Source organism: Erpetoichthys calabaricus, chromosome 16 (assembly GCF_900747795.2).
Source record: "Erpetoichthys calabaricus chromosome 16, fErpCal1.3, whole genome shotgun sequence".
Classification (NCBI taxonomy): domain Eukaryota; kingdom Metazoa; phylum Chordata; class Cladistia; order Polypteriformes; family Polypteridae; genus Erpetoichthys; species Erpetoichthys calabaricus.
In genome coordinates this window covers 92,135,797-92,279,975 of record NC_041409.2, presented here as the reverse complement: position 1 = coordinate 92,279,975, position 144,179 = coordinate 92,135,797, and the positions used below count along the sequence as shown (strand labels likewise).

General features: G+C 44.2%; 1 protein-coding gene across 1 annotated transcript; it reads left to right on the top strand.

The window, feature by feature from the left end:
* The first annotated feature begins 64,803 nt into the window (after positions 1-64,803).
* LOC114666627 (protein shisa-7) lies at positions 64,804-113,326 on the top strand. Its single transcript, XM_028821554.2, has 6 exons — positions 64,804-65,001; positions 85,497-88,075; positions 103,478-103,632; positions 106,187-106,252; positions 112,092-112,286; positions 112,452-113,326. Exons 2-6 carry the CDS (start codon positions 87,420-87,422, stop codon positions 113,279-113,281), a joined length of 1,902 nt encoding a protein of 633 aa, XP_028677387.1. The 5' UTR covers positions 64,804-65,001; positions 85,497-87,419; the 3' UTR covers positions 113,282-113,326.
* The last annotated feature ends 30,853 nt before the right edge of the window (positions 113,327-144,179 follow it).

Genomic DNA, 144,179 nt, shown 5'->3' with positions numbered 1-144,179 from the left:
AAAAACAAATTAAACAGGTCACCATTTCAGTATCCAGTTCTCATCAATTACATTTTCAAACCGCCTATAGGTCGATGCTTGTCTGTTAAGGCTAACAGTTGGGTTGATCTTGTCAGGAGGCACACAATCCTGTCTGATAATACAGGAGTAGAACCTTCAAGAGGAAGTGGTTCCAGTTTTTACCAGGAGAATATTAAAGTTGTGTGGAATGTCCTAAAAGTTTAGCGGCATGACCTGTCACCATTCCTCCAATCTGACACCTTGCAAGCCCAAGTAGATCGATACAAAATCATGCAGCGACCTATTATTTCGGTCTTCTGATATAATCCAATGTCAGAGCAAGGAATTTAGCAAATAGGGAGGACCCTGAGATTAGCTGAGTTTGGATAATCTGGGTATGCGTTGAGAATGTCCTTTGAATTCCTTTCTTAGTAAATGACCAGATCTTGACCTGTCTTCATACGCTTAATCTGACACTTCGGAAATGTAAGCAGCACAACAGTAGCGATGGTGCAGCAACAATTCCTTTCATACTTACTTCAGTACCTATAAAAAAGTATCCACCTCTCTGGACTTTTCATGTTTTATTGTTTTACCAGTAACGGAGCACTGCACGACACTTGACGTGACCATTCCTAGTTCTCATCCTCTTTCTCTGTACATTTATCATTCGTTTGCTCAGAGGTTGATGCACTTGCTGTTTCCTGAGCAGCTCTTCTTCTCTCCACCCTAGCGACCTGCTTCTTCTCTTCTTTCGTCGGTATCTTTTCACGTTAAAACTGATTAAGTCAGTGTTTGTGGTGCAATTACTTAGTACGTTTTCTTAAATTTCTCATTTAAGCTGACACTTAAGTCTTCAATCTGCCTTAAGAATGATTTAAGATATGAAGAGGTAGGGGAAGTGACAGCAAAGGTGGTAGGGATGAGAACGGCGCCCGTACACATGCACCGCACGGCCGCCATGCTGCGCACTGCCGAGAGTTGATTCTACAATAAAATAAAATAAAAAGAGGAATAACCTTGGAGGTCAATCATCACCCCCAAAGCGGAGAGTAGACGTCACGTAGTATATGTGTACCAAATTTCAGGTCAATCGGTCAAACGTTTTGCGAGCGACAGGTGATTTAAAATCCTGGACATTTGTTTTATATGCAGTGGGCTGGCGCCCTGCCCGGGGTTTGCTTCCTGCCTTGCGCCCTGTGTTGGCTGGTATCCTTTATGTGCTTTTACCTGGTGTCCTGGACATTTGTCTATCGGGTTTGAGGAGTGGCAGCGCCCTGTAGTGCCACTCCAGTTGAAATCACATGCAATGTAACTCGTTTTATGGAGTTTTCTGCTGTGGTACAAATGTAAAAATAGTAAAGTATCTTTTGTTATAGAAGTAGTACATTCATTAATTTATTCGATTAGACTTTACTAGCAAATATCAGCTACACTTGTTTATGTATGCTCAGAATCCATATCTGCCCTTTAAATGCACAAATACAGAATGTTTACCCACTAAATCAATGTTTTACTCTGGTGGACCAACTGAACATGTCATTTTCAAGAATGCCCCTCTGTCAAGACTCCAGCAACAGGCCCCTTGGTTCAGTGGGTCACATGCCTTAAAAACAGATATAAGACTCAGAGGGTGATATTATTCTTTGGTGGGCTGGCACCCTGCCCGGGGTTTGCTTCCTGCCTTGCGCCCTGTGTTAGCTGGGATTGGCTCCAGCAGGCCCCCGTGACCCTGTAGTTGGGATATAGTGGGTTGGATAATAGATGGATGGATGGATTTGTTTTATATGGCAATGCACATAAACATTTAGAGACATTTCGGAATGAATTGCAGATATCTTAAAATGCAGTTCAACTTTTAGGATATCTGAAACCTGTTCCCAAATATCTCTAAATATGCTTCTTTACATTATACGATCCCTACAATACATTCTACAACATCTCAAATACATTTTCAGATTTTCTCGAAAAATAATTGCCAGTCCATTTCAAGATATCCCATAAATACATTTCGAGAGATCTCAGAATCACTGCCTGCAAAGTTTCCTCTTGTACCAATGGGACTTTCTATCAGTTTTCAAATGTGTTTAAATGAGCAGAAAGTTATTTACCTATATATACCTTGAAATACAGTATTTTTTAAAAACTATTATTATTTAAAAATATTATATTTATATTATTTAAAAATATCTCTCTATTATAAAAAAAAATCTTGGGAGGGAGACTAGGGAGACGAGACGTGATCTTCTCGGAATATAATTTGACGTCCCGTGAGACAAGGCAGTGAGACAACATTTAAATCAAGTTCACGGACATCTAACCTAGCAGTTGTTGGAATGCTTTGGCAGAAACACTTCATGTGCTCCCAGCTCTTAAAACAACGACAAGCAGAACACGCAGCTCTCCAGCAGCAGCAAACCAGCAGATGATCTGACCGCATCTCCTTAGCGTGCATTCAGCCGTCCCCCCTTCGCAATGTGAGCAGCGTTATACGTCCTGCGAGAAAGACATGTAACCACGCCCGGGGCAGGAATAAAGGACAAGTATTGTTTTTTACAAAAGTTTTAAAGTAAAAGTGAAAAATAATGCATATGTAGCAATTCCCTTGAAAGTAACAATCTCTTTAAATTGTATATCCGGTAAACCAAACCTGGGGGTAGGCGAGCAAAGCGAGCAGGGGATGGAGCCCCTAGTTATTATTATTTATATACCTTGAAATACACTTCAGATGGATGAACTGGGCGGCATGGTGGCGCAGTGGTAGCGCTGCTGCCTCGCAGTTAGGAGACCTGGGTTCGCTTCCCGGGTCCTCCCTGCGTGGAGTTTGCATGTTCTCCCTGTGTCTGCGTCGGTTTCCTCCCACAGTCCAAAGACATGCAGGTTAGGTGGATTGGCGATTCTAAATTGGCACTAGTGTGTGCTTGGTGTTGGGTGTGTTTGTGTGTGTCCTGCGGTGGGTTGGCACCCTGCCCAGGATTGGTTCCTGCTTTGTGCCCTGTGTTGGCTGGGATTGGCTCCAGCAGACCCCCGTGACCCTGTGTTGGGATTCAGCAGGTTGGAAAATGGATGGCTGGATGGATGAACTGATGAATGTGCTTGTTACAAAAGATGTGTGACAAATGGTGGACGATTTTAACTGGAGTGATGAACCATAATGCAGCCTTAACATTTAAGCACTTCTAAAGAGTTGTCACGTTTAACGAAACCTCAGTTACTGAAGTGCCGTGTTTTATTGACTTTCATTTTTTCATTGATTTTCTAACTCCCTTATGCTGGTCTTTGTTACAAAGGTGGCTTGTGCCTATTCCAGCAGCACTGGGTACAAGGTGGGAACCATGCCTGGATGTGGAGGCAGTCCCTTACAGTACACACACACAAGCTTGTTTTCTTATACAAGGCAAATTTAGTTTTGCCAATTAACCAAATTTTATTTTTCATAAAGCATTTTTTGGAAAACGTTTGTTAAAAAAGTGGATAGTTAGACAGATGAATGAACAAATAAAGGGTGACGCACGAAAAACCGAACCGTCTCTGACCAGCTGGCTCGAACTATTATACAGGCGGGTGCCGTCGCAACATGTCACACTTCCTCAAATTCACAACATCTTCACAGAGGAGCAACCTGTCAGCAAAGGTTTGTGGCCACCAAGATCACCACTTGTGACTTTTACCTGTGGGGCAATCTGAAGGGAAACGTGTATGTCAATAATCCAAAGACATTAGAGGAACTGAAGGGCAATTCGGAGTGAAACTGGAAAAATTGAAGCGGCTGAGCTGCGTCGCATCTATGATGATATGGTGTGGAAATTAGAAATGATCATAGTATTAATTAACTAGGTATTCCCCGTGGCTCCCTCCACGTAGCAGTGAAACAGGACAGATTTTAAAAACCAATAAACTAACAGGTATCACTAGCTAAGCGGACGCAAGGTCTGAGGCTGGCACAAGAGTGAGGAGAGCTTTGCCCGGCTCCCCACTCCTGACGTCACACTTCTCCCTCCCCTCAGCCCGCAGCCTCTGTCTCAGATTAGCGTGAGTATACTGTATCCCTCCTGCAAGCGAAGTATGAATTCTTAGTACAATAAGAGAAGTTGCAAAATCAACTGGAATGTTCAAGCAAATTCTAGAAAAAAGCCCGATCTAAATCCGTTAAGTAGTTCTCTCGCTCGCTAGCTAAGCGGTAGTAAGATATGCCCAGAGGCTGGCGCGTGAGCAAGGATGGTAATGCCCCCCTCCCCTCGGCCCGCTGCATGTTGCAGTAAAATTGGAAAAATCTGTGACAATATGGTGCAGCGTACAGAAAAGTGCATTGACGCACAAGGAAATCATTTCCAGCACCTCCTCTAACCAGTAAATACAGATTTTTGTATTGCACATCTTTCATTTCGTGTACGGGCTTAGAAACGTACGTCGACGTTGGAGTGGGAGATGGTTCATTTTTTTTTGTGCACCACCCTGGATATCTGAAAATTTGGAAAGCTGTTCATTTTCTGATTTTATTAATTGTGAAGCCTTTTAGGGAAATAAAATGGCATAGTGGTTATTACTGCTGCCTCGTGGATCCTGTTTACTGGGCTTGAATCAGTGTGATGTGGAGGTTGCATGTTCCCCCTATGTTTGTGTGGACTTTTGTCTGCTGTAGTGTGCGGCCGGGGGACGCCTCCACGCTGGGAGGACTGGGGGAGCAAGCGTGGCCAGAGTGTTACCTCCCCCGGGACGCTAAATGGCAACCCCCCTGGGTTGCAGTGGTACCTCAGACTCCCGCAGGGCTTCATGGGAGTTGGAGTGTGGTGCCCTGTTGGGATCCGCAGACGCCGCCAGGGGGTGCTTCAGCAGGATCTGCTGAGCCCTTTTGGGCAGTTCTTCCTCCACACCTGGAAGTGCTGCCGGAAACAAGTAATCAAGCATCTGGAGCACTTCCGGAGCCAGCAGCCACTACTCAGGGAGCCAGAGTCTGGAGGAGGAAGACGAAGCTTGACCTGAGGAGTGAAGGAGGAGAAGGAAAGAGTGAAGAAAGAGACTTGTGGTATTGTGCTGCGCTTGTGCTTGGACTGTGTCATACTTGTGGGGAACGGGGAAGGAGTTTCCCACAAGGGAAAAAGAAAATAAAATGAAGAGTGTGCATTGAACTTGTGTCCCACGTGTGTCTGTGTTGGGTTCAGCTGGCGGTGAGGGGGGCCTGGGGCTCTCATTAGGGTAGAAGGAAAAATGGATGGGGCAAAATACTTGAGGAGAACCTGCTACCCTCTGCCAGAAAGCTGAAGATGGGCAGAATGTCCACCTTTCAACATGACATTGAAACAAAGCACACAGCAAAATTGAGTGGCTGAAGGAGAAAAAAGTGAATGTCCTGGTGTGGCCAGTCAGAGCCCAGACCTAAATCACACTGAAAATCTGTGGAAAGATCTGAAGATAGCAGACCACCAACGCTCAACATCCAATGTGAGTGAACTTGAACAGTTCTGTACAGAAGAGCAGGGGGCAAATATTGAGTGGGCTCAATCTAGATGTGCAAAGCTGATAGAGAAGAATCCCAACAGACTCAAGGCTGTCATTAAAGCAACAAAATGACATTGACATATGGGGGGGGGGGGGGGGGGGGAGGGTGATCCTTTATTAATCTCAGTAGGTCTTGTTTTTCATTTTTTATAATTCTTCTGAAGTGTACAGCTGTGATATCTTTCGCTTGGATGTTAGTGGTTACATTGAGAAAGTAAAGCTGGGAAGAAACATTGGTTTGTGTGTTTTCATTCAAGGCTGTAGGGAGGGTCCTAGTGGTACCAAACACTGTCCACTTCTTTATGATGGACTTTACTGTGCTCCTTGGCAGGCCCGGTCTTAGGTATTATGGGGCCCTAGGCGAAAGGGGGCTCCAGGGGCCCCCTGGGGGGGCAGAGCCCCCCTGGAAGCTCTGTGAAATGCGTGAAAATTAGACCAAGGAGTCGATCCGGGCTCCCCCGGACGCCGGGGCCCTAGGCGGTCGCCTACTTCGCCTATGCCTAAGGCCGGGCCTGATTGGGACAAATAATGCTGTAGTATATTTAAGTATATATGACAATTGCTCACACGGACAATTTGTTTTGGGGGCCCCCAAGAAGGCGGGGACCCTAAGCTATAGCTTGTGTAGCTTATACGTAAATCCTGCACTGCTCCTTGGGATTGATAAAGCCTTTGAGATGTTTTTGTCTCCATCTCCTGCCTTATGTCTGTCCACAACTCTGTCCCTGAGATCTTTTGAATGTGGCTTGCCACCCATAATCGGTTGTTTGCTGTCAGCTGCACTACCAAGCAAGGGGGTGAATGCTCCAGGAACAGCTTCACTAATCACACGGATTACAACTGATCACAGCCAGTAACCAGGGTCTGAAATGGAAATGGGGATCACTTACACCTGATTAAGTTATTGGGAATCCTTTATTCATCTCAGGATTTCTTGTTTTTGATTTTTTCTAATTTTTCTGAACTGTAGCTGTGATATCTTTCACTTGGATGTTAGAGATTGCACTGAGTAAATAAAGCTGGGAAAAAATATTGGGTTGTGTGTTTACATTTAAGGCTGTAAAGCAAAAAAAAAAAGGAATATTTCGAAGGTGGGGGATTCTTTTCTATACCCACTGTATTACATTTTACAAACGTAAAATGAAGAAACCCCGTGTTTTCATGGACAGGTTTACACTTTCCGTTACTTAAGCATATTTAAAGTGGATCGTCCATGATGGGCCATTACTGATACATTTGCACCGTGGAAAAAAAAAAACCGGAATACTAAATTGTAAAAGCTGAATTTTGGACTACTTGTGATAGTTTGATGGTATCAATCTACGTAAGACATCGCCTTACTGTCATTGTTATATAAAGAAATGCCTCGATGCCGCCCAAGTAATCCGAATCCAACAGAGAGAAGTTTCAAGCTGTTCGCTTTGGGCTGCGGCACACATTTGCGCGCGCCGCTTCCTTTTCATCTCGTTACAATTCCGACAGAGAAATCCACTTAGCGAGAAGGCTGAAGACAGTTTAATGAATGCCTGCTGAGTGCCTCGATTTTCCATCTCTCTCTCTCTCTCTCTCTTCTTTCTCTCAGCATCGTTGTAAATGGCCGCCTTTGAGGTACTCGCACTTCGGCGAACCTGGCAAGCTGCCACTTGTAACGCGCCCGTGCGCGCGGCCGGCTGAGGCAGGGACGTCGCCATGGCAACGCCAAGCACGGAGACGACCGAGGGAGATGCGACCGTAAAGGTTCGGCGCTGTCTGTGCGAGCTGCGACCGAAGGAAACCAACTAAGACTAAGGTAGGAACTACGCGCAGACCCTGAAGCTTCACTCCTCCCCCCCCCCAAAAAAAAGAGTATTGCAAAAAAATAATTCCGATTTCGAACGTGAAGTGACTCCGTCGCCCCGTAGATGACACTCGTGCTAGCCTTTCACTCAGCCGGGGAGGTCGCACGTCCATCCGGTGTGCTGCAGTAATGTGAGAGCGAGGGCCAAGATTCGTTCGGTCGATATGCAGTGAACCCCTACATTAGTAACGACATTACAAATTAAGATGTGAACATGCATCGGGGACGGAATGCGGGTGGAGCGGTTTGGTCTTCCATTTCCTTCCTTCGTCTTTACGCCACGCCACGTTTTACCGATTAAGTCCACACGCCACAGGTGTACGTGACAGGCAGAAATTCCCGGTATTCGCTATTCTGCCATTCTATACTGTTCTCGGTTTTGTAAGTGCAGGAATGCGAAAGTTTATGTGTCGTTAAAACGCCAGATGTCACTGTTCACAAAAAGAATAACGGCAAAACGATGCAATGCTGAGCGAAAGCGTATCACCGTGAAGTGCGTTTAAAAAAGTACCAAGTATAAACGTTTAACTCCACATTGGCGATAGATGCGGTGTTTGAATGTGTCGTTGTTATAGCTTTTGGAGGCCGGGGTTTGCTTAAAAGCTGTTGGGCGGCAGGATGTGAACTCTTAAATCTGTCAACTGGGATTACCAAGTGGGTTGCACGAGGGGTTAGACTGGCTGGTTCAGTAGTTCTCTAAGTTAGTCCTGGGGAACCCAAGTTTTTGTTTTTTGAGTCACTTCCTCACTAATCCATATCATTTAATTAATTAATCTTTTCCTTCTTTTACTTGTTCTGCATTACAAAAAAAAACCGATTTTTACATTCCTATGACATTTAGAAATGCTTGCATTTTGTGCAGGGGCGGCACGGTGGCGCAGTGGTAGCACTGCTGCCTTGCAGTTGGGAGACCTGGGGACCTGGGTTCGCTTTCCGGGTCCTCCCTGCGTGGAGTTTGCATGTTCTCCCCGTGTCTGCGTGGGTTTCCTCCGGGTGCTCCGGTTTCCTCCCAAAGACATGCAGGTTAGGTGGATTGGCGATTCTAAAAATTGGCCCTAGTGTGTGCTTGGATGGGCGGCATGGTGGCGCAGTGGGTAGCGCTTCTGCCTCGCAGTTGGGAGACCTGGGGACCTGGGTTCGCTTCCTGGGTCCTCCCTGCGTGGAGTTTGCATGTTCTCCCCATGTCTGCGTGGGTTTCCTCCGGGCGCTCCGGTTTCCTCCCACAGTCCAAAGACATGCAGGTTAGGTGGATTGGCGATTCTAAATTGGCCCTAGTGTGTGCTTGGTGTGTGGGTGTGTTTGTGTGTGTCCTGTGGTGGGTTGGCACCCTGCCCAGGATTGGTTCCCTGCCTTGTGCCCTGTGTTGGCAGGGATTGGCTCCAGCAGACCCCCGTGACCCTGTGTTCAGATTCAGCAGGTTGGAAAATGGATGGATGGATAGTGTGTGCTTGGTGTGTTTGTGTGTGTCCTGCGGTGGGTTGGCACCCTGCCCAGGATTGGTTCCTGCCCTATGTTGGCTGGGATTAGCTCCAGCAGACCCCTGTGTTCGGATTCAGCGGGTTGGAAAATGGACGGATGTATTTTGTGCATGCTTTCAATGGTCAGCTGTCTTTTGTTGTTTTCCTTCTAGTAATAATAATAATAATTCTTTACATTTATATAGTGCTTTTTTGCTTATTTGCATTGGTGATGGACAGGTTGACAGATGAGATCAGACAGGAGTACCCGTGGACTGTGATGTTTGCTGATGACATTGTGATCTGTAGTGAGAGTAGGGAGCAGGTTGAGGAGACCCTGGAGAGGTGGAGATATGAGAGAAGAGGAATGAAGGTCAGTAGGACCACCAAGACAGAATACATGTGTGTGAATGAGAGGAAGGTCAGTGGAATGGTGAGGATGCAAGGAGTAGAGTTGGCGAAGGTGGATGAGTTTAAATACTTGGGATCAACAGTACAGAGTAATGGGGACTGTGGAAGAGAGGTGAAGAAGAGAGTGCAGGCAGGATGGAATGGGTGGAGAAGAGTGTCAGGAGTGATTTGTGACAGACGGGTATCAGCAAGAGTGAAAGGGAAGGTCTACAGGATGGTAGTGAGACCACTAATATTATTATTATTATATAATAATAATAATAATCCATCCATTTTCCAACCCGCTGAATCCGAACACAGGGTCACGGGGGTCTGCTGGAGCCAATGCCAGCTAACACAGGGCACAAGGCAGGAACCAATCCTGGGCAGGGTGCCAACCCACCGCAGAACACACACACACACACACACACACGCACACCAAGCACACACTAGGGCCAATTTAGAATCACCAATCCACCTAACCTGCATGTCTTTGGACTGTGGGAGGAAACCGGAGCACCCGGAGGAAACCCATGCAGACACGGGGTAATAATAATAATAATAATAATAATAATAATAATAATGCATTTTATTTATAGGGGCACTTTACATCAGCAGTAAATCTCAAAGTGCAACATAAAAAGTTTAAACAAAGGCAAAGCAAGATAAAAACAGAGATAAAAAACAATAATTATAGCATTCTTGTTAATAAGCTTTCCTAAACAGAAAAGTCTTTATCTGTTTTTTAAAACAGCCCACAGTCTGCTGTGTTCTCAGGTTCTCTGGTAGAACATTCCAGAGCCGTGGAGCAGCGACTGTAAAGGCTCGGTCTCCCATTGTATGAAGTTTGGTCACAGGGGGGCGAAGGCGGTGGGTGTTAGTAAAACGGAGGTTTCTCGTAGTGGATTTTAGTATAAGGAGTTCTTTAAGATATTGTGGAGCATTTCCATGGATGCACTGGTGAGTGAGCAGACAGAGTTTGTATTCGATACGGAGATGGATAGGGAGCCAATGAAGTGATCGAAGGATTGGTGAGAGATGTTCATATTTCCGCACCCTCATCAGGATCCTTGCAGCACTATTTTGAATTTGTTGGAGCTTTTGAAGGCTCTTGTTGGGTATCCCAATGAGGAGTGCATTACAATAGTCCAGTCTGGATGAGACAAAGGCATGAACCAGCTTTTCAGCATCACAGAGGGAGAGGTAGGGACGGAGTTTGGCTATGTTTCGGAGATGAAGGAATGCAATTTTACAGAGGTGATGGACATGCGTCTCAAATGACAGATGGGAGTCTAACTTGACACCCAGATTTGTAACAGAAGGGGAGAGGGTAATGGTGCGGTCAGAAAAGGAAATACAATTTACAGAGTAACGAAGTTAATGGGGGGTTGCCAATTAAAAGAGCTTCAGTTTTGGTGCTGTTCAGCTTGAGGAAGTTCTTGGACATCCAGGCCACAATCTCATCCAAGGAAGAGGAAAGAGTTGATGGAGGTGTAAGAGAAGTCGGATCCAGTCTCACATAGAGCTGCATATCATCGGCATAGCAATGGAATGAAACTCCATGCCTGCCGATGATGTGACCCAGGAGTAGTATATAGATATTAAAGAGGGTCGGCCCAAGGACTGATCCTTGTGGGACCCCACAGGCGACAGTGTGGGTACGAGATTTAGCATCCCCCAAGGCCACATACTCAGCCCTCTCTGTAAGATAGGACTCGAACCACTCCAAAGCAATGCCAGAAAGTCCAATTGTATAGTGAAGATGATGAAGGAGAATATTATGATCTACCGTATCAAATGCAGCTGTAAGGTCCAGGAGGATGAGGAGTGATGGAGAGCCCTGGTCAGCAGCCATCAGGAGGTCATTGGTGACTCTGACCAAGGCTGTCTCTGTACTGTGAGAAGTTCAGAAACCAGATTGAATTTTTTGAGGAATCCTGAAGCTGAACCAAAACAACCTTTTCCAAAACCTTAGACAAAAACAGAAGGTTGGAGATTGGACGATAGCTTGCCATCACTTCAGGAACCAAAGAGGATTTTTAAAAATGAGGTCTAATTTTTCCGGTTTTCAAGGCCAGTGGGACTGAGCCGCTCTGGAGAGAGTGATTAATGATATCAGCAATAAAAAGGCTTATATTTGATACATTAGCTTTTACAGAGGAGTAGGAAAAGGGTCCAATGAACACGTTGAAGGTCTCATCCTCTGTATGATGCCCTCAACTTCTTTAACTGTGGTACAGAGGAACTGGGAGAGGCAGCCCATTGGCTTTGATTTAGAAACATCCAGCGATGTAGGGCTGGAGGCAGACAATGAGGAGCGGATGATGTCCACCTTAGAGGTGAAATATTCAATAAAATTATTGCACTGCTCCTCTGTGAAATTATTACAGGCGTAGGTGTGAGGATTGAGTAAATGATTTGTCACGGAAAAAAGTTGTTTGGAATTTCCAGGACTGTTGTTGATTAAATTTGAATAGAATTGAGATCTGGCAGTGGCCAGTGCCCTGGAGTAGTTTGTTTGGTGTTCCCGATAAGCTAATTTGTGGACCATTGAACTGGTTGCAACAAAACGCCACTTGAGGGCTCACCCAGCTGTTTTCATCTGTTGAAGCTCACTGGTGAACCGCGGGGCAGATTTTACAAAAATGGGTTGGAGACGGTGGCACTGACCAGAAAGCAGGAGACAGAGCTGGAGGTGGCAGAGTTAAAGATGCTAAGATTTGCACTGGGGGTGATGAGGATGGACAGGATTAGAAATGAGGACATTAGAGGGTCAGATCAAGTTCGTATTGCAGCCCCCAGTAAGCAGACAATGGGCGGTGTCGGCTTTGGAAAACCCAATTAAATACCACACCGCCCTAATGTGGAGCTGCACGGCTTAACGAGCCTCTGTGGGCTGGAAGGCATCCACACCCGGAAGTGCAGCCTAATTAGGCCAATTACCACCTGGAGCACTTCCGGGAGGGCTACAAAAGGAGCCTGCAGCCACTACTCAAGGGCCAGAGTCAGGAGGTGGAGGACGAAGTTACATGGGAGTCGAAGTCGAAGTAATTCATTACATTTATATAACGCTTTTCTCAGTACTCAAAGCGCTATCCACACAGGGAGGAACCAGGAAGTGAACCCACAATCTTCCAGTCTCCTTACTGCAAAGCAGCAGCACTACCACTGCTCGAGGAGGAGGAGGAGGAGGAGGATGATGATGATGTGGATGTTTTGTGTTGCCTTAAAGTGCTTTTAGGACTATTGCCTGTTGGGTTCACGGGGAAGACGTGCCCCACAGGTGAAGAAAAATAAAAGTTCATAGTGTTTTACACGTGCCTCAGTATGAGTCTGTGTCGGGTCAGGCGCTATATAGCATCCATATCACAGAGTGTAGAACGGATTTTTGAAGACACGTTGCATCCAAGTGTTAGTGGGAAGGGAGAAGCCCCTTAACTAGTTCCTCGTAGTTTTCTGCTTTTGTTTTCCCTGGAAAATTGTAGCACACTTTTTTTTTTCCTTGCCAATAAAGGAAAGGTGTGTGTGTGTTTGGAATAAAACCATGTTTTGTGGACAATAAAAAGTCATCCTTCTAACCTTCTAAATATCAATTTCTGGCTATTTTGAAGACTAGGGGGCTTTGACCCCTGGACGCTTTGCTCGCCAACCCCTTTTGTACTTTGATTTGATGTCAACAGTTTTCAAAATTTGAACTCGTAAACGGTGAATCATAGCAATTCTGTTATTAAGTTACGGTCCCCGTTAGTTGGCAAACACAGAATATCTGAACAATTTGACTCTTTTTATACTCTCGCCATATGACGCCATGTCAGCCATTAGCAGCGGATCCGGCAAAAATGATAAGAGTGGTGCTGCTTAACCTAGCTAGTGAGTGTCAACCTCACGAGAGGTTTACTTACCTCGGCAGTGACATTCACGTCTCTGGTGACTCTTCCTGTGAAGTCAGTAGACGGATTGGGAGAACATGGGGGGTCATGAGGTTGCTGGAAAGGGGTGTGTGGTGCGCCTGATATCTCTGTAAAAGGACAAATGTCCAAGTCTTTAGAGTCCTGGTGCTTCCTGTCTTGCTATATGGTTGCGAGACATGGACGCTATCCAGTGACCTGAGACGAAGACTGGACTCCTTTGGTACTGTGTCTCTCCGGAAAATCCTTGGGTACCGCTGGTTTGACTTTGTGTTGCTCGTGGAGTCCCGAATGAGGCACATGACCTGCATTGTGAGGGAGCGTCAGTTACGGCACTACGGCCATGTGGCGCGTTTCCCCGAGGGTGACCCAGCTCATAAGATCCTCATTGAATGGCTGGACCAGGCCAAGGGGTCGCCCACGTAACAACTGGCTACGGAAGATAGAGGGTCATTTCCAGAGGGCGGGACTGGACCACGTGCCTGCCTGGGGGGTTGCCAACCGGGATCCCGAGTTGTTTCGTTGTGTGGTGGGTGAGGCAACACGATGTACCAGCACATGCTCCCCGACTTGACTTGACTTGTGGCTAAGGGTAAGGCACGCCTGCAACAGGAATTGACAAACGCTAAGCTTACTGAGATTTCTACCTTTCTCAAAACTGAGCAAGGGCCAGCAGTGGTAACTGAGAATGCTGATGCTGGCAAATCGTCACAGCAGTTTGCAAGCAGGTTATGCAGACAGTGCAGTGAGTGAAATGGTTGCAACTGTACCGAGTCTGGAAGTAGCGATACAACGGCTTCAGATCAGGTGCTATCTGCTAAGACCGTTAAAAATGGAGAAACTACTAAAGACAAACAAGCAATATATATGAGAAAGCAATCTCCTACCGACCAGGGAAATTATTTGGAACCATTGACACCTCACTTTATGACGTCCATTTTTCCTCAGAACTTGTGTAAAACAGGTCGACTGTGTAGTAGTATCCTGTAGGCCGGTGTTGTCGTTTTAATTTGTTACAAACTGAAATGGCTTCATTTTATAGCACAGAACAGTTTCTACTTTCTTAGCTTACGTTACATTTTCATCATCTTCCTTCGCAAAGTTGTCTTGGAAAAGTAAGCGGGTCCACATCTTACGTATTTTTATGTACGACTTCTACTACCCACACCTCCCACATCATATTCCCACAATTTATTTTACTTTTGCTAACTTACAGCTGCTGAAATAAAGTGATTAAAAACATTATTACAAATTCCATTTCGAGAGCTGGTTTGTTCGTCACCAGCGTGTGATGTGATAGTGACGCGGTCCTGGACACCACTGCCCAGCCGGGCCCTAGGATCTAGTTATAAATAAACCAGCAAACCCGCAATTCTCGAAAGAGCCGCAAATCCAAGAATGGCAATCACTTTCTGTTCCCTCCGATATTTGGAGGGAAGAAAAATCAAGGAGGGTGGGTGCATCCTGGGAAAGTTTTAATTTAATTAAATAAATATATTTGTACTAAAGCGGTTTCTTTTTGGAGCCGTGACTCATCTGGTTCTGGTGTTTCAGAAGCGCATTGTAGACGCCTGCACTCATTGTTTTTATCCATGCGGTCTCATTTTTGTTTTTCTATGGCTGTGTCGTTAACTAGAGGTCGTTTGCTGACGGTGGCGGATTCGTGTGCTGAAGTGACCATGGTGGCGGATCCGGGCTTGGAGGGCTACATTACTAAATGAAGGTTGTATATGCGGTGGTGTGCGCGTTCGGGCGGCGGTTGTACTGTGTACGGCTTGCTTGTGGCCTCTGGCATCCGTGCATATATACAACCTGGCGTGCACGCTTCACCTCAAGTTTAGTTTACAGGTTGTGTTGTTTGGGCGCCACCTACTGACTCTGGGAAGGCACTGGGTTTGACTCTGGGGCGCTGAGGCGCATGCGCTGTCGGTGCTTCTGGCCTCTGGAATCCTTGCATAAATACAAACATTACTAAACGAAGGTTGTATATGCGGTGGTGTACGCGTTCGCGTTCAGGTGGCGGTTGTATTCTGACCTGAAGTTTAGTTTACAGGTTGTGTTGTGTTGTTTGGGTGCCACCTACTGACTCTGAGAAGGCGCTGGGTTTGACTCTGAGGCGCAGTGTGCATGCACTGTCGGTGCGTCTGGCCTCTGGAGTCCTTGCATATATACAAACATTACTAAATGAAGGTTGTATATGCGGTGGTGTACGCGTTCGCGTTTGGGCAGTGGTTGTATTGTGACCTGAAGTTTAGTTTACAGGTTTGTGTTGTGTTGTTTGGGCGCCACCTACTGACTCTGGGAAGGCGCTGGGTTTGACTCTGGGGCGCTGAGGCGCAGTGCGCGTGCGCTTTCGGTGCGTGTGGCATCTGTGCATATATACAACCTTCGTTTAGTAATATAGATTACTAACAGTTATATTAGACAGGAGGGGCCCACCTCATGGTGCTGCACAGGGGGCCTTCAGCAAGCTTGCTACGTCACTGCAAGGCAACCTGCACGCCTTTGGAATGTGAGAGGAAAACTAGGGCACCTAGAAAAATCCCGGCAGACAGTTCTCCCTAATTGACCTGACCCTGATAATTGCATTGTTACAAAAATGAGGTCCATCCAAATTGGGAAATTTTTTCTCTAAGTGCAACTGTGTTTCATCACGGTGTGCAAAACTGAAATGGGGCAAACACCAGTTGATTTCACAATAAATAAGAAAAGAAATACATTTATAATTTCACGGCTTGGTGTAGGTCAGGTGTTTTCACCTACAGTTCAAGTAGTTGGTTTGCTACTGCAGTATTTTGGGGTCAAGTCCATTTGTTTTCTAAACTTTATCTTTCATTACAGGGCTGTAGGGAGGCAGAGCCTTTCCTAGCAACACAGGACACAAGGCAGTAACCAGTCCTGGAATTGATTTCCGTCCGCGATAAATCACACTTATTCATAACAGGCCAATTGAGAGTCGCCAGTTACCTTGCCACATGCATCGTGGGGATGTGGGAGGATGCTGATGTATCTGAAAAAAATCCATATACACAACGGAAGAAAGTACAAACTCCTCACTTAGATTGATTGAATTGCCTTTTTACATGACTTTTGGAGGTCAGAGCACAGGGTCAGCCATTGTACAGCACCCCTAGAGCAATTGTTCAGGTTAGGGTTAGGGTTAGGGTTAACCCTAACCCTTGCTCAGGGGCCCAACAGAGTAAGATCCCTTTTGGCAGAGACAGGATTTGAATTTGTAACCTTCCAGATACCGACGCAGATCCTTAGCTACGGAGCCACCACTCTGCCCCAAACCTTTTTTTAAATCACATATTCCAAATAAATATTTCTGTGTAGTATCTTTTATTAACAACGTTAAAAGTTTAAACAACTGCAGGTCATTCCAGCTAACAATTAAATGGGATCTGATGAGTTAACACACCTAGAATAACGCAGGGTTGAGAGCTGAAAGTCACAAAGGCTCTGATTTCAGCCCCATTGTTTGCTTAGTAGTTCCTGCTTCGCTTACCCAGCTTCTGTTTGTGCTAGTTTAGAGTAATAGCTGGCATTCCCCCCCATTATTTCTTTTAATCATTTATCCTGTGATACGTCATTTAACGCTTAATAGCTTGTGCTCCTTCAGTCCCTCCACACAGGTCACGTGTTATAGTCCTGTACTGACTCTGGAATTTCTCCAGCATGATAGAAATGAAGCATAACTTCTCTTGACGTTTATTTTACACGGTGGGCTCTATATAATTCTCACATTCTTTTAGGTTGTTGCTTCTCTACATTGATTGTAAAATATAAAGTTACTACAATCAAACTCGGTTATAGTGACTTTGACGGGACCGACACTATTTGCTCGTTATAAGCGGAATTTGTCTATAACCGGGAAATGCGAATTTGACAAAAACTATTAAAGTAATAGTGATTTATATAAAAAAAAAATATATACATATAGCCCATAATGATAACATACAGTCAGTCAATATCCAACCCGCTATATCCTAACACAGGGTCACGGGGGTCTGCTGGAGCCAACACAGGGCACAAGGCAGGAAGAAATCCCCAGGCAGGGCACCGGCCCACCACAGGGCACACACACACACCAAGCACACACCAGGGCCAATTTACGATCGCCAATGCACCTAACCTGCATTGGGGTTGGGGACTTGAGAGAAAATCTGACATTTACTTCTAGTACCTCAAAAATCAAAATGCTGGCACTATGCTGTTTTTAAATTTTTCGGTACTTTTCCAGTACTGATTTACTTTGAGAGTAGCGCGGTGGCACAGTGGTAGCGCTGCTGAATCACAGTTAGGAGGCCCGGGTGGAGTTTTCATGTTCTCCCCAGTGTCTGCGTGGGTTTCCTCCCACAGTCCAAAGACATGCAGGTGAGGTGCATTGGCGATCCTAAATTGTCCTTGGTGTGTGGGTGTGTGTGCCCTGCAGTGGGCTGGTGCCCTGCCCAGGGTCTGTTTCCTGCCTTGCACCCTGTGTTGGCTGGGATTGGCTCCAGCAGACCCCTGTGATCCTGTAGTTAGGATATAGTGGGTTGGATAATGGATGGATATTAATATAATAATAATTAATATAATAATAATAGGGCGGCACGGTGGCACAGTGGGTAGTGCTGCTGCCTTGCAGTTGGGAGACCTGAGGACCTGGGTTTGCTTCCCGGGTCCTCCCTGCGTGGAGTTTGCATGTTCTCCCCGTGTCTGCGTGGGTTTCCTCCCACAGTCCAAAGACATGCAGGTTAGGTAGATTGGCGATCCTAAATTGTCCCTAGTGTGTGTGCTTGGTGTGTGGGTGTGTTTGTGTGTGTCCTGTGGTGGGTTGGCACCCTGCCCGGGATTGGTTCCTGCCTTGTGCCCTGTGTTGGCTGGGATTGGCTCCAGCAGACCCCTGTGACCCTGTGTTCGGATTCAGCGGGTTGGAAAATGGATGGATGGATATACTTTGCAGCCCTAGTGCTGACAATCAAATAAATGTGCATCCCAGAGTACAATGCCTATAAAGTAGCAATCAGGAATAAGGAATGCGGGTGTTTTGGACATCACAAGCAGAAGAGGAGCTCATCTGCCTGATGTCTCTTGTTTTATGCACCACAACAGAGTATAACAAGTCGGGAGTGCTCTCCCCTCGACTTTCTCGTATACTCAGATATGGGGATAGACATTTGAGGAGTAAACTGCAAGACAATGATTATATTTTTATATTATGCATTAAAGAACCATCAACAATAAATCAATTCAAATGAATAATTTATTGAACAATTATTAGAAAAGTAAAGTAAAGACTCTGCAGCTGCATGAATAAAAAATTTGCCATGATAATTTTATTTTGGTGAACAATTCAGGTAAATTACCACTTTCAGTAAGCGGAAGTGGGTCAAAAGTTGCAAGAGACTTTAGTGATGTGTGTCATGTAATACTTGTACAGAACATTTTGTTTACGTAAAGCAAACGCGTTCTCAAATATGTATGCATTACCATTTGAACATCAAGTGGAAAATTACGATTATCTCGAAAGTCGGCCGTTTTTTGGAAAAATGCAGAGAGACAAAAAAAATGCTTAGACTGTGGTGCTTTACCATAATATGATGTGAAATGATCAAATCTCTCTATTATAAAAAAAGTCTTGGGAGGGAGATGAGGGAGACGAGATGTGATCTTCTCGGAAGACGCTTTGACGTCCCGCAAGACAAAAGGACAGCTGGTGTACAGGCTTTTAAATGATCGACACGCAGTGCGACAAGCAGAACACACAGCTCAGCAGCAGCAGCAGCAGCATATGATCCGACTGCATCTCCTTAGCGTGTGATCAAGCCCCAATTTCACAACACGAACGGCAGAGATGCGAAGTGGCAAAAGGACAGCTGCTGTACAGGCTTTTAAATGATCGACACACAGTGTGAAAAGAAGAAAGAAGAAGCAAAAAAAAAAGAAGAAGAAGAAGAAAAAGAAGCAGCAGCAGAAATACAGCAGATGAATCGACCGCATCTCCTTAGCGTGTGTTCAGCCCCCCTTTTACAATGCGAGCAGCTTTATACGTCTCACAAGAAAGAGATTTAACCACACCCGGGGCCGGAAATAAAGGACAAAGAGTAGATGACAAAGTAGAACATCGTAAAGAATTCAAAAACGTTGCCATGTTACACATGCAGAGCAGGTTAGAGATAATGGAAGTACGAAAATTCCAAAGTTTCAAAAAAGGATAGTAAAGATTACATTAGCGCAAACAAACGGAAATGATTACTCAGTGAAATAACGAAACAGCGAGAAGAGATGGAATATATTGTTTAGATTTAAACTTTGAGTCGGAGACTTGTAGATCGTCTAATTTGTGTTGCCAGCGAGAATTAAAAGATTCCAAAAACGTTGTTGCGGTATGAAGTCCCATGAGATGGAGACGTTTAACATGAGATTCTTTCAAGTCACACTCTACTTACAAATATTTTCAAACAAGACCACGGCCATCTAACCTCTCAGTCGTGTGAATGCTTTTGTCAGACACACTTCCTGCGCTCTCAACTCTTATAAATTTTATCAGGACAATAATTTTATACGTTCTAGATGACACGTCAAGGACAAAGTGAAGAAGAAAGAGCTTGGACAAACATTCGAAAAAAGTTGTTTTTATTTATTAGAGAGAAAGAAACGATATTCACTCACAGGCAGTTATAAGTTGCGTTGTCACGATGTTAAGTCCAAACACGGAATCAAAATTCAATGCGATTTGGAAGAAAAGTTAATTCCAAATATTGTTCTTACAAAAGTTTTAAAGCAAAAGTGAAAATAATGTTAACAATTCCCATGAAAATAACAATCTCTTAAAATTATATATCCGAGAAACCAAACCCGGGGGTGGGCGAGCGAAGCGATCAGAGGGCGGAGACCCCTAGTCTTTAATATTTTTGGGGAAATGTTTCAGGTAAAGTTCCACTTCCGATTAGCGGAAATAGCTCAAAAGTTGATAGAAATCTACTTTTTGTACCTAATAATTGTATGTAAAATTTGGTTGACCGAAGTGAAAGCGTACTCAGGTTATCGTGTTTACACACACACACACATAAACACAGACACAGACATAATTCCAAAAATGGTATTTTCTGACTCGGGGAGGTCTAAAACGTCGAGATTCATCAAAATGTCAAATTCAAATTTTTGGAGGATTCCAATACTTTCCCTATACCTCGTATACGAGAAAGTAAAAAAGAAAAAAAGGCAATGATTACGGCTGAACTCTCCTTACCTGTTAAACTTTAAGTGCCGACTCCATCAGGCAGCACATTAGTGGCCATCACAAAAAGGGGCAAGCAAGCTTGTGCTGTATGGTGGGAATGTCATTGCTAAATCTGCCATGCCCAGTGATTTTCACTCGTTTAAACTGGCATGGTCTATCTCCGAGATCTGCAGCCAGCAAGTCTCACATATCCAATGCCTAGAAGTTGCGTAATGTGACATCAGCTTTACATTTCCACACTCCTATTCACACTGCGCAAATTTATAGTCACCAGTTAATCTAAGCTGCTTGTCTTTAGGTATTGGAGAAAAATCCACAGAGATATGGAGAAAAGATGCAGTTTCCTCGCAGGCAATAACCAGGCTGCACTAAGCAATATGCCAAAGTGCTGCCGTTTATCAAACCAAGCTAAATAACTTAAAACAAAAAGCAAAAGTGGCCACGCTAATCCATGCCTGTCATTTAGTATGTTTTAGCAAATTTGTCATCCATTGTATCACAGTTTGGTCATTAGCTTCTGACAGAGCTCACAGTAACTTCAAAGAAGCGGACGCAACCAATTACAACACAATATAAACAAAAAAAGATAATTCACAAGGAAACTCGACACCACTTACACCCTGTGTCAATTCTGTGCAGATTTTACGGGTAGACATCCTCCAAGTTCCTCTCACTGTCCAAACAAATGCTGCTATGTAGATGGCAATTACATTCCCCAGGTGTGAGTGTGGGTGTAATGCGTACACAAAGTAGGCCCTGCAATCCTGCAGTTGAAGAGCATTTCTATCTTGAGTTGATTTCTGTCCTGGCACTCATTGAGGCTGGGATAGAGTGTGACTTCAGTGGGTTCAGAAAGTTGATTAGTAGATGTAAAAATCAAGTGAATGGGCTGTAAATATCTGAAACTAGCTGAAATACCCAGCGTTGCCTGGGAGGAAAATAAAGTGTTTTTTTTTTTTTTCAATTATTTGAGAAGAATATAATTTAAAAAAAAACACAACTTTAAAAATAAAAATAAATTAACAAACAATAATGACTCACTAATGTGCTTGTATGGTGGTCTTGTATGTATGTTATCATGCAGTTGACGCTCGGAACCGGCCAACTCTATTTCATTTCAAAAACAACAAGCGTGCGTGGTGGTGGCGCTCAAACATAAAGAATGCTGTCAGTCACCTCCAGTTCGCCCTCTGGTGGTCGTTCCGAGTGTCAACTGGATGATAACGTGCATACAAAACCGCAAGATCACCCCTCACTGTACCCAGAAGGGGGTGGGTTAGGGCTGATTTCTCCCAGTAGACCAATGAGAAACATGCGTACCAAGTTTCATGAAAATCGCTCCAGCCGTTCAGAAGTGATGCTGGAACATGCATACATACACACATTGACTTTATATATATATATATATATATATATATATATATATATATATATATATATCCATCCATTTTCCAACCCGTTGAACCCGAATACAGGGTCACGGGGGTCTGCTGGAGCCAATCCCAGCCAACACAGGGCACAAGGCAGGAACCAATCCCGGGCAGGGTGCCAACCCACCGCAGGACACACACAAACACACACACACACACACACACACCAAGCATGTCTTTGGACTGTTGGAGGAAACTGGAGCACCCAGAAGAAACCCACGCAGACACGGGGAGAACATGCAAACTCCACGCAGGGAGGACCCGGGAAGCGAACCCAGGTCTCCTAACTGCGAGGCAGCAGCGCTACCACTGCGCCACCGTGCCGCCCTATATATATATATATATATATATATATATATATTCACGGCATTCGTAGTCTGAATCACAATCTGATTGTATGGGTGGTTACCTACCAGGTAACGCTTGTGGTTCGTCAGCAAGTCGGCTAACATCTGCCACGATGCCCTCAGTTGTGAGAAGCAGATCATAGAATGGTTGAAATAGTTTACTGTCAAATAATGCAAAGAGTATGCGACACGTGTTTCGCCCTAATTCTGGGCTCATCAGGCGTACACACTGTACTGCACTTTATTTGACAGCATGCAGATCGGGGTAATTACATTCACGGCATTCGTAGTCTGAATCACAATCTGATTGTATGGGTGGTTACAAATAAACGAACTACACGCCGTGGCGCAACGTTAGGGGCTTCGCCTCTAGCGCTGACGTCCAAGGTTCGACTCCCGAGAGGGAGTGCAGTAGAGTGTGTCGCATACTTTTTGCATTATTTGACAGTAAACTATTTCAACCATATATATATATATATATATATATATATATATATATATATATATTATATATATATATATATATATATATATATATACAAACTGTGTAAGGTTGTGCTGTTAAAAGGACGGGATCCTAGAAAGTATTGAAATCATCACAACTACTCTGGGCATCTCTATCCCAGGAGGATTCATGTTGCCGACGTGCTTGCATCGTTTGTGCATTAGCAGCTAAGCGACTGTCTTTCTTTGGAGGTTTCCTTTTGCCAGTGTGCTGGCCTCGCTTGCGTATCCTCGGAGCTGGAGCCCTCACCACAACTCTAGCTCTCATTTCCAGGCTGGACAGACACACACACTTCCACGCGTAGACGTTTATATATATATATAAGATATATACATGGCTGTTCGAGTCACAAAGACAGAATGAGTCTTAAAGAATAGTTGGGATGCCAACCTGGCCAACTGTATTTAATTTCAAAAGCAACAGGGACGTGGTGGTGGCGCTCAAACATAAAGAATGCTGTCAGTCACCTCCAGTTCGCCCTCTGGTGGTTGTTCCGAGTGTCAACTGGATGATAACGTGCATACAAAACCGCAAGATCACCCCTCACCGTACCCAGAAGGGGGTGGGTTAGGGCTGATTTCACCCAGTCGACCAATTAGAAACGTGTACCAAGTTTCATGAAAATCGCTCCAGCCGTTCGGACGTTGTAATGGCCGACCCCTTACTCAGCCGGCAGCTACACCTCCAAGACCTGTGGCCTGGATAAACTACTGCGCTGAATCTAAATAACAAGCCGTACCTCTTAACAAATGAAAATTTTCCCTGCAATCGACGATTTAATCAAGCACGCCAAAAACAGATATGTAAAATTGGTGATTAATTATATTAAATGAAACAGTAACAAGAAGAATAGCAAAATAAATATATATATCCCTCCACCAAAGCAACAACGTGACAACACCATATATATATATATATATATATATATATATATATATACACACACACAGTAAACCCTCCCTTGCCTTTGTAAAATGTAACAAACAACACGAATAACAAATGAATGAGATACGGAAATGAATGGTCGTGAACTTGAGTCCAAGTAACAATTGTCCTGAATGCAGATGACTGGATAACCGATAGGTGATGTGTTTGTATTTCCCGGAACAAAATGGAACAGCCTCACCGTGAATCCTCGGCGCGTGATGGATGATGAAGTCCGACCCTGGGGTCTCTCGTGATGAGGGTATTGGAGTAAGTCCGGTGAAATGAAAAACAAACTGGATGAAAATGTGCGATATAGAATACAGCAGGTACAGATGGTTCGTGGTCGTGAAAATGAAAGTCTGCTTTCTCCTCCCTTTTCTGTTCCCTCCTGATTGTTTATACTGTATAGTCCTATGCCGGATGTAATTGATTATTATACACAGGTGTCTTCCATAATTAAGGGGCTGTGGTCTCCCTCCATCATCCATCCCCCCTTTTATTTACGGGGACGACATTTGCTGATGCACACATTAAACAGCAAACGGGATGATGGAAACAAAACGCACACAATACTAACATTGACAACACTATTACTATGTAGCCCCGCTACAACGTGATGCTGGAACACACACACACACACACACACTTTGACTTTTATACTGTATATATAGATAGATAAGATGAAGTAAAATAAACTGGAGACAGAGAATATCAATGAGCAACTTAGAAGTATGCAAAGAGGCCCAGCCCTTGTAGTACATAACCCCCACCCCCCCAGTAAAGATTAACATATTTTATTAAAGTCACAATAGAATTTGATAGGCTTGTCAATTGTGTCAGTGTCACAGAAGAGTCAACCAGAGTAAAACAAACAGAGGTGTGTCCAATTTATAACACAGTGCATCCGGAAAGTATTCACAGCACATCACTTTTTCCACATTTTGTTATGTTACAGCCTTATTCCAAAATGGATTAAATTAATTTTTTTCCTCAGAATTCTACACACAACACCCCATAATGACAACGTGAAAAAAGGTTACTTGAGGTTTTTGCAAATTTATTAAAAATAAAAAAATTGAGAAAGCACATGTACATAAGTATTCACAGCCTTTGCCATGAAGCTCCAAATTGAGCTCAGTTTCATCCTGTTTCCCCTGATCATCCTTGAGATGTTTCTGCAGCTTCATTGGAGTCCACCTGTGGTCAATTCAGTTGACTGGACATGATTTGGAAAGGCACACACCTGTCTATATAAGGTCCCACAGTTGACAGTTCATGTCAGAGCACAAACCAAGTATGAAGTCAAAGGAATTGTCTGTAGACCTCCGAGACAGGATTGTCTCCAGGGACAAATCTGGGGAAGGTTACAGAAAAAGTTCTGCTGCTTTGAAGGTCCCAATGAGCATGGTGGCCTCAATCATCCGTAAGTGGAAGAAGTTCGAAACCACCAGGACTCTTCCTAGAGCTGCCATCTAAACTGAGCGATCTGGGGAGAAGGGCCTTAGTCAGGGAGGTGACCAAGAACCCGATGGTCACTCTGTCAGAGCTCCAGAGGTCCTCTGTGGAGAGAGGAGAACCTTCCAGAAGGACAACCATCTCTGCAGCAATCCACCAATCAGGCCTGTATGGTAGAGTAGCCAGACGGAAGCCACTCCTTAGTAAAAGGCACATGGCAGCCCGCCTGGAGTTTGCCAAAAGGCACCTGAAGGACTCTTAGACCATGAGAAAGAAATTCTCTGATCTGATGAGACAAAGATTGAACTCTTTGGTGTGAATGCCAGGCGTCACGTTTGGAAGAAACCAGGCGCCGCTCATCACCAGGCCAATACCATCCCTACAGTGAAGCATGGTGGTGGCAGCATCATGCTGTGGGGATGTTTTTCAGCGGCAGGGACTGGGAGACTAGTCAGGATAAAGGGAAAGATGACTGCAGCAATGTACAGAGACATCCTGGATGAAAACCTGCTCCAGAGCGCTCTTGACCTCAGACTGGGGCGACGGCTCATCTTTCAGCAGGACAACGACCCTAAGCACACAGCCAAGATATCAAAGGAGTGGCTTCAGGACAACTCTGTGAATGTCCTTGAGTGGCCCAGCCAGAGCCCAGACTTGAATCCGATTGAACATCTCTGGAGAGATCTTAAAATGGCTGTGCACCGACGCTTCCCATCCAATCTGATGGAGCTTGAGAGGTGCTGCAAAGAGGAATGGGCCAAACTGGCCAAGGATAGGTGTGCCAAGCTTGTGGCATCATATTCAAAAAGACTTGAGGCTGGAATTGCTGCCAAAGGGGCATCGACAAAGTATTGAGCAAAGGCTGTGAATACTTATGGACATGGGATTTCTCAATTTTTTTATTTTTAATAAATTTGCAAAAACCTCAAGTAAAATTTTTTCACGTTGTCATTATGGGGTGTTGTGTGTAGAATTCTGAGGAAAAAAATGAATTTAATCCATTTTGGAATAAGGCTGTAACATAACAAAATGTGGAAACAGTGATGCGCTGTGAATACTTTCCGGATGCACTGTACTAGCATTCCCAAGCGTTTCACACAATCATACAAAACGCGTCTGCGTGATTGTAGACAGGTTTAAACGCAGCTTCTCGTGAATGTTGTAATCGACCCTAGGGTTCGTTTTTTAGCTTATAAGGCCCTGCATTGTTTAGCTCATGACTACAGTAGACACTTTCTGCTCCAATCTCTGCTTTGTTTTTGTTTTTTTAAGCCACCCCCCCATTTGATGTTACGTGGAGGAGAGAGAGTCTGCTCTTATCTTTAACGTGTCCAGATTATGGAATGCTTTGCTACAGCAAACTAAGAGACTCTTTACTAGGTTAAGCTATTTTTTTGTCTGTCAGTCAGTCAGTCAGTCATTATCCATCCCGCTATTTCCTAACACAGGGCGCAAGGCAGGAACAAACCCCAGGCAGGGCGCCAACCCACCAAGCACACACACCAGGGACAATTTAGGATCGCCAATACACCGAACCCGCATGTCTTTGGACTGTGGGAGGAAACCTACGCAGACACGGGGAGACATGCAAACTCCACGCAGGGAGGACCCGGGAAGCAAACCCAAGTCTCCTTACTGCGAGGCAGCAGCGCTACCCACTGTGCCACCGTGCCACCCATTTTTTTGTCAGTGTTTTTCTTAATTTTAATGTATTTTGTATGTCTTTTAAAAATGCCTGTTTGTTAATTGCATGTATTACTGCTGTACTAGAGTGTAGTACCGTGTTAGCCATTATGAATGCAGTGAGAAGATTGGCTAACTAGAAAGAGCCTTTCCAGCTTTGATTCCATCTTTGCCTGAGTTGCCTCGAAAGCCTGCATATTGTAATCTTTCTAATCAAAGGAGTTATTTTGCTTGACTTCTCACCATGTATTACTGTTTGAATTTGTTTTTATTTGCTTTTATAGTTTATGAAGTATCCTTTAATTTAGTGATATGCTATATAAAGATATCATTACCGTCCGAGCTTAGAAACATTGATTCATTCTCACTTTTCAAATCTAAACTTAACACTTATTTGTTTAAGACCGCTTTTTCTCTTTGACCACAATTGCTCTGTCTGGTTTTTAAATTTTTAGTTTTGTTAATAATGTGTGTTTTGTCGATTGTTCGGTGTCGTTGAGTTGTTTAGAAAGGCGCCTACGAATAAATAAAATGTAGTAATATTCTTCTTCTTCTTCTTCTTACCTGCATATATGCTTGATTCGTGGCTTCCCGGTGCTGGTTGTGGTCTGCTCTATTCAAAATCCTGTTTAAAATAAAAAAAAAAGGTTTCTTTATAGTATGTAACTTCACCTGATCAGACGGTTTGTCATCCGTCTGTGTTGAAATAATCCTGCAGCCACTCCTTCACGATCTCGACAGATTCCAGCTCTTCTTTATGCGTTTTTCCCTCACCTGTCCTGTCCTGATTGTCCCTCGTATTGTCCTCCCTGTCAGTCTCACTTCTTGTGTCTCTCCTTTTTTCTCTCTCTTCCCATTCCACTTTACTTCTCCCCAGCCAGACTCTCTCTAGATGTATTAACTGGCTGTTTTATCTATTTCCCCTCTTACCGCTCTCTCTGTGTTTCTCCTCATTTTTCCGTTTTTCTTCCACTCTTTCTGAACTCTCTCTGCTCTTGCATGCTGTTTTCGGCTGCTCGCGCGTTGTAACGTTTTTCCCTCTTTTGTTCTCTCTTGCCTTTCTCAGTTTACTTATTTGCTTTCCCTTTCCCCTTATCTAGTCCCATTCTTTTTTTTTTCTGCTTGTCCATTGTCTCCTTTCTATTAATGATCTGTCCGCTCTCACGTCCCTCCACCCACAACTAGAAAAGCACACCGCCCAGTATGAAATATTAAACATGGAGATCAGATCACTAACAGCGCTGGCTTACCTTTCCCTTCTGATCATCTACACGCTGATGTGAGCAAAGACAAACAAAGTCATTTTTATGTCCTTTTATATTTCTCGCCGTTTGATAAAAGAGCAGTAGCAGACGTCTGAGGCCTCCTGTAACAAACCCGACAAACTGGTTCTCAGTGCGAGCCTCTCCTCCCCCTTATGCAAAGTTAGTACTGTATCAACGGCGGACATGAGCTGTCATGCCTCAATCAGCTTTTCTGAAAGAAGTCCCAGGCTGTTTCACCTTAGCCAACTTTTTATGGCGCTTCAGCCATTAAGTGGGAGGGAACGCAATCCTAAATATTCTGTAGAGCAATTTTTGAAGACAATAAGGAAAAGTTGGCTGTTAAAAAAATATGTCAGTTTGGGGCTTATTTAAGGAAACAGTTACTCTTTCCAGTTTCCTGGTGTGAAATAAATGTAAAATCAGTGCAAAAGAACAGTTTACGTATTAGTTCTGAATAAATATATACCTGTGTGTCATAACTAAAAGAGAAATCCTTGATGTTTAGCAAAGCAGGCAGAAAGGTGTTGTGGAGTGAACTCATGCAAAATTTATCTACATAATACCCTATAATACGCTATACTGTAATAATAATCAGGGCGGCACGGTGGCACAGTGGGTAGCGCTGCTGCCTCGCAGTTAGGAGGTTCGCTTCCCGGGTCCTCCCTGCGTGGAGTTTGCATGTTCTCCCCATTTCTGTGTGGGTTTCCTCCCACAGTTCAAAGACATGCAGGTGAGGTGCATTGGCGATCCTAAATTGTCCCTAGTGTGTGGGTGTGTGTGCCCTGCTGGGGGCTGGTGCCCTGCCCGGGGTTTGTTTCCTGCCTTGCGCCCTGTGTTGGCTAGGATTTGCTCCAGCAGACCCCTGTGACCCTGCAGTTAGGATATAGTGGGTTGGATAATGGATGGATATTAATATAATAATAATTAATATAATAATATTAATAATACTGCGGTGTGTTGGCACCCTGCCTGGGATTGGTTCCTGCCTTGTGCCCTGTGTTGGCTGGGATTGGCTCCAGCAGACCCCTGTGACCCTGTGTTCGGATTCAGTGGGTTGGAAAATGGATGGATGGATATTAATAATAATAATAATAATAATACACTATAATTTATCTACATAATACTAAATTTATCTACATAATTTATCTACAGTAGGTCCAAACTTTAGTCTTCATTTTTGTTATTATCTCACATACATGCTGTAGTTTCATCCTCAGAGATATTGAATTATTGGCAGTTTGCCTTCTGCTAGTTTTGAGCTTCATTCCATATACTGGCTGATTGTGATTCTGTTCTATAAAGCAATGGTTAGAGCAGGAGTGCCCACCCGTTTTTGGTTTTCGAGCTACTTTTCAAATGACCAGGTCGAAATGATCTACCTACATTAAAAATTATATAATATATATATATATATCTTAATACATAATTCGCCAGTCTCCTCACTCACTCACGTCCGTCCGAAGCCGAATGCGCAGTCGCCTTCTGCACAGCTGCCCGAAAAACCTTACGACACCGACAGCACGGCAGGCGGCGGATTTACGGCTGCGAAAATTCAAAGAGAAAGGCGACTTCGACCGACATCCAACCCCAACATAGCAGCAGGCGGCGGATTTATGGCCGCGAAAATTCAAAGAGAAAGGCGACTTCGACCGACATCCAACCCCAACATAGTGGCAGGCGGCGGATTTATGGCCGCGAAAATTCAAAGAGAAAGGCGACTTCGACCGACATCCAACCCCAACATCGCGGCAGGCGGCAGATTTACGGCCGCGAAAATTCAAAGAGAAAGGCGACTTCGATTAAAGCTCTAGAGGCCTGAAAGCCGATTTCGACTACAGCTCGAGGCCTAATTACGCATTCATTCAATACACCTATATCAGGTTTGTGGTGCTTATACTTATTACTATTCCACTCGTGCCCGTTTCATCTTACGTTGTCGAAATGGGCTCTTTGTCTAGTATATATGTATATATATATTGTGATGGACGGCCGGCTACAGACTCCGGTCGCCACCCCCAGGCCGCCAGGAGGATCCCTCCGGACAGCATGATCATGCCCCGAGTTCCAGCAGGGCCTCATGGACTTTGTAGTTTATATACACAGCCCTGCTGGATACCTTGGGGACCACCGGGAGTCGCTGTTAGGGGGCTAGTGGGCTCTTATGTGCCCTATAACCCGGGAGTGCATCATCATCACGTGACAGGAAGGAACGACGTGCTCCCAGGCTGAAGAAAGGACTGTTTACCGTGACCCGGAGGGAATAAGGACTTGTGGGTTTGGCCAGGAACCACTTCCGGGTCAGGGGATATAAAAGGACTGTGAGCTGAGCTGGGAGGTAGGAGGGCGAAGTGTCTCGGCGAGAAAAATAAATAGTTGTTATACTTTTACCTGGTTTTTAGAGTGGTACCTGAGGGTTCAAGAAGTGGACAAAGCCTCAATCTGTTACAATATATATATATATATATATATATATATATATATATATATATATATATTCATGGCATTCATAGTCTGAATCACAATCTGATTGTATGGATGGTTACCTACCACTTAACGCTTGTGGTTGGTCAGCAAGTTGGCTAACATCCGCCACGGTGCCCTCCTTCAATTGCGAGAAGCCAGATCATAGAATGGTTGAAATAGTTTTTTTTTTTTACTGTCAAATAATGCAAAGAGTACGCGACACAAGAGATACCAAGCGTCGGGACAAAAGAAATAGATCTCACAGTGTAAGACTCCTATATAAGCAATGAATATAATATAATAATATAAGGATCAACCTAAGAGACTAAGACTCTTAATTGTACGCTGTTGTACGGAGATTGTATGGAAATATATTGCCCTCTAGGCATTCTACCTAACATCAATGGCCTCAATCAGTCCTCATGGTGTTCAGGGTTCTCATGGAAGAACTTGATGATGACGGTCATGTGGACTTCTGGCCTTTAATCCGTCAATGGAGGGACATCACTGTGCTTTGATCAGGTGGTGGGGGCGCAGACCGCACAGAACACAGAAAACCGGAAAAAGAACAGAAGAGAGAGTAGGGGTTAGTACGGATTATGGAGCCACCATGAATGATAATAATAATTAATTGAATATACAGAGCATCAGGATTAAACTAAGATGAAGCTCTGAGAAAGCCATGTTAAAGTGATGTGTTTTCAGCAGTGTTTTAAAGTGCTTCACTGTATTCCCATTGGCAAGCTATTCCAGCTTTTAGGTGCATTTCAGATTTCAGACGTCATACACCTCACCCGGGTGACCCAGCCGGAGGTGATCAATCCCTAGCTTGTGTCCAGGCAGCATGCGCGCCCACAGATCCCCCACTTGTTGATCCAAAGCCATCGTGAAGCCTTCCTCTGCAGCGTCAGGTGTAGAGACTGGCCTACAAAACCGCTACAGCCCACTTTAATAGTCTTACATTGGGCCCCCCCATCAATGACTCCCACACTCGCATTTATATAAAACAATCCATATTGTAATTACATCTGTCTGATTGAGTGCTACTGTATGTCGGGGTAATCAAAGACATAAGGAGGCCAGGTAATTTGATTCAGCTGGTAAGTAATTTGCACTGAGGGTGTTCAGGCAGGTACTCAGAAATTCTCAAATGTACAGATGTGTACAGTAGACGCTCAAGGTGACACAGTAGGGGCGCTTGAACACTGAATGCTGATAATAAGAAAGCAAGAAACATCGGGTTGTGTCCAGTTTTTCCGTCGGGGAGTAGAATTCTCATTAGTTCAAAGTTTCTTTCAAGGTTGTTTCTGAAAGGAGCTTTATTTACAAAGGGAAAGAAACTAAGAACACAATCAGGAATAATAAACATCTGTGATCAAGACAAAGGAACAGTTAACCTTAAAGCTGAAATAAGCACAGAGAGAGAGAGAGACTAACAAAAATAAGAAACAACTCTTATGCCCAAAATATACAGAACTATGCTGTTGACATCACAGCATATTCTAGTTCTGCAGTACTCACAGTGTATGTGTGTGTCTACAGAGCAAACTGCAGTTATCTTTGTTGGCAGTGCCCACAGTAGCCAGAATATCCTTTGGGTTATGTTCAGGGAAATTTGGGTTCCTTTAGAGGTTAATTCACTTAGTAAAACTTGAGCCTAATGACCATATGCATGTGATTATAAATATGGATTTAGGTTTTCTGTGTTTGATTATTGATATTAATATAATAATTTATATAATATAATAATAATATAATATAATAATGCATTTTATTTTTTAGTAGCAATGCTACCTGACTAAGACAGGTTGAAATCTAAGTAATCATCGGAGATGTCATGTTTTTATTTGATACATGGGTTGTCCATTTGGTTTGACAGATAGATAGATAGATAGATAGATAGATAGATAGATAGATAGATAGATAGATAGATAGATAGATAGATAGATAGATAGATAGATAGATAGATAGATCTGAAAGGCACTATATAATAGATAGATAGATGTGAATGGCACTATATAATAGATAGATAGATAGATGTGAAAGGCACTATATAATAGATAGATAGATAGATAGATGTGAATGGCACTATATAATAGATAGATAGATAGATAGATAGATAGATAGATAGATAGATAGATAGATAGATAGATGTGAATGGCACTATATAATAGATAGATGTGAAAGGCACTATATAATAGATTGACAGATAGATGTGAATGGCACTATATAATAGATAGATAGATAGATGTGAAAGGCACCATATAATAGATAGATAGATAGATAGATTGATGTGAAAGGCACTATATAATAGATAGATAGATAGATAGATGTGAAAGGCACTATATAATAGATAGATAGATAGATGTGAATGGCACTATATAATAGATAGATAGATAGATAGATAGATAGATAGATAGATAGATAGATAGATAGATAGATAGATAGATAGATAGATAGATGTTTATTTGTCCCCAGGGGGAAATTTGGCTTTTTACAGAAGCTGATCCGCTGTGGCAACACCTAACGGGAGCAGCCGAAAGAAGAAGACAGAAGCTCTTCAAATAAATAAATACATAAACAGATAGATATACAGTATATATATATACTAGTTGTGTAAGCCTGTGCTGTAAAAAGCCCGGGCTGTTATGAAACCATTGAAATCATCAGAAAAAAATTAAACTACAGAGTTGGTGGTTTCGTTTTGCGGACGTGCTCGCCCCCATGTCTGTCAGCAGCTAAGTGAGTTTGTCTCTGACTCATTAACTTGAGGCTGCCTTGCCGGCTCGTTGAGTTTCATGCTGTGGCTTCGCATTTCCGGACCACCTCGCTTAGACATTCCATGGGTAGACATTTATATATAAGATATATATACAGTATGTGTGTGTGTATATATGTATATGTGTGTGTATATATATATATATATATATATATATATATATATCCATCCATCCATCCATCCATTTCCCAACCCGCTGAATCCGAACACAGGGTCACGGGGTCTGCTGGAGCCAATCCCAGCCAACACAGGGCACTAGGCAGGAACCAGTCCTGGGCAGGGTGCCAACCCACCGCATTATATATATATATATATATATATATATATATATATATATATATATATAGTGGAAGATGACCCGGATACAGACAGGCGGACATGTTCAACTCACCCAACACACATTTATTTACACTGTCCATTATTTACAAAAGTGCACACAACCCAATACTCCCCCAATGCCCAGGCCTCTTTCTCCAATGCCTTTCCTTCTTCAGGCCGCCTCCTTGCCTCCTCCAAAACCTCGTCCTGCCTTCGCTCCCGACTCCAGCCCCTGAATGGAGGGAGGCAGCCCCTTTTATAATCACCCAGATGTGCTCCAACTGCCTCTCGACAATCTTCTGCCAGCACTCCCCAGTGTGGCGGAAGTGCCGGCTGCGCACCCAGAAACACTCCGGGTGTCCCTGATCCTCTTCTCCCCAGCACTCCCAGGTGTGGCGGAAGTGCTGAGGTCCTGGGCTCCAAAGGCTCTCCTCCGGGGCGACCCAGCCGGGTTGCCCCCCCAGCCACCTGTGACATATATGTATATGTATATATGTATATATATGTATGTATACAAGGCAGACAATAGACTTATAAATATATTTTACACAACAGAAAATGAAATCAATAGCTCCAGAGAATTGTCTGGTGCAGCGTCCAAATAGGGACAGACTAGGAAGGGAAGGTGTTAGGCTTTTATAATTGCAGAGACAGGAGAGGCAGGTCCATGGGGTTCAAAACCAGAAGTGAGGTCGGTAAGAAGTGTGGCTAGGCAGGTAGTGCAGGAAGTGGAGGAGTTTTAGGCAGATTTCTGGTCAGGTGATCTGCAGAAGATAAAGAAGACAGATTAGTGCACTTATCAATCCCTGCCCTTGTTTACCACCCTTGGTTAAGAGCCCTTAGCTTTCCTCCCAAGCGCACGTGTGTGACGCAATATATGTGTATATATATACATACATACTGGTACATACAAACTGGCAGGCCCAATCCCAGTGAGGCATATTGCTGTTGGTATAAAGAAGCCCCAGTTGTGTTTGTTCGCATATTTCTACTGGATAATTTGTTGTCTGAAAGCCTTCTCAGTGTTGGTGTGTCATGGAGAGGGTGTGCACCGTTGTTCGTAATGGCACTCAATTTTGTCTTCATTCTCTCCTCTTATACTACCTAGAGGGGGTCCGGAGAACATTCCATAACTGAGCCTACTCTTTTAATTAGCTTGTTGATTGGGTGGGCCTCTGTTTAAGTGGTATTAACGGACAAGCTATGGAGAAAATCGCACTGGCTGTCACAGAGATGTTGAAGATGTGAAGGATGTCACTACCCACATTAAAGGAATGCAGTCTCCTGAGGCAAAAGAGCCCGCTCTGCCCTTGCTTGTATAGTTCTCTGTGTTTTATATAATGTACTGTACACCTGGTCCTTTTGCCTAGAGGGGGCTGGGTGGTCTCGTGGCCTTGGAACCCCTGCAGATTTTGTTTTTTTTTCTGTCCTCCATGGCCATCGGCCCTTACTTTATTCTTTATTAATTAGTATTGACTAATTTTTATATATTCGTTTTCTTCTTTTCTTGTCTGTTTCTTCACGTATAAAGCACTTTGAGCTCCATCATTTGTATGAAAACGTGCTATAGAAATAAATGTCGTTGTTGTTTCACTCCTCAGATATAGTCCACCGATTTCGCCGCTTTCTCACCGACCTCTCTGATAGTCAAAGTGTTTTGCTGGGAATATGTGGTGACGGATGCTGTCAAGGCTTTGGTTTCCTGGCATGTGCATCGATGTATCGTTATTTTAACTCATTCATTGCCCATCACATGACGTTACCAGTCATTAGCATGACAGCTATAAACTTTGTTCATGTGACCTGAGCTGGTGCACTAAAGTCGCTGCCATGCTGCTTTTGCTGGTGTATAACATCAGACAACAGAGTAGGCTGATAAGAACAATTTTCATATTTGTAAACCCTGTTTAGTATTTTTCTTATTATTTTTGATTTTTGACACCCCCTCCCTCCACATGCTTTGCCTATTATTTAATTTTTCTTCCCATCCCTACACAAACACACACACACACAGAGACAATTGTCCATTTATTTGGGTGGATAAGCTGATTTCTGTCTGTCAGTCTGGCACTTACTCTCTGTTGGACGTTTTCAATGTTAACATTTGCAGTGCACCATCTATTAGAATGTTAAATGTTACGCATATAGTAATAAAATGCCTTGCATTTTTCATTCCAACAGATGGCACATCACAAACACCACCAACATTAGACTGCTTTTACAAAACCCACACCAAATGGCATATAGCAGAGACACAGCAACTGGGTGGACACACAGGTGCACAGAGACACTTGTCCATTTATTAAGGGGGGGGGGGGGCTATTTCTTTAACTGGTGTAATGTAAATTGCTGAGAGGTTCCAGTGCCATATCTGTTTATAACAGCTGTGCCTTATTGTCAACCTCTGGGTCAACAGCGTGCTCAAAACACCAGCACCACAGGGTACATGTGACAAGCGCAATTCATGACCTTTCAGGCTTTTTAAGCTGACAGCTTTATCAAAAAAGGTTAAGGAATAAAAATCACAAAATAGTTGCCAGCAGCAGGAAGTGAACACCCATGGATTGTCGATTTACTGCTGTGTTGTACTGAATTGCAATGCCTTCCTGTTGGTTCTAAAGTCTTCAGACTAAACAGCTCAATAAGTGTTACACGTTCCATTACGACACATAAGCTCTTTATCCACAATTTAAAATCTTCGTCTTGGGATACTGTGTGCTGTCACAGAGCATAAGATCTTATGACTGATAAATGAGCCATTATTCGTCTTTATTATTAACGCCAAGTATCATGAAGTGTATCCTTTAATTTACAAAAATGCTATGTTTTTTTCTGAATGCACCTAAATATATAAGCAAGTGTATAGACAAAAATCCATCTATTATCCAACCCGCTATATCCTAACTACAGGGTCATGGGGGTCTGCTGGTGCCAATGCCAGCCAACACAAGGCGCAAGGCAGGAAACAAACCCCAGGCAGGGCACCAGCCCACCGCAGGGCACACACACCAGGGCCAGTTTAGAATCACCAATGCACCTAACCTGCATGTCTTTGGATTGTGGGAGGAAACCCACGCAGACACGGGGAGAACATGCAGACTCCACGCAGGGAGGACCCGGGAAGCGAACCCCAGGTCTCCTAACTGTGAGGCAGCAGCGCTACCCACTGTGCCACTGTGCCGTCCTAGACAAAAATCTCATTATTAAAATAGGATTGCATTATTATATTCGTTTTCAGCATTTTAAAACTTGCAGTGTGGCAGCAGGGTGGCACAGTGGTAGTACTGCTCTCCTCGCATTAAGGAGACCAGCGTTTGCATCCTTGGTCCTCCCAGCATGGTGTCTGCATGTTCTCCCCAAGTCTGCTGGGTTTCCTTCAGATGGATTGGTGATCCTGCATTGGCCCTAGTGTGTGGTGGGTGGGTGTTTGCCCTCCGATGGACTTGGCACCCTGTCCAGACTTTGTTCCTGCCTTGCGCCCTATGCTATCTGGGGTAGGCTCCAGCACACCCATCGAGTCTGTTCAGGATTAAGCGGATTAGATAATGACTGACAATGTGGCAGCGTGTTACGACAACGTAAAGCCACCTCGCGTGTCTGGTGTCTGAGATCAGTTTCCTAATTACTCACTATCGACTTGCACGTTGCACATTTTCCTATCTCTTGTACAGGGGGTCCTCGGGTTACGACGTCTCGACATACGACGTTTCAAGTTTACAACGCTCATTCCCATAAAAACTTAAAAAAAATTGAGACGTGAGTGTTTCGGCTTACGCCGTTAGCGTCGTACTTACGGACTACGTGGGCGAACTTGTTTGGTTGCGCGCGGCGGAAGAATACGCAGTAACACGGCGTATGAGCGAGGGAGTTGGCGAACTTGTTTGGTTGCGCACGGCACAAGCGTTCTGTTTGTGTTGCTTTGTTTGGCGACTTTTTGGCCCTTATCATGTCTCCTAAACGAAAGTCAGAGTCTTCAGATGGTAGTGCTTCGAGGAAGATGGAAGTGAAATTAGACATTGTAAAGAGATCAGAAAGAATAAAGGTAAGGAATTTTTTTTTACACTCATATATTTATATTTATATATACTATATTTATGTACTTTTCCTTTTTCTGTGGCTTAGTTGTGTTATTATGTTCTAGATTATGATTTTGCAAATGTTTTAGGATAGGTAAGTGATTTGGGGTAGGGTGCATTTCGACTTACACCAACATTCGGGTTACATCCCTGTTGTAGGAACGGAACTGCGTCGTAACCCAAGGACCCCCTGTACAAGGTTTCTCTTCTCCATTTTCGTCCCACATCTCAAAGTTCTGTATGTTCAGTTCACACTAACTGCTGAAAATTAGCATGGTATGAGTTAGTGGGAATGTTTGCATGAGGACTGGTTTTCTATTCTAGTTTTGCTTCTGCCCAGTTCCCAATGTTGTAGAAATGGGACCACAAGATAGATGGTGTAAAATAATCCAGAAATGTCCCACATTATAGTGAAGCTTGTTGTCTTCAATCTTCTACTTGGTGTCAGTATTTTGACATTTGGAGTTAGTTTAGTTAGTTAGTTTACAGCGATGGTTCCCAAACCCGTTTCCAGGAGCCCACTTTTTACACTGATTTCGTATATGAAGTTAGCACGTCAGGTTTTTGAAATACACATCATTGACGTTTTGACACTTCTGAATATCAATATAATATAACAACACGATATCTGGAGTTTGGACTCTGTCCCACTGAAATTATTTTGATGTGTTTATTCTGAAAACAAACCAGAAGACGACACCAGAGACACGTTAAAGTATATTTATGTCAATTTACCCCAATATAAAAGTGAGGTCCGCGTGCCCAACAATGTCGGAGGCCCCCGCTTTTGTGCTTGTCCTGCACATTCGTCTCTCTTTGCAAGAACCAACAGTAGTCATCCATCATGCTCGGAGTGAATTTTCCCCCGATATCAGTTTTCCATCACCTTTACATCTCGATGAAATCTTTCCTCATTTTCATCTCTGACATCGCTTAGATTTGGTGGAAAAAAGTCGAGATGAGAATGTCAGAAATGTGTCTTCAGTGACATTCGGGCTCCCGTAAGCTGATATACTTTCAGCAGGTTCTCCACAAGCTCAGTATAATTCTCTGCTCTGTGACTGTCAAGAAAATTCTGGACAACCTGCACGAATGAGGGTGCTGATTCAGTGGGCTTCAGTTCCCATTTGAACTCCTCGTGAAGCATCAGTTCACGGATTTCAGGGCCAACAGAAACACCTTCCTTAATTTTGGCTTCACTTTTCTCGAGACCAAACTTATTTCTTAAATGCTGAAACGCATCACATTTACTGTCCAGTCACCCTAGTTGTCCAAGACCTGGAACAGCATAACTAAAAAATGGGACGTGTGGGACGAAAACGGTTTTCAGATTTGGGAGTCAGCAAGTGAAATTTGTTAAAGTACAAGTGAAAGAATCCCAGTAGCAAAATGCTTGTTGACCAGTGATAATAACTGATCTCCTTTTATTAGCTGCTCCTCTTCTCCAGTTCTGTATTGAGAAAAGCACAGCAGTGTGATTTTTACCTTTGAGATATTTCTGTTTTTGCTGTACCTTTACATGCTTAAGTCTCTTTGGTTTTTGTCCTGTTTGCTGGTTTTCGCTATAGTTTGCTCTCTTCATTGCATACTCAGTCAGTCATTGTCCAACCCGCTATATCCTAACTACAGAATCTGCTGGAGCCAATCCCAGCCAACACAGGGCGCAAGGCAGGAACAAATCCCTGGGCAGGGCGCCAGCCCACCGCAGGGCACACACTTACACACCAAGCACACACTAGGGACAATTTTAGATGGCCAATACAGTTTATTTTTTTTGTATAGCCCAAAATCACACAAGAAGTGCCGCAATGGGCTTTAACAGGCCCTGCCTCTTGACAGCCCCCCAGCCTTGACTCTCTAGGAAGACAAGGAATAACTCCCAAAAAAACCTAGTAGGGAAAAATGGAAGAAACCTTGGGAAAGGCAGTTCAAAGAGAGACCCCTTCCAGGTAGATTGGGCGTGCAGTGGGTGTCAAAAGAAGGGTGTCAATACAATACAATACACAGAACAGAACAGAACAAATCCTCAATAAAAAATAAAAAATAAAATTTTTTTAGATTTACGGAGCAGAATTTAACAGTAGATGATATCACATAATAAGATTTGGATAATTTTAGACTCCTGGAGACCTCATCCATAAAGCTGCCTCCCCCATTTGGCCATTCCACGGCTGAAGCAGTGCTGGGCCAGCCAGTCCGATGACAGGACCCCTCCTTCCCACAATTCCTGCGATCCTCCATCAGGGATGTCTTTACCTTAGGCAGGCAAAACAACTTGGCAGGTGGGCTGTGGCACCAAGTGCCACATTTGAGTACCGAGAAGAAAAACAGAATAGGTGAAGGTTAGTATCCAATTCTAACTATCATGTTACTTATGTTTTAGTGCTAATGACTAACAACAGAGATGCAGTCTGTACAGTTAGATAGATAGATAGATAGATAGATAGATAGATAGATAGATAGATAGATAGATAGATAGATAGATAGATAGATAGATAGATAGATAGATAGATAGATAGATAGATAGATAGATAGATAGATAGATAGATAGATAGATAGATACTTTATTAATCCCGATGGGAAATTCACATTCTTCAGCAGCAGCATACTGATACAATAAATAATATTAAATTAAAGAATGATAATAATACAGGTGAAAAAAAACAGACAATAACTATGTATAATGTTAAATATTAACGTTTACCCCCCCTGGTGGAATTAAAGAGTCGCATAGTTTGGGGGAGGAATGATCTCCTTAATCTGTCTGTGGAGCAGGACAGTGACAGCAGTCTGTCGCTGAAGCTGCTCTTCTGTCTGGAGATGACATTATTTAGTGGATGCAGTGGATTCTCCATAATTGATAGGAGCCTGCTGAGCGCCCTTCGCTCTGCCACAGATGTTAAACTGTCCAGCTCCATGCCAACAATAGAGCCTGCCTTCCTCACCAGTTTGTCCAGGCGTGAGGCGTCTTTCCTCTTAATGCTGCCTCCCCAGCACACCACTGCGTAGAAGAGGGCGCTCGCCACAACTGTTTGATAGAACATCTGCAGCATCTTATTGCAGATGTTGAAGGAAGCCAGCCTTCTAAGGAAGTATAACTAGTATAACTAGTCAGGTTGTGCTAAACTGAAGTCGTGAGTCTTCAGCCGGGATTTGAAAGCTGAGACCGAAGGGGCATCTGTTATAGTAGCAGGCAGACCACTCCACAGTTTAGGGGCCCTGTAACTAGAAGCTCGACCTCCCACTGTTATTTTATTAATCCTTGGAACCATAAGCAGACCAGCATCTTGAGATCTTAATGTGCGCTCAGGTTTGTAAGTCATGATAAGTTCAGACAAGTAAGCCAGACTTCAGCCATTTAATGCTTTATATGTTAAAAGAAGGATTTTGAAATCTGCCCTAAACTTAACCGGGAGCCAGTGTAAGGATTTAAGAACTGGAGTTATGTGTTTGTATTTTCTTGTTCTTGTAATAATTCTTGCAGCCACATTTTATATTAACTGGAGGCTGTATCCACCTAACCTGCATGTCTTTGCACTGTGGGAGGAAACCCACACAGACACAAGGAGAACATGCAAACTCCACATAGGGAGGACCCGGGAAGTGAACCCAGGTTTCCTAACTGTGAGGCAGCAGTGCTACCCACTGCGGCACTGTGCCACCCTTCATTGTATACTAACTATGATAATTATAAATGAGCAGAGAAGACACCCAGGCAAACAGTGAATGATGAAAAGCTGCAACTACTTTAGCATCAGACCCACTGATTAGTAAATGATGGATTGGATAACCAGAACACCTTGAAAAGCAGAATGAAAATCAGGATAAAAATTGGGAGTGCGCTCCCCTTGACTTTCTCATGTTCTGAGATTAGGAGAAGGTCATCAGAGGCACTTCCAGTTGCTCAATACAGTAATCCCTCCTCCATCGCGGGGGTTGTGTTCCAGAACCAGATCAGTCACAGATTTGCGCAGAAACACAGGAGGTTGTAGAGAGACAGGAACGTTATTCAAACACTGCAAACAAACATTTGTCTCTTTTTCAAAAGTTTAAACTGTGCTCCATGACAAGACAGAGATGACAGTTCTGTCTCACAATTAAAAGAATGCAAACATATCTTCCTCTTCAAAGGAGTGCGCGTCAGGATCACAGACTGTCAGAAAGACAGAGGAAAGCAAACAAATCAATAGGGCTGTTTGGCTTTTAAGTATGCGAAGCACCGCGGCACAAAGCTGTTGAAGGCGGCAGCTCACACCCCCTCCGTCAGGAGCAGACAAAGAGAGAGAGAGAGAGAGAGAGAGACAGAGAAAAACAAAGTCAAAAATCAATACGTGCCCTTCGAGCTTTTAAGTATGCGAAGCACCGTGCAGCATGTCGTTTCAGGAAGCAGCTGCACAAGAGATAGCAACGTGAAGATAATCTTTCAGCATTTTTAGACGAGCGTCCGTATTGTCTAGGTGTGCGAACAGCCCCCCTGCTCAATCCCCCTACGTCAGGATCAGAGATAGTCAGCGCAAGAGAGAGAGAAAAGTAAGCAATCTAGCTTCTCAGCCATCTGCCAATAGCGTCCCTTGTATGAAATCAACAGGGCAAACCAACTGAGGAAGCATGTACCAGAAATTAAAAAACCCATTGTCCGCAGAAATCCGCGAACCAGCAAAAAATCTGCGATATATATTTAAATATGCTTACATATAAAATCCGTGATGGAGTGAAGCCGCAAAAGGCGAAGCGCAATATAGCGAGGGATCACTGTATTTCTCAAACATCATACCTCTTTGTTTCTCATCTTTAACTAATTGATAATATCGATACACAATCATTTATCTCTATTTATAATCAAACTTTATATCAAAACTAGCTGTTAAAAGCCCGGGGTTCTTGAAACTATTGAAATCATCAGAAACCAAATTGAAATGTAGAGATGTCAGGTCAGTGAAAGGAACTCCTCTGGGTGTCTCTCTCCTAGGAGGATTTGTTTTGCCGACGTGTTCGCATCACTTGTGTTATTAGCGGCAGGACGAAAAGTAAAAGGGATATCGTTTTGTCGATGTTAGCAGCTAAGCGACTTTGTCTTGGACCTTACTTTTATTCTATGTTAATTAGTGTTCCCTAATTTTAATTATTTATTTTGTCTTTTTTCTCTTTCTTTGTCATGTAAAGCACTTTGAGCTACATTGTTGGTATGAAAATGTGCTCTAGAAATAAATGTTGTTGCTGTTGTTGTCTTTCTTTGGAGGTTTCGTTTTGCCGATGTGCTCGCCTCAGTTGTGTTATTAGCGACGGGAGGAAAAGTAAAAGGGATTCCCGTTTTTCCGATGTTATCGGCTAAGCGACTTTGTCTTTCTTTGGAGGTTTTGTTTTACCGATGTGCTCACCTTGCTTCTGCTATTAGCGGCTAAGCGAGTTTTCTGTTTCCTTACCCTGACTCCACCTCTCACTTCCGGGCCGGACAGACACACACACACACTTCCACGCGTAGACGTTTATATATAAGAAGATATTTTCGCACTTACGGAGGTTGAAAACGGTGGTGGAATTTTTTCATGATCACATATGCATTACCTCAATTACATACAAAGTAAAAAGAGTTATATTCTCCTAAAAACAGAGAAAAAGTGTTAGTCTTATATAATATTTGTTGCAATAAGTTGCTATAGGTAACACTGCATTTGGCTACATTTAATTATGATAATGATAGCGGAAATAAATAAAAAAAATGTGTTACCGGGAACACGTAGCAGCTTATTGTTCCCAATACATCTTTATATTTACATAGCTTGTTCAATGTTTACACGTTATTGTTCAACTGATGATGTATAAATTAAAATAAAATGAATAACAGTTGGGCGGCACGGTGGCGCAGTGGGTAGCGCTGCTGCCTCGCAGTTGGGTGATCTGGGGACCTGGGTTCGCTTCCCGGGTCCTCCCTGCGTGGAGTTTGCATGTTCTCCCCGTGTCTGTGTGGGTTTCCTCCGGACGCTCCGGTTTCCTCCCACAGTCCAAAGACATGCAGGTTAGGTGGATTGGCGATTCTAAATTGGCCCTAGTGTGTGCTTGGTGTGTGGGTGTGTTTGTGTGTGTCCTGCGGTGGGTTGGCACCCTGCTCAGGATTGTTTCCTGCCTTGTGCCCTGTGTTGGCTGGGATTGGCTCCAGCAGACCCCCGTGACCCTGTGTTCGGATTCAGCGGGTTGGAAAATGGATGGATGGATGGATGAATAACAGTTATTGGAAGAATATGCATTATATCGAATGATACAAAAAATTTAGATGGTTATTTAAATAAAATACTACTTCTGGTTGAGTAAATTTTCTCAAATTTCAAATCTGTTTGCTTTTTACCATTATAAATATCTATACAAATTTTAATTATAATTTAAATTTTTATTAATTAATTTTAATTTTAATTAATTTTAATTTCTAATTATAATTTTAATTATAAATTTTTATTACTGTAATTATAACCATAGTTTGCTTGAAAATTTGTGAAAGTATTCAGTTAAAATACCACGTCCAGTTGTCGGAAATGGCCCAAAAGTTGATAGGATTCCTTATTTTTTGATATAAAGCAGGTGTACAACATTTCGTTGACTGAGTTCAGAGTGTTTGAGTTATCGTGTTTACACACAGACAGACATAATTTCAAAAACGGTATTTTCAGACTCAGGAAGGTCTAAAACGTCAAGATTCATCAAAATCTTGAGGTCGACTTTCTTCACGATTCCTATACTTTCTAAATACTATGCATACGAGAAAGTAAAAATGTTGTTACATGAACCCCATATAACTGCTTAGTATATTTGAATACAAAGTCACCAAAGTGCCCTGTGTAATTTCTATATTTAATTCTAACTGAGCAGGTCTTCCATATGCTAAAGAGAAACATTACGGGGACAACTCGTCAGCATTGACTCAAACACAGAAACTGGGAACATAAAGGCTCACCTACTGAGGTTAGGAGTTCAATTCAAAATGGAGGCTGGTTGGAACAAAAGCCTGAAACCACAGTGAGTCCCCCGGGACCGAGTTTGGGAATCACTGGATTTCATTACGCTGGCTTAACTAGTATGTTGTGCTGCTCTTTTTTAGGCAGTGAGTCCTTTGGGGGAATTTTGCACAAAGACGAATTCACACAAGCTCTATGAGGCTGTGCCACTATACCGCCTGTGAGACTTTCCTAGACACCACCAGTCGGAAACCACATTTTTATAAAAGCACACGTTTATTAAAGCACAAATAAACACAGTCCCAAACACACACAGTGTACTCCGCACTAATCACTCCTGTTTCGGGCTTCTCTCAATGTCCTTGGTCGCCTGTCTCCTCCTGGGAGCTTTGTCCTACTCCCACTCCCGACTCTGGCTCCCCGATTACTGGAAAGGTGGCCCCTTTTTATTCCTGCCCGGATGTGCTCCAGGTGACTGATGACGTCCATCTGGCAGCACTTCCTGGTGTGGTGGAGGTGCAGCCCTTTGCACCGGAAGCACTCCGGGCGTCCCTGGCAGGTTCCTCCGCCATCTTGCAGAGTGTAGCGGAAGTAACTATTTCCGGGTCCCACAAGGTTTGAGGCACCCTCTGGTGGTGGCCACGGATCCCAAAGAGTTAGAACCTTTTCTCTTTTTTCCCCGTGGTCCTCTTCTGCTCCAGGGCGGTTGCCCTCTCGTGGCCCGGAAGCTATTCATGCCACCTTCCGGTCCTTTTAGGCGTCTCGGCCGGGTCAGAACCTCAGCCGTCTGTGACACGCCCTAAAGCGGACAAACATGAGACACACTTTGTTTTTTCTCTGAAATGTGGATGTGGTGTGTGGTGGAATGTACCCTGAGTTGGAAATCAAATAAATTGTGTATTTTACTATTTGGGGGGTACGGAGGTGCAGTCGCAGGAGACTAGGTTTGTTGCTGTGTCCCTCCTATGTATTGTTAACTCATTCTCCTTGTGTATATGTGGGTATTTTTTTGGATGCTATTGTTTTGTTTTTCTTTCATATTCCAAAAATATGTAGGTTAAATTCACTGGCAATTTTAATTTGGGTAGAGATGTGTGCCCTGTGGTGGTCTGGCACCCCATTCAGTGTTAATTCCTATATCTTTATATATAATACGCTACCATGGTTGTCCGTTTGTCTGTCCAGGATTTTAAATCACCTGTAGCTTGCAAACTGTTTGAACTATTGACCTGAAATTTGGTACACAAATACTATGTGACGTCTACTATCCACTTTCGTGGTGATGATTGACCTCATTTTTTTATTTTTATTTTATTTTATTGCTGAATCAACTCTTGGCTGTGTGGCACATGCGTATGGGCACCGTTCTCATTCCCTACCACCTGTGCCATCACTTCCCCTACCTCTTCATATCTTAAATCATTCTTGAGGCAGATTGAAGACTTAAGTCTGAGGTCAAGAGCGCTCTGGAGCAGGTTTTCATCCAGGATGTCTCTGTACATTGCTGCAGTCATCTTTCCCTTTATCCTGACTAGTCTCCCAGTTCCCCACAGCATGATGCTGCCACCACCATGCTTCACTGTATGGTATTGGCCTGGTGATGAGCGGTGCCTGGTTTCCTCCAAACGTGACGCCTGGCATTCACACCAAAGAGTTCAATCTTTGTCTCATCAGACCAGAGAATTTTCTTTCTCGTGGTCTGAGAGTCCTTCAGGTGCCTTTTGGCAAACTCCAGGCGGGCTGCCATGTGCCTTTTACTAAGGAGTGGCTTCCATCTGGCCACTCTACCATACAGGCCTGATTGGTGGATTGCTGCAGAGATGGTTGTCCTTCTGGAAGGTTCTCCTCTCTCCACAGAGGACCTCTGGAGCTCTGACAGAGTGACCATCAGGTTCTTGGTCACCTCCCTGACTAAGGCCCTTCTCCCCCGATCGCTCAGTTTAGATGGCCGGCCAGCTCTAGGAAGAGTCCTGGTGGTTTCGAACTTCTTCCACTTATGGATGATGGAGGCCACTGTGCTCATTGGGACCTTCAAAGCAGCAGAAATTTTTCTGTAACCTTCCCCAGATTTGTGCCTCGAGACAATCCTGTCTTGGAGGTCTACAGACAATTCCTTTGACTTCATGCTTGGTTTGTGCTCTGACATGAACTGTCAACTGTGGGACCTTATATAGACAGGTGTGTGCCTTTCCAAATCATGTCCAGTCAACTGAATTTACCACAGATGGACTCCAATAAAGCTGCAGAAACATCTCAAGGATGATCAGGGGAAACAGGATGCACCTGAGCTCAATTTCGAGGTTCATGGCAAAGGCTGTGAATACTTATGTACATGTGCTTTCTCAATTTTTTATTTTTAATAAATTTGCAAAAATCTCAAGTAAACTTTTTTCACGTTGTCATTATGGGGTGTTGTGTGTACAATTCTGAGGAAAAAAATGAATTTAATCCATTTTGGAATAAGGCTGTAACATAACAAAATGTGGAGAAAGTGATGCGCTGTGAATACTTTCCGGATGCACTGTATGGGCACCGTTCTCATTCCCTACCACCTTTGCCGTCACTTCTCCTACCTCTTCTTATCCTAAATCATTCTTGAGGCAGATTGAAGATTAAAGTTCCAGCTTAAGTGAATAATAAAGGAAAAACGTACCAAGTAATTGCAACACAAACACTGACTTAATCAGTTTTGATGCAAAAAGATGACGACGAAAGAAGAGAAGAAGCGGGCCGCTAGGCTGGAGAGAAGATCTGCTCAGGAAGCAGCAAGCGCATCAACCTCTGAGCAAACGAACGTTAAACGTACAGAGAAAGAGGATGAAAACTAGCAATGCTCAAGTCAAGTGGATTCGTGTGCCGTTACTGGTTGTATTATAATAAACTTTATCTTTAATGACCTTAAAATCCAATTAAGAAGCTTCTGTATAAAATGTGCTTTTTATCTGGATAATAATAAACAGGAGTTTACAAGCTAGTAGTATCTGCCAGTGCATACATTAAATCGTATTTAATCTTGAAGCATTTAACAAGAAAGTACATGCGATTAGAGGAATAAGTGCTGATGAAAAAAACGAATAAATAAATAATTAAAAAATTAAATTATTCATTAACTGTCTGCAATGAATACCCTCGCAAATGGTAACTTGAGGTGAGAGAGAGCACAGCAGGTAAATGTAGCAAAAACTTGTATTAAGAGCTGTGTGCTGATGCACAAATCACTCCATTGTCTTAACTCTTTAGACAGTCCACCGATCCACCAACTTTCTAAATTTGCTCTTTTTATTTTCGGGTTGCAGAGAGCCAGAGGCTATCCCGGCGGCATTAGGCACAAGGCAGAAACCAACCTTTAGGATTTCAATCCATTAAAGGGCCCATTTACTCCTAATGGGCTCTGCTGGAGATGGAAGTATTTCTATCTATCTATCTATCTATCTATCTATCTATCTATCTATCTATCTATCTATCTATCTATCTATCTATCTATCTATCTATCTATCTATCTATCTATCTATCTATCTATCTATCTATCTATCTATCTATCTATCTATCTATCTATCTATCTATCTATCTATCTATCTATCTAACTGTACAGACTGCATCTCTGTTGTTAGTCATTAGCACTAAAACATAAGTAACATGATAGTTAGAATTGGATACTAACCTTCACCTATTCTGTTTTTCTTCTCGGTACTCAAATGTGGCACTTGGTGCCACAGCCCACCTGCCAAGTTGTTTTGCCTGCCTGTTATATAGTGCCTTTCTATCTATCTATCTATCTATCTATCTATCTATCTATCTATCTATCTATCTATCTATCTATCTATCTATCTATCTATCTATCTATCTATCTATCTATCTATCTATCTATCTATCTATCTATCTATCTATCTATCTATCTAGGGAAAACCTGCCAAGGCAGGCAGACTCCATACAGATAGTGCTATCGGCAAGATAACTGACGCTGTGGGGCAACAGCAGTGTCCATAGTGCCACCACGCCACCACTGTGTTCAGTAATCGAAAGAGTTGTTCTCTTTTATAGTAAAGAAATAAATGGCAGAGTGTGAACAAATCTTTTGTTTTCTAAGCAATTGGCTCATCTAGGTCAGTATCAACGAGTGGAAAGTATTTTATTATTTTAGAAGAGTGGTAGGGATAAACCAGCAACCAGTGTACAGGTACACACAGGATGTACAGATACAACCCTCGAGGTTGCTGGATATCATGGCCGGCCTGTGCACTGGTACTGTGAGTGCTGTGCAGAGTGGAGGCAGACCCTCTGTGCTTTTCCCAATTGATTCTGGGGTCCATCAGTGGTGTGTTCTGCACCTACTCTGTTCAATACTGGCATGGACTGGGTGTTGGGCAGGGTCATGGGGTCCACTGGCTGTGGGGCATCTGTTGGTGACTTGACTTTGCTGATGATGCTCTGATCTTCGCGGAGTCAGAGGAGGTTCTGATCGGGGCACTCAAGAGACTGAGTGAGGAGTCTGAGTGTCAGGGCTTGCAAGTGTCCTGATAAAAACCAAAGACTTTAAGGACCTCTTGGGCACGGCAGTGTGTCTGTCTGCGGAGAGAGTGTCGACCTCATTGAGAGGTTTAATTACCTCGGCAATGACATTCATGTCTCTGGTGACTCTTCCTATGAAGTCAGTAGACGGATTGGGAGAGCATGGGGGGTCATGAGGTCACTGGAAAGGGGTGTGTGGCGCTCCTGATATCTGTGCAAAAGGACGAAGGTCCAGGTCTTTAGAGTCCTGGTGCTTCCTGTCTTGCTATATGGTTGCCAGACATGGACGCCATCCAGTGACCTGAGACGAAGACTGGACTCCTTCATGTGTGTCTCTCCGGAAAATCCTTGGGTACCGTTGGTTTGACTTTGTGTTGCTCATGGAGTCCCAAATGAGGCACATTACCTGCATTGTGAGGGAGCGTCAGTTACGGCACTTCGGCCATGTGGCGCGTTTACCCGAGGGTGATCCAGCTCGTAAGATCCTCATTGTTGGGGACCAGAGTGGCCGAACCAGGCCAAGGGGTCGCCCATGTAACACCTGGCTGCGGCAGATAGAGGGTCATTTCCGAAGGGCGGGACTGGACTGTGTGTCTACCTGGGATCCCGAGTTGTTTCGTCGTGTAGTGGGTGCGGCAACACGCTGTACCAGTGCATGCTCCCCAACCTGACCTGACTTGTAGGAATAAATTTATTATTCTGCACAAATATTTCCCACTCGATTCAAAATTTTAAAACCCAGAGTTTTTATCACATGGGTGTATCTTCCTATCTCCCATTTCTTGTGCTGTCAGATTATTTTAATTTTACAGAGCAGTCAGAAGACACTGTGGAGGTTTAACCAGGGTTCAGGAATGCCTGAACGTCTCTATACATAAAATGTGAAAAGAAAACTAAACAAATCTGCATTTGGTTTTTATTTTTTCATCTTGGAATAAATATCAGATGTCAAAGATAAATCGGTCAAATATACAAGCACACGTGTTTTCATCTTCAGTTCTACCCCGTTACTATCTAGTGAAAGCTGTAGTACCATCTTATAGGGTGTCAGATATTAGCGTTTAATTAGAAATGACACCAAAAAAAAGAAAGTGTATGTAAGGTATAAAGGAACAAAATATTTTAACTCAAAACAAAAGTATCCGTATTCATTAATTATGTAGAAATAGCAGCTTGATGAATCAGGAGCGTTGTGGCTAACTGTGTGACATTGTGGGGCAGCATGATTGTAACGGCCGACCCCTTAACCAGCCGGCAGCTACACCTCCAAGACCTGTGGCCTGGATAATTTACTGAGGTTGAATCTAAATATCAAGCCGGACCTCTAACAAATGAAACTTTTCCCCACAATCGACGGTGTAAATATAAGCACAACAGAAAAGCAGATATGTAAAATTAAACTGATTAATTGTATTAAATGAAATACAGTAATCCCTCGCTATATCGCGCTTCGCCTTTCGCGGCTTCACTCCATCGCGGATTTTATATGTAAGCATATTTAAATATATATCGCGGATTTTTTGCTGGTTCGCGGATTTCTGCGGACAATGGGTCTTTTAATTTCTGGTACATGCTTCCTCAGTTGGTTTGCCCAGTTGGTTTCATACAAGGGACGCTATTGGCAGATGGCTGAGAAGCTACCCAACTTACTTTTCTCTCTCTCTCTTGCGCTGACTTTTTCTGATCCTGACGTAGGGGGATTGAGCAGGGGGGCTGTTTGCACACCTAGACGATACGGACGCTCATCTAAAAATGCTGAAAGATTATCTTCACGTTGCTACCTTCTGTGCAGCTGCTTCCTGAAGCAACATGCTGGACGGTGCTTCGCATACTTAAAAGCTCGAAAGGCACGTATTGATTTTTGACTTTGTTTTTATCTGTCTCTCTCTCTCTCTGACATTCTCTGCTCCTGACGGAGGGGGTGTGAGCTGCCGCCTTCAACAGCTTTGTGCCGCGGTGCTTCGCATACTTAAAAGCCAAACAGCTCTATTGATTTGTTTGCTATTCTCTCTATCTCTGTGACAGTCTCTGCTCCTGATGCACACTCATTTGAAGAGGAAGATATGTTTGCATTCTTTTAATTGTGAGACGGAACTGTCATCTCTGTCTTGTCATGGAGCACAGTTTAAACTTTTGAAAAAGAGACAAATGTTTGTTTGCAGTGTTTGAATAACGTTCCTGTCTCTCTACAACCTCCTGTGTTTCTGCGCAAATCTGTGACCCAAGCATGACAATATAAAAATAACCATATAAACATATGGTTTCTACTTCGCGGATTTTCTTATTTCGCGGGTGGCTCTGGAACGCAACCCCCGCGATGAAGGAGGGATTACTGTAACAAGAAATATGCAATAACCAATAAATGCATGTGAGGTAAACTCCGTTTTTGAAATACTCTGACTTAAACTTCAAAGCCTTACAATATTTACATACTTCTGACATATCACCGGTGTCCATATATTCGATCTCCATTCCTCACTTTGTCCTGCTTTTTTTTTCAATGACACCTGGTCCGTGGTGATTATTTTCCCTTTTTCAAGTAATAATTTCTGTTTGTTTGCGCTCCTGCGATCTTTACTTTCTTTTTTTGATACTTTCTAATTTTCCTTCTTTCATATTCTTTAACTTTCTCCACATTTGTATCGCGCCGTTTTTTTGAGCCTTTCGAATTCCACTGCTTTCATAATCTCTAACCTGCTCTGCATGTGTATAGCGCCACCATTTCTGAACGTCTTTATGAAGTTCTACTTTGTCTTTTACTCTTTGTCTTTCATTTCTGAGCCCAATTGGACCTTTTGTTTTTCAATTCCATTTGTTCCAGGCTGATTATTAGTTTCCTTATTTGCTGATTTTGCTCCTTGATTATTCTTTTTCTTTTTTCTATTTTTTTCTCTCCAACGATTTTGAGTCTCTTTTCTCCGCGCTGCTCTTTCTTCTTCACTTAGTCGTCGACGTTTCATTTATAACGTATCGTCCTTATACACTTTATATCCACTGAGAAGCCTGGATCTGTGTGTGCTCAAAGACAAAACACGACTGACTGTGTTGCTGCCCCTGCTCTTATTTATTTGTAAGTATGGCGTGTCTTGCAAGAATCTCATGTTCTGTGTCCCCGCGAGACGGTCCTGGGTCAATCTCTTGGCACAAAGTCTCATGTTTAAGGTCCCCGTGAGACGCTCCCTGGCCAATCTCTTTCGTCTCGCGGGTCTTTTAAGTGTCTTCCGTGAAGATCACGTCTCGTCTCCCTAGACTCTCCCAGGATTTATTTTTGTAATAGAGAGATAGAAATGATTTAGGTAGGAATATAAATAACAAGCTGGTTATGTTTGCAGATGATACCAAAATAGGTGAATTGACAAATAATTCTTAATAATTCAGTAAGCTTAACATACATTTTGCTTTCTACTTTATTGAAATCTTAAAATTGGCCAACGTACACGTTTCATGAGCTGATGGCGGGCTGTGATCACCATGGACCTGACCGCATCTAATTAGCAATTACCTGTGCCATTATCTTCACACTATATTTCATTAAGAACCTAGACTCCAATGTTATACTTTACATCAGATAACGACTGATTTGTGCCTTTTGTCTTATTTGAAAATAAGTTATTGTTTACACTGCAGATATATACTTGCATTGAATTGTAATGCTAAAGCAGCCCAGTGCGACTGACAGTGAACTACAATGAAACAGCTCCTCGTTCTGGGCTGGTTTCATGCCTTGTGCCCAGTTCTGCCGGGATAGGCAACAATTCCTTTGACACAGACCTGACCAATCAGGGTAGACGATACACAGATGGATGGAACAATTCATACAGCTGCATCTATAAACAATGGGGAAGTAATTGTGAACCTCCAAGAGGAACTTACAGGTGAACACTGTAAGTTATGAAATTACAAATACAAATAACAGCCTGACGCACATTTTATTTTTCTAGCTTCTTCTTTTTTCGGCTGCTCCTGTTAGGGGTCGCCACAGTGGATCATCTTCTTCCATCTCGTCCAGTCCTCGTCATCTTGTTCTGTCACACCCATCACCTGCATGTCCTCTCTCATCACATCCATAAACCTTCGCTTAGGCCTTCCTCTTCTCCTCTTACCTGGCAGCTCTGTCCTTAGCATCCTTCTCCCAATGTACCCAGCATCTCTCCTCTGCACCTGACCAAACCAATGCAATCTTGCCTCTCTGACTTTGTCTCCAAACCGATTAACTTGAGCTGACTCTCTAATGTTCTCATTTCTAATCCTGTCCATCCTCGTCACACCCAATGCAAATCTTAACATCTTTAACTCTGCCACCTCCAGCTCTGTCTCCTGCTTTCTGGTCAGTGCCACCATCTCCAACCCTTATAACATAGCTGGTCTCACTACCGTCCTGTAGACCTTCCCTTTCACTCTTGCTGATACCCGTCTGTCACAAATCTCTCCTGACACTCTTCTCCACCCATTCCACCCTGCCTGCATTCTCTTCTTCACTTCTCTTCCACATTCCCCATTACTCTGTACTGTTGATCCCAAGTACTTAAACTCATCCACCTTCACCAACTCTACTCCCTGCATTCTCACCATTCCACTGACCTCCCTCTCATTTACACACACGTATTCTGTCGTGGTGGTCCTACTGACCTTCATTCCTCTCCTCTCATATCTCCACCTCTCCAGGGTCTCCTCAACCTGATCCCTACTATCGCTACAGATCACAATGTCATCAGCAAACATCATAGACCACTGGGACTCCTGTCTAATCTCATCTGTCAACCTGTCCATCACCATTGCAAATAAAGGGCTCAGAGCCGATCCCTGATGTAATCCCATCTCCGTCACTCCTACCGCAGACCTCACCACTGTCACCCTTCCCTCCTACATATCCTGTACAACTCTTACGTACTTCTCTGCCACTCCCGACTTCCTCATACAATACCACAGCTCCTCTCAGTCACCCTGTCATATGCTTTCTCCAGGTCCACAAAGACGCAAAGCAACTCCTTCTGGCCTTCTCTAAACTTCTCCATCAACACCCTCAGAGCAAACATCACATCTGTGGTGCTCTTTCTTGGCATGACACCATCCTGCTGCTCACTAATCATCACTTCACTTCTTAACTGAGCTTCCACTACTCTTTCCCATAACTTCATGCTGTGGCTCATCAATTTTATCCCCCTGTAGTTACTACAGTCCTGCACATCCCCCTTATTCTTAAATATCGGCACCAGTACACTTCTTCTCCACTCCTCAGGTATCCTCTCACTTTCCAAGATTCCATTAAACAATCTGGTTAAAAACTCCACTGCCATCTCTCCTCTCTCTCATTTTATTTTTCTAGCAAATTAGACATATTAATTTTGTTTCCATTTTGACAAAGGCAGCAGAATTAAAAAAAAAGAGAGGGAAAAAAGAAAAACAGACTAGAAAAGCAGTTTCAATGCAGGGTCCCTACTAAAAATAATGTTACAGATTATACATTGTCACACACATGTGAAGAGGAGACATCTTCAGGGCTTATTTACTATTGCAATGCCACTCCAGTTCAGTGGCTGGTGTTGTCGTTCACGTCTTCTTTCCTTTCTGCCCTCAGAATGGAAACTCAAAGGCAAGAGGAACTGTGATGTCACTTCCGCTTCAGCCAACAAACCCACCTCTTCCTGCCAGGACCATACTGTACATAAGAAGATCCAGAAGGAGTCAGCCAACCCATGACTCCTGTCTGAAGAAGATATTGTACTGCTGCATCAACTGATAAATGTGTTTTTGTTTTCTTTTTTGTTGTTTTGTTTTTTTTTAATCACCAAATCATCTACCAATTATATGGGATTCACCATCTGGTGCCCCAACTCTTTATCATTGTCTTGTTTCATTCTTACAGTGGCATAGTCTGCAGGATTTACTGGGGAGATGGCAGCTGACCTGACTGCGGTTGTAGTAGCACTGTCTGCACAACTCCAGATCCTCCAGTTACAGTTGGCCAACCAGGGGACTAGCTTTGTGAAAGCCAGATGGGACGGCATGGGAGGCCCTGAGGGTTCAAAAAGGCATTTGAACCACCACAGGTACTTATGCCACTTTGCCCTAAAGAGGACATCGGCTAATCTAAGCTTCTGAAAGAGCCACTTTCTAGCACAGATGGGACAGAAATGATTGGGCTCACATTATAGCTCCCACTTCCTGATGAGGGTGATGTAGAGGAGAGGGCTTACTATGACCTCATCAAGAAAACCACTGCTAATTAGGACTGTTTGAAGACCGAAATTCTTGCTAGGTAAGATGTGACCACAGACCATTAATGGCAGTTTGACAAAGAACGACCATCACTCTCCCAAGCATTCGACCTACGGGGCAAACTAGCACAATGGCTGAAGCCGGGGAAAAACATCTTGAAGAATGAGGTACATGTTGTCACTTATAATTATTTAATTCTTTGCCAGAAGATGTTGCCCGACAGGTCCAATGCCAGTTCTGGAAGGATATGGACATGTTCATCGTGACACTGGAGCGACATCATGCAGCTATGCCATGGAGAAGTCAGAGGAGCCTGACAACCACAGTAAGTCAGGATGCCTTCAAAGAATAGAGCCTCCCCTGCGCAATTTCAAGACAGGCTCCTGACTGTAGGAAAGATCAGCCCCACTGGTATCTGTTTCAAATGCAGTGAGGTGGGATACATTGCACCAAGCTTACCTCTCCTCGATGAACCTGTAGACTGTGTAGACTGTAACCCTCATAACTCATCGTTGTACAGACACAGTAATAGTGATCAGGCATAAAGTCAGGGCTATAATAGATACTTCATCAGCAGTGGAATCCTGGTGAAACCAGACTTTAACTGTATCCATGAGTAAGACCTCTGGTATAGGTCCACCACATGTGTGATCACATGCAGTCATAGGAAAAAGTTTGGGACCCCCTCTCAGCCTACATAATCATTGACTCTCCTTTCAACAATAAAGATAACAGTGGTATGTCTTTCATTTCCTATGAACATCAGAGTACTGCGGTGTTTTCTGAACAAAGATTTTTAGTGACACAGTATTTAGTTGTATGAAATTAAATCAAATGTGAAAAACTGGCTGTGAACAAATGTGGGTCCCCTTGTCATTGTGCTGATTTGAATGCCTGTCACTGCTCAATGTGATTACTTGTAACACCAAATTGGTTGATGAGCTCATTAAGCCTTGAACTTCATAGACAGGTGTGTCCAATCATGAGATATAAAGGTATTTAAGGTGGTCAATTACAAGTTGTGCTTCCTTCCCTTTGACTCTCCTCTGAAGAGTGACAGCATGGGATCCTCAAAGCAACTCTCAAAAGATCTGAAAACAAAGATTGTTGAGTCTCCTGGTTTAGGGGAAGGCTACAAAAAGCCATCTCAGAGGTTTAAACTGTCAGTTTCAACTGTAAGGAATGGAATCAGGAAATGGAAGGCCACAGGCACAGTTGCTGTTAAACCCAGCAGGTCTGGCAGGCCAAGAAAAATACAGGAGCGGCATATGAACAGGATTGTGAGAATGGTGACAGACAACCCACAGATCACCTCCAAAGACCTGCAAGGACATCTCGCTGCAGATGGTGTATCTGTACATCGTTCTACAATTCAGTGCAATTTGCACAAAGAACATCTGTATGGCAGGGTGATGAGAAAGAAGCCCTTTCTGCACTCACGCCACAAACAGAGTCGCTTGTTGTATGCCAATGCTCATTTAGACAAGCCAGATTCATTTTGGAACAAAGTGCTTTGGACTGATGAGACAAAAATTGAGTTAATTGCTCATAACAAAAAGCGCTTTTCATGGCGGAAGAAGAACACCGCATTCCAAGAAAAACACCTGCTACCTACTGTCAAATTTGGTGGAGGTTCCATCATGCTGTGGGCTGTGTGGCTAGTTCAGGGACTGGGGCCCTTGTTAAAGTTGAGGGTCAGATGAATTCAACCCAATATCAACAAACTCTTCAGGATAATGTTCAAGTATCAGTCACAAAGTTGAAGTTACGCAGGGGTTGGATATTCCAACAAGACAATGACCCAAAACACAGTTGGAAATCTACAAAGGCATTCATGCAGAGGGAGAAGTACAATGTTCTGTAATGGCCATCACAGTCCTCTGACTTGAATATCATCAAAAATCTATTGGATGATTTGAAGCTGGCTGTCCATCAAATTGAACTGAACTGGAGAGATTTTGTATGAAGAATGGTCAGAAATACCTCCATCCAGAATCCAGACACTCATTAAAGGCTATAGGAGGACAGCGTCTAGAGGCTGTTAGATTTACAAAAGGAGGCTCCACTAAGTATTGATGTCATATCTCTGTTGGGTGCCCACATTTATGCACCTGTCTAATTTTGTTATGCTGCATTTTGCATATTTTCTGTTAATCCAATAAACTTCATGCCACTGCTGAAATACTACTGTTACCATAAGGCATGTCAGATATTAAAAGGAAGTTGCTACTTTGAAAGCTCAGCCAATGAGAAACAATTGGATTAACCAATTATTAATCATCAAATCATCATTCAAATCATCCCATAGATTTTGGATGATAAGGGGACTGTGACGGCCATTCCAGAACATTGTACTTCTCCCTCTGCATGAATGCCTTTGTAGATGTCAAACTGTGTTTTGGCTCATTGTCTTGTTGGAATATCCAACCCCTGCGTAACTTCAACTTTGTGACTGATGCTTGAACATTATCCTGAAGAATTTGTTGATATTGGGTTGAATTCATCCAACCCTCGACTTTAACAAGGGCCCCAGTCCCTGAACTGGCCACACAGCCCCACATGCATGATGGAACCTCCACCAAATTTGACAGTAGGTAGCAGGAATGTATGTCGTGTTCTTCTTCCGCCATGCAAATCGCTTTTTGTTTTGACCAAATAACTCAATTTTTGTCTCATCAGTCCAAAGCACTTTGTTCCAAAATGAATCTGGCTTGTCTAAATGAGCATTGGCATACAACAAGCCCTCCCTGACTCCTCACTAATTCTCCCACTTTCCATATAGGTAGGAAGCTGAAATTTGGCGTGCTCATTCCTTGCAGTGTACGTACAAAAGTTAGGTATTTTACTGCGATTTTGCGATCTTGGCACTGGCTTCCAGTAGAATAGAGAATTCATTTTAAAATGTGGAGCAGTGCACGGTGTAGCTCTGCAGTATATTGTTGACTTTGTGCTTTGTCATTCCTGTAACACTGGTCTACAAAAAATATTTTATTGTTTGCTACTGGGAACTTCAGAGCAGCTCTTTATTAAGTTTTTTACACTGGTTTCATATATGAAATCAGAATTAAGTTAGCACGTCAGGTTTTTGAAATACACATCATTGATGTTTTGACACTTTTGAATATCAATATAATATAACAACACGATATCTGGAGTTTGGACTGTGTCCCACCGAAATTATTTTGATGTGTTTATTCTAAAAACAAACCAGAAGACGACACCAGAGACACGTTAAAGTATATTTATGTCAATTTACCTCAATATAAAAGTGAGGTCCGCGTGCCCAACAATGTCGGAGGCCCTCACTTTTGCGCTTGTACTTCACATTCGTCTCTCTTTGCAAGAACCAACAGTAGTCACCCATCATGCTCGGAGTGAATTTTCCCTGATATCAGTTTTCCGTCACCTTTACATCTTGATGAAATCTTTCCTCATAGTCATCTCTGACATCGCTTAGATTTGGTGGAAAAAAGTCGAGATGAGAATGTCAAAAATGCTTCTTCAGTGACATTGTGGCTCCCATAAGCTGATATACTTCAGCAGGTTCTCCACAAGCTCAGTATAATTCTCTGCTCTGTGACTGTCAAGAAACTTCTGGACAACCTGCACGAATGAGGGTGCTGATTCAGTGGGCTTCAGTTCCCTTTTGAGCTCCTCGTCAAACATCAGTTCACAGATTTCAGGGCCAACAGAAACACCTTCCTTAATTTTGGCTTCACTTTTCTCGAGACCAAACTTATTTCTTAAATGATGAAACGCATCGCCTTTACTGTCCAGTCACCCTAGCTGTCCAAGACCTGGAACATCATAACTAAAAAACGGGACGTGCTGGACGAAAACGGTTTTCAGATTTGGGAGTCAGCAGGTGAAATTTGTTAAAGTACAGATGAAAGAATCCCAGTACCAAAATGCTTGTTGACCAGTGATATCAGGCTTTAAAGTCCTCTTACTGAGATCTTTTAGATGTTCCACATATGAGACTGAAGAAAACGCGGTGATCGAGTACCGAAATGATCTTCCTCCTGCTTTGTGTGTGGAGGTTTCAGTTTAATAAGTCTTTAAATGGCAGTTTAAAACTCCTCTCTTTAGGCGAGCACCTAACATGGTGGGGTGATTGAAGCTGAGTCAGATGTCTATTTGATGTTCATTGTTAAGTTTGTAGTGGTGTTGTCTGTTTTATGTGCTGTGTGAGAAGGGCCAGAAACAAAACTCATCCTGGAATCTCTTTGTTTGAGCTCCTCCAGTCAGGCAGTCGCTTCCGGTCAATCTGCGTACCCACAAACAGACTAAAAAGCTTCTTCCCATCTGCCATAAACTTTTTGAACTCTGAATCTCCTCCGTCTGAGAATTTTTAATTGAACATGTGCAATAAGCTATAGATAGATAGATATGACAGGCACTATATGATAGATAGACAGATAGATAGATAGATAGAAAGGCACTATATAATAGATAGATAGATAGATAGATATGACAGGCACTATAGGATAGATAGATAGATAGATAGATAGATAGATAGAAAGGCACTATATAATAGATAGATAGATAGAAAAGGCACTATATAATAGATAGACCAGAAAGTCATTATATAAGAGATAGATAGATAGATAGATAGATAGATAGAAAAGGCACTATATAATAAATAGATAGACCAGAAAGTCATTATATAATAGATAGATAGATAGATACTTTATTAATCCAAAGGGGAAATTCACATACTCCAGCAGCAGCATACTGATACAAGTGGTAATGTGCAATATACTAATGCAATACAATATAGAATTTGGAATGTACTATTCATTAACATCTATCTATCTATCTATCTATCTATCTATCTATCTATCTATCTATCTATCTATCTATCTATCTATCTATCTATCTCTTATATAATGACTTTCTGGTCTATCTATTATATAGTGCCTTTTCTATCTATCTATCTATCTATCTATCTATCTATCTATCTATCTATCTATCTATCTATCTATCTATCTATCTATCTATTATATAGTGCCTTTCTATCTATCTATCTATCTATCTATCTATCTATCTATCTATCTATCTATCTATCTATCTATCTATCTATCTATCTATTATATAGTGCCTTTCTATCTATCTATCTATCTATCTATTATATAGTGCCTTTCTATCTATCTATCTATCTATCTATCTATCTATCTATCTATCTATCTATCTATCTATCTATCTATCTATCTATCTATCTATCTATCTATCTAACAGGTGTAATAACAATTTATGCTGCTGTACTTTGAGCAGTAACACTTGGCTCTGGTTACTTGATCACTTAACACTGCATACGGCATATTTAGAATTATTTGACTTTTCTTTAAATGCACCTGGGGGCTGTCACAAAAAGTAATTTCGTTGTGTTACACAATGACATTAAAGTGCTTGAACTTCCATCCATCTGTTATCCAACCCGCTATATCCTAACTACAGGGTCCTGGGGGTCTGCTGGAGCCAATCCCAGGGCGCAAGGCAGGCAACAAACCCCTGGCAGGGCGCCAGCCCACCACAGGGCACACACACCAAGCACAATTTCAGATCACCAGTGCACCTAACCTGCATGTCTTTAGACTCTGGGAGGAAACCCACGCAGACACGGGGAGAACATGCAAACTCCACGCAGGGAGGACCCGGGTTTGCTTCTCCTTACTGAGATGCAGCAGCGCTACCCACTGCGCCACCGTGCCCTTTTATTATCAAAATACCATTATATTGATTTTAAAATATAGCCAAGACCTAACTAGTGTTGCTAACGGCTGTTACTGCTTGAAATGACGGATTTTTAATTTATTATGCAAGTATGGCTGTGATTCCCTCGGTTCAGCAGCCATTCCTTCCGTGTCCTCATGGCCAGCTCCCTTAGCTCATCCTTCAGGTTCAGGAGGACCTGGAAAGCGAACCCAGGAGTCCTTACTGCAAGGCAGCAGCGCTACCCACTGCGCCACCGCGCCACCCCAGTTAATCAACAGGTTTTAAAATATTTAATCAGCCTTTAGACTCAAAGGAGTATATAGAGCAGCACCTAAACTGCAGATATGTTGGTAAACACTCGGTGTACACAATAAATAGTTAGCATGATAAATAAATGAATTCTTATAAAACACGTGAATGATCAGCATTGTGGGGATTTACTAGATTAACTGTATTTTATGGCCTATTTTTATTTTTTTATTGAATGTGTACTATATCCCGTGTTAGGATATAGCGGGTTGGAAACTGACTGACTTTTTAATATTAACTATATACTGTAATATTATCTTGTTTTGTTTTTAATAATGACTTTTTTTCTGTGTAAATGGATGGGTGGATTTCCATCTTTTGCCAAACAATATCTTAAATGGTGCAATCACATCTAATAAAGCGATCAGATGCTGACAACTCTTGTTGATTTTTTTTTTTTTTGACTAATATACACATGAGTTTAGTTGATTCTTTTTTTTCCTATTATTATTATTTTGTCAAGTAATGACACCAATGCAGAGCAATTTACTGCTGTTTTGAATATGTGTGTTCGTTTGTGTATAAATCTTTAAAAGCGAGTCGATCTGCTGCTCCGAAGAGTAATCCAATGATCCGCGTATTCGTCAGTCTGATTCTTTTATCTGATTCTGGAGCCCACCTTGAAACATGGGGTGCAACTTGGCATCAACAAACCACAGCCGGGGTGCCAGTCTGTCACAGGGCACAGGCTTAATATCCACCCCTGATATCCCAGCATATTACCTTCCACAGACGATGCTGTTTCTCCGTCGTCATCTTTTAGCAATTTGTATTTTTTCTGTAATATTCCTGTGCATTTGTTTTTTCTATTGAATAAAAAAATCAGAACGTTTGTGTTTCGTGTATTAATGTATCATCCATCCATCCATTTTCCAACCCGCCGAATCCGAACACAAGGTCACGGGGTCTGCTGGAGCCAATCCCAGCCAACACAGGGCACAAGGCAGGAACCAATCCCGAGCAGGGCGCCAACCCACCGCAGGACATTAATGTATCATTTTTCATGTTAATGTTTGATATTAATTTGTAGACATTGCTATGTATTTCACTTTTGTCTGTACTTTTAAAGTTTTTTTTACCATTCTAAATATGTGAAGCGCTTTCAGCATGGGAAAGGCGCTATATTAGTAAAGTTATTAATTTTATTATTAAGCACAATCTTACAATAAACTGAAAGTGAATTTCTCATTAGTGCTGTTTCGATACCCATGTTACGAGTTGGATTTCGCTAATATCGAAGCACAACCAATTCCATTTCACCGGATAGTCAAAATCAAATAAATCATTTTTTGGCTCCAATGGACTGAAATAGGAAATGTTTGATGTTACTTCTCAGCCTTTCCAGCTACGCCAGTGCATACATTTGAAGTCTGCTGCCCTCTGTTGGTGATCCGCTGATGGCGTACAAGTTCAACGCACATCAGTTAAAATCCGTTGCCTGATGTTTGTCTGCAGAGACGTGGACCTTCAAGGAATAGCAGCATTCCTTAGTGCAGATCCATAGGAGTTACATATGCAGACACAAGTGCTCAGTGCATTGGATTGGCTTTTCTTACGTGGCTGTCTACATTGTCAGTTCTACCTCGTATGCAATTCCAGCTGCAGGAACGCACTGGGTCTCCATGGAAACCGCTTCATCTCTCCCGTTTAATCTACTCTCGACTCACACAGACACACAGATATGATATATTCAAAATCTGTATTCTCTATCTATCTATCTATCTATCTATCTATCTATCTATCTATCTATCTATCTATCTATCTATCCACAGTTATCTAACCACATTTCTACTTTACCCTCCCATTTTCCCATTATAGCCGGTGCTAGAAATAAAGGGTGCCTCCTACTGGCTGGCAAGCTTTCAATGAGTCACTTCTCAGCCAATCGAACGTTTGCCGAGCGGACAGAAGCGGACCTTAGCGAAGGCACCCCCCCGCGAGCCGCTCTGGGCACAAAAGGATCTCGCTGGCAAGAACAACTGCCGTGGAATAAAAGCATACATTTTCAAAAAAAAAAAACAAACAAAAAAAATAAAAAACAAATAAAGGGCTTTATGTTGTTATTTTATTTCTTTCATTTTTGTACTACGATAGGGAAAAACAATGGCAGGAAACGTGATGTTGCACGGAAGAGCAGCTGTCTTTAATACGAGATCCCTTATGTACGACGGAGGGCAGGATCGTGATTGTAAGCAATACACTGTGAAGAGCACGGAGATATAATTTCTAATTGGCACCTACATGAAGTAACGCTTTGCTGAAACGCGCAGATCAAGGCTTGGATCGAGAAAACGCATGTAAGTACCTTTTAAAATCTTTTTTGAAGCTAATAGCGTTCATTTTAATAATATTGCATGGTTATGCTTTAGTTATAAAAATGTACAGTTGATGTCGTATTGTTGACACGGTATTGATCTTTTCTACTCATAACCTATTTTTTTTTTTTAAACTAATTGCTATAATTTGTTTTTTGTAGACATAAAGTCGATTTGGCTCATGTTGTAATTCCGCAATATGCATTTTTGGTGAAGTATTCTCTTATACACCCAGCTCTCCTAATCTCTACTCCAGCCTCCACCACCCCAGAAAAAAAAATATATTTATTTATTATATTGTATTAATTATATATATATAATTTCAGTGACATATAGACGTTAAGCTGGGTCACGCCATATCTTGATTTTTTTTTTTCTGTAACCAGTAAATATTGGCATATTTTTTGATATCATGTGAAATATTAAAAAGCGCTAATGCCGGACAGATGTGCGCGCTCGCACTGCCACAATCCTTCACGTCTCGCTGCGGGCATCTCAACGATTCCTCAAAATGGGCACAACACGTTTGTTTTTTTCCAAGGCTAAACAAAATATGTTTTTTGTTTTTATTTTTTAAATTTGCCAAATCGGTACAGAAGTAAATGTACGATGCATTTTCTCCCAGACTGCCCGCAGCTTCACTGGCATCCCCGCGCTTGTGTAAGATTTCGCCCTGCCCGAAACACATTGTTTCAATTAATTGCACTTAAAAACCCCCTTGGAATCTGCTGGAATTTGATTTTGTAAGGAGCCTGCGCATTTGCTACGTGACACGATTCCTCCTGCTCTCTGAAGGCTTAGCCGTATCGGAGAGGAGCGCGTTTTCTCACGCTGTCGCATCCCTCCTTTTATCCGATGAGTTACAGGTGATGGTATTTGTTGCGCAGTGAGCGTGTCTTTCTTCATCGGATAAATTGTCGCATGCCATTTTTTTTTTCTCCATGTGAAGCCTGCGGCCGGTGCCCTGCGTGAGCGTTTTGCAAAGAAGTACCCTAACCAAAGCCCCCCTCTCCACATCGCCACTACCCCCACCGCTTCACCACAACATCCAATCAACCGCACACACACACAGACTAGTGCCCAGACGCCGTCCTGTACAAACCCATTTGGCAACCTTTACCCACATTTTAATTATTCATTTACTCCCCGTGAAGGCGGTCTGCATCGCGACAGGAAATATAGACTCATTTCTTTTTTTTCTTTTTGGTTTTAATCTCAAAAGGCCCTCTGAACAACTCCATGAAAGCTACCGAATGCCAGAGGGGGCTGCAGTGTCCATGAGGCTGAGGAGAAGGGGTCTCTGATTCACATCGCAGTCCACCACCACGCGATGGACACAACCACAGTGCCAACTGTGACCACACGACATTCGAATCGGAGCTGCTTCGGGTCCAGTGCCAGAGCTCCAGGGACCGGAGGGGTGAGTCTTGGAGAAGGGGAGCTGCGTGAGATCGGCACATAAAGAGCGTGCGTGGGTGAGAAAGAAAATGTGTGTGCATGCGATGCATGGGGGGGGGGGGGGGGGGGGGGTACAGAGTGTACAGATTTGTGTGTGCGAGGAATGCACATACTGTACATGTGTGTGAGCCCGGCTCAGAGGCTGAGATTAAATTACATTTTTTCCCAGAATTGTTGCAATTTAAAATATAAATACATCTCGGGTCATTTCTCTAAATATATTATTTTGTGAAAAATAGAAATCCGGGAAAAATAAAATGTATGTTTTCCGTGATTTTGCACATACATGTATGTGTGTGGTGAGCTTTGCGGTCTCAGAAAAACACAATTTTGCCAAAATTTTAAATTCTAAAATTTTCTTTTTTCTCTAAACGTATCATTCTGTCCAAAAATATAAATCCTCCCCCCCCCCCCCCAAAAAAAAAAAACCAAATGTACATTTCAGTGATTTTGCTTTGTGTTTTTGAATGTGGTTATAAAGTGCCTTGTGATACTGTTCTCTTTATAAAGTAAAGGCTTTTATGTCACAATATATCGAGAGTAACTGCACCGTGAGTTCCTGTTGGGGTTTGAGGACAGGAGTGGGCTTGCATTTGTGAAAGAATTCAAAAGAAATTCAGTTTAACTTTCATTTCATATCTTTAAAGTGGGGTGGCATGGTGGCGCAGTGGGTAGCGCTGCTGCCTCGCAGTAAGGTGGGTTCACTTCCTGGGTTCCTGAGTTTGCTTGTTCTCCCACAATCCAAAGACATGCAGGTTAGGTGCATTGGCGATCCTAAATTGTGCTTGGTGTGTGCCCTGCGGTGGGCTGGCGCCCTGCCCAGGGTTTGTTTCCTGCCTTGCGCCCTGTGTTGGCTGGGATTGGCTAGGATATAGCGGGTTGAATAATGGATGGATAGATCTTTAAAGTGCTGGCCCTCTGACGGACTGGCACCTTCACCAGGGCTGTTTTGCCCATTGCTGGTAGGATTGACTCCAGTCTACCGGACCCTCAGTGGGATTAAACAGCTTTGCGAATGAGATGAGAATGTCTACGTTTCTTTATATTATTTCATTACTCTGTCTTGGCGACACAGACCTTTCTAGAACATTGCAAAAGCCGGTGAGAGAATGTGCGCGTTCATTTCAAGAGAGGATAATTAAGGAAGAGTTAAAAGAGAGAGACAAAATCCAGGACGGTATTGAAGAATTCATTCTGTGAGGAGAAGCACTAAGAAGCGTGAAGGAGAAATGTCAGTCAGTCAGTCAGTCAGTCAGTCAGTCATGGTCCAACCCGCTATATATCCTAGCACAGGGTCACGGGGGTCTGCTGGAGCCAATCCCAGCCAGCACAGGGCGCAAGGCAGGAAACAAACCGCGGGCAGGGTGGCAACCCACCGCAGTAAAAGGGGAAATGTATGCATAGAAAAAGAAGGACTGCATCCAAAGCCACATACGCGTGTCACCCTGACTGGAGGGCGCTCGTGCGTATGCATGGGCTCTGCCCGGGATATTCCTAGATGGGCAGTCCAGAAGGTTCTGCCCAGACGTGGCTTTATCTGTATGCGTGTCATGGGTCCAGTTCACTCTGCTGCGCACCCACCTTCCAGGAATATTTACCCAGGAGGTGCCGGCATTTGTCAAGAACTGTCCCTTCTTAACCCTTTGACAGCCACAAACATGCACACTGCACACAATTCTCGCTTGGCACTAATTCACCTTCTCTCTTATTACGTCTGCCGTTCTGCACTTACCTTGTTTAAATGAGGGGGGGAATTACAACTTTTTTTTTGTAAATGTTTGTTTCTTCACTGACAAACACCTAGGTCTGCCATCGATTTTTGTGCCCGCACTTAACATGGCTCATGCACTTCCTTTCGGTTTATCTCTTTGTCTGACTTGATTCACGTGTTTGTACGTTTTTGGGTTCTACAAATCCTAAAGCGTTTCTGATATTTCATATTTTCATTTCTTTAGCTGGGGCGGCACGGTGGCGCAGTGGGTAGCGCTGCTGCCTCGCAGTTGGGAGATCTGGGGACCTGGGTTCGATTTCCGGGTTCTCCCTGCGTGGAGTTTGCATGTTCTCCCCGTGTCTGCGTGGGTTTCCTCCCACAGTCCAAAGACATGCAGGTTAGGTGGATTGGCGATTCTAAATTGGCCCTAGTGTGTGCTTGGTGTGTGGGTGTGTTTGTGTGTGTCCTGTGGTGGGATGGCACCCTGCCCAGGATTGGTTCCTGCCTTGTGCCCTGTGTTGGCTGGGATTGGCTCCAGCAGACCCCCGTGACCCTGTGTTCGGATTCAGCGGGTTGGAAAATGGATGGATGGATGGATTTCTTTAGCTTAACATTATACCAGAGCATGTTGTGGTATACGATGCCATGTCATTTGCTAACCCGCTTAACCCAGACCGGGGGTCACGCTGGGCACCGGGGGTTCTGGAGCCTCTCATAGCTATCATAGGACGGAAGGCCATCACAGGGCTACGCAACATAAGTGGATGCCTGATGTGTGAAGGTCAGTAGAGGTGTCAGGACATAGACGTGATAAGTACAACACGCCATCTCTAAAACACTAGGCAGTGGTGGCATAGTGGCAGTCTGCATTATGGGCATTAGCATGTTGGGCTCCAGGAGAAGGGCAGAAGTTTAATCCTTTTGGAAAAAAAATGTGGGATCAGTCAGTCCGTCCTCATCCAACCCACTATATCCTAACACAGGGTCATGGGGGTCTGTTATTTTGGCAAATCTGCTTGTGGTGTATTTATCTGTTCTGGCATTATATATAGCAGTAGATACCTTGAGACCTGTCCACAGACATGACTGGCATGTATGGTGCCAATTTAATGAAACCAGCCGTGAAATTGAAGACGCTAATCACGAGCCATTTTCCTTTCTGCCTGCAGTGAGAGAAGTGCTGGCAAGTGAAGCAGCAGCCTTATGATTTGAAGTCCAACATGCATTGGCCATTAGTTTCAAAAGCAGGAAAATAAAAAGGGGCAACACAAGGATAAGGCGTTAACACAGAAAAGGGGAGATTCAAAATTGTCATTAAAAAGTAATCATCAATCGAAAAGATAAGGTGAATTATAGATTGAGACAGTGGGCGAAGGGGGGAATTGGTAACTGAGTGTGCGTGTCTACATACAGTCGGAATTACACGTGGAACAGGTAAAGAAGGCAATGTGGCTAAAAGCGTGGTGGCACACAATGAACATCAGCAACATTAAATATTTATGTGTCTCAAAAAACGTACGCACACTTTAACGAAGCATTGCTGTTGACGTACCGTAACTGAGATGTCCGATTGTGAATCAGTAACTGAGACTTCGGTATTTAACATTGGAAACACATGTTAATTTAAATATATGCAAATAAGAGTTAAAACTTCTGATGGCTGTATTTACAATACTTTTGTATTTAGTACTTGTCCCCTGCAAGAAGATTATTAATGTTCTGTTTTAAGCAAGACTTATTTATGAATATTTTTAACAATTATAACTTAGTGTAACAGAAAATGAGATTCTCCAAACTGCTCAATCAGAGGTCCGTCAGTCCATCAGGGGTCCATAACATTCATGTCTTTAGGATGTTAGGGAAAGCCACAGCCTGGAGATGAACACACACACACTCACACACGCATATGTTTTCCACTAGGAGTCGCTATCTCCCTGGAAATACGTTCGTTTTGTAATTACAGCATCATATAGATATGCTATTAAAGGGCGATACCCCTCCCTTAGTGATACGGCGGTAAGAAATCACATAGGAGAAATGACTTGGCTTTCTTTAATGACGATTTACGTGGCATAACAGACAGGAAGCCATGACAAGACCTTTGTGTAGAGTCTGCCATTTTCGTCGCTGCGCTGGAAGGATTTTCAGGATCGGATGACGTTATCTCCCACCCTCCATCGGCTCCAAAGGTGTGCCAGGCAATGTGCCAAGGCTTTATACTCTTTTGTTCATGTGCAGGCCCCCACTTTGGTAAATCGTGCCATTCCAAACAAGGAAAAGAAGGTCCAATGTCATGCTGACTCCGTGCCCATTTTTGCAGTTGTCCCTTTCTTGTCTTCTGATGCTTGCCTAGCAGGTCTAAATGATGAGCCCCAGTGTGTTAAATCTGACCTGTGCATGTCAGGGGATTTATAAAATATTTTTTGTACAGAGCACAGTGACGTATTAAACTTAAGTACTTATTACAGCTGTGAGAAGCAGCCCGGACACAGACGGACGGACATCGTATTTTCACCCAACACCATTTACAGTTCTTATACACACAAACCCAGTGCCTCCAGCACCAATCCCCCAAAGTCCAGGCCTCTCTTCTCAGTGCCTGCTTCCTTCAGGCCGCCTCCACTCTTCTCCAATCAGACTTCGTCCGCTCCTCGCCCGACTCCAGTCATCGTTTGCAGGCAGGCGGCCCCTTTTATACACACCCGGATGGGCTCCAGGTGCATCCCGACACTCCCCTGTGTGGCGGAAGTGCCAGCTGTGCTCCCAGAAGCCCTGGTGTGGCGGAAGTGCTGGGGTCCAGGGTTCTCCAGGCACTGGGGCGTCCCCTGGCGGTGACCACGGGCCCCTACAGCTCTGTACCCGTGGCCCCCAAAGGAACCAGGACGGTCGCCCCCTCGTGGTCCGGAGGAGGCATGAGCCCTCCTCCTGTCCTCCTTGGTGTCCCGGCTGGGTGCCACCCCCAGCCGCGTGCCACACAGCATAGCAGCCGGGCACAGAATTTAAACCAAAGATGGTGGATATGTGAGACAGCAGGACTAACCACTGCAGCAGCATTCAGCCCAGTATTGGGGAATGTCATTGTAAACTGGCCTTCCAAAAAGACAAAAGTGACACATTTTTTTTTTTTGTGACACTTTGGATTTTGGCTCCTCCAGCTGACAGAGAAGTGGCATGAAGGCGCAACAGACGACAGAAGAGCACCTCTCACTTGAAAAGCAAATCTCTGTTTGGGCAGAACCTGCCAGTTTCATTGATGAGGATGATACTTATACAAATGAAAACATCGTATGAATAATGACATGGGAATGTTAACGTGAAAAACACCCCAATGTTGCATATTGGGGCGGCACGGCGGTGCAGTTGGTAGCGCTGCTGCCTCGCAGTATGGAGACCTGGGTTCACTTCCCGGGTCCTCCCTGCGTGGAGTTTGCATGTTCTCCCCGTGTCTGCGTGGGTTTCCAGGTTAGGTGCATTGGCGATCCTATTATTGTCCCTAGTGTGTGCTTGGTGTGTGGGTGTGTGTGTGTGTGTGTGAGCCCTGAGGTGGGCTGGCGCCCTGCCTGGGATTTGTCCCTGTGTTGGCTGGAATTGGGTCCGGCAGACCCCGTGACCCTGTGTTAGGATATAGCGGGTTGGACAATGGCTGACTGACTGACTGACTGACTGACTGACTGACTGACTGACTGACTGTTGCATACTGGCGCAAAAAGAAGGGGCTAAATGGAGAGAAATAAATAACAAATAACAAAACTGTAATAAACAACCCACAATATCACAATGCGTTTGATATATGAAGGCTTCACGTCTCCATATCTGAATGTGATGCCATGGGTTACGGTGGATATTGGACTGATCATGTTCAACACAGCAGGTCTATACACACACACACACACACACACATGCAGTTCATACAGTATATATTATTAAAATATACTATTAAGGTCTGCAGAGGGTACAGACCTATAAACACCTGGGAGTGCAGCTGGATGATAAATTGGACTGGACTGCCAATACTGATGATCTGTGTAAGAAAGGACAGAGCCGACTGTACTTCACTAGAAGGCTGGCGTCCTTCAACATCTTCAATAAGATGCTGCAGATGTTCTATCAGACGGTTGTGGCGAGCGCCCTCTTCTACGCGGTGGTGTGCTGGGGAGGCAGCATTAAGAAGAGGGACACCTCACACCTGGACAAACTGGTGAGGAAGGCAGGCTCTATTGTTGGCACGGAGCTGGACAGTTTGACATCCGTGGCAGAGCGACGGGCGCTGAGCAGACTCCTGTCAATCATGGAGAATCCACCGCATCCACTGAACAGGATCATCTCCAGACAGAGGAGCAGCTTCAGCGACAGACTGAGGAGATCGTTCCTACACCACACTATGCGACTCTTCAATTCCACCCGGAGGGGTAAACGTTAACATTATACAAAGTTATTGTCTGTCTGTGTACCTGCATTGTTATCACTCTTTAATTTAATATTGTTATTATCAGTATGCTGCTGCTGGAGTAGGGGAATTTCCCCTTGGGATTAATAAAGTATCTATCTATCTATCTATCTATCTATCTATCTATCTATCTATCTATCTATCTATCTATCTATCTATCTATCTATCTATCTATCTATCTATCTATCTATCTATCTATCTATCTATTATATAGTGCATTTCATATCTATCTATCTATCTATCTATCTATCTATCTATCTATCTATCTATCTATCTATCTATCTATCTATCTATCTATCTATCTATCTATTATATAGTGCATTTCATATCTATCTATCTATCTATCTATCTATCTATCTATCTATCTATCTATCTATCTATCTATCTATCTATCTATCTATCTATCTATCTATCTATCTATCTATCTATTAGACTGGTCGGCTTATCCTCTACAATGTCCATCACTCATTCACTAAACCAAATCAATGCAGTTTTAGGGATGAGGGGACCGGGAGTCAATTCCAGCCTCTCATTACAGGATATGCTGACTAGTACGAGTTGAAAGTCTCGGTTTGATTCCACATTCTTGCCTTTAGACTGGTTTGAGATCCAAGCCCAGTGTCCTGGAGCTCTGAGCCAGCGTCTACTAACTGCAGCATCCCCATTTCCCCTCCATCACAGTATATGAGACATACGTTAAAAAAATCCAAACCGTCAAGGCTCTTTCAGATCTTCCTTTCTGTTATTGATCTTATGTTTTAGTTCAGTAACTTGAAAGCAGAAGCAGCCATTTAACCCTGCATCATGGCATATTTCCAGGTGATCACTGGATTGAGTGGGGTTGGCATCAGTCCTAAAAACTGCCGTGGCTGCTACGCCATTTGGTCCTCTAGGAAAATGCAAGTTTCGCTTCTGCAGAAGAAGCTATCAAATAGCAGCTCTCAGAATTTTAAAGAAGAACTTCATTTCACATGTAATATTTCCTCCTTTAAAGAGGATTTCCCATTCTCAGGCAGATAATTGCAGTCATTCTAACTGTGAAATACTGTAAATGCTGCAGATTTTCTGTGCAGTTCTACTTTACTGAGAGGGCCTGATATTCTGTAGTTCAGCAACTGCTGCTATTTTCATTTCCTCAGGAAGGAGGAATTTAGTGACAAATGACATTCTGTGTGTTCACACTTCCTGACAGCGATAAGGTGGAAGGCTGAACGTTCCCCAGGAACCCCTTAAAACAGGACGTGATCTCGTCTGTGTTCCTGGAGATGTTCTCCCTTCACCTTTCATGTATGGCACACCACATGTCACTGTCAGGCTCTTTCTCATGTCACTGGTTCATCAGGCATTAGGTAGACTGATGATAGGTGTCACTACACATCAGCGGGTGTCCATTCTTTCTGGCAATGTTGGGGGAGCTAACATCAGGGACAGCAGACAAATATTAGCCTCTTGGAGCTAAATGGATGATAAACTGGACTGCACTGCCAATACTGATGGTCTGTGCAAGAAAGGACAGAGCGACTATACTTCCTTAGAAGGCTGGCATCTTTCAACATCTGCAATAAGATGCTGCAGATGTTCTATCAGATGGTTGTGGCGAGCGCCCTCTTCTACGTGGTTGTGTGCTGGGGAGGCAGCATTAAGAAGAAGGACGCCTCACGCCTGGACAAACTGGTGAGGAAGGCAGGCTCTATTGTAGGCACGGAGCTGGACAGTCTGACATCTGTGGCAGAGCGATGGGCGCTGAGCAGACTCCTGTCAATCATGGAGAATCCACTGCATCCACTGAACAGGATCATCTCCAGACAGAGGAGCAGCTTCAGCGACAGACTGCTGTCACCGTCCTGCTCCACTATCTATCTATCTATCTATCTATCTATCTATCTATCTATCTATCTATCTATCTATCTATCTATCTATCTATCTATCTATCTATCTATCTATCTATCTATCTATCTATCTATCTATCTATCTATCCACACATTCAGTGGGACAGTGATCACCAAGACACTTGGCTAATGAGTTCATCAGAATTCCTCATGAAAAGTCAACTACTTTCATCAGGATGTTATTTGGACTGAAGGCTTTATAGCTAAACTTGGACAACTGAACTAATGTCGAGGAGCACTGGGCGGTGAAGTCATCAGTTAAAAATCCTAGGTATCCTCCACAGGTCTTCATTCCAACTAGTTGCTGAACGGTGTGGAGTAACTGTACCCAAAGTGTGACAGATAGTCAAACATGGTTAACTGGTCTGCACCAGGGATCTTCTTTATCTGCTTATGGTTTCTCTCAGGTTTATCTCTCTTACATCTGGTTATGGATGTGTTGAGTTGATTAGATAAAAGACCGATCATCCTGGTGCAGGCGTTTTGCAGATGACATTGTGTTGTGTGGCACCAGAAAAGAAGAAGTGGAGAGGAAGTTGGAAGATTGGAGAAGAGCTTTGGGAGATGCAGCATTGAAGATACAGTACATAGGAAGAAGAAGACAGAATATATGACTGTAAAACCCAAATATTAAAAAAAATGAGCAATTTTTTTTCTCCTTCCAGATGTTGTCACAGGAGGCCTCTGATGCAGAAAGAGTTTATAAATTTTTTTGTTTGTTAGTTTTTAGGGATATCTTGTAATATTGCAACATTGGGCGCCTAGTTGGGAGCAGAACTTCCACATTTTGTACTCACACTCTCTAAACAAATATAAACACCTAAGGTTTTAATTTAATTCATGTACCACCATAAGACTATATCTTATGAATAATAATTGAACAACATTTGCATTTTTTATCAATTATGATTTATTGATAATCATAATTTAGAAACCAGGATAAAATTGTATTTAGTCAACGTAATGAAAACTGTCTGTAGCCAATGGCTATTCATTTGCAGTGATAGTCCCAAAAACAGTTGTTGTCATCTGAACAGCAGCGATGGACATTGCACTTGCTGCACAGCGTGTTGATATTTCCTTGACCACAGTGTCTGCAGCGTCCTCTCTTTGTTTTCAATAATGTCCTTGCGCACATCCGGTGGAGGATGCACAGATGACCTCTTGGCTGAGATTCTATTTGCTGGACTCCCATCACCTGAAAATGGCCTCTTCTGCGCATTCAAAGGGCTTCTTGATGTTTCTGGGCTCTTCTTGCCTGACGATGGTCGCCCCCTCTCTTTAGTCTGTTGGCAGCAGCATTCATCAATATAAGAGAAGATGCGCGTTGTGCCTGAAACTGTCTCCTGTTCAAAATCTCCTTCTGAGGAATGCTGAGGGCTTTGCAGTCCCGCTTGTAGAGGAGCCAGGCGTTGATCACACCAAGGATAATGGTACGCCAGAAGATGTATATATACCAGCGGCATGATTTTATAGGGAACTTATATTTGGCTGCAAATGAATCCAACAAATCCACACCTCCCATGTATTTATTGTAGATACCCACAATGTAAGGCCTTTCAACTTCAATGGAGGTCCTGGTGGCTTTGTCCCAGTGTTGAATTTTTTTGCACAGGCTCTGGGCCAGCAAAGGTTGACACAAGTGTAACCGCCCTGTTGTCATACCATTTGACAGCACAGATGTTGTGGTTCCCCTCCACTCTGGCATCAAAGCTTCCTCTCCCCTTTTTCTTCAAGCTCTTCTCATCTTCAAGGTTACAGCTGGGTAGGCGTACTTGCCTGGCTGTTCCCACATAATGACTTCCACAATCAAGGAGCTTAGCTACCAATGGGACAGAGGTGAAGTAGTTGTCTGCGAAGATCTTGTAGTTCTGACCTTTTGGGAGTGTGGAGGCAAGCTTCATCACAACATCACCTGACAATCCAAGTTCAGATTTGGCTCGTTTCCCATCAACACTGCCTTGGTACACATCGAAGTCACAGAGCATGCCAGAGATGCCAGTTCTTACCCACAGTTTGAACCCCCCATGGGTGGGGCTTGCCTCGCATATATTTGCTTGATGCAGCTGAATCTCCCCTTGAAAGGAATCATCATCTCATCCATAGAGTTGTGATCTTCTGGCACCACCTGCAGGCATTTCTTTCTGAATGAATCAAGCCAATGGTCTGAGTTTCCAGAGTTTATCTTTCTTTCCCGTCTCCGACACTGTAAAGTTATTTGTGAAATGTAATGATGCCAACAGAGATTCCAAATTATAACAAAGAAATTACATGCAGAACTTTGGAATCACCATAGACATTGCATATCTACTATTCTATTCTAGTTTTTTTTATCCATCCATCCATCCATTTTCCAACCCGCTGAATCCGAACACAGGGTCATGGGGGTCTGCTGGAGCCAATCCCAGCCAACACAGGGCGCGAGGCAGGAACCAATCCCGGGCAGGGTGCCGACCCACCACTTTTTTTTATTTCCATATGTGAATATGAAGTGTAAAGTCCTCATGGAATATGTAAGGTGCATATGCTACTTTGACTACCAACCTCACCCAATGTTGTAGAATTACAACATGGACATAATAAGCTCAAAATCTAATTTGATGAAAATATTCCACAGTATCTTAGTATCTAAATGCTCCTAGACATTGTAATAAACACATAAATAATATTTCAGGCATTTTACTTACTTGAATCTTGTTATATCCAGTCCAGTAAAACAAGGGGATGAGCTTCAAGGAGCGGCTGCAGGTTGAATGAGTTCATGACCAAATGGCCAGGCGCATATACAGGTGCTGGTCATAAAATTAGAATATCATGACAAAGTTGATTTATTTCAGTAATTCCATTCAAAAAGTGAAACTTGTATATTAGATTCATTCATTACACACAGACTGATGTATTTCAAATGTTTATTTCTTTTAATGTTGATGATTATAACTGACAACTAATGAAAGTCCCAAATTCAGTATCTCGGAAAATTAGAATATTGTGTAAAGGTTCAATATTGAAGACACCTGGTGCCACACTCTAATCAGCTAATTAACTCAAAAGCCTTTAAATGGCCTCTCAGTCGAGTTCTGTAGGCTACACAATCATGGGGAAGACTGCTGACTGGACAGTTGTCCAAAAGATGACCATTGACACCTTGCACAAGGACGGCAAGACACAAAAGGTCATTGCTAAAGAGGCTGGCTGTTCACAGAGCTCTGTGTCCAAGCACATTAATAGAGAGGCGAAGGGAAGGACAAGATGTGGTAGAAAAAAGTGGACAAGCAATAGGGATAACCGCACCCTGGAGAGGATTGGGAAACAAAAATGTGGGGGAGATTCACAAAGAGTGGACTGCAGCTGGAGTCAGTGCTTCAAGAACCACCACGCACAGACGTATGCAAGACATGGGTTTCAGCTGTCGCATTCCTTGTGTCAAGCCACTCTTGAACAAGAGACAGCGTCAGAAGCGTCTCGCCTTTGGACTGCTGCTGAGTGGTCCAAAGTTATGTTCTCTGATGAAAGTACATTTTGCATTTCCTTTGGAAATCAAGGTCCCAGAGTCTGGAGGAAGAGAGGAGAGGCACAGAATCCACGCTGCGTGAGGTCCAGTGTAAAGTTTCCACAGTCAGTGATGGTTTGGGGTGCCATGTCATCTGCTGGTGTTGGTCCATTGTGTTTTCTGAGGTCCAAGGTCAACGCAGCCATCTACCAGGAAGTGTTAGAGCACTTCATGCTTCCTGCTGCTGACGAACTTTATGGAGATGCAGATTTCATTTTCCAACAGGACCTGGCACCTGCACACAGTGCCAAAGCTACCAGTACCTGGTTTAAGGACCATGGTATCCCTGTTCTTGATTGGCCAGCAAACTCGCCTGACCTTAACCCCATAGAAAATCTATGGGGTATTGTGAAGAGGAAGATGCAATACGCGAGACCCAACAATTCAGAAGAGCTGAAGGCCACTATCAGAGCAACATGGGCTCTCATAACACCTGAGCAGTGCCACAGACTGATCGACTCCATGCCACGCCGCATTGCTGCAGTAATCCAGGCCAAAGGAGCCCCAACTAAATATTGAGTGCTGTGCCTGCTCATACTTTTCATGTTCATACCTTTCAGTTGGCCAACATTTCTAAAAATCCTTTTTTTGCATTGGTCTTTATTGATATTCTAATTTTCTGAGATACTGAATTTGGGACTTTCATTAGTTGTCAGTTATAATCATCAACATTAAAAGAAATAAACATTTGAAATACATCAGTCTGTGTGTAATGAATGAATCTAATATACAAGTTTCACTTTTTGAATGGAATTACTGAAATAAATCAACTTTGTCATGATATTCTAATTTTATGACCAGCTCCTGTACATATTTACTATCCAATAGCATTGCAAGGCTAAACAGTATGACTCAATGATTATGTAAATGTGGTCATTTAAAAAAACAAACGTTTACAGGTATATTTTCAGGAGAGCTAAAGCTAATGTAGTAATTTTACAACAGTGGGCCTGGCAGGGATTTATTAATGATGATCAGGGTTGAGAAGTTAGCCTATAGGGTGAACCACTGAGAAGAGTGGATCCATTTAAATATCTAGGATCAGTGGTAGCCCAAGATGGAAAACTACATACAGTGATAACCCATAGAGTGCTGTGTGCATGGAACAATTGGAAGAAGGTATCGGGAATATTGGGGTCCATCAAAGTATTAAGGTGAAGGTTAGAGGTAAGGTTTTAAAGTCAGTCGTAAGACATGGGCAGTAAAGGGGGCACAGAAGAAGAAGTTTAATGTGGCAGAAATGAGAAAGTAGAGATGGATGTGTGGAGTTACAAAGAAGGACCAAATAAGAGATGGGGCAATCAGAGGTACAACAAAAGCTGGAGAGAAATCTAAAAAAGTACAGGAACGTACAGTAGGTTGAAGTGGTGAGGACATGTGATGGGGAAAGACGATGAATATGTGGGCGGAAGAGAAAGTGAGGGAGGCCAAAGTGGAGGTGGATGGATAAAGTAAAAGAAGATCTGAAGGAAAAGGGCCAGACTGGGGAGGAGGTGCAGGACCAGGCTGATCAAGCACATCGACCACACATAGAAGTTGGAAAATAATGAAGACTGAAGACTTATGGCTTTAGGTTGGGCTGACAGTGGAGGCTGTGGTGCTCGACAGTTTACAGTCCATCTGTTGAGGATGCTCCGTGTATTTTGGCTCATCATGGTAGAAGGAGCTCCCTCTTGATGATTTGATGTTGAACATGTACATGCACTGCGGTGGGCTGGCACCCTGCCCGGGGTTTGTTTCCTGCCTTGCCCCCTGTGTTGGCTGGGTTTGACTCCAGCAGACCCCCGTGACCCTGTAGTTAGGATATAGCGGGTTGGATAATGGATGGATGGATGGACATGCACATGCAACTTCAAGCTGTAAATGGTACAAGTCATTGATGGAGGACCCTCTAAGTGTATTTTTGGCAGAAACTGGCAATATTAATATTAGTAATAACAATTGTATTGTTAGGTGTCTTTTTCCAAGGTGACTTACTGGGCTATGTAATAATGGCGTACACACACACACAGACTCTTATCGTTCACAAACAGTTGGAGCTCAGGTTCGTCAGGTTGCTTGTTGAGACTCACACAGGAGTCCAAAGTAGGAAATGAATGGACAGCCTTGTGGTTTAAAGTCCATTGTCCTAGTGGCTATGCTACCCGGCCAGCCGACCTGGCACTATATCAGGATCTCACTTGTGATGTGCTTGTTAGCATTAGGTTAGGGAGCGCACCTTCATCCTTGAAGTTTGGCAAGACTGTTCGCATTTCACACTCATTCCTTGTTTTTGGTCCCAATAGTTCTCTGGTCCTAATTTGAATTGACACCTTTGCTCTCTCCCACCATTTTACCTTCTTCAATCTTCTCCCCCCTTACTCCGGCGCTCCACTCCTCCTTCCTCCGTCCTTCTCTCTCTCTCTCTCTCCCCCTGTCACCTTTTGCAGCCTGTCCGTATCCCCAGCGTGCTCCTTTTTCAATTCACCCTCACAGATTCGCTCCTTGACGGACTGTCTCTCTCTCATTGTTTCGTCTCTCAATCACTCCTCCTCATCTCTTTGTGTGTCTCCACATCACCTTTTATTATGTCCGCCTGTCTGTCTGCCATCCCGTGATGACTTGCTCGTATGGAGACATGCCGCCTTTGTGCACTTGACAGGACCACCGACCTGCCGTGACTCACCATTTCAAGGGAACACAAGTGAAGGGACGGACAGAGAGACCCACAGACGGACCCTCAAGATGGTTCTGACAGTGGTGAGCTGTTACCATGGAAACTGTTCTCAGTGCCAGCATGAGAGAGTGTGAATTGAAGAGAACGGCAGGGAAATGAAAAATAGACAGAAAGATGGGATTTATTCAGGGTTTGAAAGATGGCTAGAAAATATCTGTACACTGCAAGGCAGATCGATGGAGCTCCAGAGTGGTGCATCGTGTCTCAGGCCCTGAGTACAGTTAGGGCTTACCTGGGTGGAGAGGCATGGTCAAGTGGGACGCTTTCGCTAGCTCCCCACCCAGTCCGGTATCTCTATGAACGGGGGGGTCTCCAGAGTGCAAGCTAGAAGTACAGCTCCGTATCCTTAAATGGCAAGCTGCTATGCCATTTCCCTGCCTGTCAAAAAATCTGGGCAACCGCAGTGGCATTCGGGAAGGCAAATAGTGACACCATCTTGAGCTGTGACCAAAGTGCTCTCCGCTTGTTCCAGCTAACACGGTAAACGTTTGTTCGGATTTTCAGTTGGGTTTTTATTTTCCCGGATAAAGACCTGCCATGAGCGCAGTGGTCTCAAACTCCAGTCCTCCACAGTGGCTGCTGGTTTTCATTCTAACCCTTTTCTTAATTAGTTTTTGCTGCTAATTAACTCCTTTAACATTCCTTTTAACTGACTTGTTTTGTTAAGATTTTCCCCCCCTGAATTTCTCCATCGTTCCTCCCAGTTGCTTCATTTCTTTTCCTTAAATGGCACTCAGACAGAAATGAGACGTGAAGTGAGGGAGCCGACAGAAGACCAGCTAAGTCAGGGCCCCGAAACTCCAAATAATTTCACTCCAACCGGTTGCTTAATGAGGCGCCGATTCTTGTCGTTCATTAAACCTGTTCTTTAATTTCGTGGCTTGTTGCTGCTCTCGTGGTGCATTTCAGCAGACATTTCTGAAATTGTTGATTTTCTCTTTTTCGAAGAGCACTGCTAAAATGTTTTGTAGACCTGAGCAGATCGGAATTCCGGAAACCTTCATCTTTCTTTATTTTCAGATACTGCATGATGGACGCCAGTTGCTTTGGCTCATTTTGTATCTCGTTATTGTCTGGCTGCTAATTAAGGAAAAGGAAACAATTAATAATAATAATACATTTTATTTACTTGTAGGCGCCTTTCTAAACACTCAAGGACACCAAACAATAGATAAAACACAGATTATGAACAAAAGTAAAATCAGACAGAGCAATTAAAATGAATTCAAAAGACGTGAATTAGCAGCAAAAACAGGTCACTCATTAAGAAAAGGGTGAGAATGAAAACCTGCAGCCAGTGCAGCCCTCAATGCCCCAAACCTGCCCATTTAATCAGCTGGTCTTCTTGATTTGCATTCTTCAGTTTTCTTTGAGGTGGTGAGAAAGGGGCTTCAGGTGCTCACCGTCACAGTTCCCTGAATTGAAAGTTCATACCTTTAAGTCAAGTCAAGTCAATTTGGGGAGCAGGCACTGGTACAGAGCATTGCCACACCCACTACACGACGAAACAACTCGGGATTCCGGTTGGCAACCCCCCAGGCAGACACACGGTCCAGTCCCACCCTCCGGAAAGGGTGCCTGCAGCCAGGTGTTACGTGGGCGACCCCTTGGCCTGGTCACATACCATTAACTTCCCCATTTATTAGCCTGTTATAATCCAGCTGAGGATTTAAAGTACATCACCGGCCATTAGCATTTGGCGTTCTTTAAAAAAAAAATCTGGACAACCTGAGCCCGAAGATTAAACCATTTTGTCCACAGAATTTGCTACACACCCTCAGTGTTTTTGGATATTTGCTCTTTTCCTTTCTAAAAACATATTTGCCTCTGCTGAACAGGCGGATTTGCTTAACAATTTGTCCATAAGTGGAACAACCGTTCAAGTGCCACTCATCTGAGTGTGCCATGAGATTACCTGCCCATTGATTACAGTGTCAGTGATCAATAATTGAGCTTCTGCTAAGAAAGCAGCTAAATGGACTGTGATGTACAACTGTCGCTCATTGTCAGGACCTGCTTGGTGTGCTTAGTAATAACTGACATACGGATCAGTTCTGTACTACAAGTGATTTCTGCACCTGCAGAGTAAGTAGGGATACAAGAAGACGGAGTTCATTACAAAGCATGGATCAGCTTCACTGACCAGTGCCTTTTAACTGGCCGCTGTTGTAGATTGGAATAACAGCCCACCCAGGGTTAGACCCCTTAGAATTCTATAGTAGAGTCAGCAGGTTCAACAAATGATTGAGTGACTCGACATCTGATTAAGAACTTGGCTGCCATGAAAAGCTGCTGTGTCTGCCACAGCTGCCCTGGACTGAAATCCAGACCTTTGATCTACGGGCACACGACTGCAGGAGAATCAATGTGGACGCCAAACATCACGAAGTGCTTGGCATAACAAAGATTATTAGACTACTATCTTAAAAACTATACATCCTGAAGTATTTTAAAGAACAGTACACTCTTTGAACAGATCTAAGCAAATGCCCTTTATTTTATATAGCACCTTTCTGTAGTAAACGGTGACTTTTAAAAGAGAATTTAAGTAAACTTGTGAATTTCCCCTTGGGATTAATAAAGTATCTATCTATCTATCTATCTATCTATCTATCTATCTATCTATCTATCTATCTATCTATCTATCTATCTATCATATAGTGCCTTTCCTATCTATCTATCTATCTATCTATCTATCTATCTATCTATCTATCTATCTATCTATCTATCTATCTATCTATCTATCTATCATATAGTGCCTTTCCTATCTATCTATCTATCTATCTATCTATCTATCTATCTATCTATCTATCTATCTATCTATCTATCTATCTATCTATCTATCTATCTATCTATCTATCTATCATCTTAAGGTTTCTAGCTATGTACAGCTGATTGCATATATTAGATTTATGTCTGGCATCTTTAACCCTTTGCGGTCGTTAGGCCAGAAAACTGGCCTTAGTAAAAAGTGCGCTATAGGTCGTCAGGCCACCGCTGGTGGCCCTGCAAGTTTCTGACCGATTTGCACAGTCGCCTGGTCGAGAAAAGTGGCCTGTGTTATTCCTACGTGCTTGAAAAAAATAACTGCTGTAATTATTGGCGTTTTTTCAATAATTAATTACGACTAATGTAGCGTGACGTTGAAAATTAAATACGACTGCAAAGGGTTAAATACAGGGTGGCACAGTGGGTAGCGCTGCTGCCTCGCAGTAAAGAGACTTGGGTTCGCTTCCCAAGTCCTCCCTGTGTGGAGTTTGCATGTTCTCCCTGTGTCTGCGTGGGTTTTCTCCCACAGTACAAAGACATGCAGGTTAGGTGCATTGGTGATCCTAAATTGTCCGTAGTGTGTGCTTGGTGTGTGTATGTGTGTGTGTGTGTGCCCTGCAGTGGGCTGGCGCCCTGCCCAGGATTTGTTTCCTGCCTTGCGCCCTGTGTTGGCTGGGATTGGCTCCAGCAGACCCCCGTGACCCTGTAGTTAGGATATAGCCGGTTGGATAATGGATGGATCTTTACACACAGCTGCATATCCTGTGTCTGCAATTAGAACACAAACAGGTAGCAGAGCGAAGCCAGTGGTGGGGACTGAATCTGTCATCTTGTGGCGCAACGTTTAGTGTCCTGGCCACTCTGCTTAAAATAGCTTTCAGATTATTTATTACATGATAGCGTTTCTTGTTTGCATTATTCCTTAAGGTTCCTGTATACCAAAAGCGAGTGCCCACTTCCAACCGACAGAGAGACACAGTGAGGGGCTTCAGTAGTTAAAAAGTACAGCTGCCAGATGGATAGGCCACTGTGTTCTGTTTACTGCCATTTAAAGTAAAAGTGACCTTGGATTACCAGCCAACCACAAGTCCTCGGCCAGTAGGTCTGGTCCTGGTGACGGCGCCAAGCAGGGCCTCTCCGACGTCACACAAGCCCAGCATACACATGTTAGGGTTAAATAAAGCAATAAATAATGATGTTATAAGCAAAATATGTTAATAGTATTCCTGCACAGGAAAAATAGAAAAGAAACTTAGGTACACATTTCAACTGTTATATTGAACATCCACTGAAAAAGCGTAACATTTTTATAATGTTATATAACTTATATATATAGGTATACAGTATATTGTATACCGTGTGTGTGTGTGTATAAATATATATATATATATATATATATATATATATATATATATATATATATATATATATATATATATATATATACAGTATATACTGTATATATATAACTGTTACAACAAACAAAAAGAAGGTTAGAGACATATAATATTTCAACTGTTATAATAAACATTTACTGAGAAAGAATACAGTTTGTGTGTGTAAATGTATGAGTGTGTGTTTGTGTATATATACATACATACAGTACATACATATATATATGTGTGTGTGTGTGTGTGTGTGAATGTATATTTAATTATACTGTATGTATGAATGTGTGTATGTATGTGTGTATATATAAAATATAAATTATTTGAAGGATGCCATTCTTAACACTTTTAGGTCTCTGAGGTTTGTAATCCCAATTATCCCAATCATATTTTAACTGCTATAATGAGCATATGTCAAGAAAGCATAAAATGTATATAATATATATATATTTGTGTGTATATAATATGTGCATTTTATATATTTGCGTAGTAGTATGTAGTATATTTATATACTGTGTGTGTATGTGTGTAGCGGTTTGGATAATGGACGGATATATATATAAATATATATAAATACATAGATGAGCCCAGTCAGACTGTGATCCACTGATGCACATACTTCACTATAGTGACTATATTATATTATATATATATATACTGTATATATGTGAGAGTGTGTGTGTGGAGGGAGGCGGCCCCTGTTATCCCCACCCAGATGTGTTCCAGGTGTCTCCCAATGTGCTCCTGCTGGCACTCCCTGGTGTGGTGGAAGTGCTGGCTGTGCACCCGGAAGCACCCTGGTCTTCGTCCCCCCAGCACTTCCGGGTGTGGTGGAAGTGCTGAGGGCCAGGGCTCCTCAGGCATCTGGGCGCCCCCTGGTGGTGACCACGGTCCCCTATAGGGTTGAGCTTCTATGCTCCTTTCCCGTGGTCCCCATAGCCACCAGGGCAGTCGCCCCCTTGTGGTCCGGAGGAGGCATAATCCCTCCTTCGGTCCTTCCGGGCATCCTGCCTGGGTAAAGCCCCCAGCGGCTCTCGCCATACTATATATATTGTGAAAGGGGCCCGAACTGACACAGACTAACAGCGGGGCCACGTTAAAATCAACCAAAAACTGATTTATTTTTCTTCTTCACCTGGGGTCCATGTCTTCCCCGTGTCCCTCAGATATAACACAGTCCCAAGCACTAAGCAAATAACCCCAAAGAAAGCCACTACAACACACTCTTCTCCACCTCTCCTGTTGGCAAGCGTTGTCCTCCTCCTCCTGACTCTTCCTCCTCAGTGGTGGCTGCTGGCCCCTTTTATAGTCCACCCAGAAGTGCTCCAGGTGGTTGACTGCCGAGTTCCGGCTGCACTTCCGGGTGTGCCGAGTGCACTGGTCATAAGGGCTCAGGAGTCCTGCACTTCTTGTTTCATTTCAAATTCACTGTGGTGATCTACAGAACCAAAATTAGAAAAAAGTTGTCTCTGTCCAAATATTTATGGACCTAACTGTAGTTAATGGTTGGTGGGTTTAATGCAAACAGATATATTTCATAAATTAGGGTTAGGCCATTCATTGTTTTAATCAATCATTGTTCATTTCAAGTGACTTTTTGGCAGGGGACCCCATCCAGTAAACTTCTTAGTACAGTCTGGGTGCAAGCAGGGTTGTAGTTTAGCGGGGTTAAGTAGCAGAATTAGACCCCCCCCCCCCCATTCTTGTGCAGACCCCCAGTGTGGCTGCTTATCTACTTGCCTGACCTTGTTAAAGATTGAGTTTTACTGAGGTGGTCCCACCGACCGTGTAGGTTTGATAAGCAAGTCACAGGAGTTTGAACTGACCTCGCGTTCTTGTAGTTTACAGTCTGGCGACTGGCCGTATTACGCTGGGCTTCCTCCTTCCTCATCTTTTGTCTGCTTGTTGTTTTTATTTATTTATTTTTTTTTTTTTTGTGTTGGAAGGATGACAAAGGTTTCCCATAAACCCTTTCTGTTTGTTTCAGAAAACACTTCTCTGGGAGCAGCCCAGCAGCTGGACCTCTTGCTTACAGCGTTCAGCGAGCCGAGCAGAAGAAGCACAGTGAAGTCGACGTTACTGCCAAAAGAGCCCCATTCTGGGAGTCCAGGAGAACAAAAGACGACCGCCGAGTCCTCCCGCCCTCCCTCCTCATAGCCACACATTCAGACAATTCTTTTATACTAAGAATTCCAGCACATTTTCCTTTTTTTTTTTAAGACACCAAGTTATCTTCATCACTCTGTGAGGTGATGCTAACAAACATTTCCATTTCCCTCACATTCAGAATATTTTTTACAGACAATCTCTTTGACGGAGCGTCCATAAACGGGAACGATTTGTAGGTTTTGTATCAGTCGAAAGGGGAGCTTAGTAATTGCATTTCACTTTTTTTTTTTTTACAAAGGGAAGCCGTTAGTGAACATTTTACATCGAAATTTTTTTGTTCTTCCCATTAAGCAGACTTCTAGAAACTGCCAGCTGAACAACTGCCCATCTACGGACCAATCAAAGCACTCATTTTGCTGCTTTTCATTCATTGTGACCAACAAGCTGAACAAAAGTGCTAAGATGCCGAGCCGAACAAACTGAACGCATTCTCACGGCAGATGAGAGATTTTCGTCCTTGCTAATCAAATCCGCGGGTCCCGAACGTGGATCCGCGCGACAGCATTTTTTTCCAGCTGACGAAGAATATTTTACCTTTTTAATTTTTCAACGAAAGAATATTTTATTTTCCATTTCAATTGCCAAATTAAATCTTTTTTCCTACGGAATAAGCAAAAAATACATTGTTTTTTCAAAAGCCAGCTCATGATATCAATATATATAAATATATATTTTTAATCCAGAAAAGTTTAAAATATTTTGCCTTTACCTTTTCTAAAAAAAATCTTGTAAGATTTCAAAGTGAACAGATTACGGGATTGTTGTAGTCCTCGATTCTGCCTCAAGTGGATCTTTTGTTTTCACACTTTCTCTTCTTTTTGTCTCTTCGCCTGATTCCTTATTTGCTGGTGTTACAGATAGTCACACCTCCAGGCCAGCGGGGGCAGTGTTACCTTGGAGACTGAAAACGCAGACACCAATCAGAAGCAAGTCCGATTCAAATGCCTTTGTGTCTCACTCTGTTGATGCCTTTCCTGCCCTCGACTGACACAACTTGCTCGGTTTCGAGTGTCGCGATCACACTGTTGGAGTCTCTCTCGCTCTCTTTTTTTGTTCATTTCTCAACCGTATTTCGGCATCCTGAAGTATTATTCTCATAAAAGGAAAAAAAGAAATTAGCCAAACTCAAACCAAACTTGAAACTGCTTGGAAACGACATTCCTGAGCTGTCAGTGTGCCAAGGAATTTCACGAGGCTATCGGTAGAACAGTGCCTGTAACCCGGGACAGAATTTGGCCATTTAATGTGGTGAATACCTCGATCATCTGGTGGAAACCTGCTGCTTCAAATTCTACCACTGGTTTTGCTTGGATCACAGGGCTCTGAAACGTCCCTGCTGAGGGACGATTCAAATAGAGAGCAGAGATTAACACACACACACACACACAACTAAAAAGCTTCTTGTACAGCCATAGACTAAACACTTTAGATGAACTGAAAATCTCAGGACACTTGGATTACTGGGCTAAAAGGAAAGCAAAAATACAAATTAACAAACTGACTAAAGACTGCCGTAGAGCTTCCTCCACTGTCAGCGTGGACTCGTAAAAAAAGTATCCCTGGAAGAAGTTCAAGAGATCTTCCTATAAGGGCCAGACGATTGAATCCCCCTTCTCATCTGCACGGCCGTCTGTCCACCTGAAGGAGAAGAGTGGCCGTTTCTGAACTCGGCCACCCGTTGTGATCTATCGGGTTTAAGGGACGCTAGTACTTTCAATCAAAGTAGATCTCAGGTGCGAGTATGCTTTGGGTCGCTCTCTGCTGCTCCACAATGCACTGCTTTCAGGCTCCTCTCGTTTTGCTGCTTGGACTCTCCCTGGCTTCAGCTACAACGAACCGTCCTGGGGTCCAGCACGTGCGCGAAGTCAGGCCAGTCCCCGTGTCTCCCTTTCTCGCTCATATCAAGAGGGTGCCCATGGCCGAAGAAGGGCCACTACACCCTCTTCCTCAGAGAGCACCTCAGAAGAACGGGACGTGGATGGGGGCGCTGGTTCCCCCACCCAAGACTGCTACCATACCAGTGGGTGAAGTCTGTTGGGGCTACTATGATGTTATGGGTCACTTTGACTTGACCTTCAATTGCTCGACTAATACTTATCTGTATTGCTGCGGCACCTGTAACTATCGTTTCTGCTGCGAACATCGTAACAAGCGGCTCAACCAGAGTCTCTGCAACAACTACAACACTCCTGTGTGGGCCAATTCTGCTCCTACACAAAGTGCGCCATTTGGTCCTGGTCAGGATCCTAATTTGAACCCATTGAAGGACCAGGGCAGCAGCACGGTGTATGTGATTGGGGGAGTATTGTCATTCACATTAGCCGTTGCTGTTGGGATGAAGGTAGCCTTCCACAAGGCATCGAGAAGACCAAGACCCAGAGACATCAACATGCCAAGGTGAGATTTCTCACTCTGTTTCTCAGTTAGTGCCTTACATGGATAGTATATGATCTCTGTTTGGGGAAAAAACTACACATCTCTGCTGAGGCATCAAAGTCCCAGTCCATGTTCTATACTGCCTGCTGATTTTCTAACATTGTGTGTTGCAGGCTCTCTTGACCCCAAGGAGCACTCATGGCTTTAATCTTGATGTGCAGTTTTCAATTGGCACCATTTCTCACTGTAGCATGATTGTTAGTGCAATCCCATAATCCTTGATGGTCTTTAGAAGGAGAAAGCGTTAACTTTGCCACCTCACAACACCTGGACACCAGTGCAGCCCGTCCCGTGCACTCCAGTAGAAGTTTGATTTTTCCTCCTTTTATTTACCCACCTCGGTCCAAAACCTTGTAGTCTACCGATTTTTGATACTAAAATGGCCCGCTGTGAGTTTGTATAGATGGCGCTGGCATTCTGATGAGGCAATCATCTTGGGCGGCACTTTGGCAAGGGCGACATTTTCATACAAAAGTATGTCTAATTATTTTGACGTTATGAAATAAGAACACAAAAAAAAATTATAGTTAGCTATGAACGATGATAATTATGTACATACTCAGTTCGTTATTTATATATATTTCCTTTAACAGTCATTTAAATTTTGATTATATTTCATTAAATTTATTTATATATTTTCATTATATTTCATTCATATACTTCATTTTATTTTCATTATGAAAGTTTCAATTTTCACTTATTTGCACAGCCTTGTCGCATGGTGATTTTCTGAGAATTAAAACAGAGCACGCGCATTGTGGTGGGCCGAGTGGTGGCTCTGAGGCCGGGGATCTACGCTGGCAATCGGAAGTGTGCTGGTTTGAATCCCATAGATGCTCCGTTGGGCCCTTGAGCAAGACCCTTGACCCGTCCTGGGTGGTATCCTTCAATAAGGGCGCGCACAAAAAGGCGAGCTTCAAAAGGGCAACCTCAATTGGGCGCGCGTAAATAAAGGCGCGCGTAAATAAAGGCGAGCTTCAAAAGGGCGACCTCAATTGGGCGCGCGTAAATAAAGGCGCGCTTCAAAAGGGCGACCTCAATTGAGTGCGGCGAATAAAGGCGTTTGTAGATAATTTAGATAATAATAGATAGATAATAATAGTAGATAATAATAAAATATCTACGTGGCATTGCACATACTGTAATCTACAGCTTCAAGTGTAACACAACAATGAGTAAGAGCAGAAAACAACGAAATATAGAGAGCTTTAGAAATAGTTTGTTAGAAGTTCATGCATTAATTAATTGGATGTTTTAATATTCTTGCTTTCACCTTTTTATACGTGCAGTCATTGCCTTTATCTAATAAATTTTCTGTAATAATTTTGTTGCGTTTGCCTTTATTCGCTGCGCCCAATTGAGGTGGCCCTTTTGTGCACGCCCTTATTGAATAGAACCGTCCTGGGTATGACGTTAATCCGCGTCCAGCCCTGCATGTGGGCCCTTCAACCTGCAGGGAAAAACCTGGGCGTTGGTGGCAGAATTGGCACTCCAGCCACCATAAAAAACCTCACACTGGTTCCATTTTATCCGAACTGGTGTGGTGCTGAGGTGTCACCCGCTGCATGGCTGCACTCGGGTCCTAATCTGGGATCCTGAGGTGGTTTGTCATGTGGTGGGTGCGGCAATGCACTGTATCAGCACCTGCTCCTAACCTCATGTGCATTGTGACGTTACATACTATCATGGGTGGCCTCTAGGGGGCATCCCAGCACCCCGAACCCCAGACACAACTACACACAGAGTCCCAGGTTCAACTCCAACACTTCTATTTACAATAACGTTTACCTTTTACAGGCTGCGCCCTGTTTGCTCCTTCCGTTTTCTTCCAGGGGAGCGTTGTCCAGCTGCTCTCTCGACACCCACTACCTGAGCCGAGTGGAGGGCTCTGTTTTAAATCCGGACTTGGCAGTTCTACTGATGCTGAATCAGTTGCCTCCAGGATGCACTTCCAGGTCAGGCAGGACTGCGGCACGCCTTGTATCCGAGAGAGCTCGCCCTAGCGGCGTCTACAGAACCTGCGGGACCACAACTCCCATGGTGCTTTGAACAGGTGGCGCAGTGGTAGTGCCGCTGCTTTGCAGTAAGGAGACTGTGGAAGATTGTGGGTTCGCTTCCCGGTTCCTCCCTGTGTGGATAGCGCTTTGAGTACTGAGAAAAGCGCTATATAAATGTAATAAATTATTATTAAGGCATCCATAATGGTGCTTGCTAGACAGGATCCTGCCCCCCAGTGTTCAGGGGGATGCTCTGCACACAGCAGGCAGTCACCCACTGTGCTGTTCTTCCCAGTTCCCAAGACTGTCCCGGGTGTCACTCAGAGTTTCTTAGCACGCCAGCCCTACTGTAGCCACTGTAATGTCTTTCCACATCCGGGTCCTGGCACAGAAAGTCGATATTGTCATTCCCTCCTTGACTTTTCATTATTAAGGCTTCCTGGCCAGGTATGGGAGTGGGGTCCACATCGACTGGGACGCTATATTATGATAATATCATAATACCATGATAGTGGCATTCGCCTGCCTGATTTTCAGACACCGTATAATAAATGTTCGGATTACGTCCTTTTATAAATCTTTGTTAGTTCCTGGAGTTTAAAGTGTCAATCACACGTACAATGTCTTATTATTTTGCATTCAGTTTCGCAATTGCAAAATAAAAAAAAAAAAGATTTTTGGTGGGGCAGGATCAAACAGAAGTGGTGGTTATTTTTGTGCTTTCTTTTTTGTTGTTTTAAAGGTAGTCTGTTTCATTGTTTCCACATAAAAATACTATTTATTATTTGTTCGAGTGTTCTGTGTGTGCGATTATTCTATTTATGTTTTGCACACGTTTTAATTTTGTCGGTTGGTTCAGCAAACACTCGGACCCCTTCACTTTTTGCACACTTGTAGATCTCATTTCGGGTGAACCGTCACTCCAGTCTGAGATTGCAGGTTTTCACTCCGCCGTTGTCTTGGCTGTTTGCTTTTGCTCATTGCCACGTCGCCCCAGTCGGAGGTCACAGGTCTTCTTCAAGGACCACTTTGTATTTGGATGCATTGGCTCTTCCATCAGTTCTGACCAGTCTCCCCCGTCCCTGCACCCCATAGCATGATGCTGCCACCACCATATGCTTCACTTTAGGGATGGTATGAGGCAGGTGATGAGCAGTGTCTGGTCTTCAGAAGACATACTGCTTGGAGTTCTTCTGAAAGAATTCAGTTTTTGTCTCATCAGGCTAGAGAATACTTTTCCTCGTGCTCTCAGAGTCGATTAAATGCTGTTTTGGCAGACTCCAAGAGGCCTGTTGTATGCCTTTTACTCAAGAGTGCCTTCTTACAGGCTCTCCCATCTCAGCAGAGGACTTCTGAAGCTCTGCTAGAGTAACCACTGGCTTCTTGGTCACCTCCCTTGTCAAGACACTCATTTTGGCCAGACAGCAAACTCTAAGGCCAGGTTTATACTTCACACAACGCATGCTGCAGCGGACGCTCCTGCTACGCAAGCGTTTTAATGTTTATATTTGCGTGCGTACGTTACGTAAATCTGGAAGGTTCCACCAGGTGGCAGTGCAAGATATCATCACGGTGAGAACTGGTTTGGCTTCGCCGTGTTGTGAATGGCCTGGAACATCCATTAAATTCCAAAGGCACCTTGTCACAATATCTCTGAAAAGGATCTTTAATGATTCCAGCCATCAATCCAGGGATGCGCCCATTCCAGCAAACATCGGGCGCGAGATAGAAACAATCCCTAGATGGGGCATCAGCTCATAGCAAGGTGAATACAAGCACTGACATACATACACTGACGTCATTTTAGTGTCACCAAATCTGCATGTCTTTGGAAGGAAACCGGAGCACAGCATGGAAACCCACATGAGAACTCCAGGCAGGGAGCACCAGCAACGTGACTGCCTGTGAGACAGCAGCGCTACCGCTCCGCCACCGTGTCACCCCCATGTGTGTAATTATTGACAGTATTCATTATTTAAACGAAATTAACGATTTATCTGTAAAATGTCACATACATACTTTAATGCTCACAGGTGGTGCAGTAAGGAGATTGTCGGTTCGCTTCCCGGGTCCTCCCTGTGTGGAGAGCGCTTTGAGTAGTGAGAAAAGTGCTATATAAATGTAAAGAATTATTATTAATGCATTTCATCATGAAAGTGATATCAAATATAAATCTAAGGATTCTAAATGTGCAGAGAGTTGGAATATCAGAAATGTAACGTGTTCCGTGTGGCGATCGCTGCCTGCCGCTGCTGTCAGGTCAGGAGAAAGCCCCAGAAAAAGAAGACGGTATGTGAGACTTTTAAAATGTATCGCGTCATTACGATCGGGAATATGCGACCCTTGAATATAAAAGCACCACGAATGCACGTCGAACCATTCATCAAACATGGAAGCGCGCACATCGATCTTCAAAGCGGCTTTCTGTCACATGTAGACAGTAAACTGAGACTCTGACGTCACTTTTCCGATTTTTATCACTAAGAAGAAGAAACGCTACTTTTTTTTTCCCCTGATGGCAACACAAATTAGACGATCTACAAGTCTCCGACTTAAAGTTTCAATCCGAACAATATATTCGATCTCTTTTCGCTGTTCCGTTATTTCACCCCAGTAATAATTTCCGTTTGTTTGCGGTAATGCGATCTTTACTATCATTTTTTTTGAGACTTTCGAATTTTCCTACTTCCATTATCTCTATAACCTGCTCTGCATGTGTATCGCGCCAACGTTTTTTAATTCTTTACGACGTTCTACTTTGTCTTTTTCCGGCCCCCGGGTGTGGTTAAATCTCTTGGCTTCTCTCGCAGGATGGACTGATTATTGCTTTCCTTATTTTCAGAATTTGCACATAGATGATTATTGTTCTTTTGTGCCTTCTTTTCTCTCCAACGCTTTTAGGTCTTTAGGTTTTCTTCTTTGCTTAGTCATTGACGTGTCATCTAGAACGCATAAAATTTTGAAGAGCTGAGAGCACATGAAGTGTGTCTGCCAAAAGCATTCCAACAACTGCGAGGTTAGATGACCGTGGTCTTGTTTGAAAATGGTTGTAAGTAGGGACTGACTTTATCGTCTCACGGTATGTGAAAGTGTCTCTCTGTCTCTCTTCAAAAGATCACATCTCGTCGCAGGAAAAAAAGTCTCGTCTCATCCCAAGATTTTTTTTTATAATAGAGATATAATATATTATCGTGTCTCCATGGGTTTCCTCCAGGTCTTCCAGTTTCCTCCCACAGTCCAAAGGCATGCTGGTTACAAGATTAGGGATGCTAAACTGGCCAAAGTGTTTGTGCGTGTTCACCCTGCCTTGTGCCCTGTGTGCTGGTAAAGGCCCCATGTCCCAGTAATCCTGCTCATGATAAAGGAAGCTCGGAAGATGGTATTATATCACATTATATTATATTATATTATCTGCGGTGGGTTGGCACCCTGCCCAGAATTGGTTCCTGCCTTGTTGGCTGGGATTGGCTCCAGCAGACCCCCGTGACCCTGTGTTCGGATTCAGCGGGTTGGAAAATGGATGGATGGATGGATGGATATTATATCATATCATATCATATCATATCATATCATATCATATCATATCATATCATATCATATTATATTATATTATATTATACTATACTAGGGGGTTCGCAACCCTGCTTGCTCCGCTCACCAACCCTCCTGACCTGAGCTACGCACCGGCCACTTCGCATCTCTGCCACTTGCGTTGTGAAGAGGGGGGCTGAACGCACCCCAAGGAGATGCAGTCGCTCCTCCAAAACCCCCTCTTAAACGGCGATACAATGGGAAACAAATACCGTTTTTTTTTTACCTCCTCTTTGCTCAATCAGCTACTGGCTTGCTGCTGCCATTCCGTGCCGCATGATCTGCATCTCGCACGGCCCTTTGAACATTTCAAAGCCTGTAAAGCAGCTGTCCTACTCTTTGTCTTTTATTTCCGGCCCCGGGCGTCGTTAAATCTGATGGCACAAAGTCTCATCTCGTTGGAACGTGAGTTCTTGATATTTTTTAGTTTATAATTTAAAAAACGGAATAAGAATCTGAAAATCTAACAACAGCGCATTAAAGTTCGATAAATTCTGAAAAGAATGATACCAAACATATATATGTAGGTTTTAAAATAGGACTGATTTAAAGCGTGACAAAAAACGTGACATAAAATCGTTGCACTTTTAGGCTTAGGAGTTTCTATATAGAGAGTAGATATATGTATATAAAGTGACCTGTAACAGGGCATAACAGCACCCCAAACCTCAGACAGATTCAAAGAAGAGTTTATTTATAATGAAGTACCTCTAAACAGGCTTCAGTACACACTTGACTCTCTTCTCCTCAACACTTCCCAGCAGCCTCATTGCCCCAGTCACCCCCGGAGCGGCTCCATTTATGTACTTTTGGGGCCTCAGCATCACACCTGGGAAGCACTTCCTTAAACAGAGATGTCCTCCCTCTGCCTGGCAGCCCCCCAAGTACCCAAGCAGGGCTACTCATCAGGACTGCAGTGCCCAGGTTGTTCAGTGGCAGCACCACTTGGGTACCGTTGGTTTGACTTTGTGTTGCTCATGGAATCCCGAATGAGGCACAAAATCTGTTTAGAGGTACAGTGGAACCTCGGTTCACGAACGTCTCGGTACACGTACAACTCGGTTTACGACCAAAAAGTTCGCCAAACTTTTGCCTCGGTTCACGACCACACACTCTGTATACGAACAAGCCAGTTTCCCTTTTGTTTTGCGCACGCTGATGATTTCCGCACGTGTTGCATTGTTCTCGGTCAGACGTGAACTGCTGAACTGCTGCAATGTAAGAGAGAGAGAGAGAGAGAGCAGGCAGGCTCGTGTGCTGATGAGAGAGAGAGAGAGAGAGAGAGAGAGAGAGAGAGAGAGAGAGAGAGAGAGAGCAGGCAGGCTCCTGTGCTGATGAGAGAGAGAGAGAGAGCAGGCAGACTCGTGTGCTGATGAGAGAGAGAGAGAGAGAGAGAGCAGGCAGACTCGCGTGCTGATGAGAGAGAGAGAGAAAGAGAGCAGGCAGACTCGCGTGCTGATGAGAGAGAGAGAGAGAGAGAGAGAGAGCAGGCAGACTCACGTGCTAGAGAGAGAGAGAGAGAGAGCAGGCAGGCTCGTGTGCTGATGAGAGAGAGAGAGAGCAGGCAGGCTCGTGTGCTGATGAGAGAGAGAGAGAGAGAGAGAGCAGGCAGGCTCGCGTGCTAGAGAGAGAGAGAGAGCAGGTAGGCTTGTGTGCTGATGAGAGAGAGAGAGAGAAAGAGAGCAGGCAGACTCGTGTGCTGATGAGAGAGAGAGAGAGCAGGCAGGCTCGTGTGCTGATGAGAGAGAGAGAGAGAGAGAGAGAGAGAGAGAGAAAGAGAGCAGGCAGACTCGTGTGCTGATGAGAGAGAGAGAGAGAGAGAGAGAGCAGGCAGACTCGTGTGCTGATGAGAGAGAGAGAGAGAGAGAGCAGGCAGACTCGTGTGCTGATGAGAGAGAGAGAGAGCAGGCAGGCTCGTGTGCTGATGAGAGAGAGAGAGAGAGAGAGAGAGAGAGAGCAGGCAGACTCGTGTGCTGATGAGAGAGAGAGAGAGAGAGAGAGAGCAGGCAGGCTTGCGTGCTGATGAGAGAGAGAGAGAGAGAGAGAGAGAGAGCAGGCAGACTCGTGTGCTGATGAGAGAGAGAGAGAGAGAGAGAGAGAGCAGGCAGGCTTGCGTGCTGATGAGAGAGAGAGAGAGAGAGAGAGAGCAGGCAGACTCGTGTGCTGATGAGAGAGAGAGAGAGCAGGCAGGCTCATGTGCTGATGAGAGAGAGAGAGAGAGCAGGCAGGCTCGTGTGCTGATGAGAGAGAGAGAGAGAGCAGGCAGGCTCGTGTGCTGATGAGAGAGAGAGAGAGAGAGAGAGCAGGCAGGCTCGCGTGCTAGAGAGAGAGAGAGGGAGAGAGAGCAGGCAGGCTCGCGTGCTAGAGAGAGAGAGAGAGCAGGTAGGCTCGTGTGCTGATGAGAGAGAGAGAGAGAGAGAGAGCAGGCAGGCTCGCGTGCGAGAGAGAGAGAGAGGGAGAGAGAGCAGGCAGGCTCGCGTGCTAGAGAGAGAGAGAGAGCAGGCAGGCTCGTGTGCTGATGAGAGAGAGAGAGAGAGCAGGCAGGCTTGTGTGCTGATGAGAGAGAGAGAGAGCAGGAAGGCTCGTGTGCTGATGAGAGAGAGAGAGAGAGAGAGAGAGCAGGCAGACTCGTGTGCTGATGAGAGAGAGAGAGAGAGAGCAGGCAGACTCGTGTGCTAGAGAGAGAGAGAGAGCAGGCAGACTCGTGTGCTGATGATAGAGAGAGAGAGAGAGAGAGAGAGAGAGAGAGCAGGCAGGCTTGTGTGCTGATGAGAGAGAGAGAGAGAAAGAGAGCAGGCAGACTCGCGTGCTGATGAGAGAGAGAGAGAGAGAGAGAGAGAAAGAGAGCAGGCAGACTCGTGTGCTGATGAGAGAGAGAGAGAGAGAGCAGGCAGACTCGTGTGCTGATGAGAGAGAGAGAGAGAGAGAGAGAGAGAGAGAGAGAGCAGGCAGACTCGTGTGCTGATGAGAGAGAGAGAGAGAGAGAGAGAGAGAGCAGGCAGACTCGTGTGCTGATGAGAGAGAGAGAGAGAGAGCAGGCAGGCTCGTGTGCTGATGAGAGAGAGAGAGAGAGAGAGAGAGAGCAGGCAGACTCGTGTGCTGATGAGAGAGAGAGAGAGAGAGAGAGAGAGAGAGAGAGCAGGCAGACTCGTGTGCTGATGAGAGAGAGAGAGAGAGAGAGAGAGAGAGAGAGAGAGAGAGCAGGCAGACTCGTGTGCTGATGAGAGAGAGAGAGAGAGAGAGAGAGAGAGAGCAGGCAGACTCGTGTGCTGATGAGAGAGAGAGAGAGAGAGAGAGAGAGAGAGAGAGAGAGAGAGAGCAGGCAGACTCGTGTGCTGATGAGAGAGAGAGAGAGGGCGTGCAGCTAAGCAGGGAGCCTGGGTGTTTCTCAGTGTTATTGAATGTTTTTTACATTTAGTTTACTATTACACTGTGCATTCTATGGTGTAATTAACTATATTTGTGCTTAAAAATATTTTTAAAAATATATTTACATACAGTTCGTACGGTCTGGAACGGATTAATTGTATTTACATACAATCCTATGGGGGAAATTGCTTCGGTTCACGACCAATTCGGTTTACGACCAGAGGTTTGGAACGAATTATGGTCGTGAACCGAAGTTCCACTGTACTTCATTATAAATAAACTCTTCTTTCAATCTGCCTGAGGTTTGAGGTGCTGTTATGCCCCCTACAGGTCACTTTCTTTATCAGACAGCAGCTCCAAAAAGGGAGATCACACTAGCACAGCACAATACACCGATTCCTTTATCTCTCTTTCTGTGTCCATTACTGCTATATCACCACCAACCGCTATGAAGTAAGGGATCGGCGTTACTGTTAGGATTAGCAGTCTTTGTTCATTTTTCAAAGCTTTCCTTGGATGGATTTTAAATTAAGTGAACTTGAAGGTGTCTAAAAAATAACATTTTTTTCTCACTTTAAGATGAAAAGTGGAAATATTTACCATCTTGCCGCGATGCCATTTTTGATGATGTCAGCTGTTACCATGGTGATTTATCCCAGAACCACCCAGGAGTGCTCCATGGGTGTGGTTGTTTGCTTAAGTTGGCCCTTTTCAGGAAAGCATTCAGGCCGCCAGCATATTTGCCCCAAGGTCAGAGCTCCTGGCTACTGCCCACCATGCTAGAATCTGGGCATGGCTGTCAAGCACACAGAGCCCGCCACTATAACAGGTGTGATTTTTGTCTTATTTTGTCGGAGCAAATCTTGAATTAGGTGCACTGAGTGGCAGGGAGTGTCATGTAACACGACGGGCTTCATAGCTTTGTGCCGCCTGCTGCCTCCAACTTGCTAAGGTTACGTAAATGAAGGCGATGACTGAAAATCACTGGAAAGGTCATCTAATGTGACATGGCCTTTAAGTGTGCAGATGTTTTTAAAATTTGTATGGGTCTGGATTTCTGTCTTTGAAAGTTCACAAGCAAATTTCATGAACATTTAGAGAAAGCGTTTTTACTTGTCATTGCCCAACAAAGCCAAGTCATCAAGAAGAAAACAAACAAGCACCAGATTTCCTTGGTGTGTCCTCAGTTTCAGAGAGGAGGTGATTCAGGTCCAGGTCTCCGAGTAGAATAGTCATGTTGGCCAAAGCTGCTTTTTTAAGGGGTGAAGTGCCATTCACCTGTCTGCATTGTGTCAGGGGCTCAAATCAGCCAAGCTCTTCGCCATTAGTGCAGCATCACCTCCTCACGCCAGTGCAGATCACACAACCAAAAAAAACGTGTCGAGGGCACGCGGAACGCATTCACATTCATGCCCAGCTTGGAAATCAATATGTGGTTTCTTTCACTACGCAGCAGCACTGTAGTCCATTGAAAACGGTCTCTGCCAGCCAATGCAGTGGTAGGGCTGCTTGTCTTCGTGTCTCCCCATTCAGAGATCAGGTGGTGATACGCACCACCAAATCAATAATAGATTTTTAGGGTGTCAGTGGTCTTACAGACTCCAAACACTTAACAAACATGCGGAGAGCACACTGTGTGGTGTAATAAAAGACAGGGCTTGGGTAAGAGATGCAGGGGCCTGAGGGATAACAACACCAACAACCACATTTATTCGTAGACCAGGGATCGCCAACTCCGGTCCTGGAGGACCACCGTGGCTGCAGGTTTTCATTAGAACCCTTTTCTTAATGGGTGACTTGTTTGCCTTGCTAATTAACTTCTTGTGAATTCATTTTAAATTGAATTTCTTTATTAAGATTTGCTCGCCTGAATTGCTTCATTTCTTTCCTTAAATGGCATCCAAACAGAAATGAAATGTGAGGTGAGGGAGCCGACAGAAGAGCAGCTAAGTCAGAGTCTCAAACTCCAACCAGCTGCTTAATGAGGCGCCGATTCTTGTCGTTCATTAAACTCGTTCTTTAATTCCAGGTCTTGTTGCTGCTCTCATTGTGCAATAGCAGACATTTCCAAAATTGTTGATTTTCTCTTTTCTAACAGCTCCGTTCAAATGTTTTGGAGATCCGAGTGCGACGATGCGTGTTCTCTTCAGGCTCCCAACATCCTAATGGGGGCCCTGAACCCAACACCGTCAGTAATGTCACCGAGTTGAGCTGACAAATCTCACATGGAGCCAGGGGATGTATTCAAAAGGTGAAGACGTGCTTTTATTAAAACAATCAAAAAGTGCAGTGTCCAAAGTTCCATAAATAAATCCATAAAATAAAGGTTCAGTGAGGATAAAAACCAACAATAAATAAATCCATAAAACACGAGGTTAATATGTGCGGTAGTTAAAACGCAGTCTCTCCGTACTCTCCAGCCCTCCTCCCACTGCACCTTCTGCTCCACGGAGAACCAACAACCTGCACGAGCTCCTTCAGTTAACCTTCGTCTTGGCCCCCAATCAGGATGTCACTACCACACCGCCAAGGTCAACTGTCCTCCCTCGATCCTTCGCGCACCCGCAGTCGCTCCTCAGATCCTTCGGAAGCACCTCTCCTGCTCACCCCACTCACTCATAAATTCAGTGGGGCGAAATGGCCCCCAGAGCGCATCAGCATAACGCTCCTTCGCGGGGCCCCAGCTCATGGCGTCTCCACCTTCCAGGTGTCCGGATCTTCACCCCCTGACTGCTGTTTTTCCGACCTTTTACCGCATCCGTCTCCGCCCGTGTGTGTGTGCGTGCGTGTGCGTGCGTGCGCGTGCCCGCCCCTCCCTCTCTCTCTCTCATTTATATCCCCCTTCCTCTCGTATACCTCCGTCTATATATATGTTACGGCCAAAACCCGAAATTGGCCAAATCGGGAAATGGCCAATGTCCGATCTTTTCCTCGATTTCGGGATTTGGCCAGCCAGTTTGCGAAATGGCATGGGGCGATCGGCCAAAGTCGGAAGGAAAAGGGCATGAGCAGCGATTTGTTGCGCACTTAGTAGTGCAATTGCGTTGAGTGTAGCCTTGGCGGCTCATGTTCAGAAAGCGGACGCCACTTGGTTGTTTCACAATAATTAAGATCAGGTATATAAGTAGATTTCACATTTCTGTTATCATTTTAGCAATAAAATAGTGACTTAACATCAGGGACCTATTTTATTGACCTTAAGGTTAGTGTTTGGGCGAGGGGAAGGCCGTCTCAAGTGGCGTCCGCTTTGCTGAACAAGACCCGCCTTGAGCAGTTTCTTGTGCAGAATGGAAAACTCACTTCTGAATCTGCATCTGAAAATTTTTAAGCATCTTCGCACCTTGAGCGGACAGTCTTACATCAGCACATCGGATTTTGACCAGGGAGTTCTCGTCACTTCGCGAAATGGCTGGCCAAAGTAGCATATATGCTGGGCATTTCTAGTACTTCGGACTTTGGCCACACCTCGCGGCCAAAATGCGAAATGGCCGGTCAATTCGGGAACTGGTTGAACTTCGGGTTTTGGCCGTAACATATACACACCTACGGGTGCCTCCATGGGCGCAGCGCCTTAATTACACGCCGCAGGAAGCCAATGAGACAAACAAGAACGACCGCACCCACAAGTGCAGGTGCGACTCGCTCCGATCGCCTCATTAACTCCCCGCGGTGTTTAATTTGTCGGCCACTTTTTGCCAGCCATCTTTTCTGGTTTTTGCTGCTTTTGCAGTGTTACCCCTTGTGCATATTAAATCTTGAAATTCTTCATGTCCTTTGAATAAAAGGTCCTGCTCCCCGTGTGTGAAAAAAAAAAAATGCGCCCATTCTTTTGTCATTTTGTTACAGCCTATCAAAGACTTGCTGATCATGTTTTCTAGACTCAATATATTTGGGCTTTTCACTCAGCGCGGGCGCGCACATTCATCTCGGATGATTAGATCCAGCTCGACTAATCTACTACACGGCTACGTTTGAAAAACCGACTTATCCAGGATGAGTTTCACTGACATTAACTCATCCAAGATGAGGCACCTGATCTCGGATGATTTAAGCGACGTACAGAAAATACCCCCAAGTTGTTTTGGCTCATTTTGTATCTCGTTATTGTTTGGCTGCTAATTAAGGAAAAAGAAACAATGAAGGGGTCTGAGTCTTCGAGAGCAACTCAATTAAAATGAACTCAAAAGAAGTGAATTAGCAGCAACAACAGGTCACTCATTAAGAAAAGGGTGAGAATGAACACCTGCAGTGGTCCTCCAGGACTGGAGCTCTAGAACAGGTGTCACCAACTCCAGTGTCATCTGATCGGTCCCCTACAGCAGCATTCGCTTGTGTGTGGGGGGAGGGATTGTGTTCAAAAAATGCTTTAGTTGCCTTCAACTGCATCAGAGTTGTTTCATTTAAAATTCATTGTGGTGATGTACAGAACCAAAATTAGAAAAAAGTGGTCCTAACTGTACAGTTAAGGGGTCTTATTCCAAAAGCGGACGCCACTTCTTTTTATGATTAGGCACCTACTCTAAATTTTTAAGATTAGGGGACCTGGTGTAGCTGCCCTTACCCCCACGAACCTTAAGTTCAGGGTTTGTAGTAGGGGTAGGCCAGTCTAAAACAAAGACCAAGAAGGAGGTGGCGTCCGCTTTCTGAACAAGACCCCAGTTAAGATCACAATTAGTATTCCCCTATTAGAAATAGAACATTTTTCTACATTTATGTCGAATTTTAACATAATCGTTCTAACTTTACAAAGTAAAGCATCCATCAGTGTATTAACCTCCAGCTGGTGGTACATTTTTATTCAACTTGTATATTGCTGTATAACAACTTTATTGAAAATTGAGGTGGTCAAAATTATTAGCCCCATGTGAATCTGTCAGGAAGCATAGTAATAAAGATTAAATGTTCTGGTGTTAAACCACACCTGAACCCCATATTAGCAACGGGCACCCTAATAAATGAGACTGAAATGAGCAGGGCAAATGATACTTAAAGGTAAGACTGAGAGGCACCACGCTTACATTCGTGGCAAAATGTTATTTCGTCGTGCCAAAAACCAACAAAACAAGTGTGGACCTCAGAGAAAAGATCGTGGATGCTCACCTTAACGCTGGTCCAGACCCGCTGAACGTTGCATCACTGCCAGAATACGAAGTGACCCATTCAGTCAGAAACACACCCGGGTGTGGTCACAAGCACAAGACTTCAAAAGACTCTGGAGAGGAAAATAATCAGAGATGCAAAGAAGAACCCCCAGATCACTGCAAAGGCCATTGTCACCAAACTGGCCTCTTCTGGACTTGAAGTCTCAAAAAAGGGCTCTTCGTTGGCCAAGGAATACTCCATTGCTCTCACAGCGACGTATCAAAGCAAGACTGAAGTTTGCCCAGGACCATCTGAAACGTGGGGATGAATTTTTGGAAGTCTGTCCTTTGGTCTGATGAGACAAAACTGGAGCTGTTTGGGCACATGGATTCATCTTTTGTTTGGTTAAGGTAGGGAGAGGCCTTCAACCCTAAAGACACAGTTAAACATAGTGGTAGGAATGTAATGCTGTGGGGCTGTTTTGCAACTTCAGGCACAGGAATCTCGTTCGGGTACGTGGCATAATGAAGAAAGAAGATTATGTTGACGTTATAAAGGATCATTTGAAGAAATCTGCTGCCAGTCTGGCTTTGAGTTCATCGCTGGGTCTTTCAGCAAGATGACGGCCTAAAGCAGATATCACACTTGGTCCTGAACTTTTTGAGGAACACCAAAATCAAGTTCTTGGATGGGCCGTGTCAAAGCCCAGATCTCCATCATATTGAGAATCTTTGTCGAGAGCCCAGAGTTAAGGTCCATGGAGGAGCAATTTTCCATGGAGGAATGGCGTGAAGATCCCTCAGGGGACTTGTGCAAACCTTGTGAGAAACGACAGTAAGAGGTTGCTCTCAGTTGTGACTCAGGAGGGGTACAGCTATTGACTATTCATTGTTGGAGGGTGCCATGCTTTTTGTGTGTCAGTTAAGTGCGTCAGTAAAATACTTTCACCAGACTTCTTGGAAATTGGGTCCTAATTTCTTTGGGAAGCGATTCTCGTAACCTCTTTAAATTTTAGTCATTTCTCTTAGAAAGATTAACGGTTTCGTTCAATTTTGGACATGGGGCTAATAATTAGGACATTGACTGTAACTCTTCATTGATGGACACTCTGAAGACAACATGGAAAGCCACAATTCTAAATCAGTAAATGTTAGCAAGCGTTCTTGGAGTACTGCTCCTGAATCCCCTCTGCATGCGTTACAGTGGTGAGGACAACACGTGAGGCATGGCAGCCATGAGTTGTTTTGCATAGAGGTGACTCTCTGGCATGACTTTAATCATTTGTGGTGGTGGCGGGGGGGTCCATTAAAATTACTTTCCACAGAGCCCTGGTCGACATCTTGCGCCATCAGTCTACGCCTTCAGAGCATGGAGAGAGGAACAACAGCACCGTGCTGGGGTCTTCAAGCCAGGATACTGGAAGTTCACATCCTCCGAAGAACCTCTACACTCCTGCACTTCCGAGTAAAGACAATCGAAGTAAGACTCTCCTGTTTATTTATTTACTTTACCAGAATACTGGAAATGAACCTTTAACCCCCTAAATTACGCCGCTTGCCGTCATTTGTGTTTCACTTTTTCCTTAGGGGGGCAGATGGGGCGTCTTGTAAGTTTTCACGCAGTCTCCGTCGCACTCATTACTATCTTCAGCACCCCACTCTGTCAGTCTGCACCAGCTTTCTAAGATCTGTTTGTTCCATCTGAGTTCTGAGTGGACCTCTGTCTTCTGTCTGTGTCTCTATCCCTCACCTACTTCTACTGTTTTAAGAGAACAGGATTTTTTGAGGACCTGCTGCTCGGCCCTGTCTGTTTGTCTGTTGTGGTGGGACCACAATCATATATGGAGACCATGTCCCCCACCTGCATACTTTCCTTTATCAGAGGTCCGTGTCTCTGTTAGAAGCCCTCTGTCACTCATTTATGTTTTCTGAAGACGCATTTCTCTGTCCTCCTCTCTCAGTACGCTTCCTTTCCATTGAGTCTCCAAACACACAGTTCATGACAGACCTCTTTGTCCATTCTGTCTCAGGGTGATGTTGTTGGTACCCCCTAAGGCTCGGTCAAGGCTCCTCCATCACTCGCTCACCTCATACGGGACCCTCTGTGACTCAGCTATCTTCTGTGGGCATATACTGCGTATCATCTGTCACTCTTCTGGTTCCTGTTGTCCCTTTATCTTCTCTCATGGGGTGGGCGAGGACTCTTTCAGAAGCCATTATCTCTCTTCCTCCCTTTTCGTTCTGTCCCATTGCGTACCTCTCAAACGTGTATTTTTCTCCACTTTGCCCCTTTAACTTAATTGTCCTCTCTACAGAGCTTGTGCTGCCCATTCTACGTTCTCAGTGTCTTCTGTAGCCCCTGCCTGACCAGGGGTCTTCTGTTATCTCCTGTTTCCCTACATATCATCCATATATCTGTACCTGTCTTAGACTCACACTACCATCCCTCTGGAATCCATTTCTTATCTGTCTCTCCTTCACTGAAACTTCCCTTATTACATGAAAGCTCAGTGGCCTACGTATGTTGCTCATCATCTTCTGCTCTCTACAAACCTGCTGCTGCACCTCCATGTAGCTCCTATTTCTCTTAAGAGTTCCTGTGTCCATTCCTGCCCATTGGCTCCTCAATAACCCACCTTTTATACCTGCTTTAGGAACATCTCTCCATCCCTGTGTGTGGACCTTTCCTTTGTATTCTAACACTCCACTGTTCTCTGAAGTTTCTGCCTCTCTACTAAGCCTGTCACCCACCTCCCCACTATGGCTACATCCACACTGCATTTTTATTTAAAAAAAACCACGTCCTATGGACACGATGGTCACCAGACTCAAGTGGTACATCTTGTTGGTAGCCATCAGCAGCCATACCACATGCACTTCCGAGGAGGTCATCCACCTGGAGCTGTGCAGGTTCAGGCCCAGCCAGTACTTGGATGGGAGACCATCTAGGAAAAAGCTTGGGCTGCGCTTACCCTGTGGTCTGAATGTGGATCTCAATGCCCCAGTGCAGTGACGAGGACTCTGCTGTAAAAATGGCACAGTCCTTCACCCGAGACGTAAAACTGAGATCCTCACTCTCTGTGGTCATAAAAGATCCCTAGGGTGTATCCCAATGTCCTTGCTAAATTGTCCACCACAGCCTGGTCATTCTGGCCCCTTAATCATCCATCCATCCATTTTCCAACCCGCTGAATCCGAACACAGGGTCACGGGGGTCTGCTGGAGCCAATCCCAGCCAACACAGGGCACAAGGCAGGAACCAATCCCGGGCAGGGTGCCAACCCACCGCAGGACACACACAAACACACCCACGGGACAATTTAGAATCGCCAGTCCACCTAACCTGCATGTTTTTGGACTGTGGGAGGAAACCCACGCAGACGCGGGGAGAACATGCAAACTCCACACAGGGAGGACCCGGGAAGCGAACCCAGGTCCCCAGGTCTCCCAACTGCGAGGCAGCAGCACTACCCACTACGCCCCCTAATCATCCCCTACTATTTCTCTCTCACCACGTCATCACCTAACAGCTAATGTGTGGTCGGCATACTGGCGCAAAAATGGCTGCTGTTGCATCATCCAGGTGGGCGCTACACATTAGTGGTGGCTGAAGTGGCTTCCCACTCACTGACGCACTTTGAGTAGTGAGAAAAGCGCTACATAAATGTAAAGAATGATTATTATACTTTGGGAATGGGAGGAGTTTGTGCTGGAGGGTCTTGCAAGTGAACATTTTAGACTGGAACCTGTCTAACCCTTTCTGTGCGGGAGACCTAAGTTTAGTAAAGCGTGACGCCATATCGCTCTTGTCTGTGGCTTCCCCTATTGGCTTTCTTCAGAAGTCTCCGCCTCCTCCTCTCTCTGTCACACACCTCCGCCTCACGCTTACAGAAGCCTCCGTTTCTTTCTCATGGCCTTCTGCTGTCCTCCTTGTGCTGTTTAGCTGTCTTCCTCCCTCATATTTGTTTTATTGTCTATTGTAGTTATGTAGTCAATGAGGTCATTTGCTTCCTTTTTTTTTTTTTTTTTTACAGTTGGAAATATGCATCACAATTTCATCCATCTCTCCGGGCAGAGTCCAAAACACACTGGAACTATGGGTAAGTAAGCTCGTGCTTTTCTTTTAGAGTCCAAATGAACATCTGGATGTAGCAGAAATGTGGATGGATAAAGAGCATCCACCCCAGCAGAGCTCATTAATCTCGACTCTCTTAACGTTTCAAAAAAAATGATGAAGTCGAGATTTGAGGATCACCAAAGTGTTCTGTCTGGTAACGTAACCAGCGGTCTCTGTGTGAAGAACACATTTTGATTGTCACTGGCAAATTTACTCATAAAAAACTACGAATTTGTGCTCCTGTGTTCTTGCTGAGTAAAAAAAAAAGCATTTTAAAGTAACAGGTGGCACCCACCATATTAACTCCCTTCATAATTCTGAAAACGTCTGAAGGGCACTTTTTCTAAAATGGTAACTCAACTCCTTCAATCTCTCCTCCCACTCTCCTGGCCTACAGCTCTGGAATACGTCTAGATCAGGGGTCTCCAACACGGCGCCGGTAGATCACCAAAGGGTTAATGAATCCATCCATCCATTATCCAACCCGCTGAATCCAAACACAGGGGTCACGGGGGTCTGCTGGAGCCAATCCCAGCCAACACTGGGCACAAGGCAGGAACCAATCCCGGACAGGGCGCCAACTCACCGCAGGACACACACACACACCCCCACACACAAGCACACACTAGGTAACATTAAATTAAATGTTGTTAAAATCAACTGTGGTCTTGTTTTTTCTTGTGGGTGCTGCCATGTTGGCACAGATATTTTGACAGTTGCTGTGCCACTGTTAGGCAGGATTGACCAGGATTTAATGTGTTTAATCCACCCATCCATCCATTATCCAACCCGCTGAATCCAAACACAGGGTCACGAGGGTCTGCTGGAGCCAATCCCAGCCAACACAGGGCACAAGGCAGGAACCAATCCCGGGCAGGGTGCCAACCCACCGCAGGGGTTAATGAATCCTACATAAATTTGAAAACTTAATTAGTCAAATTAGGGGTGGGTGATCTTTCCAAAAAAATCATATCACGATCCACAATCTGAATTGCAATCTCTCTATTTTCAATGTGGCGTACGCTTAAGAGAATATCCGGACTCAAACTCGTCAAGACCGAAGTAACACTTTATTTTAAATATCAAACCAAGTTGAATTCAATTGTTCTCTTGTTCGCTAGCTAAGCGGAGTTAAGGTACACACCCCGAAGCTGGCGAGTGAGTGAGGAAGGCCCCCCTGTCCTCGGCCCGTTGTGTGCATCTCAGATTTGCACGAATAAATCTAACTCTGATACACAGCGAAGTGAAAGAAGTCACAAAATCAACCGGAATGTTCAAGCAAATTATAGAATAAAACCCGATGTAAATCCGTGAAGTAGTTCTCTCGTGAAAAGCGGACAGACATACAGACAGAGAGACATTGGATTTTATATATTACTAGTCATTTAGCCCGTTACAATAACGGGTGCTAGAACAGTACTGCATAAACATTAGTAGGAACAGTCTATATTAAATGGCAAGGGACTTTGACCTCATTCTTTTTGTTGGTCGTATTTTTCTTTCTTTCAGCCTTTCTTTTGTTGATGTTTACTTGCTGAGCTGACCGTTCTTCGTGGGCTGCCGCCGTGTATTGTGTGTCTTTAATTTTCTGTGACAGTAATACTGTCTTGTGCGTCCGCTGGCTTGTACCTCCATAATATACTTTTAATTTTCTGTGGCGGTAATACAGGCGTGCGCGTCGGTAATATGCCTTTAATTTTCTCTGACAGTAATACTGGCTTGTATGTGGCTGTAATATGCGTCACTGTATTGTGCACCTTTAATTTCTTCTCGCAGTAAAACTGGTTTGTATTTCCGTAAAACGCCTCTAACTCTCTCTGACAGTAATATTGCACATCGCACCGTGCCCCGCGCATGCGCACTTCACCAGAAGGCACCCACACACGGACACCTGGACGCACATAGGGATTTTATTAAAGACTAGTCATTTAGCCCGTTACAATAACGGGCGCTAGAACAGTAGTGCATAAACATTAGTAGAAACAGTCTATATTAAATGGCAAGGGACTTTGACCTCATTCTTTTTGTTGGTCGTATTTTTCTTTCAGCCTTTCTTTTGTTGATGTTTACTTGCTGAGCTGACCGTTCTTCGTGGGCTGCCGCCATGTATTGTGTGTCTTTAATTTTCTGTGACAGTAATACTGTCTTGTACGGCTCTATTCAATAAGGGCGCGTACATAATTTAGCTCAAATGGCTCTGGAATATGTGAAGAGCAACAGGTGCAGATCTTTATTTACGCGCGCCTTTATTCGCTGCGCCCAATTGAGGTCATCCTTTTGAGGCTCGCCTTTTTGTGCGCGCCCTTATTGAAGGATGCCGTCTTGTACGTCCGCTGGCTTGTTCGTCCGTAATATACGTCCGTACGTCCGTAATATACTTTTAATTTTCTCTGGCGGTAATACAGGCGTGCGCGTTGGTAATATGCCTTTAATCTCCTCTGACAGTAATACTAACTTGTATGTGGCTGTAATATGCGTCACTGTATTGTGTACCTTTAATTTCCTCCCTCAGTAATACTGGTTTGTATTTCCGTAAAACGCCTCTAACTTTCTCTGACAGTAATATCGCGCGCCGCACCGTGCCCCGCGCATGCGCACTTCACCAGAAGACACCCACACACGGACACCTGGACGCACATAGGGATTTTATTAAAGATGATACGAGTAACGGTGCACTGCATGATATCGTGCAGTGAATCCACTTGACATGAGCGTTCCTAGTTTTCATCCTCTTTACGTTTATCAGAGGTTGATGCGCTTGTTCCTTCCTGAGCAGCTCTTCTTCTCTCCACCCTAGCGGCCTGCTTCTTCTCTTCCGTCGTTGGCATCTTTTCGTGTTAAAACTGATTAAGTCAGTGTTCGAGTTGCAATTTCTTAGTACGTTTTCCTTAATTTTTCACTTAAGCTGGCACTTAACTGTTCAATCTGCCTCAAGAATGATTTAAGATATGAAGAGGTAGGGGAAGTGACGGCGAAGGTGGTAGGGATGAGAACGTCACCCGTACACATGTGCCGCACGGCCGCCCAGCTGCCCACTGCCGAGAGTTGATTCTACAATAAAATAAAATAAAAATAAAAAGAGGGATAACCTTAGAGGTCAATCATCACCCTCAGAGCGGACAGTAGACGTCATGTAGTATTTGTGTACCAAATTTCAGGTCAACAGGTCAAACGGTTTGTGAGCTTCAGGTGATTTAAAATCCTGGACAGACAAACGAAGAAGCATATTATATAAGAAGATATTAGTAAACCTTCAAAATAATGTGCAGTTAAAGTCTCAACAGCATTTCCGGAGCTTAGCAGAGCCTGATAACTATAAGAATCTTCACCAAGCAGCTCTGAACATGTCTGCTTTGTTTGGGTCTCCATAGGTCTGTGAGTCTGACATGAATGTCATGAAGTCAAAGATCAGAACAAGACGGACAGACGAACATTGAAACGACTCCATCAGAGTGAACCTCAGGGGCTCCACTCCACCACACACCTCAGTGCCAGTCATCTGACTCACTAAAACACACATCACACATGCGACTGGACCTGTGAATAAAGTGACATGTGACAAAATGACAAAGGAATAAGTCCGATCTGTGGATTTGGAATTGCATTGTTTTGTTTTGACAGCCTTCATGTTTTAATTCAATAGTGTGAAAGTCACTAGAAAATGCAGACAGACATATAAAATGCGGGCAGAACGCTGGCTCAGACTAGCACCAGCCCCCTAAACCCCTGAGAACACCAGTCTGGATTAAGCCAGCTGGAGAATGACCTAACATGACATTGGATCAGTCGGGTCATGAGGTGTATCATAAGAGTACACATTCAATAAAAAAATAAAAATAGGCCATAAAATACAGTTAATCTAGTAAATCCCCACAATGCTGATCATTCACGTGTTTTATAAGAATTCATTTATTTATCATGCTAACTATTTATTGTGTACACCAAGTGTTTGCCAACATATCTGCAGTTAAGGTGTTGCTCTGTATATTCCTTTTAGTCTAAAGGCTGATTAAATATTTTAAAACCTGTTGATTAACTGGGGAGACACGGTGGCACAGTGGGTAGTGCTGCTGCCTCTCAGTAGATAGATAGATAGATAGATAGATAGATAGATAGATAGATAGATAGATAGATAGATAGATAGATAGATAGATAGATAGATAGATAGATAGATAGATACTTTATTAATCCCAATGGGAAATTCACAAGGGTTCGCTTCCCAGGTCCTCCCTGCATGGAGTCTCCATGTTCTCCCCGTGTCTGCGTGGGTTTCCTCCCACAGTCCAAACACATGCAGGTTAGGTGGACTGGCGATTCTAAATTGTCCCGTGTGTGTGTGCTTGGTGTGTGTGCCCTGTGGAGGGCTGGCGCCCTGCCCGGGGTTTGTTCCCGCCTTGCACCCTGTGCTGGCTGGGATTGGCTCCAGCAGACCCCTGTGACCCTGTAGTTAGGATATAGCGGGTTGGAGAATGACTGACTGACTCACATACAAAATGCACTTGCAGGAGAACTAAATGCAAAATGTCCGTGACTGAAAACTGGTTTTGGCAGATACATCCATCCATCCATCCATTTTCCAACCCGCTGAATCCAAACACAGGGTCACGGGGGTCTGCTGGAGCCAATCCCAGCCAACACAGGGCACAAGGCAGGAACCAATCCCGGGCAGGGTGCCAACCCACTGCAGGACACACACACACACACACCAAGCACACACTAGAGACAATTTAGAATCGCCAGTCCACCTAACCTGCATGTCTTTGGACTGTGGGAGAAAACGTCATTCCTCTTGTCCATGTGACTCGGACGTACTTCCGGGGCGTAGGGCAAATAGTCGCTGCTCCTCCCTGCAGCGCCTTCTAGCGGCCCCCGTGGTATCCAGCAGGGCTGTAAAGGAAAACTCCAATGTCCTTAATTCCCTGCTGGCATTCGGGGCACCTCCATGCTGCAGGGAGGGCTTCATCTGGTGGCCTGGGGGTATTGGCCAGGATGAACGGCCGGCCATATATCACAATGGGTGATTCTAAACTGGACCTTCGTAAGTGTGTGTGTGTTCATGAGGATCTGCGCTGGCATCCCGAAGTTTGCTGGCTCAAATCCCCGTCACTGCCAAAAGAGATGCTACTCTGCTGGGCCCTTGAGCAAGGCCCTTAACCTTCAATTGCTCCAGGGGCGCTTTACAATGGGTGACCCTGCGCTCTGACCCCAAGGGGTATGCGAAAAGATGCATTTCACTGCATGTTGTCCTGTATAACTATGTATGTAACAAATAAATAAAGAATTATTATAATTAATGGATTGGCGTCTGTCCAGGTTAAGTGCCGGAATGCACCTGATGGCCGTGGTCTTGTTTGAAAAGAGCTGTAAGTAGGGCGTGACTTGAAAGAATCTCATGGTAAAAGTCTCTGTCTCGCCGGACTTCCTCATGGTAAAAGTCTCTGTCTCGCCGGACTTCCTCATGGTAAAAGTCTCTGTCTGTCTCTGTCTCGCCGGACTTCCTCATGGTAAAAGTCTCTGTCTCGCCGGACTTCCTCATGATAAAAGTCTCAGTCCCGCCGGACTTCCTCATGGTAAAAGTCTCTGTCTCGCCGGACTTCCTTCCAAAAAGTCTCTTCCAAAAGTCACGTCTTGTCCCAAGATTTTTTTATTATAATAGAGAAATATACTCTGCCAAAACACTGTGAAACTTCTCTTAAGACCACAGTTTGATGACTTGTAAATTTCATGCTGGTTCTCTTCAGTTTTTTGCCTTTACTCGGGCCAGACTGAGTGTTCATCCATTACAATCCTAATTTTGAAACTTTCACATTTCCCTTTTTCAGAGAGACTACCAAGGATGAACAACGCACAGCTGGCTTCAGGCACTCTACTTTCCAACAAGCATAACAACACGAGTGGAGGAGGCTCCTCATCACACCCTTTCTCGCACTCTTTATACAATTTGGCTCAACTTCCTCCCTCGTATGAAAGTGCGATGAAGCCAGAGATCAACCGCTACAGCTCCCTCAAGCGACTGGGTGAGCGTACGCTTCTACTGCTGGTACAAACTGGAAGATGGCAAGGACTTTGCTAGTCTTAACATAGCACAGCTGGCCGGCCCATCCGTTTGTTTCCAGTTGCTGTACAAATCGATTCTTCCATGCCCGATAACTGACTTGATTTCTTTTGTCTTTCTCCCACAGAAAAGGACCTCGACGACTCCTCTGGTTACTACACTTCAAAGCGTCGGGGAGGAACCAATGCGCCCCCCTCTTTCCACTCCTCGCAGCACCACCTGTACATTGGAGGGGGAGGGGACTACACTTTAGGGGGTCGTGGCACATTGCCCTTGCATGCTATGCGCCCTCGTATCCAACAGAACCCTTACCCTGCCACACTGCAACACCCCAACCTAGATACGTTGGTGTCATCCAAGCCCCCGCGCAGAGTCATGTCGCAGGACCAGCTCTTGGTTTTTGGCGAGGGAAACACCGTGCCCAATGTATCGAGTGTGCAAATGGGAACCCTGGGACGCCTGAATAAGAATCAGCAGCTGCAGCAGCAACAGCAACCGCAGCAGCAGCAGCAGATCCACCAGCCGTCCCAGTTCCAAAAGCACCAGAATCCTGCCCCTTACCCTTCCCAAACCCTACGGAAGTCCCACGAGCGGCTGTTGTCGCCAGACCGTGGCACTCTGCCACGACTCTCTGCCCACCAGAAAGCCCAGTCTCAGCAAAATGTCTGCGTCACCCCTTCGCTGGACCGTCACCACATGATCAAGATGAACTCTCATCCAACCTCGGGGAGGGAGGGACAGCAGCGTGCAGCGGATGTTGGCGCGCAGGCGCCAGGGATCTGGGGGGATGCCTTAGCAGGAGGGACGGGCACCCTGGGCCACAGTGCTCGCAGGATGGCCTTTGCTAACAAAAGGCAGAACACCATCGAGCAACTGCACTTCATCCCAGGGGGTAACCAGGGGGGAACCCAGAGCCGTCAGATGAGGACGGGAAGTAAGAATGAGGTGACAGTGTAAGAGAGGACAGAGTGGGCATATGGGAGGGTGGGGGGGGGTGGAGTGGGTGATGTCAAGGGAGAGGGGGTGGTGATGAAGGGTGGGGTGGGGGGGAAGTGGACTTTTAAAGGTATGTGGGGGGGAAAAGGGAGCGAGTGCTGAAGTACTCAGCCAATTCAAAGAGAAATCCTTTCAGCCATAATTTAGTGCCATATCAGAGGGAAGGAGTTGAAAAAGGGCGTAAATAACGTTATTTGATCATTTTATGGAGCCATAACTGAGAGAGTGAAAGGGGGGGGGTGGGGGGGGCAGAGCAGAAAACCCCCAATCTCTATCTCTCTCTCTCTCTGCTCTGCTCTGCTTTGGCGGCGCAGACATGGAGGGGCGTCCGGCTGGACTGTCTTCTCTCAAACCCGCCGTCAGTCTGTTTTCTTTGCTATGTTCAGTCATTCAAAGTTTTTCAACGAGCTTTATTAGATTTTGCAAATTGTTATTGATTTGTTTTTATCTGTTTCTTTCTTTTTTGGTTTCTTTTTTTTTTTTTTTGGAAAGGAAGACCGAGATCTTTTTCTTTTTTTTTAATTTCTATTCAGTGTTTTCAGTGAAGAGATTTACATTGAGAATGTCGTAAAGGGAGAATGGTGATGACCGTGCGGGCTGCTCTCATAGCGTACTTGCATGCAGTTTTTTCCGCAAACTGGCGATGAGGTCATTCTGTGATTGTGTGTGATCCAATCAGAGAGCTTCATATCGAAAAATACGTTCACTTTCTTTAAATGTGCTGGGAGCCGGGGAATGATCACCTTAGCAGGATCTTAACAAAAAGAGAAATATCTGGCAGTAACATGTGAGGCATCACAACTGGAGCAAAGCTCCGTAGAGACTCGACAACACCCTGCTGTGGGTGAAGGAGGGCAGCGGTGGTTTAAATAGCGCCGCTGTAGGGGCAGGAGTCTCCACTAATGGCAGTCCGTGAATGTGAACAAGCGCATCAAAACACATGCATTCTTCTTTTTTACCACCATTGCTAATTACCCCTTGGGACCTTAACCAAATGGGGGCGCCACTGAATCCCAAACTACAGTTACAGTAATGCCCAAGCACCATTCCGGGTTCAAATAAAGGATTTTTATCCGTCAACAACACACAAGCACCGGCCAAAAATGCACCAATACAAATTCACCATCCACCTCAGAGAGAATGTTGTCTACTGCCTCCTGACTCTTGACTTGATTTGACTTGAACTGTGCTTCTGGTGGCACGCCCAAGTCGTTCGGAGCATTTCACGGTCGTGCAGAAACCGGGGCAGTCCTCCCCTGGCAGCGATCTCTGGCGTTACCCAGAGACCCCAACAGAGCTGCGTTTCCAGACTCCAACTCCCATCCCACCCTGTGGCTGTCCTCATTGGGTTCAGCCCTGAGGTACTCTGCCACCCATTGTGTAGGCTGAATGAACTGCTGCTGATAAGCCCGTTCACCTAGTCCATCCATTATGACCACCTGGCCAGGCAAGAATCTATCCTTTATCCTGGCCTTCCTCCCTGGCACCTACAGGACAAATAAAGTTAGATAGATAGATATGAAAGGCACTATGTGATAGATAGATAATAATTCTTTGCATTTATATAGCGCTTTTCTCACTACTCAAAGTGCTCAGCAATTGCAGGTTAAGGGCCTAACAGAGCAGAGTCCCTTTTGGCATTTACGGGATTCAAACCGCCAACCTTCCGATTGCCAGTGCAGATCCCTAACCTCAGAGCCACCACTCTACCTAGACAGATAGATAGATAGATAGATAGATAGATAGATAGATAGATAGATAGATAGATAGATAGATAGATAGATAGATAGATAGATAGATAGATAGATAGATAGATAGATAGATAGATCTAAATTAGCCATCAACTAGCTACTTCCGTTTTTTACTTCCGACTAAAGCAAACCGGTGTCGGCGGTGATAACAACAACATTTATTTCTGGAGCACATTTTCATACAAACAATGGAGCTCAAAGGGCTTTACATGATAAAGAAAGAGCAAAAAGACAAAATAAATAAGAAAATAGAATAAGGGAACACTAATTAACGTAGAATAAAAGTAAGGTCCGATGGCCAGGGATGACAGAAAAAACAAACAAAAAAAATCCAGACGGCTGGAGAAAAAAAATAAAATCTGCAGGGGGTCCCAAGGCCACGAGACCACCCAGCCCCCTCTAGGCATTCTACCTGACATCAATGAGCTCAATCAGTCCTCGTGATATTCAGGGTTCTCATGGAAGAACTTGATGATGATGGTCCTGTGGACTTCATGTGGACTTCTGGCCTTTAATCTGTCAATGGAGGGACATCACAGTGCTTTGATCAGGTGGTGGAGGAGCAGATCGGCACCACAGAAAACCAGAAAAAGAACAGCAGAGAGAGTAGAGGTTAGTACGGATTACGGAGCCACCAGGAATGATAATGACAATTAATTGAATATACAGAGCATTAGGGTTAAACTAAAAAGAAGTTCTGAGAAAGCCATGCTAAAGTGATGTGATTTAGCAGTTTTATAAAGTGCTCCACTGTATCAGCCCAGTGAATTTCTATCGGTCAGCTCATATTCCAGATTTTAGGTGCCTAACAGCAGAAGGCCGCCCGCCTCACCACTTCTTTTCAGTTTAGCTCTTGGAATTCTAAGCAGACAGTCATTTGAAGATCTAAGGTTACGATTTGGAGTGTAAGGTGTAAGACATTCCGAGATATAAGATGGAGCAGATCATTGAGGGCTTTGTAAACCCAGGGTTTTAAAGTCAAGTCTAAATGACACCAGTGACCAGTGATAAACACATAGCAGCCGTCCCTAACACTGAGGCGTAGTACAGCCAAGTACGTACTTCGTCACTATTTTACCATTGTCGTGTGCTTTTTGCTCCCGTGTCTCAAATCGAATTTTTGTGCCATCATTATGCCTCCAGAACGTGTCTCCAGTGGAAGTGAAGCTGGTGTTGATAATAAGATAAAGGAAAGGAACAGCGTCAGATGAAAAATGGACATTATAACATGTAGAGAAGAGCCATCACAAATCGGTAAAAATTTTGGCTAAAGCCGATCTACGACTTGTACAAGAACCATATAAAAGATCACGTGAGGTAGCGTATCACTCTCAAAAGCTGTAGGAGGTCTAAGGATGAGGTCGACATATTGTACGTAGCTGTGTTTAAAACTCGCTTGTGTTTCTTGATTTAAAGTACAGCTTACGTTCAATACATAATCAGGCATTATGAGTTTGGGCCTAATTTCCAAGTAATGGACGTTTTTAAGTGTAACTTCCGACGTTAAGACGAATTAAGAAACGTCTGCAGGAAGGGAGCCCATGTGAACCGTGAGACCTGCCCGTGCAGTCAACGTAACTCTGGGAATTAAAAATAAACAAACTAATGAATTAATGACATAATGTGGTGCCACTGTACTCACGCGTGAATAAGAGGCCATCTTATATTTAATTCGCCAGCCTACTCACTCACGTCCGTCCGAAGCCGAATGCGCAGTCGCCTTCTGTGTAGCTACCCGAAAAACCTTACGAGACCGACATTGCGGCAGGCGGCGGATTTACGGCCACGAAAATTCAAAGAGAAAGGCGACTTCGACTAACATCCAACCCCAACATTGCGGCAGGCGGCGGATTTACGGCCGCAAAAATTCTAAGAGAAAGGCGACTTCGATTAAAGCTCTAGAGGCCTGAAAGGCGATTTCGACTACAGCTCGAGGCCTAATTACGCATTCATTCGATACACCTATATCATCAGGTTTGTGGTGCTTATACTTATTACTATTCCACTCGTGCCCGTTTCGACAACGTAAGATGTCTCTTTGTCTAGTCTGTTAATAAAACGCTTGCATCTTTTTATTACTTGAAGAGAATCTGTGCTGTCAGGTCACACTTCTGTGTTTATCTGACAATAGCTACCGTCTCTTGTCGTCCATTGTGAAAAGAATTTTTCCAGACGGATCCATAGAAGCTAATAATGCGCAAATGTTCTGCTGCCATTTAGAGGACCAACAATGAGCCCAGCATGATATCCTTATTCGGGAAATAGCAAATAACTTCACAGTGTTATGGATTTGGTTACACAGGCGAGGGGGTGCTCTCCACTACTCAACACAAGATTAATGGCGTCAAGCAGCATCGGGGAGCAGAATCACGTCCTTGTGATTTTATATCAAATCGACTCACTGCTCAGTTTCCCAGACCTCCTTCATCCACTGCAGGGTCACATATATATCAGGTGAAAACAAAACCCAGTTAAAATGTAGACGGGGGAGAGACGCGTAACAGAGTGAGGTGTACGAAGCATCAGGACAGTGCATGCTGGGAGATGAAAGCTAACGCGTTAATGGCGGAGAGAGACGTGCAAAAGCAAGCAGTCGTGGCGAGGGCTTCTGGGAAGGTCCAGATTCTTTTCCTGAAGATGAGCTAGTGGGATTGGGCCAGCCGAGATTCCCAATGTTTTTCCTTTTGGGTTCAGTTTTTTCTTTTTTTTCGGTCAGGCGGTGTCCCGAATGCTGTCTGACCTTTTTTTTTTTTTTATTTTATTTTATTTTATTTTTTTGTGGTGAGTTTTTATTCTCAGTGTCTGGACTTGTGGGTGCATTTGTATTTGGACAGGGTCAGGGAGCGGGATCATTTTTAGGGGCTCTTTTTCAGTCTAGCATGGGGGAAGTGCTAAGGGTGGGACGGGGTGGGGGGGTAAAAGAACTGTGCAGATAAAAACTGGTAACTAACTCTCTGTTTTACAATAATATAAAACTGCTTATTTATAAAAAAAAAAAATAAAACCTTTTGTGGCTAAAAAAAAAAAAAATGTCTCCTGGTTTGTTAAAGAAACGATTCTGTTACCTTATGTGACCGGGTGAGTCGTAACGGCAGGCCATTTTATTAATCCACTTCTTCTTTTGTAGGCCTCTTGGAGTCAAAGCTAACCACCATAGGGTTAGGGTTAGGGTCTCATGTGCTCATACTGGACACATTTAGAGGGATATATTAGGGGTATGTGAGGGGAACACCCCCCCCCCCCCCCCGAGGACACACAGACAACAAGCAAACCGAGAATCAAGCACAAGTCCCTGGAGCTGTGAGGTAGTGACTGTTTTTATGCATAGCACTCTTAGAGGCTAAACTATAAAGGAGCAATCCACTAATAACTCAATGGAGTGTAAGATTAAAACACAACAGTAACTTGCAGTTGTCCTTCCTGTGTTATACAGGTGCTGGTCATTAAATTAGAATATCATGACAAAGTTGATTTATTTCAGTAATTCCATTCAAAAAGTGAAACTTGTATATTAGATTCATTCATTACACACAGACTGATGCATTTCCAATGTTTATTTCTTTTAATGTTGATGATTATAACTGACAACTAATGAAAGTCCCAAATTCAGTATCTCAGAAAATTAGAATATTGTGAAAAGGTTCAATATTGAAGACACCTGGTGCCACACTCTAATCAGCTAATTAACTCCAAAGCCTTTAAATGGTCTCTCAGTCGAGTTCTGTAGGCTACACAATCATGGGGAAGACTGCTGACTTGACAGTTGTCCAAAAGATAATAATAATAATAATTCTTTGGATTTATATAGCACTTTTCTCACTACTCAAAGCGCTCAGCAATTGCAGGTTAAGGGCCTTGCTCAAGGGCCCAACAGAGCAGAGTCCCTATTGGCATTTACGGGATTCAAACCGGCAACCTTCTGATTGCCAGTGCAGATCCCTAACCTCAGAGCCACCACTCCAAGACGACCATTGACACCTCGCACAAGGAGGGCAAGACACAAAAGGTCATTGCTAAAGAGGCTGGCTGTTCACAGAGCTCTGTGTCCAAGCATATTAATAGAGAGGCGAAGGGAAGGACAAGATGTGGTAGAAAAAAGTGGACAAGCAATAGGGATAACCGCACCCTGGAGAGGATTGGGAAACAAAAGCCATTCAAAAATGTGGGGGAGATTCACAAAGAGTGGACTGCAGCTGGAGTCAGTGCTTCAAGAACCACCACACACAGACGTATGCAAGACATGGGCTTCAGCTGTCGCATTCCTTGTGTCAAGCCACTCTTGAACAACAGACAGCGTCAGAAGCGTCTCGCCTTTGGACTGCTGCTGAGTGGTCCAAAGTTATGTTCTCTGATGAAAGTAAATTTTGCATTTCCTTTGGAAATCAATGTCCCAGAGTCTGGAGGAAGAGAGGAGAGGCACAGAATCCACATTGTGTGAGGTCCAATGTAAAGTTTCCACAGTCAGTGATGGTTTGGGGTGCCATGTCATCTGCTGGTGTTGGTCCATTGTGTTTTCTGAGGTCCAAGGTCAACGTAGCCGTCTACCAGGAAGTTTTACAGCACTTCATGCTTCCTGCTGCTGACGAATTTTATGGAGATGCAGATTTCATTTTCCAACAGGACCTGGCACCTGCACACAGTGCCAAAGCTACCAGTACCTGGTTTAAGGACCATGGTATCCCTGTTCTTGATTGGCCAGCAAACTCACCTGACCTTAACCCCATAGAAAATCTATGGGGTACTGTGAAGAGGAAGATGCAATACGCCAGAGCCAACAATTCAGAAGAGCTGAAGGCCACTATCAGAGCAACATGGGCTCTCATAACACCTGAGCAGTGCCACAGACTGATGGACTCCATGCCACGCCACATTGCTGCAGTAATCCAGGCCAAAGGAGCCCCAACTAAATACTGAGTGCTGTACCTGCTCATACTTTTCATGTTCATACCTTTCAGTTGGCCAATATTTCTAAAAATCCTTTTTTTGCATTGGTCTTAATTGATATTCTAATTTTCCGAGATACTGAATTTGGGACTTTCATTAGTTGTCAGTTATAATCATCAACATTAAAAGAAATAAACATTTGAAATACACCAGTCTGTGTGTAATGAATGGATCTAATATACAAGTTTCACTTTTTGAATGGAATTACTGAAATAAATCAACTTTGTCATGATATTCTAATTTTATGACCAGCACCTGTAAAGTGGAGACCTCTTCACGTTAGCAAGTGGGCTCTGACATTGAACTGCAATGGCCGTCATGTCTTATTACACCGGGGCAGGCTGTTTCTCTCCTTCTTACCCTTCCTATTACAGTAAATTATTTTTTCTTTCAAACTAGGGGTCTCCGCCCTCTGATCACTTCGATCGCCCACCCCCAGGTTTGGTTAACCGGATATGCAATTTAAAGAGATTGTTATTTTCATGGGAATTGTTACATATGCATTATTTACACTTTAACTTTACAACTTTTGTAAAAACAATACTTGAAATGAACTTTTCTTCAAGATCGTATTGAATTTTGATTCCGTGTTTGGACTTACATCGTGACAACGCAACGCATAACTGCCTGTGAGTGAATATCGTTTCATTCTCTCTAATAAATAAAACGACTTTCTCGATTGTTTCTCCAAGCTCTTTCTTCTTCGCTTTGTCGTTGACGTGTCATCTAGAACGTATGAAATTATTGTCCTGATAAAATTTATAAGAGCCGAGAGCGCAGGAAGTGTGTCTGACAAAAGCATTCACACGAATGAGAAGTGATTGGACCGTGTGCGCGCCAGCCACCTCGCGTCTCTGCCGCTCACGTATGTAGATTTCACTTTCACCAAACAATAAATCTTTGAATTCTCGCAGATACAACTGAGGTTAGATGACCGTGGTCTTGGTTGAAAATAGTTGTAAGTAGAGCGTGAGTTGAAAGAATCTCGTGTTAAAAGTCTCCTTCTCATGGGACTTCATACCGCAACAACATTTTTGGAATCTTTTAATTCTCGCTGGCAACACGAATTAGACGATCTGTAAGACTCGGACTTAAAGTTTAAATATGAACAATATATTCAATCTCTTTTTGCTGTTCCGTTATTTCACCGAGTAATAATTTCCGTTTGTTTGCGCTAATGCGATCTTTACTATCAGTGTTTTCAGACTTTTCATTATCTCTAACCTGCTCTGCATGTGTACCACGCCAACGTTTTTGAGCCTCTTTACGAAGTTCTACTTTGTCCTTTATTTCCAACCCCGCTTGCAGCTGAGAGCACAGGAACTGTGTCTGACAATAGACATTTACACGAATGAGAAGTGAGTGGACCGTGGGCGCGCCAGCCACCTCGTGTCTCTGCCACTCACGTATGTGGATTTCACTTTCACCAAACAACAAATCTTTGAATTCTCACAGATACACATCTTCATTGGGAAGAAACACTACTTTTCCCTGATGGCAACACGAATTAGACGATCTGCAAGTCTACAACTTAAAGTTTAAAGCCAAACATTATCTACATACAACTGTCATATCACCTATGTCCATATATTCGATCTCTTTTCGCTGTTCCATTATTAATAATAATTTCCATTTGTTAGCACTAATGCGATATTTTCCATCCTTTTTTTGAGACTTTCGAATTTTCGTACTTCGTTTATCTCTAACCTGGTCTGCATGTGTATTGCGCCAACGTTTTTGGAATCTTTTAATTCTCGCAGATATGCCTCTTCACGACTTTTCCCTGATGGCAACAAGAATTAGACGATCTACAAGTCTCCGACTTAAAGTTTAAATCCGAACAATATATTCGATCTCTTCTCTCTGTTCCATTATTTCACTGAGTAATAATTTCCATTTGTTAGCGCTAATGCGCTCTTTACCATTCTTTTTTTGAGACTTTCGAATTTTTGTACTTTCTTTATCACTAACCTGCTCTGCATGTGTAGCACGCCTTATCTCGCGGGACATATGTCTCTCCGAGAAAATCACGTCCTGTCTCCTTCCAAGATTTTTTTTCATAATATTATGCCCAACCCAGTTATGTGTTACGCGATCTCATTGGATCATTTGTGAACCTCCCTCTCTTTTTTTTATCAGACATAACCTGCCATTTAGCAGGGGCGCATGGACTTTTTATATCTACTGTAATATGCCAGGGTTTGCAAGGCTTTTCCCCTCATCTCTCTCTCTTACATATCAGTTATTTCAGTCTGAGCACGAAGTATCTAAGACCACTGGGAGGTTCCCAAATGATCCAATGAGATTGCATAACACATAACTGGGTTGTGCATAAACAGATTTGAAAAACAATAATTTACTGTAATAGGACGGGTAAGCAGGGCAAGGCTAAAAAAGAGAGAAACAGCCTGCCCCGGTCTAATAAGACATCACGGCCATTGCAGTTAAATGTCAGAGCCGACGTGAACAGGGGGGAGCCTCCTTTAGCTCCACTGACGTGGCGGCCCAGGGTTCACAGCCAGCCTCTCCGCGTCAGGAAATGAAACAAAACAGCGGTTGGGCCCTTAGAGATTTCTCAACAGTGACGTCAGGAAAGAGGCGACTGTAGCGAGAGAGCCCACTGTGTAGTGCCACACCCTCACTGCTGCAGTTTAGAAATCAGGGGGATTTTGTTCACGAGTGATGGAAAATGGGCACGTGAGCTCAACAAGCGGGTTGGGGTGGGGGCAGCTGTACCAGTTTGTAGTGGAGAAACGAGAGCTGAGCCTAAAGACAAAACTCTCGCTTTACTTCTTGATCTTCATTCCCATCCTCATCTGTGGTCATGAGCTGCTGGTATTGACGGACTGAACATCAGAACGGGCCATTCAGCCCAACAAAGCTCTCCTGTCCTGTTCACTTAATTCTTCCAGAATAACATCAGGTCGAGGTGTTAAGGTCTGTAAGGTCCTCCTGTCCGCCACACTACTTGGTCGCTTCTTCCAGGTGTCTTTGGTTGTTTTTGTGAAGAAAACCTTCCTAATGTTTGTGCGAAATTTCCCCTTAACCAGTTTCCAGCTGTGTCCTCATGTTCTTGATGAACTCATTTTAAAGTCGCCGTCTCAGACCACTGTATTAATTCCCTTCATAATTTTAAACACATCCGTCAGGTCTCTTCTTAATCTTCTTCAGCAATGAGGATTCTCCGCAGGATGGCTGGGCTGCCACTCCATGATAGGCTGAGAAGCTCAGCAAATTGGGAAAACCTCAGAGTAGAGTCACCGGAGGAGCCAGTTGAGGCACGACCCGCTTGGCGGATACCCAAGACAGACTGGAAGGATTAGATCTCTTGGCAGGGTTGGGAATTCCCCAGAAAGATCTGGAATCTGTGAATAATGTACTGTACACTTACAGAAGATGGATACAGGGTGGTCCATATTTATGCAAATGATTGAAAATGCGTTACCCGGATCATCCTCATTGAGAGCATTCACCAAAAACGAGGATGATATGGCTTTAAATTCAGGTCCTTCGTTATTCTCTGCAGTGTTGTGCTAGAAACGTTCAGCTCTTTGGAACACACGCCGCCATGATTTCGGTTTCTTGGGGGAACTTTGAATGTCGTTCGCCACAAGAGCTGCGTTGGCATCGATACACACACTCCTGGGCCTACCTGCTCCCTTAACTTGCAAAACAGTACCACTGATGTCGAATTTTGTGTTCATCCTTACGATGGTTAGCACACCAGGGCCACTACCTCCAAACTCATCTGCCATCCTCCGTTTCACCACCGCATAGACCTTTGTTGCGGAGTATACAGTGCATCCGGAAAGTATTCACAGCGCATCACTTTTTCCACATTTTGTTATGTTTCAGTCTTATTCCAAAATGGATTAAATTCATTTTTTTCCTCAGAATTCTACACACAACTCCCCATAATGACAACGTGAAAAAAGTTTACTTGAGGTTTTTGCAAATTTATTAAAAATAAAAAAACTGAGAAATCCCATGTCCATAATTATTCACAGCCTTTGCTCAATACTTTGTCGATGCACCTTTGGCAGCAATTCCAGCCTCAAGTCTTTTTGAATATGATGCCACAAGCTTGGCACACCTATCCTTGGCCAGTTTGGCCCATTCCTCTTTGCAGCACCTCTCAAGCTCCATCAGGTTGGATGGGAAGCGTCGGTGCACAGCCATTTTAAGATCTCTCCAGAGATGTTCAATCAGATTCAAGTCTGGGCTCTGGCTGGGCCACTCAAGGACATTCACAGAGTTGTCCTGAAGCCACTCCTTTGATATCTTGGCTGTGTGCTTAGGGTCGTTGTCCTGCTGAAAGATGAACCGTCGCCCCAGTCTGAGGTCAAGAGCGCTCTGGAGCAGGTTTTCATCCAGGATGTCTCTGTACATTGCTGCAGTCATCTTTCCCTTTATCCTGACTAGTCTCCCAGTCCCTGCCGCTGAAAAACATCCCCACAGCATGATGCTGCCACCAGCATGCTTCACTGTAGGGATGGTATTGGCCTGGTGATGAGCGGTGCCTGGTTTCCTCCAAACATGACACCTGGCATTCACACCAAAGAGTTCAATCTTTGTCTCATCAGACCAGATAATTTTCTTTCTCATGGTCTGAGAGTCCTTCAGGTGCCTTTTGGCAAACTCCAGGTGGGCTGCCATGTGCCTTTTACTAAGGAGTGGCTTCCGTCTGGCCACTCTACCATACAGGCCTGATTGGTGGATTGCTGCAGAGATGATTGTCCTTCTGGAAGGTTCTCCTCTCTCCACAGAGGACCTCTGGAGCTCTGACAGAGTGACCATCGGGTTCTTGGTCACCTCCCTGACTAAGGCCCTACTCCCCCGATCGTTCAGTTTAGATGGCCGGCCAGCTCTAGGAAGAGTTCTGGTGGTTTCGAACTTCTTCCACTTACGGATGATGGAGGCCACTGTGCTCATTGGGACCTTCAAAGCAGCAGAAATTTTTCTGTAACCTTCCCCAGATTTGTGCCTCGAGACAATCCTGTCTCAGAGGTCTACAGACAATTCCTTTGACTTCATGCTTGGTTTCTGCTCTGACATGAACTGTCAACTGTGGGACCTTCTATAGACAGGTGTGTGCCTTTCCAAATCGTGTCCAGTCAACTGAATTTACCACAGGTGGACTCCAATGAAGCTGCAGAAACATCTCAAGGGTGATCAGGGGAAACAGGAGGCACCTGAGCTCAATTTTGAGCTTCATGGCAAAGGCTGTGAATACTTATGTCCATGTGCTTTCTCAATTTTTTTATTTTTAATAAATTTGCAAAAACCTCAAGTAAACTTTTTTCACGTTGTCATTATGGGGTGTTGTGTGTAGAATTCTGAGGAAAAAAATGAATTTAATCCATTTTGGAATAAGGCTGTAACATAACAAAATGTGGAAATAGTGATGCGCTGGGAATACTTTCCGATGCACTGTACACGCACACAGCGTACGCACTGTTCTAGCGACAATCGTTTCGCCGCCATTCTGTATTCAAACACAGCAGGGGTTTCCCGGTCCAGCACATCGTTATTCCCATTCTCAGGCTACACAGTGATGCCATTTTCGACTTTTCGCACAGTAGTTTAAATGCTACCGCCTGTGAAACGTCATCTACATAAATATGGGCCACACTATAGAATTGTAGAAGTTTCTACCTGATGGTCCGATGATAAGAACAAATGACCAGGGTGGACAGAAAAATTTTTAAAAGGCTCCAAAGAAAAAAAAATTCGGACGTGAGCATCAGTAGGCTTTGCACCAAGTTACCTGAACTCTTCTCTAACATTTCAGTAATTATTTACCGCTCTGATCCTGATCTTTCTGATCATAAAATCGGTCATTACGATAGCAATTGACGAGAAGAATTCAGAATTAGCTGCAGGGTTACAGTATTTGAGGTTTCCTCTTGCGCGCCTCTTTCTCTTACACGATTTGGCTCAAAAACTAATCAGCACATCGTCATCTCATAACAGTTTGATACCAGTTCGAGTTTAGTATTTTTCTGTCCAGCCGTTTTTAGCTCTCGACCATCCTCAAGAAACTGTGATACACACACAGACACACAAACACCTATCATCGAGATATCAGTGTCTTTGGTATCAGGGGACCCTAAAACGTCGAGATCCGTCGAAAACTGGAGATTGAAATTTTTGACCGATCTAAAGCTTTCACTCCTCCCCCACAGATTAGAGGTCATGGTGGGGGAGGGCGCAAAACCAAAACCAAATCTGAAGGGGTTCCAGGCCAAAAGACCACCCAGCCCCCTCAGGCATTCTGCCTCACACAAGTCCTTCCTTATTGGTTGCTTTGTCTTTGAGGGCTCGGCGCAAGTGGGTCTCATGGCAGGTTGGGGTATCCGCTTTCATTCAAACCTTCAAACGTCACGGGGGGGCTACACAGGACTTTGACCAGGAGGTGGAGCTGCAGACCACCACCATAGAAAAACCGGAAAAATAAAATTTAAGAAAGATTGCAGATTCGTTAAGGAGTATGATAATGATATGCATAACTAGTTTATTAAGGGTAAATCTAAACTGAGAGTTTTGGAGTTTCTAAAAATGCAGACTCAATAAGAAAAATGTATTGTTAATGGTGGAGCTCATCTGAAAAATAATATTTAAAAAACAAATTATTCCAGGATCGGAAAAATTAAAGCCACCTCAGTTAATGACGTCTTGAGCGACTTCATTCCTTCACTGGTTAGCTGACCTTTCATGCTGTCCTCATCTCCTGGCGCCGCATCCTACAAACTTCTTTCTCTCGGCTTTGCTAAGCATTTCCACAGGCAGGGACAGACATCGGGAGTCCAGTCCTGTGTTGGAGGACGACAGCTGCGTAGGGTCCGAGCCCCAAGTGCTCTCTATGTGGAGTCTGCATGTTTTCCGTGGCTGCACGTGGATTTCCTCCTAACGTCCAAAGACAAGCAGGTTAGTCAGGGACCCGATGCTGGACTGGTGCCCTGTCTGGGATTGGCTCCTGCCCAGCACCCAGTGCTTCCTGGGATTGCCCCACGACCAGCTCTGAATAAGCAGGTTTGGCCAATGGATGGACGGAGTATTGTTGACAACATGTTTGCTTCCCACTGCTCTCCGTTAGTCGTATCCATGTAAGAAATATGCTTGAAAGGACTGTTTCTAATTGTCGTTTGTCTCTTTATGATGCTACTCTACTCCTTCTGGTGCTCCTGCTCCGTTCAGCATCCCCAAACCTCCCACCCCCTTATGATCGTGGTGGATTCACCAAGGGGGACACTTGAGCTTGAGAACTAGAGGTCCTTATGCTAATACTCCTCTCCTTGGGTCCCAGAACAGTTCCGATTCTCTAGTTTGGGTCCTCAGATTAAAATGCTTAAGAACCCCCACCCTTGAGAGACCCACGTATGCTTTTGGTCAAAAGTGCCCACCGCCTACAACACTTGGGGTCTATTAAAACATTACTGCCACTTTTCCTATAAGGAGCAGCCCCCTGCCATGATATCAATACATACAGACTCACTCACACACACACACACACACCGAGTAGCCACTTTATTACGTCCGGCTGCCCCCCTCACATAGCTGACTGGCCACTTCACACCGTACAGTGTTGGCAAATGCCACACAGAGATGGCGGGCCAGTGCCAAATGATTGAGTGCAAGTGGGATTCTGAGGGGAGATGGAGCAGAGCGGCTTTGAATGTGCCCAGGTGGGGTATGCCAGCCTCGCCAGCACAACTGCATCCCAGTTACATCATAAAAGGGGGTCACCGTTCAAAAACGCCATCCTGCTAACAAAACTAAGGTCGAGACGACTTGTTCAGGCTAATGGATGCCATCAACTGAGCTGCTGAAAGAGGCCCACAGTATCAGAATGAGCATCCTGTCAAAACCCATCATGGGTGAGGTTGGCAGCTGAAAGTCCAATCAGTTTGAGGTGGCAAGAAACACAAAGACTGGACACGAGAGCCGTGTTTCTCAGCCACCAGGTCACGACCTGCTATTGATTACAATGGTGATGGTGGGTCACTAATCCGAGGATCGTGCTCAATCCATCCTTCTGGTGTTCCTGCGCCATTCAGCTCCCACACCCATGATTGTGGTCGATTCATCGAGGGAGAACTCTGACAATCGTACTCGATGTACGTATCAATGTGGGTAAAGTCTGATGTCTAATGTGCCCCCTTTACCTGGTCTGATGATCGCCCTCGATTCACCAAGGGGGGGCACAAATGGGTGGGTCATGACACCAGAAAGGTTGAGAAACACCACACTAGAGGACTGAGAAGACAACACTGTCTGGTCTGAAGATACCCTGTTACAGCTGATTTGGAGGTTCTGAAGAAACCTGTACAAGTCCACAGATCTACCCTGTGCGGCCTGCTGGTAGCGCCGTGGTGTTTTCATGGTACACACAGTGCAACATTTGAATGCCACCTGCTACCTAAACATCATTTCCATTCAGTTCAGCTGGTCCTGGTCCTGGTGTGAATGAGCTTTTCCAGTAGGATAGTGAAGTGTTAGGAACATGATGGGGAACTCCAATAAATGCGGTGACCTTTGACCTCGATCTGATCAAGTCCGAGAGATGAGATGAAGCAAAGGAGACTCCACACTTGACAAGGAACACTAGGCATGTGGCAGACACTTCAGTTAGTCCAGGGCCTGTGGACAAATGGAAGACCAACCTGCTGAGGAGTAAAGTGACCAGTCGTGAAGAACACGAGCAGCACCTGCATTACTTCTCGCCTACAAAGTAGATAGATAGATAGATAGATAGATAGATAGATAGATAGATAGATAGATAGATAGATAGATAGATAGATAGATAGATAGATAGATACTTTATTAATAGTCAGTGGGTCTGCCCCTGCATATATGGTGGCACTTGTGTGGTCCTCTGCTCCTTCTTGACCACCTGGGTCTGTTAGTGAACAGCAGCTGGTGACGCCACCTCCACATATCATTAGATCTCAATCTAGAGTCTCTTCATGTGCAGCTCCTGGCTGGTGGAACGAGCTGCCCACCTTCATCCGAACTGTTGTCCCCCCCTCCGCGATTGGAATCCCGACTCTTCTGCGAGTTTCTGCCTGACTGGCCATGGATGTTTTTCGCTCTGTGGACGTCTGCCATATTGGTAATCGATTTGTTATGCCAGCTTTAGAGCTCTCCACTTATCGTGACCACCTTTTGTCACCCTGTCCCGTCACACGTGTTCCCCAACAGACCCCTAGACTGATGTCGCTCGATTATGTTGACGTCCTTTGTAAGTCGCTTTGGATAAAAAAAATGAAAAGAGGAAGAAAACCAAAAGCATGTCGGTGCTGCTGGCCACCTTCATCGCACAGCACAAAATCTTAAAGCGCAGCCGTTTATGACGACGTCTTTATCCAAAATACTTTAACATCTTATTTATATTTTATCTTTATTTATTTAGGAGCGACACTACTGAAGACAGGTTAATAGTAGAGTACAAAAATGTGTGTTCTCTCTTACTCTACATGCACCGTCAACTCCTTTCCTCAATGTCCGCGTGTGTCTGAATGTGTTCTCAGCGGTGTGCCATCTCTCTCACGTAGGTCCCCCTTAAAGCCCACTTCTCGGACCCTGTCGTTATTTTCGCCTCCTGTCCTCTTTCACACTTACCCGTCTTTGATGGCGACTCTCAGGGTGCCTCCTGTGCCATTTGTCCACCTCATGTGTTCCACTCACTCGCACTTCCTCGTTTAATCACCTCACCAAGGCCATAATGGCCAATCAGATTGCTCTAAGGGACAGGACACACCCACACAAGCACACCCAGCGCTTGGTGTTTTTTACCCAGTAAGTTTTACTACATAAATGAGAACGCAGGCTGCTCCAACAGTAAGCCACTGGCCGGGCTTGAACTGGCAGCTTAGTGGTTTACAGTCCAGTGCCTCGGCCGGCGGCCCACCCAGCCTGCCTTTTTTTAAAGTCCAAACACGTCTTCAAACAGTAAACTGTCATTGGCACAGCCCGCCTTGAGCGCTTATGAGGCACTGCCAGGCCTGCCTTGGCACCCGGCGCTCATTCTTCATGGAAATCCGTGCCATGTGCTCATCTCAGTAAATTAGACCGGAGGGAGCGACACATCCTGGAGCGCAATCAGACGTGGCCCTCTGGGCGAGACTGAAACTGCTTATGTAAATGCTGGCATGCGTGCCACTCTGCGGCGGTGGCTTTGGGACTTTCGTTTTCGTTTGATTTACATTCTACATTTATTGTTTGTCGCTGGAAGCGTTTCCTTTGATTCGCACTTTCAACTCTTAGGGTGGCTGCGTCAAATGCTCATCGGGCAGTTTTGGGACCTCTGAAGCACAACCTCTGGACCTTTAGTTCAGACTGGGGGTCTTGAGCTCATTGCTGGCTGGGGGTCCTCTTCATTCCGGCCAGCCTCACATATCAACGGGTCACTCAGGCATCCCGTGTTTAATTAGCTGGCCTTTTAGGTCAAGGACACTCTGAAGCATATCCCAGGGTCACTGAGAGGTGAACCATCATGCAGGTTTTCTTTAAGGTCCTCTCTGTATTTCACTGCACCCCCATAACGTAATGCTGCTGCCAGCAGGCTTCACTGTACGAGTGGCGTCAGGCACCAGACACAGTACTAGGAGTTCGGCCTACAGAGTTCACTTGCTGTCACCTCTGACCACAGTGTCCTCTCTCCTCCGCTCTCAGAGTCCTTTAAAATGTCACTTGCATTTTACTCAACGGTGGCTTCCACCCAGCCACTGTGCCATAAACACCCGCTTGATGAAGTGCTGCTGAGATGGCCGTCCTTCCAACAGGTTCTCACATCTCAGCAGAGGACTTGTGAAGTTCTCCCCGTGTTCTTGATGAACTCATTTTAAAATAACAGACTCGATCCACTGGACTAATTCCCTTCATCATTTTAAACCCTTCAGTCAGGTCTCCTCTTAATCTTCTTTTGCTTAAACTGTAAAGGCTCAGCTCTTTTAATCTTTCCTCATAGCTCATCCCCTGTAGCCCTGAATCAGCCTGGTAGCTCTTCTCTGGACCTTCTCTTGTGCTGCTGTGTCCTTTTTGTAGCCTGGAGACCCAAACTGCACACAGGACTCCGGATGAGACCTCACCAGTGTGTTATAAAGACTGAGCAGAACCTCCTGTGACTTGTACTCCTCACATCAAGGCGCTATATAACCTGACATTCTGTTAGCCTTATAAATGGCTTCTGAACACTGTCAGGAAGTCGATAGCTTAGTCCACTATGACTCCTAAATCCTTCTCCTAAGGTGAACTCTCGATTTTCCGACCACTCATTGTGTATTCAAACCTAACATTTTCACTTCCTATGTGTAATACTTTACATTTACTGCCATTAAAGTTCATCTGCCACAAATCTACCCAAGCACGATTTTAAAGCAGTGTGCGTTCATTTTCAACATGTGCAATGTGCTCTCTGCACACGCAGCGCACATTTACATGTCTAATGTGTGTTTTTTAGGAGATTTTCGGCTGTAGACGGTTCATCGTATCCAGAAGCTCGCAGTCTGTCAGTTAGTCCGGGTTAATGAGAGCACCGCTGCTCTTTGCAGATCGAAGTCCCCGCCCCTACTTTGAGCCCTGCCTTCAGAAGGTGTCAGACACTCAGTGAGTCATCTACTTGTTCCCGCCCACTTTTAATCACAATTCACTCCTGGTTGTCTCCGGACGTGTCGTGTATGTCGTACGCATGGCTCAGAGGGACCGCTGCTCGCAGCACAGCTCTGGAGAGGAGCGCAGCTAAACATGGACATGTGGACGAGGCATACTGAGGAGAATTCCTTCAAAACCTGAAACACTGTTTTGGGGAGTTTTGTGCTTCACAATTGCAAATCTGCCAGCAAACGAAATTGCACAATTGCATGCATGTCCAAACCTGGCTGTTTCGCCCCTCACTCGTCGTCACTCTGCGGTACCACGATTGGCGAATATGACGGCCTTACCGTGAAACTTGCGTCTTCCTCACCTGAATGATGTCAGCACACGTTTGTGATAACTGACCTGCAACAAATTGTGATACAGGCGTCCATATTTAAAGGAATACACGCGCGTCATTGGAACTTTACAGAGGCCACATGAGGGGCTTGAGGCAATGAGCATGCCCAGCCATAAAATAAAAGTGAAAAGTCACTAGAAACCTGCAAGGACATTTAACCAGCGCCCACAAAATGCGATTACTGTAGTTACTGTGATTACATCTTTGCCTGAAGGAGGGGCCTGAGTTGCCTCAAAAGCTTGCATATTGTAATCTTTTTAGTTAGCCAATAAAAGGGGTCATTTTGCTTGGCTTTTCTCTACATTCATAATGGCTAACACGGTACAACACCCTAGTACTGTAATTAACCCTTAAACTGTCACATGCTTGAGGTGGAGTGGTGGCTCTGAGGCTAAAGATCTGGTCTCGTATCGAGAAGGTTGCCAGTTCGAATCCCGGTCGCTGCCAAAAGAGATCCTGCTCTGCGGGGTCCTTAACCTGTAATTGCTCCAAGGTATGCTGTACAATGGCTGACACTGTGCTCTGATCCCAAGGGGTATGCAAAAACTAACAAATTACTAATACAAGAAATTGTATAAGGTGAAATAAAGAAGAAAAAAAAAAATACTTGGGGGGTTAATGCACCCCTGGATGCCCAATACTTCTTTGCTGCACTTTTTAAGTAAGCAAAAAGTGAAATTTTAATGGAACATATTTTTTTTTTCATGCAAAGAGCATCACAATTACTGCAGTACTGATCATTTTACACACTGCCAATGAACTGTAAAAACTATATAAAAAAAAAACTACTGCAACAATCTATTATTATATGTACAAGGTGCAATTGACACCACTGATGAAATTCAGTAAATCACCGACTGCGCCAGCTGCGACTGAACTGGCAGCACACGAGCACACAGTTGCCAACGCTGAGGCTGGCAGGCTAGTCTAGTGCAGCAGGTCAATCCCAGGGACAGTGAGGCTGCAAGGGGCGCCAGTGAACATGAGCTGGCTGCCCAACGAATGGACAGCACGGACTGATCAGGTCCGGCATGCAGGTAAATTGCTCTGGGAAGCAACTATTGCCGGTTGCGGCGTTCAATGAATGTACGTTGCTGAATATACTCGGCTCTGCCATGCTGGCAAATTGCATTGGGAACCAACTATAGCCGGTTCTGGTGGTTTAAGGGTTAATATAGCTGTGCTAAAGAGGTGACCAATAGTGGTCCCCAGGGTCACTCACTGCTCTACCCAGCAAAGGTTGATAAGGCCCAGCTTGTACCTATGTCACCTGACGATACCTCCCCTTCATCTACTGTCACCTTAAAGCTGTCAGTTTTGTTTCCAAGGTCCCCTGTCAGCCGATTCCCGTGATCACTGAAGCTCCTGTTAAGAGAGCCCATCAGTCCTCACTGTGCATTGACGTTACTCAGCAGTCCCGACTCTACCACTCATCCATCACATCTCCACACCCGGCTCCAGCCCTGCCAGGACATGAATTGAACTCGGGTTTATATGGGGCCTCTTATGTAATGGTGGTCTCTCTCAGCCTCAGCTGTACTTCTGTCTCCCCCCACTGTTTCACTCGCCACATTCTTCTCTCTCAGCTATCCCATCCTTCCTCAAAACGCAGCAGCAGAAGGTGATCTCAGGACCTTTGCTTTACCATGGTAACCTTCTCGGCGACAAATCTACTGTGTAATCCAGTGGTGCCACCTCATGGAGGAAAGCTACTGTGAGGGGAGAAGTCACCCAAAGTGAATTCCTGCACTGAGACTGGCCCTCCCTCCATAGTTGGTGTTGGTGACTGCAATGACATCTTAACTGCCCCCTTTGACTGACCTTATCCTGCCAGTCCATAGTGGTTCCTTAGTGATAACACAAGGTAGTAGTTTGAACCCCCCGGCTCTGATGAATGTGCCAAGCTGTTTTGCTGGGTGGAGGGGATTAGACTCTGATGCTGCTGTCCATTGTCACCTGCAGTATTCATGACCCGTTTTTATCACCCAGAATCTTGGGCAGATTGATGATCGAGTGCCACCCAACCAAAAACAGGAGATAAAAAGGATGATGACAAACAACAAATGAGCAGAACAACCAAGGAGCTTGGAGAAACGTCTGAGGAAAACGCCAGTCAAGGAATCAACAGCAGCAGAGAACTTCCCACACGACAGCCGACTGAAAAGAGAGACAGCAGACACACAAGGATGAGGGGCAAAAACGGGCACAATAACCCGCCGTGGGGCTGAGGTGGGTATGATGTGGCCTGGTGGTGAAAGCTTAGACTTTTAAATTCAACGGTCCTAAAATATCTCGTAAATCATCACGGGGGGACTTGGACAGCAGACAGAATTGGGCAGATGAAAGTTAATGTCAGTAAATGTAAAGAATTACACGTAGTAATGGGAAGTCTGACTACACAATGGGCGGTCCGAAAATCAAGAGTGCACCTTATGAGAAGGATTTAGGAGTCAGGGTGGACTCTAAGCTATTGACTTCCAGACAGTGTTCAGAAGCCATTAAGAAGGCTAACAGAATGTCAGGTTATACAGTGATCCCTCGCTATATCACGCTTCGACTTTCGCGGCTTCACTCGATCGCGATTTTTTCTCATACATGCTTACGTCACTACGCATGCGCTTTCTGAGAACTTCTATCTAAGCCCCACGATGGCTCCTAAACGTGCTGCTTTTTCTAAGCCTTCTGACAATAAAACTAAGCGCCGGAAGAAGATGCTTACCATCCAGGAGAAGGTGAAACTCTTGGATATGATCAAAGATGGCAATGCCCTACAAAAGCCTCCTCACACATATGAAAAGACAGCGCCAGAAACTGCCTATCAAGATGTTCTTCAGCCGTACACCCAGACACCCACCGTCTACTCCTAGTACTCCTTCAGCGGAAGAAGACGACGACGCACCTGCTGAAGATACTGCACCACCTGAAGACTCTCCTACTGAGCTCATATCTTCATAGGTTAGTGGTTGTGTGTAAGAACTGTGTGTGTGTGTGTAATTAAATGTACAGTACAATAATAATAATAATATGATATTTGTAACGTCTAATATGTCTTATTTTGTCTAATATATTGAGTAATACGAGTGTAATGGTGACTAAAGGGTATTATTTCATGTCTAGAGGGCTCTAATAATGTTAAAAAAACGTATTTAGAAGGTCGTAAACAGGTTTTCTATACTTTAACTGCGAAAATATTCGATTTATAAATAAAGAATCGTACTTCGCGAAAATTCATTTATCACGGTAGAGCCTGGGATGGATTAACCGTGATAAACGAGCGTTCACTGTATAGCGCCTTGACGTGTGGAATACAAGTCACAGGAGGTTCTGCTCAAGTCTTTATAACACAATGGTGAGGCCTCATCTGGAGTCCTGGGTGCAGTTTGGGTCTCCAGGCTACAAAAAGGACACAGCAACACAAGAGAAGGTCCAGAGAAGAGTGACGAGGCTGATTCAGGGCTACAGGGGATGAGTTATGAGGAAAGATAAACTGTAAAGGCTCAGCTCTTTTAAAGAAAATGAAGACTAAGAGGAGACCTGACTGAAGGGTTTAAAATGATGAAGGGAATTAGTCCAGTGGATCGAGACGGTGACGTTAAAATGAGTTCATGAAGAACACGGGGACACAGTTGGAAACATGTAAAGGGGAAATTTCGCACAAACATTAGAAAGTTTTCTCTACAGAGACGGTCATAGACACCAAGTAGTATGGTAGCCAGGAGGACTTTAGGGGCTTTCAAACTCGACGATGTTTCTTTAGAAGAATTCAGTGGACAGGACTGGCGAGCTGTGTTGGGCTGAGTGGCCTGTTCTCGTCTAGAGTGTTCGAAGAAAGGGAGTTCACATCAAACGAGCTGAGCGTTAACATGATGGCAACAAAATCAACCGAATGAATCAAAGCTGTGTGGTGTTGTCAGGACGAGTCGCAGACTGAACCGTTGCGCACATCAGATTACAAGACTGGCCGTCACAGAAGTGTGCTGCGACTTCCCCGACTCACCACGATGAACGTGTGATGTGACAGGACCTCAAGACGAAGAGCCGCCTGGAAGTCGAGGTTTCATGAATGTCAAGACCCCTAGCAAGAGGAGCTCCTGTCTGTTCAGGTTGTGTTGGTTTGATTGTATTCACACTTGTTACTTTGCTTCCGTTTTGGGCACATTTAGAAACTTCAAGTCAGCATTTCCCAACCATGAGGTCGTGACCCTAAGTGGTGTCACCTGCTACGTTAATGGGGTTGCAAGAACAGATTTAAAATTTAAAAATATTTATTAAAAAATGTATTGAATAGGAAGTGGATGTCAATATTTCAAACAGCTGGGGTCACGAAAAAAGCTCAGACTTCAAAATGGGGTCACAAGCCAAAACAGCTTAGAAACCTCCGCTTTAAGTTAAGAGAATGGCAAGTGAAGCGTATAAAACGTCATTCCTGCTGGTTTTGGTCTGTTAACAGACTGGCAAGTGTAAATGTGAGGACTCTAGTGGGGATTGGGGACCCTCTGTTCAGGACTGTCAGACAGAGTCTAAAGGTCAAAACACCGGGCATCTCATCATGGAGTCACTGCAGCAGTGCGCCACCTGTGGGATTGTAAGCACTTACTTCTGCAAGGATGAATAAAATGCATTACTTCTGGACTGGGACAGATGGTTTGTTTTCTTCTTCTTTTGGCTGCTTCTGTTAGGGGTTGCCACAGCAGATCATCTTGTTCCATATCTTCCTCTCCAAGTCATCTTGTTCTGTCATACCCATCACCTGCATGTCTTCTCTCACCACATCCATAAACCTCCTCTTAGGCCTTCCTCTTACCCAGCAGCTCTATCCTCAACATCCTTCTCCCAATATACCCAGCATCTCTCCTCTGCACACGTCCAGACCAACGCAATCTCGCCTCTCTGACTTTGTCTCCCAAATGTCCAACTTGAGCTGACCCTCTAATGTCCTCATTTCTAATCCTGTCCATCCTCGTCACACCCAATGCAAATCTTAGCATCTTTAACTCTGACACCTCCAGCTCTGTCTCCTGCTTTCTGGTCAGTGCCACCGTCTCCATCCCATATAACATAGTTGGTCTCACTACCGTCCTGTAGACCATCCCTTTCACTCTTGCTGATACCCGTCTGTCACAAATTACTCGTGACACTCTTCTCCACCCTGCCTGCACTCTTTTCTTCACCTCTCTTCCACAATCCCGGTTACTCTATACTGTTGATCCAAAGTATTTAAACTCATCCACCTTCGCCAACTCCAGTCCCTGGATCATCACCACTGCTCTGACCTCCCTCTCATTCACACACAGGTATTCTGTCGTGGTGGTCCTACTGACCTTCATTCCTCTCATCTGTAGAGCAGAACTCCACCTCTCCAGGGTCTCCTCGACCGGCTCCCTAATCTAGCTACAGATCACAATGTCATCAGCAAACATCACAGTCCACAAGGACTTCTGTCTAATCTCGTCTGTCAACCTGTCCATCACCATTGCAAATAAGAAAGGGCTCAGAGAAGAGCAAATATCACATCTGTGGTGCTCTTTCTTGGCATGACACCATACTGCTGCTCACTAATCATCACCTCCCTTTCTTAACCGAGCTTCCACTACTCTTTCCCATAACTTCATGCTATGGCTCTTCAATTTTATCCCCCTGTAGTTACTACAGTTCTGCACATTCCCTTTATTCTTAAATATCGGCACCAGTACACTTCTTCTCCACTCTTCAGGCATCCTCTCACTTTCCAAGATTCCATTAAACAATCTGGTTAAAAACTCCACTGCCATCTCTCCTAAACACCTCCATGCTTCCACAGGTGTGTCATCTGGATCAACGGCCTTTCCATTCTTCATCCTCTTCATAGCTGTCCTTACTTCCTCCTAAGGAATCTGTTAATCTGTTGCACTTCCTGATTCACTATCTCCACATCATCCAACCTTCTCTCTCTCTCATTCTCTTTATTCATCAGCCTCTCAAAGTACTCTTTCCATCTTCTCAATACACTCTCCTCGCTTGTGAGTATGTTTCCATCTTTATCACCCTAACCTGCTGCACATCTTTCCCAGTTCGGTCTCTGTGTAGCCCACAGGTCCTTTTCTCCCTCCTTAGTGTCCGACCTCTCATACAACTCATGATACGTCTTTTCTTTATCCTTCGCCACCTCTCTCTTCACCTTGCGCCTTATCTCCTTGTACTCTTGTCTACTTTCTGCATCTCTCGGACTATCCCACTCCTCCTTCGCCATCCTCTTCCTCTGTAATCTCTCCCGTACTTCCCCATTTCACCACCAGGTTTCCTTTCCTCCTTTTTCTGTCCAGATGTCACACCAGGCACCTTTCTTGCCGTCACCCTTACTACATCTGCTGTAGTTTCTCAGCTGTCTGGTAACTCTTCAGTACCACCTAGTGCCTGTCTCACCTTCTCCCTAAACTCAACCTTGCAGTCTTCCTTTTTCAAATTCCACCATTTGAGCCTTGGCTCTGCCCTCACTCTCCTTCTTGATTTCCAACGTCATCCTACAGACCACCATCCTATGCTGTCAAACTACACTTTCCCCTGCCACCACTTTGCAGTCTTTAATCTCCTTCAGATTGACTCTTCTGCAAATGATGTAATCTACCTGTGTGCATCTTCCTCCACTCTTGTATGTCACCCTATAATCCTCCCTCTTCTTAAAATACATTTTCACCACAACCCTGCCCATCCTTTTGGCAAAATCCACTATCATCTGACCTTCTTCATTCTTCTCCTTGACACCATACCTACCCATCACCTCTTTGTCTCATTTGTTCCCTTCACCAACATGTCCATTGAAATCCGCTCCAATCCCTACTCCAACTGACTCCAGAAATCTTCTTTCTCATCCATTGCACACCCAACTTGTGGTGCATATGCACTAACAACATTCATCATCACACCTCCAATTTCCATTTTCATAATCATCACTCGGTCTGGCACTCTTTTCACCTCCAAAACACTCTTGACATACTGTTCCTTCAGAATAACTTCCTACCCCATTTCTCCTTCCATCCACACCATGATAGAACAATTTGAATCCACGTCCAATCCACCTGGCCTTACTCCCCTTCCATTTAGTCTCTTGCACACACAATATATCAACCTTCCTTCTCTCCATCAGATGGTGCAAAATAAAAATTATGCTGGTCCTCAAACAATTTGAACCAACGACCCATCAAAATAAAAACAGTGTCCTAAAGGAATACTCCACTGAAAAATGACATTTCTGTTTGTGCCCATGTAGTTTGTAGTGGTGGCTCAAGTTCTCCTACAGAACAGGGATAACAACAGAATGGGGCACTCCGTAGTGTCCAATGCTGGACCACAGAAAATATTATCAAAAATACATTCTCTTGGCACATCGCGAACACACGCCTGGGTGAGTGGCCTTGCGGGTTATTAGACAGGAGCAACACAAGATTTGTTTGCCATCAGCATTTTTGATAGTGTTTGCTGTCACCCTGCATTGGTCACTAATGGGGCCTGTTCTAACAGAAAACTTCATCCTCTCCATGAAAACAGGAGATTTAAAAATTGCCTTGAGCACGACTACAAACTACATGGGGCAATTAACACATAAATAAATTATTTTATACATTATTTATATATATATATATTATATATATCACACACACACAGTACACCCCCAAAATTTGCGGGGGTTACGTTCCTAGAGCACCCGCAAATTGTGAAAAAACGCGAATTATGGATGTGGTTAACAAAATACCAATTTTTATAGTTTAAACCCTAAATGTGCCCCCAAAACACTAATTTCATTTCACTCTCATTTTAATACATTACCTTAAAAAAAAAGAATGTAAAGGTAAACACTATACTGTACAGTACTGTACTGCTATGTCACCCGCAGTGCTAGAATGTAAAATACGGATGTTACCGCTATATGTACTGTAATTCATGTAAACGCGTTTTCATTGCCAGAAGCCTTAGAAGGTGCAGAGCGTTTCAATGGCATCTTGGGGCTTTAACCCTTGAACTGCCACATACTTGGGGGTTAATGCATCCCTGGACGCCAAATACTTTTTTGCTGCACTTTTTAAGTAAACGTCACAATTCACAAAGAAAAAGTGAAATTTTAATGGAACACATTTTTTTTTCATGCAAAGAGCATCACAGTTACTGCAACACTGATCATTTTACACACTGCTAATGAACTGTAAAAATTATTTTAAAAACTACTGGAACAATATGTACAAGGAACAACTGACACTATTGTTGAAATTCAGTAAACCACAGAGCCAACTGCCCTGAACTGGCTGCACGCAAGCACACAGAGGTAAACGCTGACAGGCTACTCTAGTGCAGTGGCTCAACCCCAGAGACAGTGAGGCTGCAGGGGCCAGAAGTGGTCATGAGCTGGCTGCTCAACGAATGTACGGCACTGACTGATCAGCTCTGGCGTGCTGGTAAATTGCACTGGGAAACGACTATAGCTGGTTGCGGTGGTTTAAGGATTAAGAAGAACAAAATGGAAAACATGAGAACACTCAGCTGGAGATGCGTTACAGGGCAGCAGTCAATCAGCAGCAAGGAGAAATGAATAACGCTGTAGTGGTCCGGTGCGGCTAAGATTCACACCATTGAGAAGACGGTGATTTATTTATTTACTTTTATGGTGGAGAATCCAGGGACGCACCCAGCCTTGACCCGACCCGCATGCACTCACAAACAGAGACAAAAACAAAGCAAACCGGTAATCAAACAGAAAATAAAGAATGTAATGAAAACAACGATACCAGCCCTGTTCCCCTTACGGCGATTTTACATTAAATACAACAAAGCACCAACAAAATACACACAGTAAAGTTCTTGAAAAACGGCAATGGATGAAATGTAATGATGAAGATAGATAGTCCAGAGATCCGCATGTTGAATGGGAGTGTAAAGACAGTCCTACCGGTAGTTCCTGAAATGGTGAAGACGGGTGGACGGATTCAGGAGCGCTCCTTTCTTCACAGGATGGCAATGAATCCCCTTACAGTCCCTCATGTACACAGGCAGACAATCCAGACGCCAACCACGAAACGATCCAGGACAAAACGAATAAGTACAGGTAACCCAACAGAAGGCAGGCAGAGAGACAGGAACTTGAAACACAAATTACAAACACTTTCTTCTTTTGGTCACCGGCTCCCTTTTTAAAAGCCGCGGTATCATCCTTTGACCACAACAGCAGACCAATCAGAGGCACTGCAGGGACTGCTGGGAGTTGCAGTTTCAAATTCTAGTAGAGTACACTCTCGGATTGGCTACTTTCACCATCCCAAGCGCATTCTCTCTACAGTGCAGTATTGCCATGAAAAAAGCCAAAAAAAATTGCAGAGGATATTTGCGATTTCCGCTAACAAATATTAGTTAGGTTCTAAGGAAAAATCCATGAATGACTGAGGCTGTGAACCCTGAACCGCGTCTTCGCGGGGGTCTACTATATAACTATATATAAAGTCTTCTGCCGCCTCTACTCCTCTCCTCGCAAGCTCCGTCCTCTTCCACCCGACTCCGGCTCCTTGAATGGAGTGAGGCAGTCCCATTTATAGTGTACCCGGAAGTGCTCCAGGTACTTCCCAATTAACCTCTGGCAGCACTTCTGGGTGTGGCGGAAGTTCTGCAGATCTTGTTTCCGGAGCTGACCAGGCACTCCCTGGCGGTGGCCACGGACCCAAACAGGTTTAAGTTTCTAAGCCCCAAGTCTCCCAGAGGGGCTGCCCTCTCATGTCCTGGGGTATAAATTGTCCTTCTCCTGTTTCTCTGCTCCTCCAGGTCTCCTGGTAGGGCATGACTCCTGGCCATCCCTCACAAAACATATATGTCTCTATTATAAAAAAAATCTTGAGACAAGATTATACGGGACTATTGCCAAGAGATTTTTTCAAGTCCCGCCCTCCTCTCAACCATTGTCAACTACGCAAACAGTAATCTCAAATCTCACACTTGTGAATGCTTTTGTCAGACACAGTTCCTGCGTTCTCAGCTGTTATAAATTTTTGTTTTCCTCATTTTAAGTTCCCAATAAAATGAAGAATTTCATCCTAAAGGGTTAACAGCAGAAATGAGTACACAGGCAATCCTAGCAACGAGAAATGATGAAGTCAAACGAATTAACGCAAAAATTGTCGATCAGTTACATGGTAAATTTATTAAATGCATATCAGTAGACTGTGCTGAAACAGTTGGTGGTGATGGTGTGGAAGATGAAAACATCAACTGACAATATTCCCATAGAATATCTACAACCGTTAACACCGTCCGGTCTTCCACCAGCGAAATTACTGTTGAAAGAAGGATGTACCGTAATGTTATTGCGTTATTTATATCTGAGTGATGGGCTATGCAATAGGATAAGATTAGTTGTACTGAAAAAAGGTAGAACAATTCCGACATATAAAATTTTAACAGGCGACAAGAAAGGTAATGTAGTACATCTTCCATGGATAAAATTAGACACCAAAGGAGATCTTGATATGCCATTCATATTAAACCGTTTATACAGTTTTCCATTAGAATAGACTTTGCTATGACAATTAACAAATCTCAGGGACAAACATTAGAAAAAGTCAGTTTATTTATTAGAGAGAAAGAAACGATATTCACATTTTGGGCAGTTATATGTTGTGTTGTCACAATGAAAGTCCAAACACGGAATCAAAATTCAATGTGATATTGATGTTAATTCCAAATATTATTTTTACTTAAGTTTTACCGTAAAAGTGTAAGTTTAAAAAGTATTTGCATGTTAATTTCAAAGCCAAACAGAACGAAAACGTATAATGCAACAAATATCTCTCTCTATGAAACATTTTTCTTTCAATTTATTACATTGTATTATTTTTTACTATGGTTAATTACTCACTGTAATGTAAAATAGTTAGGTCTGTTATGCATATGTAACAAATAGTCTGTTTAAATTGTACTTCCGCTTCCCCATATGCATGCGGCAGAGCTGTGAAGTGGCTAGCGCGTAGCACCTGCACGGGGGTTGGCTAGCGAAGCAAGCAGGGAGCAGATCCCCCTAGTATATATAATAATATATATATATATTTTATATGCTAGGTTGGATCTCCTTTGGACTTCAGAACTGCCGTAATTCCTCATGGCGTAGATTCAACAGGGTGCCAGAAACATTCCTCAGGGATTTTACTTCATATGGACATGACAGCATCACACAGTTGCTGCAGATTTGTCATCTGTACGTCCGTGATGTGAATCTCACGTTCCACCACATTTCAAAAGTGCTCTACTGGATTGCGATATGGTGACTGTGGAGGCCATTTGAGTCCAGTGAGCTCCTTGTCATGTTCAAGACACGATTGTGAGATGATCTGAGCTTTGTGACATGGTGTGTTATCCTGCTGAAAGGAGCCATCATAAGATGGGTACACCAGTTTGGCCATTCTTCTCTGACCTCTGGCATCAGCAAGGCATTTCCACCCACAGGACTGCCACCCACGGATATTTTCCCTTTTTTCCGGACCACTCTCTGTAAACTTCAGAGATGGCTGTACATGAAAATTCTGGTAGATCAGCAGGTTCTGAAATACTCGGAGCAATCCGTCTGGCACCAACAGCCATGACACCCTCAAAGTCACTTTAGTCCCCTTTTGTTGTCATTCTGATGCTCGGTTTGAACTTATGGCCAAGGTCTACATGCCGACATGCAGTGAGTTGCTGCCATGTGATTGGCCGATTACAGAGTCATGTTAATCAGTTGAGCAGGAGTACCTAATAAAGTGGCCATTTTAAACCATTTTCGGGTAGAGTATTCCTTTATAGGCCCGACAGAGAGAGAACTGATTATTTACCAGAGTGTAGCCGAGGTTGGCGTGTCCGTGGCACTTTTCACATACACAAGCACACTGCTCAGATTCGAGGGGTTCCATCCGAATTACGGTGCATACAGCAACCTGTTTTTTATTTTTGTTTTTGGAGTATGCTGTTAACCTTACAACCATGTCTAGAATGAAATATTTACTTGTTCATTATTTTTAATCAGACTGCAGTTTTTATACAAGATTTACATTTAAAAAACATTTTTTCCTCAGAAAACCAGCACCACACAGTCAGTTTGTAAAACAAAAGTGCACAAAGACTGTCGTCCTTCGTCGTTATCGGGTTTAATGGCGGTTGCTCTGATCAAATCGGCATTGCACGA

Coding starts and splice junctions, on each gene's coding strand:
- LOC114666627 (XM_028821554.2), top strand. CDS start 87,420: ATGCTTTGGGTCGCTCTCTGCTGCTCCACAATGCACTGCTTTCAGGCT. Junction 88,076..103,477: donor AGAGACATCAACATGCCAAG/GTGAGATTTCTC, acceptor TACTTTCCACAG/AGCCCTGGTCGACATCTTGC. Junction 106,253..112,091: donor AAAACACACTGGAACTATGG/GTAAGTAAGCTC, acceptor TCCCTTTTTCAG/AGAGACTACCAAGGATGAAC.